This window comes from Scomber japonicus, chromosome 6 (assembly GCF_027409825.1).
Source record: "Scomber japonicus isolate fScoJap1 chromosome 6, fScoJap1.pri, whole genome shotgun sequence".
Lineage (NCBI taxonomy): Eukaryota > Metazoa > Chordata > Actinopteri > Scombriformes > Scombridae > Scomber > Scomber japonicus.
In genome coordinates this window covers 17,900,788-18,044,966 of record NC_070583.1, presented here as the reverse complement: position 1 = coordinate 18,044,966, position 144,179 = coordinate 17,900,788, and the positions used below count along the sequence as shown (strand labels likewise).

General features: G+C 39.3%; 2 protein-coding genes across 3 annotated transcripts; both read left to right on the top strand.

Annotated features, from left to right (window-relative positions):
• Nucleotides 1-26,096: 26,096 nt before the first annotated feature.
• gpr4 (G protein-coupled receptor 4) lies at nucleotides 26,097-34,186 on the top strand. Its single transcript, XM_053321062.1, has 4 exons — nucleotides 26,097-26,113; nucleotides 30,712-30,856; nucleotides 32,772-33,036; nucleotides 33,450-34,186. The coding sequence occupies exons 2-4, from the start codon at nucleotides 30,728-30,730 to the stop codon at nucleotides 34,169-34,171; spliced, it is 1,116 nt and encodes a 371-aa protein (XP_053177037.1). The 5' UTR covers nucleotides 26,097-26,113; nucleotides 30,712-30,727; the 3' UTR covers nucleotides 34,172-34,186.
• A 26,642-nt stretch (nucleotides 34,187-60,828) lies between these two features.
• nova2 (NOVA alternative splicing regulator 2) lies at nucleotides 60,829-143,963 on the top strand. Of its 2 annotated transcripts, XM_053321224.1 has the most exons (5): nucleotides 60,829-60,985; nucleotides 63,600-63,668; nucleotides 81,840-81,983; nucleotides 121,802-121,968; nucleotides 142,941-143,963. In XM_053321224.1, the coding sequence occupies exons 1-5, from the start codon at nucleotides 60,829-60,831 to the stop codon at nucleotides 143,961-143,963; spliced, it is 1,560 nt and encodes a 519-aa protein (XP_053177199.1). The 2 variants fall into 2 exon arrangements, with proteins under 2 accessions (XP_053177199.1, XP_053177200.1); XM_053321225.1 differs by lacking the exon at nucleotides 63,600-63,668.
• The last annotated feature ends 216 nt before the right edge of the window (nucleotides 143,964-144,179 follow it).

The following is a 144,179-nucleotide window of genomic DNA, read 5'->3' as shown; positions in this document are numbered from 1 at the left end:
GAGTTTCTGACACTTCTCCTTCCAATGTGCACAGAGAAGCAAAAACAGTCTGAAAAGGTCAACACTCCAGCAACACTTATAGTATAACCCACTTTATTGTGAAACCAACACATTTTGATTTCTGGCCTCCATCAGGGTCCTAACAATCCCTTGTTCCTCTTAGTACTAGTGTTGCTCTTGTTTTAACCCTTTCAATCCCCATTTCTTTCCCAGAATACACTGCTCAGATGTGTATTCATGCCATGCAAACACATCATGTCAACAAAAACAATAGTTTTGCCTACACCAAGGATGAGGGTTGTGGAAATAAGAAGGAGACTGCATTTTTGACAGACCAAATCTTAATTATGTAAGCAAAATACAAATAATTTACTTTTGCTTGCTGTGTAATTTGTATTTTCCATCTAAAATTTAAGTTTTAATTTGGCACCAGTAGTATTGGCCTTATGAAAACACAGACATATGTGTAATACCTGTCAGCGAAATGCACTGTGGGATGGCACATTCTGGTAATGTACACACATCCAACATCATATACTAGATAAGCAAGATATGATAATCACTTAATGAACACATAACCCCTCCACACAGGACGGGTATCAAGACCAAACAACAACTGTATGATACAATACAGCCAAGCATGATATGGTAGCTATACTACAGAGTGATGTTACCTACTGTAGTTTATCAGCACAAATAAGACACATAGAGGTCGAGCTGTTGAACTGTTACCCTCATCTCCAACTTCTTCTGCCGGCTTGCCCTGCGTTGTCATCCCGGGTCTTAGCAGGTCTGTTCTGACAGCAATCCGGCTGCAGGTGTAACATCAGCAGTTGAGCTTCAGAGTCAACTGATTTGGATTTTCTTTTTAACATCACTGTTTGCTGACTACCACTTAACAAAGAAATGAATGATGTCGATCCGCAGGCTGAGCGTATATATATTATATTGTCAGTATTTTAGAGACCCCTGAGTAATGGGTGTGAACTGCAGGGGGTGTAGGCAATGAGCAAGTATGTCCCGTTCATTAGATTGCACTTCTGAATCCATAATCATGATGGCATTATTCTGTTTGTAAAATTATTAGGTTATTTATTATAAAGAAGTAGGCTATTTAACAATTTAGGTTGATATATCATTTAAATTGACAATTGAAACTATGATAATGCAATCTTACAATATAAATATTAGCGGCTGAAAACGCAACTTGTCCACATCTACTTTTCCACAATATAAACTGACTTTTTATTAATAACTTTTATTCATTTAATTGAATCGAAGTAATAATTTAACTCCCTGGCAGTTATTTTTGTGTGATGGTGTCTGTGATGGTGCGTGCAACAGCTGAGACAGCGTTCACAGCACGGGTCATTATTCCTCATTCTTTGTCCTTCTCTGGACCTTTAATTTCACCACTAACACTAAATAATAATAATAATAATACACACAATAATAATATGTGTTTCTGTTCATCTATTTCTGAGAGCAGGACCTCAGTCTGAGAGATCATAAAGTTCTTATTCTTAGTCTTTAGTGCCATTTTCATGAATGGAGCTTCTCCACAACCTGCCAGACGTCTGACCTTATATGGTATTTTGGGGGCATCATTCATGTTAATTTACTATTCTCTGGAACGCGCGTTCATTTAGAACAGGTGGGATTCATCATGTTTACAAAGGTCATTTACTACTGTTGATACAAGTGTTTGGTGAATCTGAAATTCCACCTTACAAAAAAGTACGACAGATTTAAGAAGAAAACGAACATTACGAACATATTCTTGCATCTGGCCTATTGTCTTACAAATTCACATTTCTGTGGCGAGGATGTCGTGCATCATCGTATAAACAGAAGGCTCTGTTTCACTAACAGCTGAAATACAGGGGTGGGCTTTGAGATTTCGTGATAACTAACAAACAGGCAAGACAGAGTCTTGATGATAGATAACGTGGCTATGTGATGGTGCTGTGGTTGGAATGAAACTACAGACTTGTGGGTTTAATGCAGCAATGTGTCAGTCTATTACGATCACACAGTAGCTGCACTGAAACCCCAAGTCTGGAGGGAGTGACGAGGTAGTAATGGTGCAGAAAGTGGGTCAGGTTAAAATTATATCTCAAGACCATCATAAACCTTTGTGTTGAATTACTGTAAATTTTCCAGTTGGTGCTGCAGTGATAATAAGTCAGGTTACAAGCATTTGTGTGTGTGTGCGTGTGTTTGTATATGAAAAACAGTGAACCTCTCTGTCTATTAAGCCTGCACGGATAGTAAAATAGAGGCATTTGATACCTTCCTTGGGCAACAAATCATCCTGACACATGGAAACAGTTTTGCATTTGTGACCCACAACCTTTGCATCAGATTCAATCTAAACCAACCGTCACATATTAGTACTTTAAGCATTCAATGTCTGTATTTACATAGTTAAAGTGCATGAGTTACATTCTTTGGAATGTATTTTTTTAAGTGGGTTCAACAAACAAAACACTGTCATGAAAGAAGTTGAAAGAACTGTACTACTGTCTAATATATCATATTTGAAGCAGTAATGCTTAAATCCTCAGAAATAAAACTGTATGCCAGAAAAAAAGGAAAGACAGAAGAAGAAACATGCTCTAATGAAACAACAAAGGTGTTGTTCTTATGAGATTAATTAACAAAACAGTTATACAAAGGATCAAAGCTCATGTTATTGTGTGCAGTACACCTTCGATGAATATCCTCCAACTTCTCAACCTCTCTTTGTTTCATTTTATGGCTTTTTGTTGCTCATATGTAAACAGACTGCTGTTTCACGGGCTGTACTCTAGATGTAAATGGAACGTGTTGATTGAGTTTAGGCTTCCTGCAGCCTAATATAGAAACAGGAAGTGAAACACATAAAAGAGGGGGTAACCGCTGAGTGTGTATGGCAAAGCGATAAAAGTCTGTAGTTTGTTACCTGAAATTCCTGAAATGTTTCTCAGAGTGAAGAATTATGTGTGACAAAGCAGGACGGAAGGACATTTTTAGCCTGTGAACAAAGTTGGATATAAATCATGAAAAGTTCTGGAAATCTGAATCAGTGCTGAGAAGTTAGGGAAGGAAATGAATTTTTTGTGCAAGTTTTTTTTCTTTTTTTCAGCCATAACTATTCTGCTGCGTTCATGTACTACTGTAAAAAGTCTGAAAGTTCAGTCAGCTGCTTTGCATTCAACTGCTATAAAATAGCTCCAATGTGTGTCAACATAGTACTGAAGTACTGAAGCTCAGCCTCTGACTGGTCCCACAACTTACCAGGAACTCCAATTCTTCCTACAGTTTTAAGATTTTATTGATTACTTTTAAAGCTCTTCATGGTCTTGACCCCTGCTACATGCGACTTTTTAATACCCTATGTGCCAGTCCGTACCTTAAGATTCTCGGGCAGAGGTGTACTGTCTGTTCCAGAGGCCGGGCTGAACACTAAAAATGAGAGGGTGGTTGTCAGGGCCCTGAGGCTCTGAAGATCAGATTGGCTGAGTCAGTAATCTATTTTAAATCTCACTGCACAGTTTTATCCTGTAGTATCCAACTTTCTGCTGTCTTGTACAGTGCTCTAAAATTCAAGATCATTATTATTATTATTATTATTATTATTATTGTTATTACAGTTTGTCCCCTTTTTACTGATTTCTGATTTCTCTTGTATCATAGAATCAACATTTTTGACATCAATCATTTTTGTTTTGTTTTTTGCCTCTTTTTTATTTTAAAGTCTGTCTTCTCTTTGCATTCAGCCAGACTTTTTTTCTCTAAGACTGATGAAAGATGTAACATTATGTAACAACGTATATAAAATTTTTCACCAATATTCAAGCTTATTTAGCGAAATGTTCAGAGCAGGACCAACTACACCACTTTCAGCATTCTTATAAATACCACCTAACCCTATCCTTCTCATCTGCTCTCATATTCTGTGCCCCCCAACCCTCTATTTCTCTCTTCTTGCTGCAGTAGATTCCCTATGAGTTTTCCCACAATAGTCAGCAAGCAGAACTACACATCAATCAATCAATCAATCAATCAATCAATCAATCTTTATTCATATAGCGCAAAATTACAACAAAAGTCATCTCAAGGCACTTTACACATGAAGCAGAGCTAGACTGTACTCTTTAAGTTTAAATTAAAGAAAATTAACATTCCCACATGAGCAAGCACTTTGCAACCGTGGCAAGGAAAAACTCTGGGCTCTAGGTGGGCCCATCTGCCTTGACTGGTTGGGGTTGAGAGAGAGAGAGAGAGAGAGAGAGAGAGAGAGAGAGAGAGAGAGAGAGAGAGAGAGAGAGAAATATATGTTTTTTCTCAATAAATCTTTGAATGTATTTATTTTTAGTCCTTTATTTCATATCTCATTTTTCAAGAGAGAATTCAGCCCAAGGGTAGTTTATAATATATCAATAATAACAGATTTATATTAAAAAAGAACAATGTATGTTTTGGGAAACAAAAGTAAAACAAAAATACAATGACAGAACCATAAAACAAAATAAAAGAAATAAACAGTTATTCTCTACAGTTATGATGCAGAAAGAAAGAACAATAAAAAACGACTGAACAAACATGTAAAAAATCTGTCAAGAGCAGAGAAAAACTGTTACATAGCTTTATGTAAATTTTGTAAATAAAACTTGGACTCAGCATCTTGGGGGAAATGTACATCAAAGTCGATTCAGATGGAGTTTCAACATAGTTGGTGGCCCTGAGAAAGAAGCATCACTCATAAAACGGCCACACAAGAAGTTTGTTTGTACGTACTATCTGCTGAAGAGTGCTTACACGTCGTGAAACAAAGGAAGAGATGGAGAGTGATAGGTCTTCCCATGGGAATATCTCTGGCATTGTAGCTGTGTGTGCTAAAACACTGAGGCAACTCAGCAGAGAGGCATAGTTGATGTTTATTGTGCTAAAATGTTCTTCAGGTTAATATAAGAAATTGTATGAGAATTTTCTCTGTGATGAAACAGAACCTGTTTCCAGGGACGGAACATTTTTGATGGGGGCCAGGCTGGGGCATAGTCTCAGGAATATGAAAAACGTGTAAAAAGTTGTTTTTTTTTAAGGTGGGAAAAAAATACAGATCTAGACTCTAAATAATAATAAATGATATAGTATTGATGCCCAAACTGTTTATTTCCACATCACAGTAATTTAACAGTATGGCTTAAAGTGTTCGAAAGCTGTGGAAAAAAACTATAAGAACAATCTTAAATCCTGCCTGATATTAGTGCTTACAGTGTCTTTTGAGAGAAGATGATGCCTCATGCAAACAATTAAATAATTTGGCAAATATCAACTCACAGTAAAATCTTCGTTTGGGAAATGTTTTACATCTAACCTTTTAGCATATTTTTTCATGCTCAGTAAGATCCAAACGCACCATACTTTTTTCTCTTTTATTCCTTTTTTCTTTCCTCCTGTCTTTGTTCATCCTTCCTGTTTTCCTCAGATTAATTTTGACCTGGAAGGACAACAGGCATTAATTCAAAAATGAGGTATACTTTCATTTCAATGGGACCTATTGACCATCATTTCCAAAAACATGTGTAAAGCCTGTGTTAATAACATAGAATAAAATTGGCTAAAAAGACAGAATTGGGTGATAATTTATATTTTATGCTTCATAAGCAGTCAAATCAGACCTGGGAGGACAAAAGTTACACGGTTGACGGGAAGACAACAGGAGTGTTATATTTGTGTCTTTTTCTTGTTTCTTCCTTTTATCCATTTCAATTTCTGTATCTATAGCTATGCCTGTTCTTCTTTCTTTCCTGTTAGTCCATTTTTCATTCTCTTTTTTGCTGCATTAGATTCTCTCTCTCCTTCTCTCCCCCTTCTCTCTCTCTCTCTCTCTCTCTCTCTCTCTCTCTCTCTCTCTCTCTCTCTCTCTCTTCTCTCTCACACACACACACACAGGTGTGAGCTATGAGACATGATGACAGCGTGGGTCCTCTGGCTTCAGTCTCATGACTCAGCTCAGCAGCTGATGATGGGCTGAAAGCTGTTATCATGCAATCGTTCTCCCTCTTGTTGTTCTTGTGCTGCTCTCAGTCCTCAGCGTCGTCATCATCATCTTGTCTGACATGTACTGCAGTGACATACGCCATGTTCGGCCTGTAACGCATCCTGTCCTGATTATTATTTTCACAGATATTGTATTTGTGTGACACTCGCTTAACATGTAGTTGTTAGGTTTCTCAATTCTGATCTTCTAGCACATGCAAAAGCTGTATTTACTTGGATATAGTTGGAATTCAGATTGCACTGATTGGCAATACCTGATTATTAATTGTAATATAATTAAGTATTGAAAATTATGATTTTGTTATTGTGTATTATGATGTTTGGCCAGGCAGAACCTTAAAAAGCAAAATATCAGGGAGGTGAAACACAGACAGAAAAGCAATTGTAATTGAATTACAGAACTCTCATATTTCAGGTATCAGTTCCTAAATGCTGCAGTGTGAACTCATCACCCAAATAGTCTTATCAGTCTGAGACATTTTAATGTTTATTTTAATACCAAAGAGCAGACAAACAGGAACATTAAGGAGACAAAGATGACATATATCAGATTTACACACGTCAGTTCCTGTGACATATTCCAGTCACCTTGCTGGGAAAAGCTCAGGTCGATACGGTACACAGCAATTTGCTGCTGAGCTTTACAAATACGACCGTGTGTGAGACCGTGACAGACGTGTTCTGGTCTAAGCTGAGGACAAACACTCGGTGCTGCACCACGCTGACTCACCCTCTGCAGGGGCATTGAAGTCAGATGCCATAGTAGTGCATTTTACTCCAAAAGATATTGAAAAACTGATTACGTTGCTAGAGACTGAGCCTTTCTAATAATACAGTCTGACTGTTTGGTCCAGATATACCCAATCATCTCCACTATAATCTCATCTGAAGTCACTGTCTGTTGTGACTCACCTGTAAAAGGATTAGGCTTTTGATGGATCGTTGTAATAACTGTGACCCTGGACTGCAGCCACACTGCTGGTGACAACTGTCTGTCAGCACTTCCTGTACCCGAGAATTTAAACAAGGTGCTGCACAGATCAGAAACTGCAGCATATCATGTAATCAGTACACATAGATAATTAAGTCAGTTGTTACAAATGACGGCAGGGAATCCTCATAACTTTCTCACCTATTTTTAGTCCCAATTTTCTTATTACATGCCCGCAAACAGAAGCCTCTAGAGGCTCAAAGCTCCTTCGAGAATGAATTCAAGTGGAGTGTGCTAAACCCTTTACCACACACCTGTGGTTAACCAGCACCATGTAGAACCTTTCCACTGCTAGTACTATTAAAGGTCACATGAATTTCAATATGTAATACATGTTTTGGTGGACTGTTTTGAGCAGTTTCGGAAATTGTGGTTATTTTAAACTTGATTCCCTGCTTTTTAAGCATATAGTGTCCCTCTAACCTCAAGGCATTGTGGCAGTCTGACAGAGTATCACATCAATCTGATAGATTTTAATGTGAAGAAAAAAAGGGGGAGAATTGGAGACTTTGTACCCTTGATCCCCAGAGGATGAATACTAATGACTATTATGACCCCCTTACTTTTCTAGCACCACCAAGGGGAAAGAATTCACTTCAGTTCATGACAGGATACCTCTAAAACTAATTGAAGTCATACATACAGTACAGTATTTGGGCAATAGGTAAAGTGAATTTTAGTGTAATTTTGATTTGATTTTCGATCTTACTGCTGCAATATAAAACTGCAGATTTCCCCATTCTGGGACTAATAAAGGAATATGTTATTTCAATTTATCCTGTAGGGACTTAATATCATAATATTCAGTTCAGTATGATACAGCATTTACATATTTGCGTGTAACATGCAACGGTATCGCCCATGGACATGATGGATCACTGTGATACAGCTGCAGAACAGCTGTTCTAGTGAGGAGAAGTTCATACTCAACAGCATCTCTCACAAAGGAAAGGACAAGTAGTTTGTTTCTACATACAAGGAAGGCAAGGTTATGTTAATATAGATAGTATTACAGTGCTATACATATAACTGAAAGTAGTATTTAAACTTTGGATTGGACCGGTGTAAGTTGTGGTGGTAGTATCATGTGTTTTACTTTTCAGAGTACAGTTCACTGCATACAGTGGCCTTTCCTATAGCATAATGCATATATAATTTGATTAAAAGAATGTCATGTCAAAATCCGATTTGTGAATGTTTTACAGCTGGTTTGAGTGCAGCCGGTGGCGTCAGCAGCAACCCTCTGCAGCCCTGTGCCATCAGATCATTTGTGTAACATGAGCACTGGTGTTACAGCTGCTGGCCTGCTTCCATGTGACACAGCAGATATGTCGGAGCTCGCTGCAGATGTTGTGTTTACGATAGCAAAGCAAAGGGGCTAATGTTATGACTATCACAGGAATATCTGCTCATCAGGCTTCAGGCGAGCCACCTGTGAAGGGTAACAAACAGCTCTAGCACTAACTGAACTGGGAGGTTTCTGTTTGGGGAAGGTATGATTCATGAAATCTAGTTTGGACAGTGAGAGGCTGCTGAGTGCAGTTAGAAGCTGGTGATTTCATGGATTGCATCAGGTTTAAAAAAACATGCCCTTAACAGATTCAGCTTTGTCAGTTGACATAAATCTTGCATGAATGAAGGAAGCTTATAGAGAGGGAAAAATCATTCACAGGATTGGAATGAAAAGTTTTTTATTTTTAACAATGAAATAGTATGTTTGCAACATAACACCTATTTTAAACTGATGACTGTCCTGTAGTAAGCCCAAATCTCCTACAGACTGAGTCATATAATTGTCATATAACATGTTTGGCAGGTTTCTGCACAAAAATAGCATCTCTTAAATGGGCTGGAATACAGTCAGATGGAAGTTCTGAGTTTAATCTCACAACAGACTGCTGTTACAGTGCCAGGTTTGGATGGTATTATGACAAAGTGTTTGAGACGAGCATCTCCACAAAAGCTTAGCTGTGGGTGTTTATTGGTGTGTTTTTGCAGTAAACATGCTCTGGGGAATTACAGTTCCAGGTTTACAATTTAGTTCACAGTCCCATGAGTCCTACAGGAGGAATATAAAATACGAACAACAAACATCAGCCATCTGGAAGCTGCAGCGCATGAAGAAACAGTAGCTTTTTATTTCCGTCTACTGAGGCGTAACTCGACCAGCAAAATTATTTCTTATAAATAAACTTTAAATTGCAAGTCTGAATACTAAAAGAAAGGTTATATCATGAGCATCAAGCTGAAAATTGCCTGAAATGCAAGTTTCCCATAACAGGAAGTTCAGTATGTTGCAGCTATTGTTTTAGATGAAAACTGAGAGCTTGTTTCACTTATAGTATCTCATGCAGACATATATCTTAAATCTTTGCCCTGACTGGTCAGATTATATGAACCTTAAACTGACTCATATCAAAAGTATAGCACATTAAAAAAGCTGCTATGTTTGTAGTTTTGGTCATTTCTATTGACTATTTGAAAACTTTGCATGGTGATCTGGGAGTGGTGCCACTGTTTTGCTGTAATGAATCTAACAGAGTAAGAAACATGAGTCAGACGATCAGGCTTTAAACAAGCCAACAGTTTATCCAGGTTATTTAAACTGCTTCCTTTGGAGGTGAAACTGAAAGTGCTTGCATATGAGATGTCAGTAATGATGCCTCATTGCACAGGAGCACAGTAAAAACTGAACCAGGAAGTCTGTGATGGACATTTATGGACAGCTTGAGTAATCATTTTATTGTTCAGCTTTGTTTTTCTCTTTCAAATATTAATAGAGTTTGTTTACTTCCTTGTTGATCACCTGAGTGTTTCCTGCTCCATCTGACCTCTTTTTTATGTATTGATGAGCTGTAATACTGAGATTTGATGTAGTGTTTTTGAATGATCCACGTGATGTGATCCAGGTGAGGTGTTTTATGGGACAAACAGTGTTTCTCTGTTTGACTGTCACATCTTTATTGCGTATTGTATATTTTGTCAAATGTAATCAAACCTTAGATGACCTTGCTGTATGCAGCTTTAATACATGCTGACAGAAGAAGCTTCTCTCCCTCCATCCTCTCCCTCATTCACCCCAAACCCAATCCTTCAGCATTTTTTCTTCCAATTTTCATTATTCTCTCCATGTCTTTACACCTGCTCCATTTGTCCTCCATCATCTATTACCTCCTCCTCCTCCTCTGTCCGTCCCTCATCTCACATTTCTCTCCTCTGCTCTCATTAACCTCTTCCACTCCCTGAGGATGCCGGTGTCCTCAGCTGACATTACTGTCTTTCAGAGGCTGTAGCAGGCTAAGTTTGAAAGTACTGGTGTCATATGAAACTAGACGATCTATGGCATCCATTGGTATCAATCATGCTATGCTTGTTGGAGCTAAGTAACACTCCAAAGTTAATGCTATCTATCCCTAAAGATCCCCTGACCCCTGCAAACATGGACCCATGGTAAGTGGGGTGGGAGTGCAAAAGGTTAATGAATAAGAAAGAATGCTCTCTTTTTATGCTGACTTCCTGTTTGTCTCTCTCTTTCTCTTTAGGACAGCTATCCTTAACCAGTCTCTTCTGTCTGTTCCTCTTAGTAACGTTTTCTTGAACTCGCATTAACATTTTCAGTGGTGTTTTCTTTAGTTTTCAATCTGTTTGGCTCCAGCTCAGACTTACATATTGAATACAGTCCACCATAATGCTTTCATCCTGAAACTCTGCACTGCAGTCTTTGAATTTTTTAAGGTTACAGATTATAAAGAGTATCCTGTAAAAGCATCCCTGGTCATTTCCTGGTGTGACATGTTGCAGCTGAATGAAAGGTCTCAATTGATCCTCTCATTAGCTAACAGGGAATGTCGAAGGAAGAGGATGGTGATTAGAGGGCCTATTGTGGTCATCCCATGCCCTTAGTATGACCTTGTTTACAGCACACATACATGCACATACACACGCACATTTGTATTTCAAAATGTACAGCATAAGGACTCATTGACATTATGCATTTCCAGGCCCTTTAACTCTCATTATACACTACATGTCCAAATCCAGTTGTTGCTTATTCTATTTTTAACCCCAAAAATCAAATCCTGACCCTCACACAACCCTTTGAAGAACAGAGGACCGGACAAAATGTCCTCACTCTTAACATCTGAACCATGGTCTTCACAAAAATAGAAGTACAAGGGAAAACATGCACGCTCACAGATAGAGACTTTATTGATATACATTTAAATGAATCAATAAAACAATTTCTGCTACTTTTTACAGCATCACACCGCCTCTTTAATTTATCACATGCTGACACACCAACTGTTAGTCTTGTTTTTACACGAGTGCCTCATTTAATGTGTGTGAAATAATGATTATTGTTAAAAAATTGTTGATACTAATTATTATTGTACATCTTCTCTACATCGTCACCCCCTAATCTAGACACAATGAATGGTATTAATCTTTCCATCTAACTCAAGATAAACCCTTTGAAGGAGTAGACTCTCACTCTGTTTACACCTGGCATTAACATGTGTCTCGGCTGATCCGGTCACAAGTCGACAGCACTAAATACATGTGGTCAGTCAGACCACAGTTTGAATAGCCCACACATGTATGTTTTAGTCCTTAAAACATTTTTATTAGCCTATAGGGCTAATAAAAATGTTTTACACTAAAAATGTTTTACACTAAAAACAAATCTGGTGCTTGTCTGATTGTCTTAATGACTGTGAGTGGGTCCCTTTGACCTTCTTGTGGAAGGTATGTAGGCAGCAAGAAAATCTGGACAAAAGTGGTCAGCTTAAGATGCATAAAAGAGACAGGTGTGAACACCAATCTGTCTCGGCTGTCCATGTCAATCAGATGACCTCAGACACATGTTAACGCCAGGTGTAAACAGGGCCAAAATGTCTTCTCTCAGGTCTAAAACTCAAATTTGTCCTCACAATTATAGAAGAAGACACCACGCTCACCCAGGATAAATGTTTAGTTCAGACTGACCCAGTCACTATGTCTGCACTTTCTGTCACCAAGATTCCCTTCCAACCCCTCCCCTCCCGCTGTGTTTATTGTTTTGGGGTTCGGCAGGATGATGCCGGGGCTTTTCCCACCGCACTTATGGGAGCTGACACCGAGCCATCCTCCCTCCTGTTTACAACTCATTATGACAGTCAGGCTCCTCGGGGACGCCTGTCTCAAACTCAGACCCATGAGGACAGGAGATGAAGCCCAACTGTCTTCTCTGACGTGGTTGGAAATCATTAATATTTGACAACATATCTCTAATTTCCTCGAACTCGGCATGAGAACAAAATTGAAGTGCAAGTGAATGTCGTTGTAACAAACACATTTTTTTTGCATTTTTTGATGAAAAGATGAGAAAGTGCAGCCCTACAGCATGGCAATGTAGAAAGAGTCGCCTGTGATATAAACGAGGAGGAAAATATTAGAAACACTCCTAAATATCACACCATACAATTCAACAGCACTACATCCTCCAAAATGACCACAAAGTTGAATCACTGTGATTCATTGCAGCAATGTTGTAGTACGCTGCTTTAGTTTTAGCTATATTTGAAACTAATAAACTGGCAGCTAAATAGAGAATTTGCTTTTTTTTCCATTACTGTATCATAATAGTAACTGCGCAGCATTCCCACAGGAATCGTCAATGTTTTATCTAATCTAATCTTGTCTCTTATCTTTACTGCTCTGTCAGCTTCAGCCACATGGGAAAGTCTGTCATAAAGCTGTTAACTGGCAATGTTTTCTTTTCCATGAAGTTTGTCAGTAAAAGTGAAATCTGGTGTTATACACAGAGAAAGAGTCCAATGCTGGGTTTTAATTGCAATATTATCGGTGTGGCTGGTCAAAAATAATGTAGCTAATAGGGATGCAACGGTACTCTGTAAAATATTGAACCGCTCGGTCCGCTCTGCAATGAACAATACCCTTTATGGACCGCAGGTTTTCGGATTTGCAGTTCATTTTGCATTGATGCTTTACAGGTAACTGTGTGTGTGTGTGTGCCTGTCCAGGCAGGTGAAAAGCCCTCCCCGCGAGTTAATGTCCAATCACTGTTGTGCCTCCACCCACTCACCCCCTCTCACACTGTTGTAACTGGAGCCGGGTTCAAGGTGCAGCTCACACACATTAGTGGAAAAAAGAAAACAAAGAGGCATGGCCAGCACTAGTGGAGGAGTTGAGAGACAAAAGTTTGAAGAAGCACCGGCTTCATTCAAATCTCCGGTGTGGGTTAATTTTGATTTTGCCGTTGAATACAACGATGAGGGAGTGAAAACTGTTAACAGGAATTTTACTGTCTGCAAACGTAGACATCCCAACTCTCCCGGAAGTTCCAGGAGTCTCCCGCAAATTGATAGCGTCTCCCTGACGCCCGCAAATGAGATCCAATCTACCAGAATCTGGAGCGAGCAAGAGCGCGCTGTAGAGAGTGACTGCATGTGTGAGTGTGTGTTTGTATGACTATCAATGCAGTGCATGTGAGAGCACAACGTCCTTATAGCTCTGTGTTGCTTCTTTTTAGACACCCCCCTCCCCCACACCCGACTGACACCCAGTGTTTTAATTTTGTATACATATTTTATACTACTGTATAGTGTATACAAGTAGTCAAGGAATAAGAGGCAGTTTTCCATTTCAAAGTGTTGTGTTTGGTAACGGTTAACTTGAAAGAAAAGTGCTATATTAATCAGTACACCAGTGATACTGGAATTTGTTTACTGTGAAATGCAGTTTTTGCTGACAAGCAAAATAAAGAGATCATTTTGGGAGAAACACGTACCGAAAACTGAACCAAAACTGTGGTCCAAAAACCGAGGTACGGACCGTATCGTGGCTTACCTGTACCGTTGCACCCCTAGTAGCTAACCGTCTGGATATTTACCATGAGTGAAAGTTACTGTAGACAAGGAGGGATTAGTACCTACAGTGGCCCCTGGGCACTGAAAGCCCATACACTCCCAACCACACACACACACACACACACACACACACACACACACACACACACACACACACACACACACACACACACAATTAATTTATGTTCCAACCTTATTCTTCATGTTTTGCCCTTTTCAAAAGGCTCCCACACACTCATTGATACAACCAACCTAGATTGTATTGCAGCCTGCTAACCAATCATCATATGCCTAGCTATGATGATTGGTTAATACGACAGTCAGTCAATCATGAGACTAAACTTTCTTGGAAACAACTATTATAATATTCCGATTGGATAACGTTGCTGTTGCTCAGTGTCCTTGTAACTCCATATTTTGTTTTTGACATAATAGGTTTCTGACACACATGCTCGAGGGCCCCCTGCTGCTCAAGGGCACTTGTCCACATTGCCCATATGGTACTGTAGATCCGGCCATGACTGTAGCTTTCTGTTGGTTTTCTGCTTTGCAGTTGTTGCACAGATCTTATAACAAACAAGTCTGGCGCCACCAGGGAGATCCATTAAGGAGCTGACTTTGTGGAAATAATAGTTAAATATTGATCCGCTGGGTTAGAAGAAAACATCTACCTGATCGAGGTTGTTTTGGTGTGATTGGGTAGATCTTGGGCCCTGTTTTCATAATGATGCACAGTGGATGGCAGGACTTTATGCTGGCCTAGATGAAAAATGACAAAACGATCTTTGAATCACACCTACTTCCAGCCAATTTAGAGCTTTGGCAAGGCACATTTATTTGTATAGCAGAATTCAACAACAATTTAAAGTGCTTTACATGAAATATAAAATGCATCAAGATAGGATATAAAAGCAACACATGGCAATAGAAAAATAGATTTAAATACGATTAATAGTGTTAAATTGTGTTTGGCAGCCGAAGACAAGATGCTTACATTTTTTTGACAGTGTGGACTAAATTTTCTCAATTTGATTATTAACACTCTGGGTGCTATTTTGAATGACAACAGCAACAACACATAACAGTGTCAGTGCAATGGCCAAAACCTGCTTTGCAAAATGATCGTGTGTCTCTTGTTTGCATATATTTCTATTTCCATTTTAGTGCTTAAATTTGATGATACCGTATGTCATGTCATGAAAGTGATATTGCACGCTGTCACGCTTGATTTGGCCGAGATTTTCTCAGATTTCTCTCGCATAGCGTTACATGAAACGGACCTGTAACAGATGATATCACAGTGTTTTTACCCCACAATTACTGTCTGCTTGAGAGAGAGAGAGAGGGAGAGGAAGAGGGAGAGGGAGAGAGAGAGATTTAAAGTAAAATAGATGAAAGCTGAAACTTAACATCAATCATTCCTTATTTAATTAGGGTAATTACTGAAGTGGAAATAGCAGTTCATAAAAACTAACGGGCTCACATCACGGTTACTGGTGATAGAAAATAGAAAGTGTTGGCCAGACGCAATCTGCAAGGCATCCCATTGGAAATATATTAAATGTAACTCCTCAACTTCACTGCCTGCAACACAACAACAGCAACACTGGCAGCCCAACTGGATCTGTTATCCAGAGACTGCTGTGTGCATGTGGGCCAGTTCACTAGTATTGATTGAATTTGAGGCATCTGTGATTCATCTGCTGTAGACGGGGTGTTATGTTCAAGTGCTTTGTCTGAAAAAAAAAGTGCACAGAGCAAAAGAAAATCTATTCAATGCTATTTTTGTGACTTCACCACGCTGTGCCAGCATAAGCAGATCCAATTCAAAGAATGAGTTATATTGGTGAGATGATGTTGATATGTTGGCCCATTAAATGTGATTAAAACTTAGCAGGAAAAACACCTCATGCGATACTTTTCATCCTCTCTATGTATATGAGCCATGACAAACACTGATGGGAATTAACCCTCCAAACCATCTGTGCTTTGAGTCAGAAATGTGGAGGCGGCATTCACATTCACCTCTTTCATCCGTTAAGCCAGACCGTCCCTGTCGTTCACTGCCAATTTATCTCTGACTGTCTCTCTGGGCCATGAAGAACATGTCCTCTGTGGTATTCTAGTGTTTCTGCAGCACCTGTGCAAGACGATGAGTTTTATTTCATCAGAAAATTGTTAGTGCATGGAAAGCCTTTAGCGAAATAAACTAAAGCCTGTAATTTTGTGACATGTGGCTTTGATTCGTGAAAATTGAACCCATTTATATGTAAATGTAGAAAATGAACACTCAAAATTAGAGGTAGAGGAGAAGTAGAGTACTTTTTCCAAACATCTAAGATATCAGGCACAATACTCTACAGACTTTAAGCATTTGATCTATAGTGAAAAACAGCTTCTGATAATTTAAGGTATACTTTTGTGACAATCCAGTGAGTGGGAAGCCAGACAGGGATGAGGTCCTTGCTTATTTGTTGTGTTAAAGTAACGAAGCAACAAATGGTTGAGTTTATCATTTAAAAAAAAACAAAACGTGCATTTCTTTGGCCTTGTAATTGTGCTGTCTTGTGAAATGTGTTCTTTCCTATTGTTCAGATGTTAACTGCCATTTCCTTTGCCTTGGTCCATGTCAAGATAAGATAGACGTTTTGAGTTTTGGGATGTCTGGATGTATGACCGTTATAAGTGCCAGTAAATCTTTCACGACTTTCCTGTGTTTGGGTGATGTGTGACCCTTGTGTGACATGACTTTTGGGTAACAAATACAGATATATGCAAATGTATTTCTTTGTGGCAGTAGTCCTAAAGGTTGAAATGTTTGACCAGTCACAGATCATTTCTTTATTCTTTCAGAAACTGTAATAGATCAGATTTCTCCTTTGCTTTTTGAAATTAGTTAGAGTCACTCTGTGTGTATGCTGTCTCCTTATTGTACAATAAGAAGTGTTTAATCTTCAACCTAGCAGGGTTTTAATGTTTTCAGATAATTTCCACAACATTTGCAGTGGTGGCTTGTGGTGGTTAGTATTGCCTAATTTTTACATCACTATGTACAGGCACATTTTAGCCAGACACATACATTTACTTTTTAATGGCAGAGGCAATGAAAAAAGGTAACGCCTGCTCACTTACCTCAAGCTACAAAGTTTAATCTGGACAATATTTTGATACTACTTCATCGGGTCAGAATGTTTGGGAAAATGGAAAACACACCCATATTTATACATCATGCACAACAATGGGCTGGAATGCTCTACAGTGACAGGTGTGGTGCACTGTCCAACCCACCCTGCGTGAAAAAACATCTCACAAGGGATTAATAATTCAATAAGGTACATAGAAAAAAGCATGAACACAAAAAACAGTCTAAAAGCAATTCATCAAAAGTAACACAATTATGAAAAAACATGCATCTTACATCAGATTCATCATCACATATATCAGACTCACAATAACGAACAAGAACACATCCTGTAATTTGACTGTATGCCTGTATAGATATGCACCTCCAGATGTGAATTATGCACCCAAAATCATATAAAAAACCAATAATCAGGGACAATTAAACATGGAACTACATACCTAAAATTACAAATCTATGTTTACTGTAGCAGGAAAAGCTCACTTTATGTCCTTGGTGTGTTTGTGAAAACATAAAGACTCACAGTAACTGGAGATCTCTTTGGCTTCTTTGAAGTTGACTTTAGATTTTAGTCCTCACCTCAGGGTTTCTGAGAAGGCTGGAAATACACTGCCTGGCGAAAAAAAACAACAACTTATATTTCGTTTAACCGCCTTTAGCTTTGATTACGGCACGCATTCACCGTGGCATTGTTTCGATAAGCTTCTGCAATGTCACAAGATTTATTTCCGTCCAGTGTTGCATTAATTTTTCACCAAGATCTTGTATTGATGATGGGAGAGTCAGACCACTGTGCAAAGCCTTCTCCAGCACATCACAAAGATTCTCAATGGGGTGAAGGTCTGGACTCTGTGGTGGACAATCCATGTGTGAAAATGATGTCTCATGCTCCCTGAACCACTCTTTCACAATTTGAGCCCGATGAATCATGGCATTGTCATCTTGGAATATGCCCGTGTCATCAGGGAAGAGTCTGAGCACATAATGTTGCTGAACCTAGACCTGACCAACTGCAGCAACCCCATATCATAGCACTGCCCCCACAAGCTTGTACAGTAGGCACTAGGCATGTTGGATGCATCACTTCATCTACCTCTCTTCTTACCCTGATGCGCCCATCACTCTGGAACAGGGTCAATCTGGACTCAGACCACATGACCTTCTTCCATTGCTCCAGAGTCCAATCTTTATGCTCCCTAGCAAATTGAAGCCTTTTTTCAAATTAGCCTCACTGATCAGTGGTTTTCTTAAGGCTGCACAGCTGTTCAGTCCCAATCCCTTGAGTTCCCTTCGCATTGTGCATGTGGAAATGCTCTTACTTTCACTATTAAAACATAGCCCTGAGTTCTATTGTTGTTTTTTGATTTCACCAATCATTTAAGTTTGGTGACACGTTTGTTTAATATAGACATACACGGGCATATTCCAAGATGACAATGCCATGATTCATCGGGCTTAAATTGTGAAAGAGTGGTTATGGGAGCATGAGACATCATTTTTACACATGGATTGGCCACCACAGAGTCCAGACTTTCACCCCATTGAGAATCTTTGTGATGTGCTGGAGAAGGCTTTGCACAGTGATCCCACTCTCCCATCATCATACATCACCTTTAATATAAAGGTTTAGGCATATAGAAATATAAATGAAAAATAGTTAAAAAAAATAAAATAAAAATTGTAATTGGATTCGCATTTTGCCCTCTCAAAATCAGGTCCTGACTATAGTACATGTTAACCAGTAATGAGAAACAAAAGATGCAACTGGATATTGAAATAACAGATGGATCTTTTTATAAAAAAAATTTATAGGGAAGTGAAATTAAAAAACGGAAATAGTTTCAATGGAAAAGTCTAAAACGTCACTGGAAAATTTGAAAAATCAACATTGAAAACGGAAAATGATCAAATGAAAATACTGAATAAAAAAAGCTCAAAATGTTTAACATAAAAATGAAATTAGAAACATTTCAAAAGAAATGTCTGACTCTGTAACTACAACTTTAATTCAAAGAGGATATCTTGAATGGTGGGTGGTGGTGTGGGGAGGATTATGGCTGTTGCTGCTGTTGTCAAGCAAAAAACTGCATCCCAATGTTGGTGGGAAAGGAGCAACGTCTGGATCTCTTGTGGACGGTCTGTGTTTTACTAGTCAGGGTCAGTGGCCATTTAATTCATTTAATTCAGGAAGTGGATGTTGTGATCTGATAAACTGGAAAACTGCTGTACTATAAAGTCATGTTTAATTAGCCTCAGGAACAGTTTAAAGCAGTTTCAATTGGTGCTGACTGGATTAAAATGAGTCAATCTCATTCCTGGACTATAACTGAGCATTATCTGGCTATTTTTGGACAGTTACAGTATGTTACTGGTTAGCTGAATAGTGGAGGACAGTGAGGCTGAAGCGTTGCTTTTCCACTATGGCCAGTCAAGCCCAAAATAAATACTCTCATGATAACGCAGGCAGAGCTTTCAATTAAAAAAGGAGTGCATTTTTTGAGCAATTTGCTTAAACTCTTGAATGTTTAATTTGTTACAGTAGTTGTTCAGGGGTGAACAACATGACTGCTGTACTCCAAAAGCTGTGCAGAATAAATGTTCATATTGAGTGAATTCCCGCTTTTCTGGTGATGTAGCAAAGAAAGGTCTGACAGAACCAACCATGATTTGGTAAAAAATTTGACTTTGCAACATAGTGCTGCAGGGGAAGTATTGTGAAGCAGTTTTGACATTGCTAACAGAAGAGGATCATAAAGACAATTTGTGGTAATCAGGTTTGCTTGGCATCCCCCAGAGTTGACCCACAGTGCAGTGAAACAGACACATCATTCTTCAGCCCTGTGGAAAACCTCTTCTTTTTTACCAGGTATGAGTGGTTTGTAATGTCTGTAAACTGTGGCATGCTGCCTACACCACAACAATATGGCTAGAAAGCAGGTCACAGCGGAGTCAAAGTCAACAAATGAAGCAACGCGTTAGTTCATGCAGGACATGTTAGTCATACACCCCAGCTGTAATCAGCTGACAGCCATTGATTGAATCAGTCACACACCAATCACAGCCAATCTCACCACAAGGTGGTCCCTTTACATATGACTCCCACCTACACTGTTCTAGCTTAACCATTGCTCACACTGCTGCTGGCAAATCTTGATCAAAAGGTATGATAGAAAAACGTCTACTGTGTTATTTAATTGCTTACCACTCTGCGCTCGTCACGTCGCTTCTTGAGCTGGATAATTGATGGTGGTTAAGATCCTCACTCTTGCTTCAATGTTGCATGTCAAAGAAGAACTGCCCTCACACCGCTGTAAATGCCGTGTATACATTGTACCGTGGATACGGTTTTGCAAAACTGCGCAGAAATCTGTACCCACAGTTTATAATCCGTCCCCACGGATTGTAAAACCGATTTATTTGTAGTCTGGCTGATGCTTAGCATGGGCACTAACCACACTTGGCATTGGGTTCCATGTTTGTTTTGGGGGTCTTGCATTGCGCTCCCTGTTTTTAGCTCAGCATGCTGCTGGCTAATCCAGGGAGCATCTTAGAGTGGAACCTTCAACGCCAAGTAAAACTGTATTACCATTTGTTGCAATAAATGGTTTAATCTATGAAGAGAGTGTTCCTGACTGAAGTGTCTTTTTGTGGTACTTCGAGGTTGAGTCCTGAGTGCACTGGGACGGGTTAGGAGGGCTGAAAGCAAACAAGCTCTTCATCCATTTAGATTGATTGACTGCACCAGCTGATAAAAATAGTGTAAAAATTGGGATGTCCCACATGAGGTTAGGAACAACATGGATGGACCACCCATAGAGGGGTGACAAGGCTCCTTAATGAACCTGTCAGCTAGTGACTGTTTGACTCCTTGTCGTCATTATTTCTCACACAGCGCATGAGAGACTTTTAAAGCCCACTAAGAGGCTTAAAGGACTGAGTAGGATTTAGGGGGCAGAAATTTTGGCAGAAATTGAATATAATATTCATAAGTATGTTTTAATTAGTGTATAATCACCTGAAAAAAAAGATTTGTTACCTTTTTGAATGAGTCATTTATAGCTACATAAGACTGCCATGTTGCACCACCGTGTTTCTACAGTAGCCCAGAATGGATAAACCAAACACTGGATCTAGAGAGGGCCTTCTGCCTTTTTCGCAAGTTTCCCAGACATTGTAGGTTCTCCTTCACGCTTGGAGTGGGACGACTATTCAGTTGGCACGCTCACAGCTAGATGCCACTAAATCTTCCATACTGGTCCTTTATGGCCGCTGTTCACATCAGACCAACAAGCCAAGTGGTGTTACAGTAAAAAGAGTACAGACATATTCAAGATTTTCATTAAAGTTACAGTGACTAGCATTAGATTTGTCTTCTCTCATTTAACTGCTAACACTCAAACTTGGCGTTAGTCCATGCGACTTTTGTCTATATACAATCACACAGTGTAGATCTAAACAAGCCAAATCTAATATGACAGTTATGGAATCGTTTCCACTGTGGTTTGTGCCAAAGAAAATAGAGTGTAGGCGTGATGACACCCTGGGGGTCACTAACACTTTTAATGAGCCTTATTCACAAGGCTAAACAAAAAATCTCAATCATTTGGCCACTGCCTTTCAAGTATCAATGATCCCCTGAACTGAACTGCTCTTGGTTATTACGTAATGATGACTGCACTGGTAATGGGAAAACAGATGTGCTGCTGTTTAATGAGACATTCCTTTAAGCTCTCCTGTGACTTGTCAGTGTCTACTGTATGTGTCCTCACAGTCTGAACAGGCCTTTTAAGCAGTTAACTGCATGTAACACAGCCTTTAATACCGCCAGCTACTGTTTTCATGTTTCCATTAATCCGGAGATTGAATGAGTGCAGTCAGGTTATTGGATTAAAACTATATGTGTGTGTGTGTGTTTCAGAGTGTGTGTGCCCTGGAAATGACCGAGTTGTTTTGTGAAGTGTAAGATGTGTGTTGACATGCTTGATAGTGTAGCATTACTGCCTTCCTGCTTCCACTGTTAGACTGTCAACAGGAATGTTTGGCAAAAAGCCAAGCTCTCGCTACACTCACCACTAGGACACGAAAACACACACACACACACATGGATAGACACACATGAACGCACACACACAAACATTTGGTCCTGAGTGTAACTTGAACCTGATTTTAGATTTAACCTGACATCAAGATTTAAACAATAATCACAGTTTATTTCAAATATTTTTCATAATTTTGTCCATAATTTAGGATACAGAAAGCCACAGTCTTCCAAACAGGGTAAATGATTTCATCAATGACCCTGGTGTTTCCGTTTTTTGTCAAATACAGGTCACGCTCTTATTTTTCTTGTCTTCCATCCTGGCTCCACATTCTCAAGTGTTTTCTGTACCAAGACCCCAAAAAAACTAATAGGTATATTCTAACACAAAATGAACCCAGTGACTCAGTTATAAACCTCAATATATTCTGTAATTTATGATCCCCTCTCCACATATTGTACCTGTTCCACCTGTTATCACCAGAGCTATTCCACATATAAGTACATCATATAATATGATAATTATTACATAACATAATTATTCTTATGTTTGTTGTACATGATTGTGTGCACTATTTACATCCTCTCATTACAAGACTTGAACTCATCCTCATCAAACCGTAAATTGAAATGACTTTGACACAGAATTAATTGTCATAATTGAGTCGACTTTGACTCAAATACAGCTCTGATGGATAAAAAAAACATCTTTGAAGTGTTGTCTTGGCATGCGGGAGTGTATATTTGTTTTTGTATATTGTATATTTGTGTACTGCAGCACACTATGTGTAAAGGGTGTATATGTGTGTTATATACACAGCTGTGTTTGTGGTATGTAACAGAGAAAAAAGTGTCTGCATAGTTGCCTTGACCTCATCTGGCAGCAGATCAGACGCTGCTGTGTTACACCGGACGGCACAGAACAGGTTGATATAGGCCTCCATTGTACACACACACACACACACACACTCCTAATTCCTAATAAACCTCTTGAACCTCTCTCCAGCTGTAAAATGTGGCCTCAAAGCTTCAGTTACAGTGTGTCCCTGCTACACTGTACTTTATGTACAAACCACTGTCACTTTTTTCTCTATAGTATAGAAGAATAGCAAATCATGTGAAGAGATTTGTCAAATGAAATGGATAAATAGTCACCAACTTTAAATTACTACTATGTTAAATCTAGAGCAATAATTAATCAGAGCAGTAGTATGATGATGTGTTTTTTAAAAATTGCTGACATCTCCTTTTAAAGAACTTCCTCATTTGTACTCACTTTGATGTATCATAGTCTGTCCACAGTGATTAACTGAAATAAACTTAACACAATATGGTGGAGCTTCATGTCATCAGCTAATTATCTAGTTAAACAGTAAAATATGAGTCCAGGCCTTCAAAGCACAAAAGGAGCCACTGGTATGGAAGGACTGAGAAACAGCATAGGTAAAGGTTAACTGTAGCAGGAAGTGTGACAGAGTAGCTGCAGCTGGTGTGCAAAGGTGTGATAATTCTTCATGCATTCAGTGTGGTTGTAAGCAATGAGTTATTATTAAAATGATAATAAAGCAGAATTTGAAAGCGTGCAGCGACACATCCCAATGGGCAGCAATAGCACAGATGAAAACATATGACTGTTCTTTGCTATAGCTGTTCAAATAAAATTATGAAAATAAGTCAGGGTTCGACATAACCCATTGCCTGGGGCCAGTAAAAGTACATGCAGGGCAAGTTGATTGGTCATGGGTAAGTCGAAATGCATTGTGATTCGTTGAAATGCACGTGGGGAACTTTTTCAGCATCATAATATGAATTGCCGCGCCTGGAAAGTAAGATGAAAGAAAATGTCTGCGAAAGAAAAATATGTGGCAGAGAAAAGGAGTCTTTTTATACCCTCATGGAAGAAAGAATACTCATGGCTACAACATAGCGACGGAGGTGATATGTTCCGTTTGTCAGCTATTTCCAGTGAAGGCTGACTGGGTGGGGGTGTTTCTTAAAGGAACAAACAACTACCGGAAACATGCTATCGATGCTCACAACAAGAGCAAAAATCACTTGCTGTGTATGGTGGCTAAGCGGATGGCGGACAACCTGGCTGCCAGCCCGCTTAACGTCTGGGCAAGACGAGCAAACACCAAGTGTCACCAGCAGGTGAATAAGCTCATCAACATGGCCTACCACACCATTAAGTGCTAACAGCCTTTCATCTCGTATGAAAAGACAGTCGCTCTTCTAAAGAAGAACAATGTCGATGTGGGAACACTATATTCCTCTGATGTGGCATGGCGAAGGTGAGTTAAAGTTCATAATAACAGTTACAAATGTGTAGTCTGTAAATTTGGTCATACATCATACTGTTTAGATCCAAAATGTGACTGTTGAAAGTGCCATGTCATATAGCAATACTTTCTGTGTGTGTGTGTGTGTGTGTGTGTGTGTGTGTGTGTATGTATGTGTGAGTGATAAATTATAATTAGTCTGTTAGGCTGGATGTGCAGGCCACTCAACAATACCTTGTGAATATGTTGTCCTAACTACTACTTTTTTATTTATCAGGTTTGGAAATGTCATCTATGATGAGCTGTGTGGACAGGTGGCTTGCAGAAGCAGACAGAAGAAGCTTGGAGTGAACACACATGCTTTTTTCCTCTCAATGTGATTGTGTTCTACTCTGTGTTCTATGGCAGATCTCTCAGCATTCTTAGTTATTGACACAAAGAATTATCTGAAATGTGTATAATTGATGTAAATGAAATTAATTTAATAAATCAACAAAATTTAGGTAAAAAAAAGTTATTTTCATTTTTTGTCGGCCAGGCCAGTGAAAATACATAAAACTCTGATCTACTGACCCTGTAAGTTCACGGTTAGTGTACAGTAAGAAGCTACAAATGGTTTTGTTTGTATTATTAATTGTATGATTTTTCTGGTCTCCTTATTTTTTTCCTCTTTTTTTTTGATGTTACAATAGGAAGGATACATTTTTGAGTGGAGCGAGGACTTTAATATGTACAATTTATTCAAAAAATACATCTAGTGCATCTAGATTGTGCAAATTAGTTACCGTCTTATTACCTGTACTGTTTTCCTTTTACCTACCAGTACAGCTGGATTTATAGTTGACAAAAGGGGTTCACAGGAGTCCCATATAGGTTTTGATTTATCTTGATTGTTGATAGCACCATCTGCAATGTGGAATGCATGTATTTTACATAGTTAGGGCATATTGCTTTAATTATACTCTTTCATTTACTTGTGATACGTAGTGACAGCATGCTACGTACATCTAGACTAGACTAGACTACCGCCATGCTGTTGCCATGTTTATACTCATTCAGACCGGTAATCACAGTCTAGCTTGGCTATATGTGTGTTACTGAACTCAACGTCCTTAATGTTCACTCACACCACTCTTCAGAAATGTGTCGGCTCTCCAAGTAAAATCTGTGTCGCTGTTCAGAAGGTAACCCCTTAACGCAGAAGTATGAATCCACCTCAGCTCTTTCATTTGTTCCTTATGTGTACAAAACATTTACACTGTAATTTGGGGGCCATCAGCTAAAGTGTTACCCAGTAATCTGTAATAGACTCTTAATATTATATAGGCAAAGGCAGACATGTGCCTTTATTTATTCATTTATTCAATCCTTTATTTAAACAGGTAGTCTCAATGAGATGTGGATTTCTTTTTCAAGAGAGATCTATGTACAGGAAGTTTACACATACAGGTAGATTAACAGACACAAAAATAATTCACAGACATACATTAACACATTAAGAAAAACATGTGCAAGCATGACTGCCAACATGTACAACCTATTTTCATCTGAAGATCATACCATTTGTGTGCAGTTTACCAAATTCAGTGTGTACAATTAAAATAAAATATCCTGAGACCTGACATATAGGTATTGTATTTAAATGTAATTGATGAACAAAGATAACTGGGTATTTGAGAGGAAACTGTCGAGAGTTGGTTGTAAATGACGAGAGAGAGAAAGACGGGGCATGACATGAGCTTCACGGTTGACGTCTTAATCTCTTGGCAATTATAATACAGTTATTTATTTATGAAATCCACAGGGGCACTTTAGTTAAAGAGGGCAAAGATGTGCATGTACTGTACAGTACAGTGAGCACACTATGTAGGTGTGTGTAATTCTTCAGTGATTGTAATGGAGCCTCCTGACTGTTAAACAGCCTTCGTGTCAAAAACAGGCTAAATGTTTGCCTGTCTGTTTACTGAGCAGCCGATCAGCTGTTTGCTAACTGATCCAACAGCGTGACCATCCTCCCAGGAGGACAAACACCAGCAGAGAGTTTGCGTGTGAGGCTAATTGACAGAATAAACCACATTTCTGATGAACTGATAAAGCTAACACATGTGAAGCAAACCCACATCATGCTATGTTGGTCTTATTGCCTTGGTAAATAAGGACTGACATTGTGCCCTTGAGCAACACATGCCAACTTCTTCCGCTTTCATCTGCCAGATAGAGTGTGGTTAAACTTGCTGGCTTCCATACGTGTTAATCCACACAGTCAGATTCACAACCTGCCCTCATGCCCAGACCAGAATGTAAGTGATAAGGTTGATTGACAGCAGGTTTTGTTACTGGCATGTAGCTCTGCTGTTCTATCTAAAGAGGAAGTGAGGTCGCTCTGTTGCTCACAGATGTGATCCCAGCTCTTTGATAGTCGAGCACCGTGACTGTAGGGTGAAGAGGGGAGATACTGAATGTCATGCCAAACTCTGGGGATTAGAACTTTACTCTTGTTCACTCTCAGAAAGTTGCTCTTGTTAAAAACGTCACGTCGGAGGAAAGTAAGCTTAACACATTAACTCAAATACTGTCCTTAAGTAAACTTTAGAGGAGTGCTGTATTTCCTGCTTAGTAAAATATCAAAATTCACCGAGCTACGATGCTTACAAAGATCTTTACTTCACCAGCTGTAGACAATTAACATCTACTTGTTGAATAATGATGACACTGCAGACACAATATGTTCACAGATGTTTAAGTTCTAGTTATAAAAACTTGAAAACAGAACTTAATTTGATTGGATAAGGATTCAAATTTGATACGCAGATTTGGATTCACTGATTTGTTATCAAACCCCAGCCCTTCATAAGAGTTACTAATGTTTGTAACTGTTATGAAAGAGTTTGCGCAACTTGTACGAGGCAAGACATCTTTAACCTAATTTCTTTTTAAAGTTTCCTCTTTTCTTCCATCTTGACTTCTCTCTATATCTTTGCTTCTTTCATTTCCTCCATCCTTTATTCCGCCCTGCCTTGCAAAAGGATGAAAGTCCCCAAAATTGGTGCCATAAAGCTGTCACAACAGTGAAAGTTAAGTCATCACCATAACTACTTTTGATGCCTTAATCAGCAAAATCAGTGAATGCAGGACTTTTACTTGTATGTGTATACAATGAAGTGGACTTTGGACTGAGTGGACTCACATTTTAATTTTCAAATCATTTTCAAATCATCACTACTTTAATATTCAGTTTCATTATGAATGCAGCAGTAGAGAACAGGGGACCACACTAAAAGTTGTTTGTCACTGGAATTTTAATGTACTTTCAAACTGGAAATCAGATTTCTTAATTTAAGTTGTTGCTAAATAATATATTAGTTGAATTAATTAATTTGATCTAATATATTGGCAAATCTGAACTTACCAATGCAGCATTATAGCGGCTGAAGCTCCCAGAGGGAAGACAGAGTAGTTTATCTCCTAGCTCCGTCTATTAAAGGGTAAAAACAAAAGGCCTTTTTAGTCTTGATAACATTCCTCAGTGAAACCTAGTGTCGAGCCACTGTTGGCTTGTTTTGACATATAACTTCCAGCAATGCAAACATTTTAAGATATTTGAATGAAAAACAAGACACTTAACCTTCTACTTGACATCTATCCCAGTGAAACCAAGGACACGGGCATAACATGCTGATACTAACTAGGCAAACAAGTCTTTGTAGGGAAATTGGAAGTTGATACACTAACATCATTTCTGGAGAAGAACAAATAAACCTCGAACTGTCAAATGTCTGCATTGTGATGGGTGTGTGGTAACAGATTAGTAGAGTAGAGTTGTGACCCAGTTCTGGTAAAGCATATCAACATGGGTGTTTCCCCCAACAAAGAGTTATTTGCAAGGTCACTATAGAAATGACCGCACTTCACGTGTGTGTGACTGTGTGTGTGTGTTTACTTACAAGCTTGTGTAAATGACTACGTCAGTCACATTTCCTGATAATGGCTCTACCCCTCACGTCAGGTGCTGGGAATACATCTTAAGACAAACAACTTAGGATCTGTGATGCATTTATCATGCTGTGATAAAATGTGTCATTAAACATAAATGGACAACCAAAGAAAGACATTTTATCATAACATAACCATTCCTTGTTGTTGCTTTCAGTGGGAACCATGTAAGCAATGTGTAGTCTTACACAGTGACAATCTCAGAAGACAAAAGTATTATGTAATGTGATCTGAAGATTATTTTCTCTGTTTTAAGCTTTTTTCTATGATTTTCCCAGCCAGTCTTGACACTTAATGGGCACGATTTTCCTAAAATGTCCTGTGTATACTCATGGTCCACAGTTGATGGTTTTGGTTACTTTCCTGACCCTTCCTCTTGTACCACCATCAGGTTCATTTTACTTTTGTACAAATGTAAAATGATACCATTAAATTTACAGCGCACAGTCATGCTCCCAGAAGGATGAACTCTCTCCATGCGGACACTGCATGAAGTTTTCTTTAGCACAAATCCTCGCAACAAATGATCAGCTTTATATGCACAGTTTCAAATGGCTGGATTGGCATGAGATTTGTGTGGTATGTTCATGGTCCTCAGAGAGACTATTATCAAATATAAAGGACATATTACAATTAAAGGTCAGATTATTAATTTTGCACACAAAATAACTAAAATCCAGACTGACATGAAGAAAAATAATAATAGACTGACTTTTATTTGAGCTTTCATGCCCTTCAAAGGAGGGATCCTAATTTTATGATGCTGCATGTAATGTTTAATATGATAATATGAATAACACAGCCTGTTGGGGTAGCTTTGGAGGAATTAAAATGTTCAGTTTTGTAACATAATAAAATGACATAGCTGAATATAATTATGACCTCTTTCTCCTTGTTTTGTTTATGGTTTTTGCATTTATAATACTAAACAATGTCCTTCTTTGGACAAAAAAGTTAAATTAGATTTATTTGGTGATTTTCCTTTCTTCTTTTCAACAACGGTGGCCATCAGCCAACTCATACTAAGTCCCTACAGCACTGTTTGTTAATGTTGATATCATTTAATTTTCTTTCTTCAAGCATCTCCATCATAAAGTGTGTGAAAGCTGTTGCGTCCACTTGGCTCTACTGGCTTCAAAATATTCACACTTATTTCAGAAACTATTGATCTAAGAGGAATGAAAAGAAGCTGAAATATACATAAACTCTGGACGATGGCTGTTCGCAGGGCTTAAGAACATATTAAGTGATGTAATTGAAAGCACATGTGAACTCATAGCAGCCATAGGCAAAAATGTCAAAACAGAAGCCAAGCTTGGGGTGGAAAGTGAGAAGTTGAGGAATGAAATAGAAACTTAGCTCCCATCCTGCTTTCACTGTTGTGCATGAATATTCTGGTCACATTCACATACTGTTTATCATATGTCCTGGACTCTCTGCTTGTACTCTATGCAAGGTCTTTTTGTCCCAGGACTGTGTCAGCATATTTTGTGTCATCATAAAAGTTTTGAGAAAGTGCTACCAAGATAAACTCCTGCTTGCTTCCTCTCTTTGCCTCTTTATTCCACTTATGAGTCAGTTCATTTCTTTCACACTTTTCTCTGAATGTTCACACAACAAAATTCAATATAATAGAAGAAATGGATTGTATGTATTGTGGTGTGCTCGTTCCAGACAGTTTAACCCTGAAACCCAAAGCATTGTAATTGAAACATATCTCTCTTTCTCTCTCTTGCAGATTCAAGAGTCAGGAACTGCTTCAGAGTGCTGAAGCTCACTAAAGTCATTCCTGTGTTTTAGTGAAAGCATCCCTGAGGAGTTTAGTGTGTCATCAAGACCTTGAGGCACACCCACCCACCCACACACACACACACTGATGTTCAGCCTCTCCCTCTCACAGTAGACCTGACAGACCTCTAATCTCTAAAAGATTGATGAGGTCCTGTTCAGGCGCAGGAGGCCTGGAGCAGTGTCGATAAGGCAGCTTTCATTTCACCACATTTTATCCCTCACTCCTCCCTTTCTTCTCCTCTACTTCTCCTACTGAGGGGCATAGGAGTTGGCTTTGAAGTTTGAGAGAGGATTATGACACACTGAAGCCCCCGGGCCAGAAGGACAGTGTTATAAGAAAAGGGAACCATGAAATGCCCCGGAAATGACAGTTCTGTTTTCTTCTGTTGCTCTGCGTTGGACAGCTGTGTGGTAGCCGAGGAGGACGCTGGACTCAGCATGTCACTGTCAATCTGCTGGAGCTGGGATATAGTGAAACTACAGAGGGATATGCAGAGCTGAGAGTAGCTTAATACACATCACATACCTGCACACATACACATGCACGCACACCCACTCAGTGCTCCACACAAGACAATGTGCAACATCTCATTCTGTAATGTGGACAGTAAGGTGGACCAGTTCTTCCAGCCCACGCTCTACATCATAGTCATTGTTCTGGGGCTTCCCACTAACTGCATGGCCCTGTGGGCTGCCTACATGCAGGTGAGGATACACACATATACAGCATGTGCACACACTCCCCCTTCCATCAACACCTCATATTAATGTATGACTGTAAAATGATGGTTTCCAATTTAGGAGTCAGGAGCCAACTGAGGGGCCATTAGTCAGGTTGGAGTTCTGATAGCAGGTTTTAGTAAAACAATAAATAAATAAAACATATCTTGGTTTGTAAAGCTTACTATCTAATGAATCTCTTAAGAAAGGTCTCATTTTTTATTTGAGACAATGCAAAAAACTCAGGTAGGCATTTAAAGAAATAACATAAATAATGCATCTGGCAAAAGTTTTATATCAGTTCTTTCAATCTGCTCTCCAGTTACTTGTGTTTTTTTTTTTACAACATTAAAAAGCTAAACCTAAATTCATATTCAACATGGGAGATGACATTCCAGTAAGCTGATTCAATTCTGGTCCAAATTAAGAAAAGTGGTTTCTGAGAATAACCTCATTAGCAGTGCAGACCTACTTTTGTACTGAAAACAAAACAGTTCAAACAAGCAGCAGACTGAATGGCAACACGTATGAGTGATGTGTGATGCACGTAAAATAGAAAAACACACAACACTGTCCTCACTGCCCTGCATAATCTGTCAACTCTGCAATGAAATTGCAGATCAGTCACATTTGCTTCCCAAAGCAATGTGCTGTATGTTGTGGTTTAGAAACCAAGACTGAAGTCAAGACCGTTAATGGTCTGTTGATGATTTCATGGATGGTGATGGATTTTCTTACTTTCAAAAAACCAAAGAGCTATACAGTCAATGACTTTGCATACTGAACAAAACACAAGTAAAGTGATTCATAATTTGTAAATAATTTAGTATGTGAAGCCTCTTCACTCTCAGTACAGGACTTGTAAAGTGCTGCATGCAGTTAACAGCGTAATGGAAACTGCAAAGTCAATACCAAGAAAGATGATTCTACAGTAGTAAGGAACTGCACTTTTGCTGTGAAATAAGAGATGCCATTTACATGTCCAACACTGCCAGCTACATACTGTACAGTCTTCAGCACATAAGGGAAATTTTCCCATACAGCATTGAACATTTCATGTTTCCCACAGACTCAGTTTCAGTTTGCTTTGGCAACTGCAGAAGGGATTATTATTGATTTTTCATTCAAGCAAGTTCACTAACTCATATTTGTTAAGCACTAACATGATCAAAGTGAGTGACATTTCAATGTTAGTTTATTGTTTTGTTTCCATGTCAGCATCAGGGCCATTTTAAACTTTCTTCATTCAGTTCATGCATGCATAGATTCACCATGACCTGGCACTGGGTCATTTTATGATTATTGTAGTTCACAAACAACCTCTCAGTGATTGGCAGCATGAGTCTATTTCTGAGAACCATGAACTTAATTAATGATTGATGATAATTAATGATGATGATTAATTAATTAACACGTGAACTGAATCCAAATCATGAACACACTTGACATGCTGCTTATTTATCAGGCTGTTCTGTCTAATTACTAATATTGTAAATATATATATATATGTATATACTGTAAGGGATACAGAGCTGCCTCAAAGGAACTGACAAATAACAATTTAATGGGAGATATACCGTGGTCATGTTCAACTGCTGTAAAATATTTCCATTTACAAGCCACTGCTGTGGTTGTAAATCCTTAAATTGCTTCAAAAACAAAAGGCACACATTTGTTTTTAAGAAATTGTTCATCAGTATCAGACACTAATTAACAACAACATATTGACCAGACATAATCAGCTTTTCACAAACTTTGCATTTGTTCCATGTGTTGACATTGAAGAAGCCAATTTATGTGCATCTGATGGAAATATTCACCTCATTGACTCCCACTGACTGTTGACCATACTGTTGACTGACCATATAATAATGAAAGCCTGTCCTTTCATAATTCACAGGTGCGCCAACGTAACGAGCTCGGCATCTACCTGATCAACCTGTCGGTGGCTGACCTCCTGTACATCACCACTCTTCCTCTGTGGATAGACTACTTCCTGCATCATGATGACTGGATCCACGGTCAGGAGAGCTGCAAGCTGTTTGGCTTCATCTTCTACACTAATATCTACGTCAGCATTGCCTTCCTCTGCTGTATATCGCTGGACAGGTATCTGGCCGTGGCGTATCCTATGCGCTTCGCAAAGGTTCGACGAATTAAAACAGGTATGTAGAGTTCATGATGGCAGATAACGTTTTGTCTGATATAAAACAAGCTTGTTTAAGCTTATTTAATGAAGCGATTGTGCCATATTAGCTGTGATGAATTAATCTGAAATAAAAGAGAAAAGTGACTAACATAAAAATGCAAAAGTCTGTGCTTTTACATCTGACATACTGTGTCACATCCTGTTTTTACAGGTTCAAGATTCCATTTGATGAGCCATGAGATGTGTGTCGTTATGTCTGTCTTTCCGTAACATGACAGGAAATGTAACTTCATTTCAAAGGAAGCTGGACATAAACTCTTATTAATTATATATGAATAGATAGAGAGACACATGGTAGAAGGATGGAAGTTAATGTGTATTTTTTTTCTCTCTCCTCTTCATTTCTCTCCTCCCCTGAACTTCCTGCAGCTATCGTGGTCAGTGCCATAGTTTGGATCATCGAGATCATTGCCAATTCTGCTCCTCTCTTCCACGATGAGCTCTTCCAGGATCGCTTCAACCACACATTCTGCTTTGAGAAGTACCCCATGCAGGACTGGGTGGCAGGGATGAATCTGTACAGGACATTTCTGGGCTTCCTCGCTCCCTGGACAGCAATGCTGGTTGCCTACCGTGGGATCCTAGCAGCAGTGCGCTGCAATGTGTCAACGGAGCGCCAGGAAAAGGCCAAAATTCAGCGGTTGGCATTGAGTCTGATCCTGATTGTTTTGCTCTGCTTTGGACCATACCACGTTCTCCTCCTGGTGCGAAGTGTCATGTTTCTAAGGCAACCATGTGACTGTGGATCAGAGGAGAGCTTGTTTGCAGCATACCATGTCTCGTTGGCGCTGACAAGCCTCAACTGTGTTGCTGATCCCATTTTGTACTGTTTCGTCAATGAGGGGGCTAGGCACGATGTTGGCCAAGCCCTCTCAGCATTACTGTCTGTAGCCTGTCAAAGGGGCTCTTCTTCCTCACCATCCCATGGCGACATACTCAACGCTGGCTCAGTGACAATGGAAACACCGCTGTCGGCAAAGAAACAGCCATGTGTTTATGCTGATGGAAGCAAAACGGGCAGCTACAAGACAGAACTGGTGGCTCTGAAGGAGGAGTGTCTACAGATGACCATACTCAGTGTTAGGAAGTGACTCCTACCTGGTACATTCAGTAACAGGTCCAAACTGCTCAGTGGATGGAGGAACCTCCCAACAATATAAGGATCTGATTCTATCTGGCGTGACAGGCTGAAATCAGATGCATTCATGTGGCTGTAGGCATTGGGTTAAAAGCTTCCACTAAAGGCACAGTACCCAGTCAAAATGGGACTGAGATAGATGACATAAACAAGACATATAGTCTGTAGCCGCAGTAGAAGCCTTTGTGAGGTTGTCACACTTATATACCAAGGAAAAAAGGAGAAACTACTTTGCTATTGTTCGATCCTTTTCACTCATGGGGCTAAAACATAAAGTCGTGTTGCAAATTAAAAAGGTTTATCCTCTGCATGCTGGCCAATAGTCAGGCTCAGTTCTATGTTTCTGATTTGATTAAAGTTTCATCATTTCAAGCTGCAGTTTGTCAGCCTCTGCACAGCATGCTAACATTTGTGCAGCAAGGCTGAGAAGGATTCAGTCATCCAATAAAGTGTTGGACCCGAGGAAGTTCTGACTTGTGGGATGCTATATGAAAAGTCAGGGGATCACCACAGTCATTAGGACTAAGTGTTTGTGGACCGTGGATGTCTATAACAAATTTTATGCCAATCCATTTGGTAGATGTTGAAATTTTTCAGTCTGGACCAACAGATTGATGGACCAGCTGACAGGGATTCATGTTGCTAGTGCGACTAATAAGGATCTTATCAACACAACTTGACAACTTGGATATAAACATTTCCCTACTGTGCCAGGAGTCATTCGCAATGCATAGGAAGATATCCTTGAATATTTAATGAAATTATTTAAACCAACCACACTCTGTGTGGCTGATTGTTGTTGTAAGCATCTTTGCATTCAGACTGCATGGGGACCCAGCTGGTTAAGGGCTGCTGTAGAAGACAGGGGTTTGACACCCAACTGCACCACTGTGTAATATAAGAGAAGAGCAGAAGGGTAATAAAAATATTGTAGATTACTGGTCAAAACATTTGTAATGCTTGTTGGAAATGTCTTTCATTTGTTTTGTTTTTTTAAGGAAATGCAATGGGATGAAGCCTTAATAAGTACCTCAGCTCAAAAACTGTAATAGCAAGAAGGCTTAGAGCAGAAGTGTCTTTTTTTATGTAACATGAGCCATGTTTTTTCTTTTTCTTAATTTATACCACACACACCAAAATGATCAGAACTCCACTGAGATGACAGAGGGAATCTGAAACACAAATACATTAGGGCTTTGGTTATTTCAGCTGCATTATGTCGGCAGCATGGTGGAGTGGAAAAATAGTGTCATAATACAGCAAAACAGCAAAAGGTGAGTGCGTGTAGCAGTTGGCAGTAATCATTTAAGTATGGTGATGCACATTCTGGAGGTATAAAACTGACAGATTTTACTGAAACTGTGCTGGTGACCATCTCTCAACTTCCACAGACCCAAACTACATGCATAGTTGACCTGATACAGTTTACATTCCTCTATCAGACACATGCATTTTTGCTTAATCTGTCCTGAACTTCTTAAATGACATGGAGTGCATTGCCGTTGCTATTTTCCATTAATATTCCTCACCAGGCACTTGTCACACTGCACAAATATTTAATCTCTGTGTTCCCTAAAGTAGGTAGATTTTATACATTTGCCGTTGATTCAAGCACCAGTGCTATCTGCTAACATTGTTAAGTATATTAGGGTTAATGTCAAAATTGTAAACTAAAGTCCAGCAGCAGCCATGAATGGAAACATTGTGGCAGCATTCAGAATTTTTTTAATAGACATATTTAAAAAAACAGCCATTATAAAGTTACAGCAGGCAAGATCTGATGTTAATATAAACTGATCAATTGAATCCGCCATCACTGGATTGCTGCCATATTTTGTCACACGTTTACTACTTTCTGAAGTCATAAAGTCAAGTCAGAGTTGTACGTAAGTGACATTACAGTGACACAAGTCAGTCCATCTCGCATTTCCTAGTTGCTTGTTTTTAGAATAAATTCAAAAGAAGGTGACCAATAATAGCACTTCTAGCATTTATAACAGTTAGGATCCTAACAGATCATGGCAGCTACAACTAAAAATCAAATACTGTACATAAGGAAAGTTTAGATGGGCTTTTAAAAACTGCAAACTGAACACAGCTTACTAAATCACCTTTGTAACTGTAACAATTCCTCTGTTTACATTATAGATTATTCTTTTGTATGTTCAGAAATATACCAATGACATACTGACTTTACTTCCTTGTGTGCAGGATCATGGCCCGTCATTTCATGGACATACTGTATACAGCTATTGTCCATGTTGCAGCTCTGTTGTTCAACCATTTTGTTTTAAGGATGAAAAATGTTTTGGAAAGTGTAGGCAGACTGTCAGTGTTGTCCTAAAGGCTGCTCTGTGTGTGTGCCGTTGCTTTTGTTTTACATCCGTGAGTCAGTTTGATAAAGGAGGTACCAGGCTTCATAATGTGTATTCATTCATCAACTGTGTCAGTGACAAATAAATTATGTATGAAACTTTGCATCCATCTGTGTTTCTTTGTTTGACCTTAAAACTTTTATTATTATGAAGCAATTGGTCCGATGTGCAGATGTATGAAAGTAGGAGGGGTTTGAATATCTCTCTCAATCTCTCTTCTTACTTTTGACATGACTACTTTTGTCATTTTGGTGTACAGCCAAGTGCAACACCATAAATGACTCTCAGGGCAGAGTGTTGAAAAATGTGTGCCCCATTTGTACAATTTATCACATCTCACTCTTCACTATGACGGTAAGTGTTTTTAACCTGCCTTTGAGTGCAGCCTTTTAGAATACACTGGTTTACCTTTGGTATAAACTTTTCTAACTACTTTGTCTGAAGCATGCAAAGTCCTTAAGGGGATAGTTAGAATATTTGGAAGTGAAGCTGTATGAGGTAGTTATCCATATTCAGTGGCACTCCCTCAGTTTGGAGAAGCAGTACCAGCACGGAACATAAGCAATGTACTGCTGTGGACAGGGCAAACAGCAAACTGTATTTTAGCCACCTAAAAAAAGGCCCACCCAGTGTAAGTGCATGCTCTATTTAGAATATGTTAGCTTACCATCAGACAGCCCTTTCCTCTAGCACTACATGTTCTTAACCATAAGGACTACCTACAACACCACTTCAAAAAATTCCAAACTATCCCTTTAAATGTACCTTTATCGAAGGGGTGACTGATCAGAAAACAGGAATGTGTGGTTCACGTGCAGAGACACAGAGGTGAAACAGCCACAAATCACAAACACAAGAACTCCTGTTGTTTGTACCTGCAACACTGCAGCTATTCTCTCATAATCGTGTTCTCTATGCAGCAGCAGAAAGAGCAGGTCTGGGATGCTGCCAACACAAAGTCACCCTCTTCACTCATCACTTTGTCCTGTTCTGGACTCCCACGGGCTATATAGATAATGAATGACATGAAGAACACTGTATAATCTGTAGATGTGTGTCCACGTATGCATGCATGTGTCTACTTACAAGAAGGATACTGTATGTACTTGTGCATTTATCTTTGACAATATGTGTATGTGTGAGTTTGTAAGTGTTTCCTTTCCACCATTGTCAGAGGGAATCTTATTTTTACTCCCTGTTCTCTGTTGGCTTCACTGCATGTGTGTACGGAGTAAAAAGAGTGAGTGCACACACACACACACCTTTCGTTCCATTCTTGGGAGGAGAGACAGGACATAACTCGCTCTATCTTGCTCTATCTCTGCGGGAACATTGTCTCTTGCCCTCTACGCTTCACTGGTCACCTCTGCTATAGATCTAAATATAGCAGCTCACCAGAGGCCATACTGCCATTACCAGCTGCTCACCTGATCATAAGAGTGATTTATTATCAGGTAAGGAAACACCTCAGGGACATAAAAGATGGTTGCAGTGCAGTTTAGCACCAGAGGTAAAACTGGAGCATACAGTATAAAGCTAACCGTAACTGAAAAACAGTTACAGTTATAGAGGCTTTATGCATAAATAATTAAATTTAACTCTGTAGTTAAAATTTAAATTGTAAATCAGGAAGATACTCATTTCTTCAGTGAAGCTATTGCACTTTGAACAAGCTGGAGGTTTTTCTACAGAGACATGCCATCAGAAAAAGATGCTTCAAGCATCAAATGAAGCCACAGTTACCCACTGATGAATTGAACTCCCTAAATTTGATGATTTTGCACTTTTATTTGACACTGAGTAAACATTGAGTAAAAAAGAGAGAACGCAACATGCATCAATTACTTAACTTTCATTGTAAAAGATGTAAGTAACTACTATATAAAACAGCAGTCCATTTCATATAAAAGAAACATGAGTTTCTGTTTACTCTTTAAAGTCTAAAATTGCACAGACAACACCATAAAAATATACCATGTGAAATATTTAAAAGATTCAAAGATTATAGTTGTATTATTGTTGCATGTAAATAATCTAAAGTATGCAGTTTACTGGCCAGTAAAGCTATGTTGGTATCTTACATAATGTTATTATGAAGGGCATTTGTGTATAGCTCCCCTTCCAGTTCTCTGTTAAAAAAAACAACAGGGATTACAATTTAAGGTTTGTTTGTTTGCATAAAAAATGCATCGAACTTATCCCAACTTAAACGCTGTGGTCCAATATCCAAGCCAAGCATGGGGGAGGCTCATTGCTGTGGATCCCCTGCCTGGCACACCCTACACCCCTGAGCCCTAAACTTCTTTTACTACCACTACCAGTGTATTGCATCTGCTGGCCCTGTCGTGTCTCTCTCAACCAGCTGGTACTAAGACCACCAGACCACTGTGATTACTGTCACTGTCATTATCTTAGTTATATTCTGGGTTTCGCAATATCACGTGGTTGTACTCAGTCTCACTGTCAATATACTTCGTCCAGAAGTCTTATTATCATATGACTGGCTACATGTAACTGATGGAATTCTGTCTTGTGTTGTCTACCAGTATGTATCTGTATAATTGTAATTGTGTATATTGCTATGCAACCATGTAGCACTATGTGCCCATAACAAATTGCCCTTAGGGGACTAATAAAGTTTATCTTATCTTATCTTAAGGAGTGGCTTGCCTTCCAAAATCATGTTAATAAACTGATTCAACATCTGATATTGCCCTAATATCAAAATGAGCGTGTTCATTCAGGTATTCAAAACAAAACAAAACAAAAAAAACAGTTTGATGTTTAAAGATAAAAGTATAATGGTAGCCTACTTGAGTTTGCAGTAAAAGGCAAAAAGATAGATATGCCAAGAGTTACTCATTTAATTGCCTTATTGTACATAAATCCTTCATCCCGACAAATTGAATTCAGTTTCAGTTTTATTGAACACTTGGTGAGCTGTTTATTCCTCCTACAACTGTGACCAATGTGACCCAGAATCCCTTTTTAAGATGCATGTTTTAATCTAAGTGGTAAATTCACTAACGACCACACCAACTAAGATATGAGTTTAAGTATTTATTATGTGGAAGGAAACATGGTTGACGGATAGGGAAGATGTTGTCCGGGATACCTTGTCGTGAAGCTGAGAAGACGGCACTAATGCGGAATGAATGACTTGAGTATGATTCTGGGGATACGCTAGATTCTATTAGTATTTGCCGTAGGTGGAAGTGGAACCGAAACTTGTGGTTACTGTACCTGTTTCAGTAATGAATAGTGGATTCGTAAGAGCTCAGGAATGGATGCGAACGGAATAGGGAAACCGGTTGTGACTGGCCGGATTGATTATATTTGCTTTCTCTGAGGTGGAAGATGAGTGTTGTGATGGGTCATTGTAAGAAGAGGAAGTGGTGGACTCTGGACAGCGCGGAAAACCGAACAATGCCAGTAGGAACATGGATTCTCAAACCATATACGGGGATAGGTAGCCGGTGCGGAGGGTTCTGATACGGTGTGTGAGAAGGTCTAAGGTGAGAGGTCTACATTTTGCCGTGGGATGAGGTTCAGCTTTACGGAGTCCTTTATTTAACATACGGGAAAAGCTAGGACATGGAGCTCCAGAGGACAATTTAATGATAAAGTTGATTCTGCTGATGTATGTTTGAATTGAGGTTGTTCTTATCTTTAGGACATGATGTCTGAGCTATGTCAACGGCCTCTGTTAATGATATAAACGAATGAATGAATGAGCAAATGAACAAATGAACAAACAAATGAACAAACAAACGAATAAATGAACAAATGAATGCGCAAATGAATGAATGAATGAACAAACAAGAATGAATGAATGAATGAATGAGACAGCTGCGGACGGCACTGTAGCGTGCGATGACGTCATCGGCATCGACTCGCGTGGTGTTTTGCTGCAGTTCGTGTAAAGTTGGAAGAGTGTGGACTTTCAGTCTAGGTGGTGAAAAGTGCTGTTCAACTGGTTGAGTCCGTGCGGGTTGAGTCCATGGTGCAGATTTTGCGCCCGGTCGCAGTCATTTCGCTGGTGGCCTTGGCTGCCGGACCTCAAGCGGGATAGAGAGGGGGGCGGCGGGGAGGAGCAGCAGCTCCGGATCACCGGGAGCAGGATCTTCCCCTGGAGACATAGAGAGGTGATTGCCTGACGACGGTGGCACTCTTCGGAGGAAAAGAGGCCGAGGGCTCCGGGAAGCTGGGATGACTGAGCGTGATTGTGGTATATTCGAAATGAGACGAAGAGGGATAGAGCGGATAGGGTGTGAAGTACTGCTTGTGCGGGAATTGAGAAGGTACGAGGCGTGGTCTTCGTTCCTGAACTTTGTTGTAAAACGTCATACAGTCAGTCATATTTCCATCCTGGCAGAGGAAGCACGTCACCAGCGCCTGATGAACAGTACCAGTCAAAAGTTTGGACAATTTCCCTACCCACCTACCTTCACTTCAATGAGAGTGTCCAGACTTTTGACTGGTACTGTACAGCATTAACCCTTTTTTAAAGCTAAAAATGACCTTCGGTTCACAATTAGACTTCCTGTAGCCTATATTCATAAAGCTTCATAGGATAACAGATATAATCTGTTGAGTTAAATGTCTAAATAAAAGAAGTGATGGTAAGTTATGGTGAATCTATATCTGAAAAAACTTTAACTTTAATCTGTAACAATTAGAAAGTTTTTATCAATGTTATAAAGAGAAAAAAATGCTTAAGTAATTTTTCTTTAAACTATTGCAACATGACACATTTGTTTGGCAAGCTGTAATGAAGTGAAACACGGTTTGGGTTTTCATTTATCTTAATTCTAATACATCATGAAGTGCCTCTGGCTGCTAGCACAGCTTAGTATCGCTGTTATTATTGTTGCTGACATTCTAGCTTTCATCAAATCTTCTATTATATTCTGTATTGCTTGTAGTATTACCAGCATTTTTAATATATTTATCTTTATTGTGAATATTGTTTATGTTGCCTTGCTGTTAAAAAAAAAAGAAATAAAAAGTGCTTAACATCTCAACTGAACTGCTGTGAATCAGGAAAACTTATGTTTGTGTTTTCTTGCTTTGAAAACTGGCAAACATAAGCTGTGTACAGTAAGAGATGCTTTGTTTGATAAATTGTGTAATCAGAGGGTATTAACAGTTTAATTTGATTAACGCAGGTATGTGTACATGGGTCCATGGGGTTTTTCAATCACTAATTGTAGGTCAAATTTGTTACAAAACCTTGATTTGATGTTTTTTTTCCATCAACAGTATTTTTACAGGTTGTAGACCACAACTTGATTGTAGTTCTTATCTTATTCTGCTTTACACACACTATCATTGGCCCTGTGCTCCTATCTAATCCCCAACAAGCCACACTCCTTCAAACAACTCCATCTACCAAGTAAGTGGATGCAGCTACAAGACAGTGAGCTGTAATGTCACCAATTTTCGCAGCTGCATAACCATACATTTAGTGATTAATCAGTGATTCCTATATTCATTATTGTGATATGCTTTGTTGTGTCAAGAAGTCTCGTACTTTGGTGTTCAAAAGTTTTTTGGTGACTCTAAAATCACCAGGAGTCTTCAAAGCTGAGCGCAGTAGAGTATTTATTGCCGGCAGCAAAACCTGAGACACACAGAAAAGGTCTATGGAAAATGATCTAACATTGAGTATTAGCTGTCTTTTATCTTTTTTTATTCCCAAAAACTGGGAGTGGAAAATACTCAACTCCTCCCATGGCCTCATGGTCTCATCCTTACTCTTCCTATGGCTATACCCTCATTTTTGCTTACACGGGTATGTCCAAACTTTGGCCCCTCCTGATGTTTACCTTTTACATAACAAGGCTGCTGCTGACACCATTATACATTTTCCAAATCCTTTAACATTTTTTACAACAAAGTTTTTTCTTCCAAATACACCATTATGTTTGACTGTCATTGATTTTTTAAAAACTGTTTCTTCTTTAAAAAATACCATTATATTTGGTTTTTCCTCTTACTGCATTTTTTAAGTGATGAATATATTTAGATGCACATTTTACACACTGTGATATAAAATACAATACATTTCAATCAGTAAGTGCACATCTAATCATCAAATCAGCGGGTGTAGAATAAGCATGTTCATTTACTTGATTACATATGTTTCATTTGATTCAGTCTTTATTAGTATTGCTTTTCAACGTTAATTGCTGCATACATTAAAATATTATACCACAGTTTTAAAAACATATAACAATGAAGGTGATATAAATGTAGTCAAAACGTACAACAAAAACACATGAACATCAGGTGAGACGGTCCTGTCTGCACAGATGAGTTTCTTCAAAGTAATCTAGAAACTCAATAAACTGTACTGTATTTATTCAAATAATCCAAAGCCTCATTATACAAATCTTGAGACACTGCTCATTTGAAATACAAATTCATTGTGCTTGAATCACACAAAGCCTTTAGGGTTTGGGATTCACAGTAAATTGAAAGAGGTCAGAGAGGGAATTGCAAATGATAATCCATAATTCATGTACTCTGAAACCTGGTCAAGCTTGAGACATGTTAATGGATGTGGACAGTATGTGATTTGTTCATTTTTAACAAGGGGGGATGGCCTAACCCTATAGGACTGAAGGATTATCATATAGATGTAGCTAGCCTAACACTTTGTATTATATTTGCAATTACAATTTTGATTTAATAGATCTGCTATAAGGCTAAATACAGTCAGTGAAGGTTAATGTCCTCAGCTTACTTGCTCCACTGCCAGGTCACACTAAACATCTCTAGTAAAAACTAGAGTTGTTTCATGTCTCCACAAAAATATTCTGTTACAGGGGTGGCTTGGTCTACGGTGGTATTTTTAGCAGCACAGAGGTTATTGAATGATTATAGAAATATTATAGGAATATTAAAGAAATACTGCAGGCAGCAGTGTGTCTCTATAATCCTATCGCTCTTCCATGACTACATGTTGCTACTTGTCAATTTGATGAAGAAGGTGACACTACTCTATAGAGTATAGTCTACAATATAGTGTAGAATTTAGAATTTATTGTATATAGTTTAGAGAATATTATATACCCAAGACAAAATCTGGCAGTTGTAATTACAAATATATTTGCTACTTCAGCACCATGGACAGCCCTATAGATTTATCAATACACAGCACAGTCAGGCTACTGATATTCCAGAGCCATGGTAAGGACATTAGATTTAAACTTGCACAAACTTCAGTCAGATAAAAAAATCAGTTAATCAGGCATACTAACAAATAAAACATAGTCTCTGCACCTGCACTCTCTCTGCTAATAAGGGATATGAAAGGGGGGATTGCAGATTATCAAGGGGGATGACATTTGGTCATTTTGCTCACATGCATCCTTCCTAATCCACACTCAAATTACCTGCTGGATGTGGGAATCTAAAGTGCACTTAATGTGTCTTAATTTAGCTGTGTGTTTATTTAGTGTTCAGCTAGTTTATTTAATATTTACCAAACACATGACCCATAGCAACAGATATTTTTAGCAATTACCCTCTTAAACATTCACTTTTTTGTTGTAAATACTTTTTCTGCCTGTTCCACTCCTACATCACAAGCCACCAAGGACTAAAGGAAAGAGCAGCTATCTGAGACTACAGCACTCAGACAATACAAACAACAAAATAGTCATGTATCTGCAGAAAAGGCAGAGCTATATTTAAAGAGTGGATGGTTCAACAGAAAAGTCCAAAGCCACAATACATTCTTGCTGATTGCAGCTATAAAGAGAACTGTGTTCACATTAAGGTGAAATTGCTTCAGTGATTTGCAGTTGTCCCTCTCAGTATTGAGCGGTGAGTCACCGGGCGGCTGATATCTCAAAGATTCACAGAAAGTGGAGAAAATGTCCTCTGTGTATATGTGTGTGTGTATATCTTTGTATGTTCTATTTTTGTGAGGAGCAAGTGATTTAATTTATTTGTGAGGAAAATATGTTCTCACTTAGTAATTCAGTCCAGATCTGACTTCTTAAGAGGGTTACGACTTGGTGTTAGGGTTAAGCTTTGGACTATAGGTTTGGTCAGGGGCCTCATTGGCACAGTTTCACAATGCATATGTTAATGTTCACATCAAACAAGTGATAATCACTTATTATCTGATTCAGGTTCTATGTCTATGATCAATACATTCCCCTATCAGTAGCTATCTAGGACTAATAACAATTATTAACACTATATTGCATTTATAGGAAAGTGTTCACAAACATGTATCTACAGTTTTTACGATAGACTGTGTATATAATGGACGTAACAGCTGTGACGTCACCCATTGGTTTGTGGACTGCTGCTTTGAGGCCAATAGTATTGGATCTGAGTAGCGCCATCTTGAAAATTTGAGGTGCATTCCAGGAAAAAAGAACACAGATTCGACTTATATGGGCATCCGGAGGAGCAAGAGGATGGAGCGGGGGAGGTTGCGAGGGCTGGATCTCGAGGAAATTGCACGCCTACCTACCACAGTCTACACCAGCAACCTGGTGATGCTATAACTATAACCACAAAACTGCTGGTGTGAAACAAGTTCATAGCTATTTCCATACAGTCTATCTGTCCGCCCTCCTGAACTTGTGAATCAATCAACCTGTCAATCACGACGTAGCCACGCCCTGATGCATAACCTGCTTTATCATCAAATATAAAATCAGGGAGGTCAAAACTTCACAAATGAACATCATACTGCATTCAAGAAGGCTTAAAACTAGCGATTGAGACCATAAACACATTTTAAAAATGTTTACTGAGGCTAGAAATCAAGTGAGAAGTTGGTGAATTCTCCATTGACTTGTATAGAGTCCTTTTGAACACAAAACGGTTGCCCCCCGGGTGGCCTTTTGATAGAATGCAGTTCTACGTGACTTACTAGTTACTAGTTGGCCTCATTGCAGAGGACCGGAACTCCCCGCCTGGTTTTTACCTAGCTGCGTGTTAGGTTAGGTTAACAGATATACGGCCATCTAGTGGCCGTAGTAATTATGACCCGAGGAATTGAAGCAGTTCAGGTGATGTTAATATAAGGTGACTTCTTTCTTAGGGGGAGGCGAAAATTTACTTAGCAGCAGGAGACATGAATGACCTTTGTGACCCTTTAATATGAAGAAGTTGTTGGAACAAAAACATACCCAAAAGAAACTTTTGGTTATATATCATATTATTAAGGCTAATTAAAAACACTCATTGTATGGTCCTGTATAGGGCACCATACAATGTGTGTTTTTAACACTACCCATCAGTCGTATTAGTGTGTTTAGTTGTGATTGTGCATATATGCATGCATCTTGAATGTGTAGAAACATATGAATACATACATGCTTATGTGTTCTTGCTGGTTATTGTGTGTGACATTTTGTTATTTGATAAGATAAGAGGTGAAAGGAAATGAAACAATGGCTTTTTCTGTTTTAGCTTCACGGAGTCATAATTTTCTAAAGTCTGACTCACGTCTGGTGTTGATCCTCAGTCATCATGTCCTACACCGCCTCGCTGCTTCTGTAACAATGAACCTGGAAGAAAGAGAGAGGCAGAGAAATCAAGATATGCACTTGCACACCGCCTAGAATAGAAAAGCATAAACATTAATGTACAGTGCTGCTTTTTTAGCCCTAATGGATTGGAAAATATATTCTTCTCATTAAGCTAAAATAAGAACCAAAGAAAACTGATACAGAAAAACAGAGTAGGATCTTGTTTATCAAGCAGATGCATCTCTATGTTACTGGGTTTAGAGTAAATGATCACAGTTCAATACAGGGGGTAAAAATAATGGACAAGATGAAAGAAAATATTGGACAAGATGAAAAAGAAGAGCAACACAAAGTCCTTTATTTCCCATATCAGAATACCTCACTGTGCATTATTTTTATACAGTGTCCAACTCAGTAAGATCAGATTCAGTGAGAGTATAGTGGTAAATATTTTTGGAGTTTTTGTGTTCTTTGTGTCCTTTAATGCCTGCATTTATAAATTTCTTTTTTTCTGTATTTTCACTTTTCTGCACTGCTCTGGACTGATTTAAAACAGTGGTCAAATTGTTCAATGGAACATGTTTTAGATGACCTGATGACCTTTACAGACACCTGTCTGCCAAGTAAAAATGAGCCTTTCCTGTGGCCACATAAAACAATTACATAAGCCTCTGACTAAAAAAAAGTCTACTTATCTTGAACATGCTGTAATATATTTGTCAAATACTAAAAAACTTGTTCTACAAGTGTCATTGTGTTAATATAAGAGTAAGGTACAATTAAAATACAAATCCTACCTGAGAAATGAGTCAGTGTGTCTAGTCTAATCACACTTAACAAAGGTTTGTTCTGTTCTTCGTGTTGGAAAGAAAAAAAGAATGAATCACTTGTTTCTTAAAGTTTGTATTGCAGTTTCTCGTGACATTGTTATGACATTATCTCACAATCCTGTGAGCTAGTTATCACATGATTCTGCAGAATACCACCACTTTCTTTGTTAAATGTGAGAATGAGGATTACCGGTTCATGAAGAGGGATGTATGTCGAGGAATTTACCTTTTTAGTGTTGTAGTAGTGAAATTAAATTAAAGAACATATATTACGTGTCTCACATTTTAAATTTTAAATAATTTTGCATTTCACTGCACTAGATTGCTTTGGACTGACACTATTCATCAGCACAAGTTTGAAAGAAGCCCTTTTCACAGCTGATGCACAGAGTTACCATCTGTTAGCTGGAGGGAAACAATGTTACACTGGGTTCTTTATAATGTTTATTTCTCGGAAGTACTTCCTTCATTATGGCAACTTAAAAAGACATTAACATACGGATGTTAAATGAAGAGCTATAGCCTACTTCAACATGAAACTACCAAAACTGGAAAAGGTTATTATTATTTCAAAAAGATTCATGGTACAACATTAAAGGTAGAATATGTAGAATGAGCAGAACAACGCCATCTAATGTCTCGAGATCGTAGTCGCAACAATCAAAAAGTATTTCCAGCAGTCGGGTTGCCAGATCCGGTGCCGGATTTTATTTTAGCTCTAACTCTGTAAATATACCATTTTATCCACATGTAAAGTAGCCCTTTAGATCCACAATGTGACGCTAATTTGTCCAAATAACATCTGCTTAAAGTTTTGTTCCTGCGAATTCGGAGCCACTCAAGTTAGCCGTAGCGAGTAACGCACTTCCGGTCATTTTCACAAAATAAAACACCCATTGCCTTTTATTATTAAGAAAACCATAACGATAGAGTTGGTGCTTTTATTTTGAAAACAGGAAGCGAACATACCCTCGCTGTAACTGACTTGAAACCATCGAGGTACATTACATTGTAACGCCAGTGGGAGTAGCAGCAATGTCTCTGCCATAGAGGTCTCTGCATGTACTGCCTAATCCTAAACACCGATTGGCTTGTGTGTGATGTCGTCAGAAGCAGAAGAGGCTCACGGTCGTAAACATCTAGTCACGTGTAGTCTGAGATGGACGCGCAGGTCAGGAAATGACGTAAACGGACCGTATATGGTTTGTTATTTGTGTTATTACATTACGCGTTGGACTAAATACATGGACATATTGAGGAAAATATTCCGGTTTTATGGAAACGGATTTCATATTTCACAAGAATGGATACTTGGCGAGCTGTACAGAAAGTCCTGAGTCATAAGATGATCGTTGTGGATAAAGGGAAGACTTTGAAGGTATGTAGTCATTATAGCTTTTCTCACTTAGCTGAGTGGCTAGCCGAGCTAATCGGTAATACTATTACGGCTGTGAGCAACCATATAAGTCGTGAGTGGTCTTGAATGAATCAGGACAATCTAAGCTTTCCAACAATGTACGGCATGAGTATATATGTTTAAGGGTTGGTGTTTAAAACATTCAGAAGACCGTGTGGCTACCTCCTAACATCCGTCCCGTCCCGTGAACGGAACAGCGTGCGTTAAGAGGTTAATGATCAAATATCAAAATCCGAATAGCGTCAGAAAGTCAACCCACTCTCCACGTTTCCATTGCTACCGTTTTGATACTTCATGGTACACAAACAAATAGCATCTCATATGAAAGCTAAGACCCTGGCGAGTTCAACAGTACCACTATTATTGCGCTAAAAACTCAGTGAACCAGCAGCATACAAAGGTAAACAACCACTTATTTACAGCGACTAACAGATATTCTGTCTTACCTTCGAAGTTTTGTGATGAAAAGTTGTACTTGAGAGCAAAAAACGCTGGTTTTAGTGAGTCCAACACGGCCGTGTTTGTTTACAACTCCATTTCACCCAGTGCCAGCCTACAGTAGCTGCACCGGAACAACAGACAATCCTGGCAACCCGCAATTCCGGCCGTTAATTGGCTGGTACAATGTACACAGAACATGTCAGAACGTCATTGTCGAACCGTCAAAAAATTTTAAAAATATTAATTCAGACTAAACATTTTTTTTTATGGAAAAGCAATACTTTCATTCTGTACCCCTCAAAACGCCCCGTGGCTGTATTATTTTAAAAAAAATATAGCTTTTAATAAATATTCTACATATTCAACCTTTAAGGTTAAGTGTTGGTTTTAGTGATATATTAAAGTTTGGTTTATATTATGGTATTCACATTTCCAGAGCAGTATTTAGGCTATATCTATATTTCCAGCCACATGTTTCAGTGCAAGTATATACTCTGTATCACTGAGTCAGTCTTATGCTGTCTGCTGATTGGCTATCTGTTGATTGGTTACCTGTGAGGCAGACAGCCAATCAACTGTGGCTTATTTCAACGTTGTTGATGGATTAAGGCGCTAAATTGAAATTTGCAGTCACCAAGAAGAGGGGAAGCTTTCTTAGCTAACGCCAACTAACTTCAGAAAGCTCAAAGAAACTCAAGCTCAGGTTTGAAGCCCTTTATTTGGAATCAAAGCGCCTTGAAGCCAACCAGCTGTCATAACTAAAACTGCTGGTTCAAAGTTTTTTTCAAGAAAAAGTGGCTAGTGGAGATGAAACATCTTTCTGAATATTTAGATGTGTTTATGAGAAGATATATGCATGAGACACAGTAATCTCTCAGGTAGAGCAGAGGTTTTCACTGAGTGACCACCTTGCTGCTCAGCTGGTTTGCTTGCTCTTCCCACAGTTTGTCCTGTCATTTCCTACATCTGAGCTGGACTGTGCTGTGAAACTATGGATTATTGGAGTCTCAACTGACCACTGTATTGCCACACTGAGCATCATACTTGAGAGACTGTCACTCTGCTGAAAATGATAATACCAACTCCTATGATGACAGACCGATGTGGAACTTTTCCACCATCTTGTCCATCTACACCCTGATGATTCACGAGAAGAAGATATTTTTCTCTATTTTGGTTGTTAGCTGTTTGTGGATGTATCCATGAATCTGTCAACTATATGTTAGGTTTGACATTGCTTACTCACTGGATAATTCCAGTTTATGAAAACTTGGGTCATATTTTGCAGTTTAGCACATGTCTTTGCCTATTTTTATCGATTCACCCCATCTCATCAATGAACTTTGGGGTTAAAATCACATTAAAAATCAAACAACACTCTTGTAAACCTTCTCGCTGTAATCCCAGTTTTCAAATTTAGAGCCAGAATCTCTGTCCTTTTGAACAAGCCCTGTTATGTCCTGAATCATTTGTTTGTCACACTTCATTTAGTGAATACTTGCAGAATAAACATCAAACTATTTTCGCATCAATCACAGATGATTTGCGATGGCTTAGTCTGACTTCATTCCACACTAAACAGCTTATTTCACAGCTCATCAGTCACCTATCACAATGGCAACACATAAATAATGGGGACAGCATATTTAAGTTTTGTTAATATATATTATGTAAACTAACATAATTTATTAACCTATTAAGAATTCATAAAGTTAAAGGTTCAATCATTCAAAAAAAAATTGTATAAGCGTTCCTCTTCCGCTGGCAGGTCAAACTATTAGCAGGCCATTTCAAGCATGACCCAGCAGCTTCATTTATCTTGATTTACTTAAAATGTGTCCGACACCCTCTGTAACCTCTGCAGATGTTTCCCGACAGTCTGCTGGTGGTCTGTTCCTGCGTGTGAATCCTGCTCTGATTGGCTGGCCATAAGAGGAAATAAGAAAATAAGCCCTGAGGCGTGAAGCCAGCCTACTTCCTGTTAACAGATAGTCCCTGTGGTCGTCCAGATAGTACAGCTGTGTCAATGTAAGGTCTGTGATATTTCGTAAGAGGAGGGCTGACATCTGAGACTGGAGTGAGAGCAAGCAGTGTGGACTGAGTCTGGGGTCTAGGAGGAGATTGGTAGTGGGACTGGAGACTGGAGATACCAGAAGTATCTCCAGTAAAATGTTCCAGGGAAGGAAATATTGATGTTTGTATTAAATTGTGTACAGCATCTACATCTAATAAAAAAATGTATACAAACTAGAAACACTATCTTTAATAGACATATAATGGAGTCTTGGTAAAGGAAACTGTAATAGGGCCACAAAAACAGGAACAGCTGTGGACTGAACCTGTGACTTTCTAGATTCACAACACATTTTCAAGCCAACTCTGATGAAGTGGCCGAGTGTCGATTTGTAAAGTTTCAGGGGTAGACAGTCGCCAAAATGATCAATGGCTAATACAGTGCTGTCAGTTGTCTAATGAAGCCTGGCTGATTTTTTTGATATATTGTGAGGCTGTCTCAAAGCTATTGTATGCATTCCCCCAGAACCTGCGTGTGCTGTGTTGTCATTTTCACAATGATGGCACAGGAAATATGATGTACTGTATGTTTTGAACTAAGCTACAGTATGCATGATTTTACTGATGTTACTTGGAGCAAACAACATTCTGCTGTCAGGTTTAGTTACTTCCACTAAACACTGACTAACTGAGACAATCATGAATTAGAAATTGACCATCAGTTGTTACTTCAGGTAAAGAAGTACATTTTATAGAAACGCCTTTCCGAGATTAAGATGAGAAGGAATCAACCTCGTGTGTGCATTGCAGTGCATACAAAGCCAGATTCAGGATGTGGTTAGCCGAGCTTAGCATTAGGCTTCCGTTTATGCTTGTCCTTTCAAGTGTCTCATATCTGAATAAAATCCAGATGTCACCCTAATTTATGCTTAGCCACATATTGTTTATGTGTCTCCATTGGTCAGATTAGAAATCTGACTGCATCCAGAGGTACTTCAAAACAACAGGAATTTACATGAAGGCACATAATCACAATGTTTCTGTTTTGTTTAACCAGACAGTTTTTAAACCCAGCCCAAAGACCTCATGGTGCAAAAGTATCGATTTAAGTCATGTGCACATCCTCAAAACCCCACTGAGATCAGTGCTGGATACCAAAAACTAGACACAAGGAGTACCTGGTGTTGACCCAATCTGACACGTAAAAAACCTACATAGTCAGACCTAGCTCAGATTGAATCCAGGTCCCAGTATGAATAGAGTGGACTTGTTTAAGGACCCTACCTCCAGCAGCCTTTTCTACTGTTGGGATTTGGGACTTTTTTATAAATAACAAGTTTAGTTGGTCATAACTTGATATTTCCATGCAGGGGTGCATCATTCACCTCTGCAGAGCTGCAACCTTTGTTTATGAGCAGAGGGTTCAGCAGGAATGTATTCAGACTGGAACAGTGTAAACCAGTAGTCATGGAGGAGAACGTCCAAAGTAAACTGCATTGCCTCGAGAAAACAAACAGTCTCGATCATCTGCGAGAGAGACGGACAAAAATCTTATCCCCATTCGCTGTTTATTAACAGAATTTTCCTTTTTCATCTCCTATTTCTGTCGAGATGAGGGCTCGAGCTGTTGGCTGATCAGTGATTCTCCTTTTGGTTTGTTTTCTATTTAAAATGATCTAAACACTAAACCAATAACCAGGCTTATTTTCAGCTAGTGATATAATTAACTTGTTTGTCTTGTATTACTGTCTCATGTTTCTTAATGTGAAGACTCTTTTAGGTAATGAAATATGTTGGAGTTCGGCTCTTCACCTCCTGACATTATTCTTTATTTTCAACCAGCAGAATTTGTAAGGGGGGGTTAATGGATTACTGGAGTGTTTAAATCATTCAATTTGACATTTTAGCCTCGAATTTTAGCCATGAAATAAAACAAAATGATTCATTTATTTATTGACTGTGATTAGTAAGAGAAGAAATAGTACCACACTATCTTATTAAGGTCGAAGTACTGATACACATTTGACAACAGTAGAAGTTAAAATAATGCAGAAAAAGGCCAGGAGGTCAGGTTTTATTAATAAAAGAAATGCATTAAAAAGATAACATTTTAGAATATTACACAACATATATAACACAATGTAAAATACAATAAAAGATCCTCTTGATTGTACTTTTGGCCTCTGAGTGGAGACAGGGGACTGTCCGCTTCATACTGTATAGTACAAATATGTGTTTTGTATTTGTTTCTGTTTCGTTCAATAAGAAGGAACTTTCTCACGGTACCCAGACTGGACCGATGCTGAACAAACAAACTGGTGTGGTAAAAGAATATCATAGACGTGACTGTCGTGTTTACCTTCCCTCCACAACTTCAGCTAGCTGTATTACTGTATTGCATGGGCGTCACTTATGTAAGGCCGTTACGGGAGTCAAATTACAACAGATTGTAATCAGATTATTGTATCAGATTGCAGATGTGATGTGTCTCTTGCTCAGAAATGTAAACTTCTGAGAATTTTAACCAAATCATTAAATCATCACATTTGAGAAGCTGAAAGCAGCAAATATTTGATATTTTTGCTTTAAAAAATGACTAAAACTATTAATTGATTATTAAAGTAGTTGCAGATTAATGTTGTGTCAATCGGCTAATTGGTTAATCGACTAATAGTTGCAGCTCTAATTATATAATCATTGTGTTGCTAATGATGGGGGATAACGTAATATGTTGTATTGAAGGTCAGGTTCAATCTACACTCTTAGAGGATCATACACTACTGTAATAAACCACCAGGATGTTTATTTGTTGGGTTTCTTGTAAGACAAACCTTAATAACTTCCTGAACCCTATTACAGGCTTTCAATTTCAAACACACAGTTGTGCAGTTGGACGCATGATATACAGAAACTTGGACAAGAGCACCATCCAGTGTATGTAGATCATAACAACCACTTTATGTTCCATTCTATTTAAACTCAGTTTCATTCAGGCAATAAACAGTTAAAGCAGAAGCAGTGCTCGACTTTGTGCTCGTGGTTATGTTGGTACCATCAGCAGCTGCATTGCAGGAGTTCATATTTAAGATGCAATATTCCTGATGATATTTAAAAGGTGATGTACAGTATTTATAAAGTATTAGAGCTACTTCCGTATATTAGGTTCACTAGATGGTACCAAATGAAACCTAACCCTGATATAGTGCTCGGTTAATTTCATATATATTCTGTTTTTCTTCATCTTGTTGAATATCACTGCTGCAGCCATTTAAAGGATGGGTTCACAGTTTTTCAAGTTTGTCTTAAAACAACAGTCAGGAACAATTTTTTCTTCATTAGAAGAGCCTTTAAGTGATCAAAATCCACAGTCCTCCTGTGAAAAAATGTATTTAAAAGTTGATCGGAAACTTATATGAAGCTTCAGCTGTCCAAATGAGTCAAATCAAGTAGATATGTTTCAACCTTACAGTCTTTTTAGTGGCAAAGTCCCTCTTTTTGTTACTATACTTCCACCACTGCTCAACAGAGAAACACAAAGAGGGAATTTGATATTAAAAAGATTGTACATGTGGCAGATATCCACTTGATAAAACTAACTCTGCTGAAGCCTCATATAAGCTTCACATCAACTTTTAAATTACTGTGTGTGGATACACTGTGGATTTTGGCCCCCCATCACTGACAGTGAAAGGGGATCTTTAAGTAGCCAGTATGAACAGGGGGAGTCATTACAACAAGACAAACAGTGTGTTCATATGAGCACTTGACTGTTGTTTTAAGACACACTTGAAAAACTGTGAACCTGTCCTTAAATATAACCTGCTAATGAATTGTGGGAGTCCAGCTAAAAATGTTTCTTTTATAAGTTATGAGCCAGTCTGGGAAAAAAAGTGTCTGCTAAAAGCTTAAAGGCAAATGGAAATATACAAATCATACTTTAGAGAGGACATGCAACGGTTATAAAATATCATCATGGGATTTCAGCATTTATCACAACTTTGTAATCCAGTCAAGTACCTATAAATGTGCTCTTTTCAGCATATTTTTGCATTACATTTACGGTCCAGTTACACACACTCACATCAGGAGCTTCCCCATGCAGAACTGTTCTCATCTCCACATTGGGAACTTTTAAAATCTGGTTGTTTATATAAAGAAATTCATGATTTTTGTCCACAGCCAATACCCTAATGGATTTCCAAGATGTTGCACAACTGAGAGATTTTGTGACGTAACTGTTAAGCTTCTATAGAAATCTGATCCTGAACGCAGCTCTAATATCACAGACTAATATATCACACCTAATTTCAGTGTCACTGAACAAAGGGAATAATATCAGAAAGACAGAGAATCATTCATGACCCATGCCAGTCCACGCAAATCAGCCCACCGCACAAGAATAATGACTGCCGTGGCATCTGCATGATCTGCTCTTATGTGGAAAAGTCATATTTTCAATATGAAAATGTGTCTAATACTTTTACAATCTTATTTTTAAATAATGGCTGTTTTTCCTTCCTCCTCCGCCATATAATGAATCAAGTGAAATAGCCCAAATCCTCGGTTGTCACAATTCACGGTTCTGTCACAAGGAGGAAGAAATTCATCTCTGGGGGTTGAAATCCCAAATGAGCTGATGTGATTTATTCTTCATCCTCCCCTGTTTTAACCAGCCCGCTATCTGTTTTTCTCTTACACACCCACGTACACTTAAACACTTCAGTTATGCTTGAGACAATCATCTGCCAGAGTGGCTTAAAATGAGTGCAACAGCAAGAAAAACCTCAATTCAGTAACCATGAAAACATTGCAGTACGAGGTTAAGGCAAGGTCAAAGTGGAGATCTTTGAGATGCACACACACGCATACACACACACGCACACGCACACACACACACACACACACACACACAGGCTGTTAAAGATGGAGTGCAGAGAACTGTGAGGATTTATGTGAAAGCTCGTAAACTGCCTCCAGAGTGGTGAAATAATGGGTTTTCACCTAGACGACCCCCCCCCCCCCCCACCACCACCATCTGTGCAAAATTACCATAACGCACGCACTTAGAAAAAATAAAAGTACACACATGTACATGTTTAAAAAATACAAAATTTATTCAACAGCTATATATAATTTGTCTAGAGACAATGTCCCTGTCACTTGGAATCTTGGAATAAGTCCCACAGACCTCACTACAGATTTCATTGGGACTACTTTATGCAGAAGAGTTTAGTTCCTATTTTTACAATGACTGAGATCCACTTTTTTTAGATATTGTATTATGATGAGTAATGTTTTTTTCTTCTTCAATGGATCTGTCACTTTTGAATCATAATTACCCCCTTCTTTTTTGAAAAATGTCTGGTGCAAAGAAAAAGGAAAGCATTCCTCTCAAGAGCGCTGGCACACTTTTGCTCTGGTAGGAGTGAAAAAGTCTTTATTAATGACATAATCCAGTTTGTTTGATTTCAGTTATAAATCTTTAGTGTTATGGCATGAGTGAGGTCAGTGACAACAAAAATACAGAGGACACATCACATCCGTCTCCTTTCAATTTCACAGAGTGGTCCGGTCTCCTTGTCTGCATCGACTTTTCTATTGATTTTTTGGGATAAAACTGAGTGCACGGTGGGCGGACAATTATGCAAATGTAGAAACAGGAGGGGACAGACTGAGCTTTGGGGGAAAACTCCTTCACTTATACTGTCAGCGGTGGCCGGTTGGCAATATACTGGGCATGTGCAAGATCTTTATTTTAATGAGACTCTACATAGAGCTTTAAGTAACAGCTTTTGTGAAATGGGTAACATTTTAGAATTGAATGCTTCAGTTAGATAAAATATATAGTGCCTTTAGGGAAAAACCCCTTAAATTTGTTTATTTGGCAGAACAACACTAAACTTTATGATCAGAGTGAACAAAAACATACTGGACCTACAGCAAAATGCAGTATATTGCATTATAACTCTGAAACATACATAAAAAATTTAACCTAGAAAACATTAAATGGGGGGTATCATGGTTTTAGTGATTTTCTGTTCTTTTCATGAATGTATGATGTTGGATGTCTATGTTAAGAATTATTAAAAGACCCAAAACTTGAGGTGAAGGTACGAAATAAGTGCTCAATGAAAGTCATGAGCCAGGGCTTCAATCTGCTCTGAGGGCTTCATTTGCAGTGTTACCTCTATTTCCTTCTTGTGATAACATCAGCTTGTTCGTGCACAACTACAAACATCCAGCTGTTCTGTAGCCTTTGTTGCTAAGGTCGTTCCACAAGTTGTTCACATTGTCCACTCATATATTTTAGATTCGATTTGGGCTTGAAAATGATTGGATGTATTTGAGAAGGTGATATTTTGAGTAAAAGCAACAAAAAGGAGTGAAATCCTACTACTAATGTTTGTTTACGTAGCTTCAGGAACCACCAAAAGTTGGCCTCGAAGCATCTTCTGAGTATGTGCTGCTTTTCCACAAGACTGCCAGCAGGTGGAGCCAGAGGCCCAACATCTGTTAGCAACACAGCTGATTTTTACATCCTGTATATCCATTTAGCTGCAGTCAGCCTTGAGTGAGAGAAACACGCTGAATACTGTATGTTCAGACTCTGTGGGTTAACAGGTGTACACAAGTCACACCTGATGAGTATGACATTGTTCTCAATCACAAGATTTTATGCAGTCTTTATTTGGATTATTGGCATGTAAATTAACTGCAGTAAATGCTGTTTTAATTACAAGGCTAATGATAGCTTGGTGGAATGGAAAGGTCCACTTTACGGTATATCTCACTGATCATTTTGTGCTGCAAGTCAAATCAAAGAGCCGTTTTACTGTCTTACAGGTTTGAGATTTGACAGTATAGTTGGCTCGTGTTATCGATCTTCTTCCCTTTTGCTTTTGAGTCATTACCAAACATTTTAGTCACATCCTTGGGAACACTTGGAACTTTGGTTCCAAAATGAAAGATCCACCCCTGGAAAATCTGCTCTTCCTAACTGATTCCATGAGAGTAAAAGTTAATGTGGAGCTCTGAATAACATTTGCTGTTGCCTAAACTGAGGCTTTCAAAATATGACATAGTGGGAAAAACTGAGTTACTGTAACATTGCTGCTTCCAAATTGGATGTGGTGTTGTGCAGGATAGGTTGTGGCAACTCTGAAAGTTGCTTTTAGTGTTTGGGGTCACTGTCCAAAGCCTAACAGGAGTTTGCAGAACCAAATCTCTGAAAACAATCTCACTAACATCTGCTCATAGCCCCAGCCTAATAAAAACTCAAGAATGCTGCTAGTCTGTGTGCTTTACTGCTTATGGGGCTACTTCACTTTTTCCATATGCTGCAGCAGCAGCAGCAGCAGCAGCGTGGACAATCTGGCAGTTTGGGACCCTCACAGTTCAGCTTCCAAGACATTTTGTCTTGGCTCCAAATGTATAAATGCATGTGTCCAGCTCAAACTGTGCTACAGTCTACACACTATGCAGAGCAGCTCTTACAAATACATGGTCGTATCCAGGCCTTTTGTCGCTCTGAGCAGCGCCTGATGTTTGTGGTGCAGAATATGTTTCAGACTGCAGCTTGGGATCCATCTGCCTCGGATTTGCCACGTATTTCCAGAGCATGAGACTGGCTCACCGGTGCGTTTCTCATGGCGATGTGAAATAGTGTGAGAGCTGCTCTTTGCCACTCTGTGCATGAGTGCGCGCATGTGTTTGTGTGTGTGTACGCATGTGTGTGTGCGCACAAAGGCAGCACAATGTCACCTTGACTATAATCTACAAGAGGCAATGAGGGTGCACCGCATCTGTATACAGCAGTGGACAGAGGAGGAGAGAGGGAATAGAAGGTATTTGCGTGTGTCTCGGAGTGTGTGTGAGAATATGCCAAATGTGTGAGTGTTTGTGTGTGTGTGTGAGAGAGAGGGAGAGAACGACTGAGGCGGGTATAGCTCTCTCAGACAGCTCACAGTGCTGGAGGATCCCTCTTCAGATCCAGACAGAGCGACGCAGAGATGTCAGGCACAGCACACACAGGTGGGTCACACAGCAGCTGAGGGGACAGGTGAGACAGGCCGGGTGCTCAGGTTGCATTCTTGCTCTATTATAGGGGATGTTGTCAGTGTTAAAACTGTTGTTCTGTCACACAGAACTACCAAGTGTGTCACATTTTGTGGGGTTTGGGTGCAGGTGGAAGCAGAGAGGCCTGCAGTCTAGCCTGAGGGTCATACGAGTTAATCAGGTGCGCTGGAAACAAAAAATTTAGATTTTGGGGGATCATTGTGATGCAAACAATCACAAATATAAACAATTTTTAAGACATTTTACCAATTGGCGCCTTTCCCACTTTTATGAAAAACATCCTACTTAAATTTCCACCAACTAAATTCCACTTGCTGATTTCTCCTAATTGAATTTCAAGCCAGAAAACGTTGCTGAACTCTCCTCCTGCAGCTCTCCAGGTGTGTTAGAGGCTCCCTCGGCCTGTTGACAGGCAGGACTACAGACCTTCCAACGGCCGCAGCGGGACCTTCAGACTCCCGTTCAGCCATAATTGCATTTGCCACGGCTGTAACGGAGTAAAGAAAAAAAACCGCCGCCGCATCCTTTCCTCTCCGTCATGTGACTCCGCCGAGCGAATATAACTGTCCTTTTCGTTTGGCTTGAGAAATGCAGCCCCGGCCAACCGCGTCTCGACGGAGGCGTCGCTCTCTCCCTCTCGTTTTCTAGTTATCTCTAGTGATGCCTTCACGTGTCATCCAAAATAAGGAGCCCACTGCTTGGTGCACATGTGTCAGCGACTACAATATAGTAAAGCTGGGGATTTTCAGTTGGATTTGAGCTAAGGGGAAGCAATATTTAACCGGTGAAGAGTTTGTTTGCCTTTTTATTTTAAGGCTATTTCTGCCTATATTTTGAAAACCTGCAGTCTTGGGTAATATTATGGTTAAAGACCACTGATCTATTGTAATGTAGGTTAATCTAATCCAATGACATGCCTTTTCTCTTGTTTTTCCTGCACCAAAACATAGTTAAAAAAATTTTTTAAAAAAAAGGAAACCAAACGTCACAGAGTAACCCTTTCTGGCTTTGTCTCTCGTTAACAAAACACGTAAACACTACCCGACAAGTCGCACTTTTTAATATTTCATTTTGGGAAGTCTGGGTTCACGGGAGGTCCGAGAAGGCATCGCCAGGCCCTGTGACGTCAGCCGCTCCCCTGCGCTCCCTCCAGCAGCCAGTCAGAGAAGGGATGCTCTGAACGCAAGACTGCAGCATCTTCACCGAGAGAACGAGCAGGAAAAACGTCTCTTTCTCTGTGTGTTCCTCCAGCTCCGCGTCTCCGGACTCTCCTCACCCAACCCCGTCACCCCTGGGTGTCTTCATGATCGGAGCCAGGACAGGATAAAGAAGAAATAGGCCTAATATATAACACTAGCCTACGAATTACGCATCGGATTTTTTTTTCTTTTTTTGTATTATTGTTGCTTCAACGACCTTTTCCTTTCTTTCTTCTTTTTTCCTCGGCTGATTTCGACTCGTTGTCTTTCGGTTGGGTTTTGGTGTTTTGTTTTATTTATTGTTCCGTTTCGCTGGCTTTTGCAGAGGAGCGCCACCATCCTGCACTGCCTGACATGAGTACGCTCTTTTATCCGGTTGCAGCGGAATGACACACAGATCCTAGCCCGCATATTCAGAAGGTTGATGGAAGATTGACGCTCCATTTGCACGTTTTTAGTAGTCTAGATCACACTCCATCTGCAGAAGTTTTCGGATTTTTTTCTCTTTGAGCTGATCATCCGCCGCTCCACCGTTTCTTTCTTTCTGTCCCTGCGCAGCATCTCTCTGCACGCACGGCGCACCACGGAGAAACACGCAGCATAACCTCCCCCGTCCGCAAGAAACAGGCGTATTTTACAATTCCTAAATCGCTTTCGCCTTCTCCAAGGACTCATCTGCAAGGCTACGCTGCGTAAAAAAAACGGAACGGGGGGATTTAAACGCAAACGCAGCCCAAGCATCCAAGAGCAAGCTCGAAAATGATGGCCGGCGGAGCTGTACAGCAAAACGGGATTTTTTCAAATCCTCATCATCACAATCAACAACCACACATGGAGTCCGATCCCCCGGACTCGCGTAAAAGACCCCTGGAGACCCCAACGGAGGCCAGCAGCACCAAACGCACAAACACGGGAGGTAAGAGGAGCGATGGGGATGCAGGGAGCTGTTCGGGTTTTGGTGAATGTTGGTCGTCCTGAAGCAGGCAGAGAGAAAGGATAGCAGGTTGATCTGGTTCTTGACGTACATAGCAGCATGCTACAGTCCCAGATTAATAGATTCGTGCTTCATTACGCAGTGATAAAAATTATAGAGTGCACGATTTTTTTATCCCCTTTATCATGAGCGACAGTCATTTTCCACCAGCAATAAAAATAATCACGGGCCGCCGCTTTTGCCATGATGGAAGGGAAACAATGAGAGGGACTGAGGGGGGATTTGGAGGGAAGCCGCCGGTTCCCTCGCGCACATCCTGGCTGTTTTAGCCTCTTTAGATCAGCCGAATTGGGTGTTTTTATTGCGTCTTAAGATTTACGCTCAGCCATAGCGGCCATGCTGGAGCCAAAATAAGGATGTAAACAAGTGAAAGCCAGATCAAGCTGGTGCGTGAAAGCAGGCTCTCATCCCGTCGACGGATGACCTTGTGATAATCTCACACATCAGCCACCATCGCCGCTTTGTGTACAATTACACAAGCGGATAAACAAGCGGACTCCTATTAAGAGCAGGCCTGTAGCGAGCCAGAAAGAACGAGGGGGGGGGGGGGGGGCAGCTCAGAATGCGACAGTGTCGACTCTGTCTTATTGCAGTATGTCAGTGCCTGTATATTTATATCATGCTTTGCTGTCCTGATTTTAATAACCTGCAGCTGGGGAGGAGATATCTTTTTTCTCCTCTAAATTGTTCAATCATGTTTCTTCATTATTCTCTGGTTTGATGAAATATGGATATGTCACCATGGCGATCACCATATTTGGTTTTTGTTTACATGCTGTCATGCGCCAAGCATTCCCATCACCCAGCATTACAACCATCAGTAGCCTATCCTGGCCATGCACCCCATCATGGACATTTGGACATACAATACACTTTTTAAATGTGTTATTTAGGGAACACCAGAGTGCGTACGCTCAGTGGAGACATTTAGGAGATTATTATGCAGAGTCTGAAAGACTAAAGTCCCCTCTCATAGTCTAGAAGAAAGTAATGAATTGATTTAGTTTCTGTAGAGTTAAGAGACACAAGAGAGAAGAGAGTCAAATCCAGAGGTGGACATTTAAAGTCAAACTGGGGTAATGGATGGTATCACAATTGTGCAAAGAAACCCCTTAGATTTTAAGTGACTTGCACTTTTTAATGCACTGAAAAATGAGTCTCATATTCTTGAAATAAAGTTGCAAGTGTCAAAAAATTCCACGTTTTTCCTCAAATACTATCCCTGTCAGACAAGACAGGACAGAAGAGTCTCTGTTTACACTCCAGTGGGACACAAAAAGTCACCAAAACTCCCCAAAACACACATTAATGAAATGTTTTTAATATTCAATCAATGAATATACTCTGTGAACGAAATCTGATTTCACTGCAGGTTTTTCTGCAGCTGTGATTAGGAACCTCATGACTAGATGAGATCTGATACTCAGATACTCATGTCACACTGAAAATTATGATGGCCACAAGATTTTCCCTGACAAAGCTTTACATTTTTGATGATTTATTAATTTAGTTTGATGTTTACTGTAATGTGTAAGGATATACAATCTTAATAGACTCATTTAGTCTCTCTGGCCTGTCCATGTACTGTTCAAAAAATAGTCTTTAGTGCAACCCACAGAGAGACCTGTTCATAGATTTTTGGGTGACCGGAGATTTTACAGAAATGACATAAAAAGAAGAAGATGGTCATTTCTACCACTTTCAACTCCCACCACCAGCTGTCCTCAGGAGTCACAATTAGACAGAGTCCAGTCGTGGAGGGTTGAGCCACAGGTTAGCCGGCGTTGCTTTAACGGCGGATCAATGCAGCTCTTTGCTGTATGTAAAAACCCAAGGAACCCCCTCCCCCAGGGGACCATCCTCCTGCCTGTGTAACAGTCAGGCAGCTCATCCATTTAGACAAATGAAAAGGTTGAGATGATGATGATGATGGGCACAGCCAGCCATGCTTTCACTCAGGCAGAGAGGACAGCCGCCGCCAGGTCAACACTCCCTCAGCCGGCAGCATCAGGCCGATGCCCAGATGACATTTGGTTAAAAATGAGCAAGCCGCCCCCTCACACACACACTTTACTACAATCCCGTCAGATAAACACCAAAGAGGAATCAGAGCTTGGTTGCTGTTTTTTTTTTTTTTTTTTTTTTTTTAAAGAAAAAGATTTTATTCAATTCTGTTCTTATAGAAATGTGTTTTTGTTCCATTTCTATAAGAATTTGGTCTTGGTGATATTTAATATGACATACAGTATAGAGTTAATCAAATGACACATATGAGACTACTGATAAAAAGAAGCAGAAACTTTAAAGCTGGTGTATCGGACTGTTTACTTCTGGCCTTCGATGCAGTAGAATACATTTAATATGAGAATATGTTTCTGTATTTGCATTTTTTGGAAGAACTAACCTGCATTCAGGCTACAGTTTGAAAGATATAGAAGTCAAATTGCTGCTATAAGAGATCATAATACTGGTTGTTTCTCTGAATGATTAGTTTACGCCACACACTTCCCCACCCCTGTGCTTCCTCTCTCTGTAGTGGCTTTCCTGCAGCCCCTATTTGAAACTGAAGGCCTTGTATTCCCTCACCAAGAAACTGAGACTCATGGTAAGAGAGACTTTGATTTTGATCTTCTGCCTGTTTTTTTCTTTTTTTCCTTTTTAATAATCTTTACTGTAACCTTCTTCAATGCAGGGCTGATGCAGCAGTGACAACACGCACATGTTGTGTTCTTGAAGGCCAAATTCTGCGTTAAAAAATCTTAAATTTGAGGGCTTTTTAATGAGGTGGTCTGACTGCTGCAGGGCCTGACATTTAAATAGGATTTAAAGTAACGTGTAAGCTTGAATAACACTCTCATATTCTACTCATGATTCAGGTTAATGCATGCTGATATTGTTTATATTGTATGTGATCAATCCCATAACACCCATTTCCATGCTTTTTTATACAAATTCAGTGTTTCTTTTTTCATGATGCCAAACATTACTGCACAGATGAGTCCATTGACCTTTGACCCTCATGCTAGCCATATCATCAAAGCATTTGGGTTCATGAGTGCTGATGTATTGCTGAAATGTTCATTCACTGTTCTTTGTGCTTAAAGTGTGATTATACGATGGCTGTACTATGCACTATACACTATGCTGCTGTTGGGTTAAAAGTCACATGACTGTACTTTTGAATGTTTTTCCTTTTCACAGTTAAATTGATTTTTGTCTAAAACACAAGAAATCAGAAATTCTCTCAATGAAAGTGTAAAATTGTGACTATTTTTTATTTTTCAGTCACGTTGTTTTTACCCAACAACTGCAGCCTCGTTAGTGATAGAACGAAGAATATCCAGATGTAAAAAGTAACGCCTGGCCAAAGTATTTTACATTGATGTTATTCAGATTTGCTGTGTGAATGACAAGTGAGAGCAGATAATTAATCAAAATAAGACAAGTAAAGTTGGACATTCTGGATTTTTCCACTGAGCTTCCAGTTGGTTTGTGTTCAGGCTCGTTCAGTGTGTGTCTGTGTGTCTGTGTGTCTGTGTGTGTGTGTGTGTGTGTGCATGAGGAAAACGGGAAGCGACATTACAGAGGGAGAGCTGGTCAGGTGTCAGACAGCAGACACGGGACGACATGGGACCGCTATAACCCTGCAGGTCATAAATCACAGCAACGTCTCATAAAGAGCTGAAGGTCTTAAAGACGAGAAAGATCACTGAGTAGCTGCAGTGGCTGCTGTTCACGGCCCCCCGCCCCCAACACCCCCTTAATCCACCAACCCCAAACCCATTCTTATCTCTGCAGCCTCTCACCCAGACTCAGCAGGGTTCTCTTTGACATTAAAGGAATTCAGATTTCGCTCTAATCATGTACATATATGATCAGAGACGTTTGATGAGCTTATTGTAAATATTTGATTTTCTTTCAGAGGTTATTAAACTAAGATCATTTTTAAGTGATCCTGATTGGCTAAATAAGTGATAATCTTAAAAGTAATTTAAAGAGAAGAGTAACTGCGATCACGGTTCAGTGGATTTCACTCTGCGGACTTTTAAAAAGAAAAAAAAAACAAGACTTCATTTGCTCGGAAAAAAAACGCCCCCATTTTTTTTTTTGCTGCAAAGTAGCACAACACAATAAGTGAGCGCTGGATATTATGGCGTCAGAGGAGTTGGCAACAACAGCACTGGTGTTGAGTTAAATGCTTTTACAGCATTAGGTGGTCAGAGTGATTTAGGATGTGAGACTATTGAAGATCAGTTCAAAATAAGACACTAAATCATCTTAAATAAGTTACTGCATCTTCCAAGAAAGGTAGTTCTACAAAAGAACGACACTAGTTGCGTCAGTGAAGAGATGAGCATGAGCAGTTTACATAAAGTTACAATACTTAGGAGGAAAAGAAAGACACTCAATACCTTTTTCTGCTTTTTTAATTATAGGGCACGCAGGTGCATCAACACTGACACAAAAGGCAAAGTCTGCACAATGTGAACCATTTTGTATTTAAAGTATGTTTAAATGTTAGTATTTCACAACGAATAAACAAAATAGTCTCTTAGCAGGTATTCTAATAGCCAAGAGCAGCATCTCACTCTAATAGAAATGACTCAGATTCTGTCCATTCAGAACAAAGCTTTCAGGGAAAAAACTGCTTGTATAAGCCACTAAGAAGTCTTATGTAAGCACAAACAAAATAAATTGGATTGGATTTTTTTTCCCTCTTTTTTTTCGATTTTCATGTAGGTGGTCAGAAAATGAACATGCGAGTGAGACGCCTGCAGGTTTAACAGTCAGAGAAAAGTTCACTGACCTGCATGGACAGACCTTTTAGTCCTTTGACTAGTATGTGTTATACTTCTCTTCTCTTCTCTTCTCTTCTCTTCTCTTCTCTTCTCTTCTCTTCTCTTCTCTTCTCTTCTCTTCTCTTTATAATACATTAATTTAGTAAATGGATGGACTGGCATGCTTGTGTTGGGAAACAGGGAGTGGGGGGCTTTCAGACGCCCTTGCCAAGTGACTTTATGGGACTAGCAATACGTCAGATTTCTGTGTGTGTGTGCGTGTGTGCGTGTGTGTGTGTGTGTGCGTGTGTGTGTGTGTGTGTGTGTGTGTGTGACATTAGTTGGAAATAAAAGCAGAGATAAAGTTTAACAACAGAGAGAAAGGTTGTTTAAATGATCTATTTCACTGCAGACGAATGCACATACACACACACACACACACACACACACAAACATGCATGCCATGTATGGAGCCTCGGCCATATGAGATGAGCCCTTTGATGCTATTTGATGCTTTTGATTTCTGCTATTGATTTCTGTTGCTCCTGGAGCTGAGTGGAGCATCTTTTTTCGGGACGTCCGTACAAAGGAGAGCTGCTTTCCTCTCATTGATTGGCCATCCAGGCTGAGGAGGAAGAAGCCCCACGATAGGCCTTAAAAAAAACTCGAAAAATAGACGCCAGGCAGAATTGGTTCAGCCCTAAATCAGGCTGAGAAAAATCCAACAGTTTTGGCCAAAATAGATGGAAATAAGCAGATTTTTAAAATGAAATAATGACTTCATACAATTGCTGAGACTAAATATACAGAGTTGTGTTTTTCAGACACACATTGTTGAATGTCGAACAGCATTTTTATAAAAAAACAAAGTGAGTTTTTGCATCTCACTCTCGTCCTCTAGCCTCCTTCACAACACGCCTGTTTTGTTCACTCGCGAGCCCGAGCGTTTCCCGGCTGCACCCTCTCCTCTCTCCCTCTTTCGTTCTCTCCATCTTCCTCCCCTCCTCATCCATACTAATCATGCTCTACTTCAGACCATCATGACTGCACCCTCCTCCTCCTGTCCTCCTTCACCCTCATCCTCCCATCATTTCGTCCTTCACCCACCCCCCTTCATCAATCGCCGGCTGCCATTAACGACGTTCGCTCGGCAACCGTTTCCGAGGCTGTCGATCGATTCGCAGCCACCGTCGTCAGGACACTGCTTGGCTGTAGCTTCGACCTTCTTTCTCCTCCTCCACCCTCTCCTCGTCCTCTTTTTTTTTTTTTTAAGCCACTGCGTCAAAGTAAAAAAAAAAAAATCCATTGTACAGGGTGGGGTGAAGGAGCCGAGAGGTGGGAATATTCCCACAAAGGGAGGCGTGCGATTGGTGGAGCGAGACGCTGGTCACAGCTAGTCGGTCTCTGATAGGTGAGGAGAGCAGGGCGGCGATGAATATGGATGAGACAGCGATAAAAGGGCAGATGCAGCGAGGACTAGTGGAAGGGCCCCCTCCTCTGAAATAGCCTTGGTCCACGAACAATACACACCAGTTTTCACACAAACACACACACACAGAAGGGAGAGAAAGGAGTCGGCTGTTTCAGTTATCTTTGTTAGCGTAGCCACCGTGTCCGCTTCAATTTCTACGCAGACGGCCCAAAAAAAGACGGTGATTGTTTCAGTATCGCAGCTTTTCATTGGTTCTCACTAAACCTCAATTCAAACTGAGTTTCTTAAGCAGACGACTTTCTATTCATGATAAAGAGACGGAGGTATTCCCTCGTCTGTTACTGCTGACCCGGACGTCTTATCTCTTATCTCTATTATTTGTCTTTATTTATTTATTTATTTTTATTTATCATGTTTCGGAGCTCAATGATTTACTCTTTACTCGGTGCGGCATCATTTTCAAAACAAATTGTCCTCCATTTTAAAAACAGATGGCTTCCCAAAGAAAATGATTCCTGGCAGGAAAAAAAACAACAAAAAACCTCATTTGTAGATGCTGCTGGTGTTGTGAGTCATCTCAATACCTTTAAGAGAAAAAGAGCTCATTTTTAAGGACGCACTCGTCTGTGATTTGGTGATACTGATACTTTCAGAGTATACACTGGAGCCACCTTCAGAATGTAGATATGAATCCTCAGCAGCACAATTATCTGTATCAAACATCTATATCAATTAATTCGACTCTATGAAAGTCCTTTTTTCATGTCTTCTTCAAATATTTGATGATGATGATGATTGATTATTATTATTAATGATAATAATAATAATAATAATACTAATAATAATAAACTTTATTTCTATAGCACCTTTCAAAACCAAAGTCACAAAGTGCTTCACACAAGCAATATTAACAGCATAACATACACAAAACACAATCAAATAATCAAATAGATGAAACAAACAATAAATAAAACAACAAGGAGCAGCAATTATATAATATAAAATTGTACAAGTGTGTTTTTAAAAGCTTTTTAAAATGAGGCACTGACTCAGCTGACTTGATACTGAGTGGGAGATTGTTCCACAACGTTGGGGCAACAATAGTGAATGCGTGGTCTCCTTTGGTCTTAAGTCTGGACCTTGGAACCTGTAGTAACATCTGATTTTCAGATCTGAGGGATCTTAGTGTGTAGTAGGGTGTGAGAAGGTCAGAAATGTAAGGTGGAGCTAGACCGCGTATGGATTTGAAAGTTATTAGTAAAATTTGTAATTGGATTCTGTAGCGGATGGGGAGCCAGTGTGTTCTGTGCCACGAGTGTTAGTGAGGAGCCTTGCTGCTGCATTTTGTATTAACTGTAGACGGTACACTGATGCATCATTAAGACATGTGAATAGCGAGTTGCAGTAGTCCAGAAGGGAGAAAATGAAGGTGTGAATGAGCTGTTCAATTATGTTTTTTTGGGAGCATTGGTTTAATTTTGACAGTATTTCAGATTTATAATTAAACATGATTGAGTAAGTCTTAATATGTTGGTTAAATAGTTACTGTCCTTCTGCTTGTTGGCTAAAATCTAAATCTAAATTGAACAGATGACGTGGAAAAAGTGAAAGATTAGGATGAGGCAGAAAAGTGAAGGATAAAGATAGAGAGATTTCCACCCGTTTACCTTCCTCTGATAGCTTATAGTGTTTATGAGTGACGGCGGCCATCTTTCAGACCGAAGACAGCTGGTCAGAGCCTCACTGCTGGAGAGCTTTACATGTTTGTGTCTGTGTGGGTGTGTGTGGGTGTGTGTCTGTGTGTGTGCTCCCTCCCAACAAAAGAGCAGAGGACTGGAGGGGGGGTGTGTTAGACAAAGCTTGCCCCCCTTAACTCTCCCTGCTTAGGGGAGATGAATATTTTCCAAGTCCCCAGAGCTCAGAGCCTCCATACCAGTGCCCCCCTTCCTCAGCTGAGGCTGTGCTCACGCTGCTACACTTCAGAGTTTTCCCTCATATGGGACTCACGCTGCACACATTTCTGGTCTGAACCACATGGGTACATTTGACCCATATTAGTTGTGAGGGCACATTTGGAATAAAACTGTATATTTTTGGAGCTGATTTCTGACATTTAAATATTTAAATCACAAGTTTTTTTTTTCAAAGCATGCTATTTATGTGTGACTTGTACAAAACATTTACATGGAGATTTATCAACATTTTCACAAAACCGTTTGATATAAAATCATTTTAAAAAACTTAAAGCAAAATATCTTTTGAAGCTTTTTCCATTATAATAGACTGGTATTCATTTCAGAGGTATTTTAGTTTAGTAAGGTGCCTCTCTGTTTCTATAAAGCCCCCCCCCCCCCCCACCCAAGGGTCAACTGATCCATGTGTTGATCTGCACTTTAGGTTTACAAACTGTACTCTTAGATTCATAATCTGTGCCCTTGAATTACAAATCCAGGCCCCTCTGATTTGCAATTCATGTGCTGAAATGCAAATTGATTGCAAAATGGGAAGTTGCTTCTGTGTTTGTTAATCATTTTGAAATAAATGACATTCATTTTGAAATAAATGACATACATTTTGAAAGATATGACATTCATTTTGAAATAAATGACGTTTTTGTCACGTGTAACACAAACAGGAGTACTGGGTTCGTCTCCATAGCGGCAGTGGCTAGAGGATCATGGGTATTGTAGCCCTTGTGCTATATCCACAACTGAAAAAAATCCTTAATTCGAGGGCACGGATTATAAACTGTGCGCACAGATTTATAAACCGAGAGAACAGATTAACACATGGATCTTTTCTTTTTTTCTCTCAGATTAGTTTTCTGTTCTTCTCACATTTGCTGTCAATACAAAACTCAACACTCTCAGTTTAACCTTATAAAAATATCCGCTATTCAATTAAGGGCCGAAACCTCTCACAGCAAATTAATTTAATTTTAAAGCTAAATATGTAACTACAGTTCTATGAATCTTCAATACTAAGACGTTGGCTATCTAAAGTCAACCCTTATGGTTCTTGACTATAGATAGCCAAAGTCTTAGATTGAAGTGGACATGATGTTGACTTGGACTTCGGGGGTGTGGAGTTCACGGCGACATCATTGACTTTTAATAGAGGGAGTCTCAGTTTTATCTAGGAAAAGAGAAGGACCTGTACCGACACTATAAAATGCACGAAATTTAAAAATTTTTAATTCTTACTTGACGCTTGAAAAAAACGTTTGTGGGAGGGAAGTGTGTGTGAGAAAAACAGAACATGAGAGAGGAATCGTGATCTTCAAGCCCACCCCCCCAACCCACCCCACCCCTGCAGGCCCGTGGACACCAGATCCCAGGATTTGAGCCTCCAATCCCCCAGCATGGAGATCCTATTCTGGGCCTGGCGGGTCCGCAGGGGCCTTAGCAACAGATTGGACTGTTTACTCATCCAGATATGTCGCGGTGGAGGATGATTTATTATTTATTGTCAACGACCTCTACATCTCCCTCATCTCCTCTCCCCTTCTTGACCCAGACAAACTTAAACATGAACGTACAGTTTTTACCACACTTTGATAAAGTTACTGTGTGGAGACACAATGGGCTGCCTGTCCATCTCTCTCTCTCTCTCTCTGTGCTGCTAGTTCCCTTCATGAATAACTTCTGGGAGTGGTGTGTTGGCGCGGTGTGTGTGTGTGTGTGTGTTCATTACATCACACAAACACACCCTTTACAAAACAGAGATACACAGAAACAGAGACATTTTTTTGTATTTTTTGACATGCAGAAAGGAAATGTCTACTTCCTGTCTTTGGTGTGTATGTGTGTATTTGTGTGTGTGTGTGTGTGTGTGTGTGCGCACACGTTGTAACTGCTGGGATTTGTGTGCGTGTGTGTGTGTGTGTGTGTGTGTGTGTGTGTGTGTATGTGTGTATGTGTGTGTTGCTCAGCAGAGTGAAAACAAAGACCCTCATCACAGCAACCAGTAGGGAACCCTGTAGTTACTCAGCTGCAAACACACAGGTCCTACACACACACACACACACACACACACCACTGCCTGCTTTGTACAGTTGAACTTGTAATTCCTCAAATTTCTCGCTGATATTTTCAGTTTATGATTTATACTTCGACTGTGCCTCAGCGTGTCTGCGGTTTCTGTTGTGGGAGGTTTGATGAGAGGACTGGAAGGTTGCCAGTTTGCATCAGCTGGGAAAACTAAAGGAGGGAAAGTTTTCCCTCCATTACTTTATTTTGGATGAGTGTTTTACAAAATAAAAACCGACAACAAAAAAGCAATAGTGATACAATATATATTAAATTAAAGAGACATTGGGCCTCATGCAGCAACATTTTCTTACATTTCTCTTATATTTTCTCTTCCATTTCTGCTGAGAGATACATAAAAAATAATATAAGTTAACTCCAGATGCAACAAATATTCTTAATCACCCAAATCTGCTCTTACTCAGGTGCTGAATGATGAATCCCACTTGATGTTATATTGGAGGCGTGTGGTCGGTGTGTTTGTTATTAGCAAAAGTTACGCCCCCTAAACACTATATGAGGGAAGGTGTTGTGCTATGTGCAGGAATCAGTGAGACTCTGCCAAAAAAAAGACAGAAAGAAGAAGATGAACATTAGCAGTAATTAAATTGATGAACTTAAACTTATTATAGTCCTAATTGGGATCAATAGACCACTAGCATTTATTTAGCCCACAAATTTAGTAATCCGATTATTATAATTACTCTGAAACATAACCTTACTTTGATTATATGATGTTTTTTATGTTCCTCAAATTAAAACGTATGTTTTCTTGCATTTGACAATTTTTTGAACTGTGAAAATAAGATATTTTTTCTTATCTTGTGCTCTTGAGTGCTCTCGACCCCTTGTAAAATCTTCTCTGACCTAAGAGAAGAGCAAAAATAAGAAAACATGGTTGAATCCCAGAAATCAATGGGTACTTTGTTCGTATATGGCTTCTTGCATGAGACTCGTTATTTGTATCTTGCATGAGGACTGGACCTTAGATGTAGAGTATATAGGCCAGTATTTTGTCCCTGTTGAGCCGGTGTGGACCTACATACATGAATGTGACTCGGTGCTGTGTTTAAACAGAGCACATGCAGGCCTACATGTTGTTATAAACTAGGTTAAGGTCTTTGATGACATAACGCCGTCTTTGGCTGCCATACTGGAGGTCATCAGCTGTGGGGACACAGTATGGAGGATGTGAGCATCTTATTGTGGGTCTGAAAGTAGAGCTTGTTAGCTTCAATGTGGCTTGAAACTGAGTTCTTCAAATTTTGAAACAAGTTTAGCTTATTGAACATATATTTATGTGTGTGTAGCTGCAAGTTGTCGGACGATAAGTAACAAAAGACTGTGGTTCAGAAGTTATGTTTAAATTTATTCATAAAAAGTGACTTGATTACAATTTTTCAACAGTAAAGTGTCCCGTCCTTTGCATATCATGATCAGTTCTTTGACAAACCAAATTAAAAGGATCCACTTAAACATGTTTTGTTTGCATTTATGTTAAAAAACACAAATAATAGCTCATGTATTGCTCAAATATCAACAGTTGCATTAATAACATTGATGAGAAGTTCAACATGAAGTAGTTGGCATTTACTTTCTCAGTGGCTACTTATGCTATAGTTTAATGAAGTCATTCATAATTAAAATGCTGTTGCAGAGATCGATGGACTGTAAGCTCCCTGTGTAAATATCAAAGAAAACATTCCTCCAGCTTTATCATTAGTCTCATCCATCTTTCTAATTGATCTGCCAATTGGAAAGGTTAATAAGGAAAGTTTTGCATCTATTTGGTTGAGGTGTTTATTTTATATATAAGTCCTACTTTATAACTGACTAACCTGTAGTCTAAAGGCTTTGTGACGCTTCAAAAGCCCCAATCTGTATGAATGTGACAGGTCTGACAAGGCAAAAGTGTTTATCTCAGATTTGGAAGGTTGCAGAGCAAAGCAAAAACTGTCATGGCCTCTGCTTGTCTGCATCACGACCTCACCAGTCTGGCTCCAAGACTTATTGTCTTATGTGAGTCTTTGCAATTTTTAAACACCATGTTATACTTATGCTAATAAAGACAAATGCACTTTCAGACATCATTATTTATGGTGTTGCACTCAGTTGTCCACACAGAAAGTGACAAAAGTAGTCTCAGCTCTCCTTAATTGCACAGCTTTGCACACCTGCCACAGCATGAAGTGATTGTTTCAGGTGGATGCAGCCCACCTCGATTCTACTGTTATCTAATCTGACAAGCTTTGTAGAAATAGTCTGTTGCTGCTCGTTACATTAGCATCAAGGTCATTGTTGAATCCTATATCCAAGCTCTTGCATCTGTTTAGGAACCCCCGCTCCTCTCACTAAAACATTGAGAACTAATTGGTAACAATCACCACAACTGTGATTATGGTGTTTTTCTTGTTCGTATTTGGACTGAAAGTTTACATGCTCATTATGTTGTCAGCGTGAAAGAGTCGCTGCGCACGGAGAGCTGAGACACTGGATCTCAGATGATACTTCATATCAACAAGTGCATGAAATAATGCCGCAGAGAAGCAGTGTGGTATTTGTGTAATCTTAAATAGCCGCGAACGTTAAAAGATTGCTGTGTGTGTGTGTGTGTGTGTGTGTGTGTGTGTGTGTGTGTGTGTGTGTGTGTGTGTGTGTGTGTTGGCGTCTGTGGTTGTTGGGTTATTGAGCTCTTTCATAACTCCGCTGTCAGGACTCATTTTTTAAAATAAACTGTGAATTTCCAAAGCACAAAGATGTTAGTGAGCCTTGGAGGATTTATAGGGGCTGCTGCGAAAACTGGAGTTTTTTTTTTTTCCTAAAGCATTACTAAAACTTTTTTCTGTTCATATTCTTATCCAAAGAATAAATTAGTCATCCCGAGACATTTTTCTCAAACACCCACAAGTGGATAACTTTCCTACCTGCCGCTTTTTAATTTGCTGAGCTGTGAGAGTGGATAACGCGTGGGTTAGTTTTCCGTGACCTCTATCAGATTTTGAGCTTAGTGATGACACTGATGGGTCAGACGTGGCTAGAAGAGCCTCTGGCTGCTGATTATGCTCAGTTAGATCTGCAAGTGCAAGTATCACCTGCACCCCTGGGACATGGGATGACACGATAGAGGGAGCGTAGGGAATAATTACACATAATTAGAATTTTCAGCTGTGACAGGTTAATAAATGGGGGTTTTGCTTTTCTGAAAGTGTCGTAAAAAGAAAAAATCTAAAGTGTGCACTTTGCGGTTGAGGTTCACTCTGGACTAGGATGACATGAGTGACATGAATGACAGGATAATTTCACAAAATTAGGATTTACCTTTTATGTTTTCAACAGTGATAGTTTGTTGAGATTCAAATTGAACAAAAAGTGTGACATCTCAAATAAGTGAGCAGCTCTAAATCAGGATAATATATTCATGCTAAAAATATATTTATTTTGATTGACATGGTTATAATCACTCATAAACAAAGGCATACTTTTTGAACATCTTGCTGTCGGTGGCAAAAAAACAACAACTCAAACCAATGACACCCACTCTACATAAATGGAAAGACAGGTTTATGATGGTTTACTTAGTGGAAAAAATACTAGCAAAATTCCATGTAAAGATATGTTTTTAAATCAATGGGCCCCTGTGATTGCTTATTTCACATTATCACCAGGAAGATACAAAGTTGTACTGACTTAAATGTGAAATCAGCTAACATATATGTTTCCTCCTTTATTGAATCATCTATTTATTTATTATTTATTTTGTGTGGACGTATGGGATGCCAAAATGAATTACTTCTATGTATGTTTGCCGTATATATTTCTTTTTGTTTTAATTTTTTGACAAAGTAGCTATGTGCAATACAAATATAGATAAATAAACATTTTTGTTAAAAAAAAACAAAAAAACTCACAAAACTCACAAAAACAATAACAAAAAAAGATTTGGTTTTGTGTTCTAGTTATTTTTAGTCAAATTTTATTGTGAAAATCTACATTTATTGAAAGACATAAACATCAATTGTGGGCATTTTTGCCAACATGTTGCACCAGAAAAGTTCATAAAGAATAAAACCATCACACCTGTAAGTATAGAGCAGAGTTGAGTTTCTTGAGGTCTGATAAAGTGTCTTGAGGGTCTTTAACATTATACACTAAACGAGAAAAAGCTTTAAAAAGGGCTCCATAGAAATATGAATTGTTTCTCAGGCATATGAGGCATATGTGAACCGTTATATGTCAGAGGCTTTTTTTTAAAAGTCCAGATAGACGTAATAAAAGTTGAGGAATGTTGATAAAACTTTGCTCTAAACACTTTCATTCAGCGTGGTGCAGTGTGTGGGAGGAAGAGGCAGATAGTGCAGCACAGTCTTCAAGCATTTCTTTTGTGTAAAATATCTGGAAGTTTGTTCATGTTTATGAAAAATTGAATCATGGTAGTTATCAAACTTGCCAAAAGCTTATATTCAAAGTGTAATTCAATCTGTGTTACATAACTTTGAAGTGCTTAGTTTAGTGATACTGATGAGTTTAATGATAAGTTGTTGTGCATGAATGTCTGCATTGACTTTGTATTTGGAAGGTTTTGAAGTGTTCCCAAAATATTTCCTGTATGATAAATTATTGTTTGGTCATGATCTAACACGGTAAAGATTTTCTTTAGGATATTTAGTTCCCCAAAATATAAATAACATGATTGTTTTAAATAAAATTTTGATTTCTCAGGTGTAACTGAAAAGGTGGATAACTTGATCTTTAACATGACATGATAGTGCACACATATAAATACATTTGTAATGTTCGCCATTCTAACACATACAAGTGTTACCATGCAACAGATGCAAGTGATGAACATGAGTCACTCATTACATCCTCTCATATACATGATGAATCATGTTGCCAAGGTGTGTGGGCTTGTTTATGAGACGTCAGAAATGGTCTGTTTGTGGAGGAGGTGTTTGTGTGTGTGTGTGTGTGTGTGTGTGTGTGTGTGCGTGTGTGCGTGTGTGTGTGTGTGTATTATAGGGTTAGGGTCATATTTACCAATTCCCCAGCCTTATTAATACAGGCTGGTTATAATTAGCTTGCCTCTATCTAAAGCAGGTCAGTCCAAGGCTTCATACTCAAAGTGGGTCACTGCAGCACAGATAGGAGAGGAGAGGAACAAAAACAAGTGGAGGATAGGGAAAAAAAGGAAAGGAGACGAGGAAGCAAGGAGGGAACAGTAAAGGAAACAGCAGGAGGTGTGTAGAAGAGAAAGGTAAAGAGGAGGAGACAGACAGATTTAGGCCATTAGAGCCATATAACAATTGTTTCAAGATTAGAAACAAATTGCTGTTGCAGCTAATTAGAAATAGCCAATATTCTGAAAAAACTAAAGATGGTTAAGTTTCTCGCCAGGCTCAAACTTAAAAAAATGGGCTGGAGGCACCAGTTGTGAAACAGAGGATAAAGCTGGAACATACATTTTTGTTATCAGGGAACCATAAGAGGCAGCTGAGGAGCTGCAGTGCAGCTAAAGTTAAGCATGAAGCATCTAGGGCCAAGCATGTTCAAAATATTCCACATCAAAGACAGGTGAGGCAAATAAAACTGCTGGAAATAACTGGGGAAAAAAGATGCAACACATTCAACAAACACTGTTAAAATCACAACCAATACAATGTTCAGCCTTGTTTTGGTTTCTCGACCCAACTTTTTAATTAGGATTAGGGTGTAATTAGCTTGTGTATTTGCTATGAGGGACTGTCGCTTTGTGGCTCTGCACCTATACACAGGGTTAATTAGCCATTCTGACCATTAATACGTCTCAAGCTGCTCTTGCTGTTTGAGAAATGTTGCACAACTTAGTTTGAATGGGAGGAACACCAGGAAATGAAGGAGAGATGATAGAGCAGAGGAGCTAGGGTTGATCATTTAGAAAAAATCCCCTATGCATCCTTTAAAATCAGTGATGTTTTTTTGTAGAACAAAAGTTGGATGAAGTGAGAGCTGCAGCTGGTAAGAAGTCCAAAGGGAAGAGCCTTTTAATTTAACACAAAATCAGAATGAAAGTCATTAAAAACACCTGCTTACTAGTGCACATGAGGGAGTTCAGATTAACACAAGCTTTTAACAAAAGAGGCTGTTGGACAAAGTAAAAAAATTAGGTAAACTGCACGTTCCCTTGCTGTTTCTCTCCTCTTCATCCGTGTTTGAGCTCCCTGCAGTTTGTATTTCATCACTAGCAGAGCTGAGGAAAGGCAGGGGAGTGTCAGGTTTCCTGTCTGTGTGCTCATGCTTTGACTTGGCTGAACACTGAGAGATGAGAACAGAGCCCACCCAGAGTGTAACACACTAAAACAGTGCACTGCTACTAATACAGTCACTTCACAAACACAGATAGTCTGGAGCCGCACAACAAAACAGCTTCAAAGAAATTCCCTCTTAAATGAAATTTGAAAGAAGCCACATGTATCACATACTTTATTCATACCTCAACCTTAAAAAAGTTGTTGCAGTGTGTCCAAGATTGTTACAATACAATTGTTTTGCAGTTAGTGTGCAAGACATTAACATATTACTGTTTTTGTGCTAACAATAAAAGCTTTTGGAAGTTTTATTTTCTTTTCAGAAATTACACATATTTGCCTTTTTCTCAAGATTGATAGTTCATTATTTTGTGACCTCTTTGTTGTGAACACACTACAAACTCTAAACCTGCTTGAAACTACATACATACATATGAAATTGGTACACAGATGTGGTGATTCCCACTTACGTCCTATTCATGTAATATCAGAGTTAGGATAGTGACCAATTTCTGATTTGTTAATGATGATCAACAATCAAGTCATTATTTTTACTGAAAGCCCCAATATGTCCGACTTAATGTACATTGGTAATTCACAGTATTGTTAACTCTCACATGGCCAACTCTGCAATCATGCTTATTGTCCTGAGTTGAACCCTTTCTATCCTATATAATGTAAATGAATGAAGTCACACACACCTATAACTTTGAGAATAAGTCTAATCATCCAAAATAAGTGAACACCTGTGTGGGTGGAACATGGAGATTTTACAACATCCCTGGTGAGATGGAAGGAAATTGGGGGATTATGAGGCACCAATTATTGGACAGAGAGTGAAATTCAATCTTTAACATGCCCATGCACCACCCAAACAGGTGTATTAACTTACTTCATCAGATTAGACCTGTGCTTAGGACTCTGTAGGTGTGTACAGACGCCTGTCTGTCTGGCTTTATGAACATTGTCCTCAATTTCTTGCTAGTTTTGTTCAGGTGGGACATCTTAATGATTTTAAATTGTATTGTGTAGACTTTTAAACTTCAGAAAACTCTCAGCATCTCTGTCTGTTTGTCTCAGCGTGTTAAAGCTTTTTATTGGGAATTATCGCTATTAAAACGCATTTAGGAAGCCTCAGTGTAACTATATGGGATCATAAATATTTTATCTGACTGTACTTGTTGCATGTCATAATAAAAGAGGGATATTTGGTAGCGTTGCAAGGTGCCTCGCCCTTGTGATAAAGTGTGCCCCTGTAATAATAATCCTATTTTAATCAGTCTCCTGAGGTTATGTGTCCTGGATTATCAAATATGATGATTGCTGCACGGGAGGGAAGTGCTGAGACATATTAAGTCAGTGGCAGTTTTAAAAAGACACAACACTGCAGAGCTGTGCTAGAAACTATGTGCAGAATAGAAAGTAGATACAGTGAAGGCTTTATACATGGAAATAAATGAAAAAAAAATGTATTTAATTATTTTTGAAATAGTTGCTGACATGACGACAGAAAGGATGATAGATTTCTATTAAGGGTATAAATCCTCATAAAATCCTTTGTCAGTTTATATTTCCATCATTTCTTTTTTTAAATTTATTGATACTGTGATTTTAAAAACTGAGTGAGGAATTTCTGGTTATTTTGCCCAAAATTGCTACTTAGTGATAAAATAATGAAACAAATGATAGTTTTATTTCAGATTGACCACACAAAACTAACATCTCTCTCTCAGCAGCAGTGTTTGAGCATGCAGATACTCATGGTTAGATTAGTTGGGGTTTCAAAATATTTTCGCCTCTGAGACGTCTGATCTTGAACCCACTACAGTAAAAGTGAACTACACAAAACTCTGAAGTCAATGCATGCCACATATCCTCAACGTCCAGTAATGGACCTTTGTTGCATGCCATTCCCGTTTCCCTCCCCCTGTGTTTCCTGTCGGCCTCTTTGGCAGTAACTGTCCACTATCAAGGGAAAAAATGACAAAGAAAAACATCATTTAAAAAAAACATTATTATTATTTCCAAGGAATATCTTTCCACTGAGGAAATTGTATTGTAATTTGGGTTTAATGGTTCTTTAATAATATTATCTCTAATCTTACAAACACGTTAAAAAACAGACAATGCATCAAACAGCAGAGAAATCGAATATTAAGTAGTACAATAGAAAAAATAGTGATTTCATAATCAATATAAGATATGCTATATATAGTTCTGTCTGTACATATTGAGGATTGACAGACAGATTGGAAGTAAAGAAGACAAATGAGCATGTTCCCAAATATAGATTTTGCTAAATGAGCTGCAGCATGATTTTATTTAGCTATAGATTTATTTATATTAGTTTGAGGACTCTTACTTATGTTGACTGACCCTTTCATAAATGGAAAGCAGAGTTCTTAGATCAGCGTCTCCTGTTAAACTGAAGAATTTTGGGTGAGAGCCCAAATACAGGAAGAAATGAGGTAAACAAATGAGAGGTGGTGCTCTGATTTAGTTGACCTACAGCATGTTAATACCATCACCATGGAAACAAAAGCATGTCTGTTTTCTGAATGGGACTTGTTCTTATCTACCTTGCCCCCCTCTCCTGAACCCGCACATACTTCCACATACTCCCTGCTGACACGCCTCCATATCTTTGTTACTGTGATTCCTGTCAATTTCCTCCTGAAAGAGACAGTAGTAGATAGTGTTTTTTTTCTTTCTCTTTCTTCCTCTCTCTCTCTTTCTGTTTTTGTAAAAAGAGAAGGAGGCTCCAGCCAAAAAGATCACAGGTTCAGTCTCAGCCTCGTCTGAGGTCACCACGTCCCCGAGCGAAGCCTCTGAATCTGTCCTTGCTCAGCTGTGACCTTTTTTGGTTTCTCCTCTTGGCTTCGGACGTCATTTTTCACACAAACTGAACTTTTTGTGAAACTTTTTTCGTCTCTGCTTTGAGAACAGTCTGGCAAATTTCTTTAGTAAAAAAAAAAAAGATTAATAACTTAAGATGCACTGAAGGACACTGGAAGCTTTTAGTAAAGCATTTCTGTAGTTTGATGGCTCCAACTGTCATCAAGATTCTTCTACATTGTATAACTTCAGTAAAACAGTGTATGTCCATATGAAAAAGATATGAAAAAAAATGAATATGTCTACAGGGAATATTTGGACTTATATTTAAAAGCACGTCTGTTTTTCTCCGTTGGAAGGTCACCTGTTTCTCCTCAGGCATGCTGATAAGACAAATGTACTTTTCCACTTAAAATCTCACTGCAGCAACTTTTGAGCTTGTGATGATGAGACTCAAAGACATCTTTATCCCATCAGGCCAGTTAACTGAGCTCAGCGGCGCAGAAAACTGTCAAGACACAACCACATGAAATAGACGACATCTTCCTCTCTTATCGTCCAAAGCCGTGCTAGCAGGATTTTAAATAAAAATAAAAAGATAAAAATGAATCTGTGCTCATCTGCTTTGTGTTTGTTTATGTGAGATTTTATCTGCACATTTTTAATGAGTCCATGTGAACACGAGTGTGTGTGTGTGTGTGTTTGTGTGTCGGCGGGCATGTGGTGTTATGCATTCGCAAGCCGTTGCATCCACGAGCGACGGTTGAATCTGATTAGCTCGAATAACTAAACCAGCAAGTGGCATATTCCTCAGCTTCCCCTCCCCGTGTGCCAATGCGGTGACAAGGACCAGATTCCTCAGGCCTGATGCTAAAATTAGATCAGACCAATCTGGAGAGTGTGTTTAGAGGCTCGCGCAAGTGGACGTGAAGAGAAATAAGGGGAGCGATAACGCTGGCAGGGAATCATCATCAGATTATGGAAATAATTAGTTGTCATGGATATCAGTCATCGTTTGATTCGATTGGGTGGATTTATGCAGTTTTTGGGAAGCCATTTGGATTGTTTTGAAGGCAAAAGTCGGACAAAGAGACAAATTGTTCTTCTCTGGTGTAGCGATGCGGCACTGGCTCGCATCTGTTCTGTCAGAATGTGATTGCCGACAAACACTTTGCTTCCACTTCACAGTTTACACTTCCACGATCCTTTGCATGTGAATTTTTTATTTTTTTTTTGAAAATGATCAGAAATGAGAAAAAAAATACAATAAAAAGGTCAACACGAGGGCCAAGGTACAAACAGACTACTAATGAAAACTGTTGCTTCTTTTTAATGTTTCTCTTTTTCAGTTTTAAAAAAAAAAGTCTAAACTGCAGCAGTAGCTCCCTCTCACTTCCTGTTTCCTTTTTCCTGCTGCAGAGGAAGGCGAGTACTTCCTGAAGGTTTTGATTCCCAGCTATGCGGCCGGCTCGATCATCGGGAAAGGAGGTCAGACCATCGTCCAGCTGCAGAAAGAGACTGGAGCCACCATCAAACTGTCCAAATCCAAAGACTTCTACCCCGGTAAGACACCAGCACTGCTGATGGATGGATGGATGGATAGTGAGGTTGGGAAAGTAAAAGAAAAACCTTATCCATAGATTCTTTTACACTGTATTTGTAGTTTTTAATTACTATTTACTGATTTTGGGATCAGATTTTTATTTTTTCTTGAGGCTTTAGGCATACTTAAAAAGACTGCAACCTCCCCATTTTATTTTTATATACCAATATTTGTTCAATCCAAAAGAAGGTAGTCTAAAATACTCAATGCACAATATATGATGTACAAAAAAATAACATAAACATAAACAAACACATTTGAATTGATTGTATTTTGCCCAGTTACACAAAGAATGCACTAAAAATGGAAAGTGCATCATATATTTTCTAACAGTGTAAAAGTATTAAAAGGTGGGATTTTTTCTTCATCAGCTGAACAGTAAACAGCAAACATACATTTCAATGATGGATGGAAGGATGGGTTGATGAATGAGAAACAGTGAAAAATGATGAAATGAGGAAAGTGTCATAAGGTGAATTTGATTTGGAGTTGCGTTGAAAGGAAGTAAAGAGTGAATGCAAAGTGCCAGAAAGAATGGACGAGTCTTCATTGTCATGATGTTAAAACACACACATGAACACAGACACACAAACAAGCATAATGCTAAATGTCTGCTGAGAGAGTTTCCTTCAGATCAAATCAGCTGACCATTACAGCCTTGTTTCAACACTGTGGGGCAGATTTATGGATTTATAAAAGCGTGTGTGTGTGTGTGTCTGTGTCTGTGTGTGTGTGTGTGTGTGTGTGTGTGTGTCTGTGTGTGTGTATGGCCCTTGGTTTATATTGTCTGAGGTCATGAGTCCTCAGGGACAGAGGGGGCCTTGCCTTGGCTCACGTTGCACCCCCCACTGACACACACGCACACACACACACTAGTCCACCAGACATCAGGATTACAGGATCAGAGGTGAAATTATATATTTTTCTAAAGTCTTAATTCTGCCCTGACGTGACTTGTGACTGGCGCAGTGATGAGAGGGAGGCTGTGATCTGATCTGTGTGTCTGTCCTGCTGTGAGTCGAAGGTTTTAGTTTATTTGTTATTGAGTGTGTAGTTTCTAAATAAAACACTGCTGTCTGCTATAAAATGCATTTATGTACGAATGCATTAATTTGCTTTGCTAAATATGTTTTCAATGAGGCATGATTTATGTTTTTTTTCCAATCAAGGGAATTGTTATGACATTCGTGTGCTGCACATAAGTTGGTTGCAAACAATAGAGAAACCCAGTGAAGGGCTTTAGCTCTGCAGACTGGCGATGATATCTTAAGTCCATGTGTTGTTAGGTTTAAGCTACAGCCAGATAAACAACAAAAGTATAAAATATAACATCCATTATCCTGTGTATTTCTGTGGTTTGACGCCTGCCCTGCCTCCACTTTGTGCTGCCTTAAATCATGTGGAAAAGTAGGGCTGTGTCAAGATCTAATTGTCTTCATATGCATCCATTTCAGCTGTGTGTAACTCAGTGGCAGGTGGCAGACTGATTTATTGTGGTGACACACATTTATCTGACCCGAATCCATTACTGTGATGCATACGTTTCTTTCTGAGATAAGGATTACTCTAGTAAAATAACCTCAAGTGGTGAAATTTATGTCACATGATCATACTGAAACAATGTGCTAGGAGTTGTTTTGTTGTTTTGTTTTTTTTCCCGTCTGTATCGTACTGAACAATCCCACCTTACAGTTAAACTCCCTGAGACTTCTCAGTGTTGTCATAGCGCCTGCGGAGTCTCTGATGTAATCGTTGCCCCTGAGCCAATCACAGCATGAGGCTTCTCCAGCTCTGCTAGAGACTTGTCGGACACACAGTGCGTCGCTCGTAAATATGTTTGAGAGTTTCAGAGCCTGGAGTTCATGTTGGAAATAAAAAAAAAGGTTTCTGTATTCAAAGGGATGCATAGAGTGAATCCACAAGTTAAAAACCACAAAACAATAGTTGGTTCCTGTCACATGATTGTGCTGCAGCTTTGACCAGGACTCTCTTGAATCTCAATAAAACAACATGGTTAAATAAAGGTAAAATGGAAGTAGATATTTTAGTAATAAGGAAAAGGAAAAGAAAAGCAGACAATATCCAGACAGAAATCCAAAATGTCACTTAAGGCTTGTGTTGATTAAACTGAAAAGCAGTTGTTGATTTTAATATGTTTTTTCCGTAACTTTCAAAACATAACAACAACAACTAAAGGAAGATTTGGTTTGACGAACAGTGGTGGTCCTAACCCTAACTATGGTTCATTTAATTTCTAGAGGGAAAAATAGTTTTTTGGATGGTTCTGACTAATTATAAGAAGTTCCAACAGCGCATTGTCACGGAATAAGAAAATTAATGAGCTGTGGTAGCACATGGGGAGAGGAGACGACCAAATTTTTTATTTGTCTGAAGACGTAGAAAGTCAACTGGAAAAAAATCGTGAATATGCAACACTTTTCATGTTTTTTCGTAGAGGATGAGAGAGAGAGGATATGAGAGGACAGGAGAACACCTGAAGATAAAGAAACCAAAGTATATCCATTAATTCAAATGGTGATGTAAGGCTACCAGGCTACCTGCGGAATTGAGAACATGACTGTGTTAGACACATGACTTTCTACAAGCCAATCAATGACAACAGTAAACACCACGACAATCATAGTTACTACTTAATCTAAACCGCGACACTTCTCCAAGTCATTATTATACGGCCACTAGATGGCGTCTGTCACTGAAATACAACTATGGCTGTTTTTGGCGGCCGAATTATCGACTTATACTGTTGTTTTTCTTTTTAAGACGGGTCGTTCATTTCATATCCTCTCGTCCTTTGTTCAGCTCAGCTGTATTTACACTTTTTTCCCCCCTCTACTTCAAACTCCACTACAGTCTCAAAGTATTTATTTGGTTTGAATTACAGTTCTCATTCTTTTTGTCTTAGTGTGTGTATGCATGAGTATTTCTGTGTGTGTGTGTGTGTGTGTGTGTGTGTGTGTGTGTGTGTGTGTGTGTGTGTGTGTGTGTGTGTGTATCAGTTCAGTGTTGGGGTCTGCAAACAAGCTACTGTTGTTTGACACCAGCACACGAGACTCCTGAAAACTCTGCCAGCTAGAGCAGAATCAAGGTGCAAGAGCGTCCAAGATGAACGCGCACACACACACACACACACACACACACACACAACCACATATAAATGGTCTAGAACACAATAAATACACTGACCAAAAAGAAAAACCATATACAGTAAAAAATTATATGAGCACATAAATTCATAGAAGGTTTGTGCAGGGGAAGTGCTTATATGTCTACAAAAATATCCACATACATACACACACACACACACACATACACACACACACATCCTCTCCTGGGGTTTGTTTGCCAAAATCACTGCAGTGCCGAGAAGAACTGAAAAGAGAGAGAGAGGGAAGGAAGGGAGACAAGTGAAAGAAAGGAGAAAAAAAAGAAAGAAAGAGAGGGTTGTATGGGCCCCCAGTCTGGAGGGGACGACTGAAGGAGCTATGTGTGTGTGTGTGTGTGTGTGTGTGTGTGTGTGTGTGTGTGTGTGTATGTGCCCTTCCTCTGCTCTGAAGGGGGCATCTGTATGCAAATGAAACACAGTTCTTCCTGGGTGACAAATCAAAAGGCCCACCTGCTGCAAGGGCCTGTCTATATGCGTGTGTGTGTGTGTGCGTGTGTGTGTGTGTGTGTGTGTGTGTGTGTGTGTGGAGGGGAGGGGGGGATAACAGGGCCAGTCTAATGAACAGAGAATAGAGACTTACTGCTGTGACTTGGCCAAAGCATCTCATTCCTCTCCTCTCACTCCTTGAAAGACATGAGTCGCTTTCCTCCCTCTTCGATTCCCCCACATACACACCCTCCCATCCCAGCTGTCATAGACAACCTGGCATAGGTCACTGAAATTTGAGGGAATTTTATATTACTGTCCTGAGAAATGTTAAAGGGGACCTTATGCTCATTTCCAGCTTTATATTTTCACTCTGGGACTCCATAAGAGGAGCTTTGCATGAACTATTTTTCTTATACTAGTCCCTCAGTTCACCCTCTGTCTCTTAACAGGTAGTTAAGGCTCTCCTCCCAATGAGCTCACTCTATTCTGGTTGGTCAGTTTTCCAAAAGCCTAATGAGGAGCAAAGTCATGTTAAGTTACCTCCAGTGCAAACCCAATTAATAGTTAAGTGGAGCTTTATTAGTGGCACCAAAATGCGGTAAAGCAATAACTCATGGAGATATTTGGTGCTCTTTGTTTAAGGAGGATGAATGCAGGGAGGAGTAGTACAAGCAGAAATAGCCAAAGTGATGGTGTTTGGTAAGGGAAACAACTTATTTTACTTTGCTGTGCTGATTACCCCTCAAAAACAGTAGAAAAATGCCATAATGTTAGCAGAGCGGAGTAGTGAACTTGTGTAGATAATTGTATAAAGAAATCCATCATGATCTGACGTCGAGCTGAAAGTAGAAACAAATGTTAGAAATCGAGCGTTCAAGAGTAGTCTGAAGCTGGTGCTTTTTTGCTCACATCTACCTCATCATTTAACACTTTGGCTGTTTTTAATATAAACATCTGACACTGTTAGATACAACAACATTAGATATGTGGCTTAAACAAAGAAAAAGCACAATAAGTGTCCTTTAAAACTTTAAAGGAATATTACATCAATAACTAAGTTAAACTGGAGTCGAACATTTTGTCCCACAGAGTGAAAGTCGCATCGAGCCAAAACAAGATGCAATCCAGCAATAAGAAATCATCTATTTTAGTGCTAAGAAATGTGAGTTACTTTCCAAAATGAGATCATTATTTTAAAAAGAAATTAAGAACCTCTGGCTCTTGCGTGCAGATACTTTATCACAAAACTTGGCAAGCTGTTGAAAACAAGCGAGCTGTTGAATGATGAAGTTGAGATAAAAAACAAAATTCCATAAATTGGATTTTTACGGTAAATATATGAATACATATTTTTTTGAAGTGAACTCCATAATTGTCCCTCAGGGGGAAATTAAGTCGTTACAGTGCCAAAGTTAATGTAACAGGAGAGGACGCAGCGTGGAGAACGAAAAGAAAAACACAACACACGGTTAAAAATAGAGAAAATCCAAGAAGCAGCAGAGACAATAAAATCAACATAACAGGATGTAAACAACTGTGAGCTTAAAATAAGCATTTCCAACACATGCAGGGGGATTACATGAACAGTGATTACAGTGGAGAATACATCTTACATGCATTGATTTTAGATGTATTTATTAATATGTATATAAGGCTAAAAACCAGTCAATCCCAGCAGGAAAACTTCAACTCAAACATTCAAACACACGACCTTGTCCTTTCTTCAGCCTATATTCATTCACTCATACATCACACTGTTCTCCCTCCATCCCTCTTTTTCCCTCCGTCCCCTTCCATCTCTCCCTCTCTCAGTTCTTTCTTTTTTATTCATGCATCCATTCGGTGCAGCTCCATCTTATCCATCAATCATTCCCCGCCCCCCCCCCCTCCTTCTCCTCCCCTCTCCTCCTTCCATCCCATCTATCTGGAGAATAGTGCAGCAGCAGCAGCACTTAAGCCGACAACCAATTAGCAAGGAGCAGCAGTACAGGGGGACGAGACAGGCCACCATTCATCCTAACACACACACACACACACACACACACACACACACACACGCACACACACACACGCACACACAGACGCACACACACACAAAGCTGTGCGACCTACCATTCACTATTATGGCACAACAGATTTATTACATACCCATACAGTACAAGGCAGTGCCGCTTCCAAATATAGCTTCTCTCTGTCTCGTTCTCTCTTTCTATTTGTTTTTGTCTCTCTCTCTCGCTCTCGCTCTCTCTCTCTCTTTCTCTCTCTCTCTGGGCTAACAGGGTACAGAAGGACATAACAGTATTTTATGACAATGCTGCGTCTGCAGAGCTGTAATCAGCAAAAGGACAGTAAGGAAAAAACATCAAACAACAACAACAACAAAAAACATTTCCATTTATATTATTGAGGGAATTAAAACCAATGAACTGTGTGTGTTTGTGCGAGAGAGAGAGTAATGCTGCCGAGATGCACAAAACCATGTTACTGTAACAGGCACGGACAAATGAAAAGCTTTTGTTGTCATTTCTGAGAACACAGAACAGGCTTCAAAAAGAAAAGTGCAACATTTGTCCAAAAACACACTGAGAGAAGATTGATATCAAGCTTGTGTGTGGAGTCAAGATGTGTTCCCAAAAACGATTTAATAGGTTTCAGTAGCTCAGAGGAAACTGACTAATAAACTAGTTCACCACAACGGCGTGAAAATCTGCTAAATGTACAGTTCTGTAATTTTCACTGATGCAAAGTCTACTTTTATGTAATTATTTTGAACACAGTTTTTGTTGAGAGTGTTTGCAGGTTCTTACAAAGTGTTTCGTGTTGAAATAGCTGAAGCTGTGGTTTGCAACACACACATCTTAGGTCTTAAAAATATAGTTTTTTCTTCCCTCTGTGCCTTTGGTGATAAATCTAACTTAAGTAAAAACATATTCTACTAACTGTGTATTGGTCCAGATTTTGTTTTGTGGCAAAATAAATCCTAAATCTTTTCAATCTTGCATGAAATGGCTCTTGAAATGTAGCTTTCGCTTCCACTAATCACTTCTTAAAAGGTAAGTTACTGAGACAAAAATCTTTAATTCTCACTCAAAAAAAGAGTTAATTCAGATTCAGAGAAGAACAGCATTCACTCAGCAAGCAACCAGTAAAGATGAAACTTGTGCACTGGCTACATCCACTGGTTCACAGCCGCTGCCATTCCACATAAAATATTCATTCATGACACCTGTTTTATAATTAGAATCGACCCTGCTTCCCTCCTCTTCTTCTCCTCTCCGCTGAGATATTGACCTCCGGTCGGACATAGAAGCAAAGCCATAAACACAAACTAAAGGCAGGAAATGAATTAGTATTGATGCCGTCAAAGTTTCCTTTGCATGTCCTGTTGCAGTTTTATGGCAACAGCTCTGTTTTAGAGCCTCGGGGGCCGAGGAGATGATGTGAGTGTCGACCGGAGTTTGAAGAAACAGTGACTGATGTTGGAGAGCAGAGATGGAGGATTATTCTGCAGGATCTCTGTCCAGATAGACTAGAAACGTTAAAACCACAAAGGACAGGAGGAAGATCTGATGTTATACTATAAATAATATAGAAATCCAAGTAAAAATTGTGTTGAAAATATAATTTACACTACAAATATCTGTGATACTGACCAATCCATTTTTCAAGCCTTAAACCTTAAAACTGCAGAAAAGTAATGCCTAACTAAAATGAACTGGAACTGCATTTAGTTTTATGACTTAAAATATCAGACCTCATAGAAATGTGAATTCATGTGTCTCTACAGCCTGATCTCTCCAGTCTGAGTACAAATAAAACCACTCGACACTTTCAAATTGCATCTAGTGCATACACCAACTTAAAGTTCAGTTTTGCATGCAGGTAGTCTGACGTCAATATAATGCAGCTTTAATGCATATAATGCGACTTTCAATCAATCAATCAATTGATTTTTATTAATATAGTCCCAAATCACAACAAAAGTTATGAATTAATTAATTAAACTTTATTTTCGTACACATCCGCAGGTGCACATCAACAAAAACAAAATCAAATAAAACACAAGACAATACAAGGACAAGACAGTATAAATACAGAATTGAAACAAATACAGACGTGTTCCAATGTTTCCAAAAACAAGAGGATTATTTATCTCAAGACACTTTTCAAGACAGTTTTCACACAGAGCAGGTCTAGACCATACTTTTTAATTTGATTTAAAGAGACCCAACATTCCCCCATGAGCAAACACTTGGCGACAGCAACAAGGAAAAACTCCCCTTTAACTGAAAGAAACCTCAAGCAGAACTTTATTTTATTTTATTAAGATTATTCTTTTGCTTTTTTGCTTTTGCTTATTAGGAAGTGATGGTTTGGGTGGATTGCTACATATATAGTTGGTGAAAAAAGTAGCAAAAGCAGCAGGAGAGCACTGTTCGAGACAACCAATCAACATCACATCGGGAATTTTAATTTCATTTTACTGTTTTAACCTAAACCCTGATCTTTCCCTAACCATTACCAAGTGCTTTTTGTGCCTAAAACTGACCAACAGCATTAAATGAGACATTAAAAGATTTCAAGTGGTGGTGTTAAATTGGCGTATCAACTGCATACAGATCACAAACTTTACTTTTTGTTCTGCAACATGAACTTTTATTACAAAAAAATTAAATGCTGAAATAATTTAAATAAGAAAATATCAAAAGACAGAAGTGCAACAAAAAGAAAACTAGGATTTTGAACTAAACTTATAACCAAGTTGACTTCATCTTGAGAGCAGCCAGAACACTTCAGATGTGTTTTTTCTTTCATTTCTGTGTGTGTGTGTGTGTGTGTGTGTATTTGTTGCCTATATGTGTACACAGACAATAAGATCAGTATCTGTTTGTGCTGATTTAGCCTTCCCAGACTAGAAATGCATTCCTGCACCAGTGACTTAACCATCACTTCTATCCCACTTCAATGAGTCCAATTTAAACTGAATGTGATTGTTAATGAGACGCCCTGAAGGACGAGGACCACATGTTCTAATCTGACTCATGCTCATGTGTCAGATGAGAGGATTATTTTCTCATTAGTAGCTGAGAAAACACTGCAGCCCCCACTGAGTTACATGTGCAAATAATAGAAGTCAGACTAACAAATGTCAGTTGAGGCTAAGTTTAGTTGGATGGTCATCGTATTCTAGATGGTCAAAAGTATGTGGACAAGCAGATATTACTTTTATAGCATAGTCTGATCACTTCTAACTTCATGGCTTCATGGCTTCTTGTATCTTTATCAATCTTTTATTTAAACCTCTTTTAATCTTTTTTGCTTGATTTATTTTTCTCCTTTTTTTCTTTACAGTTTGCCTCTCTCACTCTCCGTCTCCTCTGTCTGTCCTCTGTCACACAGCGTGCCACCATTTTAGAGCTTTGTCTTTAATCCCACGCCATGATTGCAGTTTTGAGTATTTAATATCCCATCTGCACACACACACACACACATACACACACATGCACGCACACACACAACCAGCACACATCTGTCGCACACCGCCACATCATCTCACATACTAACACACACCTGATTCACCCACACTCGTACACACACACACACACACACACACACACACACACACACACACACACATAAACACTGCTCCCAGCCTTTATCAACATTACTGATTTCAGCACTATAAGCCTCTTATGCAGCACTAAGCTCTCAGACTGAGAGATGGAAAACTGCAATATTACATATAACACACACACACACAAGCTCATACACACACACACACACACACACACACACACACACACATGAAACTGTAATGAATTTCCTGTTTGTCAGCCATTTCCCCTCTTCATTAAGCGACTTATTCATTACAAATGTCTGCTGTGTATCAGTTATAAGGAGATGATTTCCACTAAATTAGATTCCTGCTTTGATTCTGTCTGAATTTGTCAAATTATTGCAGCAAATTGACATCAGTTAAAGTGTTTGCAGTCTGTTGGAGCTCCAGCATCACCGCTGATCAGAGCTCAGCCAAAGTTGAAACCTCTCACAGTGTGTGTGCGTGTGTCATCAGATCATTAACAATATTTGAGTTAGAATAAGATTATGAGTGGTGGTGTTTACATGGAGCACACCTTGGTCTCCAGGATGCTTTTGAATATAATTTAGAGTTATTATATTAAATCTAATGTGATAATTTATTCTACAGACACGCTCTAATGTTTTGTTTTGAACAATTAATGGTTCATAACCCAAATTCTTTCCATTGAAACAGACAAAGGTAGCAAAATCTCAGCAAATCCAGAGGTAGCAGTTATCTTACTCTTACTGACAACTTCTTGACAGCTCTTTATTTTGGGGAGTTTTTTTTGTTTCTATTGTTTGTGTGACGTCAGCCAACACGCAGACAGGCTAAGCAATGCCTCGGCACCAGTCGGTGCCACGCAGACTGATGGACAGACCATCATATCGCCACACTCCCAGAGAGTCTGACTGCGGCTTCAACACTTCCATCATCCTCACAGGCTTCTATTATAGCCAGAAATGATATTCAGATTAACACAGCAGCTTTTTTAAGGAAGAAGTTGGACTGCTGATCCAGAAATGTTTGGAAGCTTTTTTTCATGGGATATTTTATATAATATAGCAGTAAAACCTGTCTGCTCATTTTATGCACATTTGCTACACTTTATTAAATGTTTTTGTTTTGTTGTTTTTTGTGGTGAGAAAAGACATAAACCAAACCAAACACATCTTTGTGTGCTGTCCTCTGAAGATCAACAAGATCTTGAATTATACCTTTTTTATATCCTGTATCATTTTTATTAGCTGTGTATCCGAAATACTGAATGACAAGATTGACAGATCCTGAATGTTTTCTTCTTCTTATAGACACAGTTTTGGAGTGGAGGAGCTGTAGTTGAAAAGGTCGAATTAAAAGTGGCTGAAGCTTGTTGCTTCTCTGTAAAGTGCCTTTCTGAGTGAGTTTCTGTGTTCGGAGGCTCCAGTGGGAGCTAAACCCTGAACCCTGACAGGGTTACTGATGTTCTCCAGCATGAACTCATGCAGAATGAGAGCCCTAAGTCCAAGCAGCGCTAATACCACGCTGACATTCAGTCAGTGTTTTTGCTGGACTTCACTCCTCAGGCTACACAGGGACTCAAACTACCAACCTTTGATTTACTTACAACATACTTATAATATAAAGTATGTTGTATATTGAATATATGTATATTATACATGTATAACTCATTAATTAATTTAAATGTTAAATCAGCAATTGCATTAAATTGCACAAATGTTTCTTTTATTATGGCCAGTATAAGCAGTTACTTTGCTGAGTATAATCTTTTTTTAACTGCATGGATTGATAGCCAGAGGTACAAAAAATGTATTTTATTCATTATTAACCATAGTTTTAACCATAGTAAACAATTCATTTATGTTTATATGTGTCTCTAATTTAAATGTATGTTAGTTTTTAACAACAAACTTTTACACTGTCCAGTAGGGTTAGGTAATATATATCGATATTATCGTGATACAAGACTAAAGATGGTCTCAGATTTTGGATATCATAATATTGTGATGTGGCGTTGATGTTATCTTTTACTGGTTTTAAAGGTGGCATTACAGTAAAGTGTTGTAATTTTCTGAACTTTGCCCACAAGGCATACCTACAATAATGTTGCAATATTGATATTGAGGTATTTGGTCAAAAATAGCTCTACTGTCCAGTACCAGAGAAAGTTTCACTCTCACCATCTGTGTTTGAATTTGACTCTGGGGGTTAAATCTGATTTCATGGGTGGAATATCACAACCAATACATGTGACTCATAACTACTAATACTGATGTCAGACAGGTGTAGTGTAGTGTGCTTCTCGGTTACTTCGGTCCTTTCTGATCCCCTTCCTGTAAGACTGAATCACCAACAGAAGAAACCTGGACTTGACTGATCCTCATGAACTTCTGTTGCTGTTGGTTATGATATACAATCTGCATAAACAGGACTGAGTCATTGACAGAACCCAAACTCGACTGATTCTCCTGAACTTCTGTGTGCCCACCTGATGACCCCAGTGAAGCATTTACCCCTTATCCCCTACTCAAGAAATAATTGCCGATTACATTACTGGATTGCAAAACCAAGTCCTATGAGCTCAACTGACTCCTTCCTCCCCACCACTGCAGCTCCTGGGTCACATCAGTCAGTCTCCTGCTGCCTGCAGACAGGCATGGCTAATCAATCTTTGCACCACATCTGCTACATGGAGGGCTGAGACCGTGCGTAAGGATACATCTACCCGATTTAATGGCGCCTGAATTTCCCATTTCTGTTTTTATAACTCTCCATTCTCAGGTTTCCTTCCCTGTCTCCTATCTGTTTTCTTTTCCCGTCCTTTGCTGTCTGTAACTGTCCCTATCTTACAGTAGCCTGAAAGATTCAAAACAGCGCGAATGATAATTAAAAATGAAGAAGTTGGTGATCAATATTGGTGGTTCTTTCACCCCAGTGCTCCCTTTCTCCATTTGCTGCCGCCGTGTTTAGACTTTTAATAAGGGATTGTTGAGGGTCCCAGCGAGGCGGACTGTAAATAGAACAGCAGGAATATGGCCTGCCCGCAGATCAATGCTGCAGCGTGTGTGTGTGTGTGTGCATGTCCATGCAGGATTCTCAAGCCTTGCTTATTTGCCAGTCTATGAACGAGAGTGTGTGTGTGTGTGTGTGTGTGTGTGTGTGTGTGTGTGTGTGTGTGTGTGTGTGTGTGTGTGTGTGTGTGTGTGTGTGTGTGTGTGTGTGTGTGTGTGTGCGCGTGCATGTATGTGTGTGTGTCCTTGGGAAGTGTTGGGATAATGTAGTCTGCCAGTGAAATACGACTGTCATAAACCCCCTCAAACACTTTCACTTCTCCTCATCACTCCCACAGCGCACACACCCTCTCTCACACAAACACACACGCACGCACACCCTTGGGATAATCACCATTGATCGGCACTGCAGATCTGAGTGTGTGTGTGTGTGTGTGTGTGTGTGTGTGTGTGTGTGTGTGTGTGTGTGTGTGTGTGTGTGTGTGTGTGTGTGTGTGTGTGTGTGTATTTACTTGCTGCAATGATCTTGTACGTAAGAAAACCTTAAAAAACATCTTGTCGACATCAGATCTTTTAGAAGAAGTTCTTATATAATGATCGTTATACTATTATGATTATAAAAGGACTAGTCTGCTATATTATTTACATAAATAAACATCTTTGAATACAGTATTGATCCACTTGCTTCATAAAATCTTTTATGTTAAGAACTCAGCATTTGATGCTGTGGGTCTCATGGGGGAAAAAAATCCTCTGGCATGCAGCAAAAGATGCGTTTTATTTGCAATAAACATAAGAAGAACTGGGTAGTTATTGATGATAATCGAACAAAGATGACATGACTAGCAAAGAGCCACCCAAAAAAACTTGAATTTAACTAACAGAAAAACAAAATAAAGATGTTTGTAATGTATTTTTTATACTAAACAAGGCTAAAATGTTTTATTATTTTATTCAAATGATTATATTATTGATCATTATATCAAACCCTGCAAATCTATAACAGATATATTTATTTTCTTCTTCACTTTCCATATATCATTGTGCTGGGCCTCCCAGGCTTAGAGCTTCTGTTATTAATGGGATTCATTTGGATTCACATCTATGAGCCTTATCGTTTTATATTAGATACACAGGCCGACCACGAGCTCACAGCTAAACAAGAGATACTCATTTATTTCCTTCATGACAGAACAAAGCTGTGACCAAAATGTGGCTTTTTGAATCCCTTTTACTCTGTACTCGTGAAACAAACAAAGCACACATCTCTCCCTGCACTGAAGGAATTGCTTTTCTTTTACGTCTTTACATCTAAAGTGTTTAGCAGCTGCTCGTATCCACAGCAACTATAAACTGAATAATTCCCAGTTCGCCAGTATTGTGAGCAAAGCAAACGCAAGCTTTTTTTCCACAGTATTGCAACGAAAGCAAATGTCGGCACGCAGCCATCTCATCTGACTCAGGTCTGAACTAGAAATATCTGTGAGATTTAGACTCAAACAAAACAAAACCATAATGGCAGACTGATCTAGAATAAGAGACATGGACAGCTTTTTCTGTTTTGTTTGTAGAGGACAAGAAGGAAAGAGTGTAGCTTCCCCTGTGCAGTATTGAAGTGAGAAAATTATATGTGTGTGTAAGAGCGACTTAAAGAGATTTCACCTGCCACTCACTGCATCATTGCATCCTCCAGTCAGTCAAACTGCAGCGTCATTGTAAAGACTCTTCCTGTCTCCATCGTGCCAAGCCGAGGTGCGTCTCTCTTGGGGTGAAGGGGTCACTCCTGCTCCCAGGCTGCACTGAGCCCCTGCAGGGAGGCCTGACAAGTCGCTGACAACGCGCTGGACGCAAGCTGGACTTACAGAGGCTGTGAAATACATTCTGCCATGATGTGCTTGATCTACTTCCAGGAGTGTTTTTAAGACAAGGGAAAGTCATTTTCCACAAAAACCTGGTCGGTGCTCACAGCCAATCTGCAGAGTGCACATGCTTTCAGGATTCCAGTTTTAAGCTGACTTACTTTTTAGTATTGAAATTGACCTGATTTCAACTCAGTCTTTTGATTCGTTGGTGCACATACATGCATCAGATTTTCTCTTATTTATGTGCAAGTCAAAGATCACTCGACATTGTGCTTGCTAGTGGAAAAAATGGAACAAAATGGAATGGAAGTTTAAATCATGAAAAGACCCTAAAACATTCTCAGTGTCATTATTTTATTTACTTTCTTCTTAGTATCTCCTGCTTCTTGTAATTCCTGTGCTCATCACATTTTCTTACTTTCAGTTGAATTAAGTTTATGTCCCGTCTTATGCTGTAACACCCCAGTTTTCCCACAAGCATCATTAATGATTCATGTGATCTAATCTAATCATCTGATTGAATGCCTGCAATGTCAATAAGAGCCATAAATTCAGTTCAACCAACAAATATGAAAACAAATCTTTAGAAGTAACCAAGAGGTTGAGTAAATAAAGTGAAGCACCACTGATGAAGTAGTTGTAGATTAAGTAGCTTTTCATTTGTTCCTGTTTGCGTGAGTGTGTGTGTGTGTATGTATGTATGCACACGTCCAGCTGTGTCTGTGTGTGTGACAGATTGAAGAGCCCAGTCAGCACACAGAGAAGAGGGGGAGGAGGAGAAAGGGGGAGGAAAGGGAAAGGAGCGAGTGAAAGAGAGAGTGAAATAAAGAGTAGAAAGGAGAGGGCAGCAGCAAGAGGAGGATGAGGAGGAGGAGGAGCAGTTGAATGTGCAGAGGTTTGTATGAGCTCTGATAGTTTCCAACTGTCACAGACAATAGATGGAGGCAAGGCGCTTTGTATGACAATAGGCTCTTTGACCCCGGTCAAGCTAGCAGGGGGGGCAGGGGGAGAGAGAGGGTGTCCCCATCTGCCTCAGCAGAGAGAGTGTGTACATCTGTACTCTATTCACAATCTGTGGGTAAAACTGTGTCATTGTTAATCACATGTATGTTTTAACAATGACACAATGTATGTGAATACAGGAGCTGCTGATTCATCTCTTAAAGGTGAAGGAAATATTTAGTATTTGCATTGATTAAGAGTGGTTTCACCACACTCAGAGACCATGCATATGTTAGCTAGCAACCTGCAGTAAGCATGTGATGTGGAGTGTGTTTGTGTGGCATCTCAGCCTCTGACTGATCTCTAAGCTTACCAGAACAGCAGCTCTTTACTTTAGTTTCTTCTAGTTTATCATCATCTCTGTGTGTTCATTAATTAAAAGAAGTTAAACAGCCTCAGGATGAGCACTCTTTTCTCTTTTTTTGTAATGTTAATTACCTACTTTTATGCTATCCATTTGTGTGAATGCATCTTTGCCATAATTTGCACCACATAGTGAATCCATGTCTGTGCATTGACTTTGCCATTGCACCTTATGCACAATTTTGCATTCAGTCTGAACACAACTCAAGACAAGTATTTTGTTTTCAGATGACCCATTTTCTAAGTAGACATATGGTTATATAAGTGCAAAATTTAGAATATATCCACACTGTGAAATGCATATGCATGCTACTCTAAGCTTATTTTAAATGTAATGCATTCTAAAGCACCTTAAAATATGCTAACACTGCTACTGATGTGCAGCAGTGACACATTTACAGATGCTGTGACACCTTTTTTCTTTTTTTCATGTAAGCCAAAGCTTGCAGAGTAATAAAAGCGATATCTTTGAATAAAGGCAGCACTCATATTACAGCTGGTTAACAACAGTTGTTTAATATTGTTTTTATTGTGACCCCATGACGACCCTTCCACAACCCTCTGGTGGGTTTGCAACCCAGACTTTGAAAAACAACGCCTCAAGCTGAATCTAAGTCAGCAGACTTGACTTAACTGATGGATACCTCGTCTCTCTCTTTCTTTCTCTCTCTCCCTCTCTCTGCTGTCACCCAGCCACTCGTATCTGTCAGTTCTTATGACAAAGCTCCTCTCTGTGAGGAGCTTGGCTAAGCAACGTGGCTCTGCTCTCTTCATAAAACATCTTTATCATGTACAGTGACGGCACACACACACACGCACACACACACACACACGTACACAGTGCAATTTCAGCTAGTTTGGCTGCAGAAAATTGCCTGCTCCCTCTCTCTCTCTCTCTCTCACTTCCCATAAATAGCAGACATAGCTAGATTTGTCTCTGTGTCACCATGGCAATTTGCTGCTTTCATGACCTGCTATGACGATAGTGTCAGGCCATGGTGCATGAGTGTGTGCGTGTGTGTGTGTGTTTGAGCTGCAGGTTCGTAGAGGTACAACACAGCAGCTACCATACACACACACACACACACACACACACACACACACACACACACACACACACCCATCGGACAAAGCAGAGGATTGTGGGTCTGCACACCCGTTGCCTTGGTGATGAGAATCAAAGTGACAGCTCTTCTAAAGGAGGAGTCCTCCCCCCGCCCTCCTCCTCCTCCTCCTGTCCTATCCGACTACCCCCACCCTCCCCCTCTCCTCCCTAGCAGGTGTAAGAGGGTGAGAGACGGAGAAAGAGAGATGTCTTTCTTCCTGTCTTGGTCGGCTTCCAGATCCTCTCGCCTTCTGTCCTTGAGAGTCGCTGAAATAAGCAGTGCTCACTTGCTTGTAGGAAGTCGAGGCTGTAATTTTTGTGTCAGCTTTTAATAACATCATAAATTTTGTATGCAGTAGAATATTGAGTAAAGCTTTTCTGGAGGAGCTGCTCACAGGGAACCATAAGACATTCTTTAAGCAAATTACAATTAAAACTCAGACGGTGCACAATCATGCAGTAAAAAATAAATAAATTAACACAACATGCAAATGTGTGGGAGTTTCAGTTCTGTACAGTTAATGATGTGATGTTGAACGAGATTAAAACTGCTTTCCTTTATTTAGATGTTAATCTGTTAATAAAACACTTTTAAGTCAAATCAAATGCAATGCTGCTCAAACACACACACTCTCACACACACACAGCAACATATGTGCTCCGTCCTGATTGGCCCTCCACAACAATGACACTTAGCGTTGGTGGTAGTCATGGCAGCATCTGTCTAGTTACACAAAGGGGTCAGATCTAAAGGGTCTAAATCTGCTAATGTCTCTGAGTACCTTTCTCTTTCTCATACACACACACCCACACTCACAGATGTGATCACAGTGTGTGTGTGTGTGTGTGCATGTGCGTGCTCTTAAAGAAGCAGGTTCCTTCACTATAGGGTCCTGCTTTGTGTAGGAGTGGCATTCCCTTTAAGGAGGAGGAAGGTGAGTGCAGCAAACAAAGAACCTCATTGAGGACAGAGAGAGAAAGAGAAAGAAAGAGAGAGAGAGAAAATCAGTTGTGAAATTGCATTTTTTTGTTTTTTTCTCATGTGTACAGACCCCCAATCTCTGGCACGGGGACAAAGGTAGCCCTCTAGGACCCCTTAACCCCTCTGCCTCAGTCTTTCTTGCACACACACACACACCTCTCTCACACACCACAAAAGAACTGGTTCCACAGCTGCCCCCCCCATTATTTAATCCCCCAGTGAAAGCTCCCCTGATTTCTCCCCCTTCTGCAACACCCACACCCCGCATATAGGCCCCGCCTCCTCAACCCTCCGACACATATACACCCCCCCAAATACCACTGTCACCCCCTTCACCCCCTTTGATTAATCCCCCAACCCCCCCTTTACCTAAGTCTGAGGTCCCACAAAGGCGTCAGCTGTCGTATCGTCTCTCTAACACACCGGCTGGACTCTCACTTTAATTACAAAGCTCTGAGCCTGATTACTGTGTGTGTGTGTGTGTGTGTGTGTGTGTGTGTGTGTGTGTGGCGCCTCTCCAGCGACTCCAGCCACTATATGATTTGGTTGCATGTAATGTACAGATGTGACTCTGTGTGTGTGTGTGTGTGTGTGTGTGTTAGACAGTCTCTGTGTTGGTCACATGACTGAGGATTCCCACAGAATGAGGTGCTGATTGGCTGATGGAGTTCATGACCTTTGACCCAGCAGTGATGACAGGATGATATTTGCTCTGCCTACCATCTGACGGTGTCTCTTTCTTATTTTCTTTCTTTCTTTCTTACATTTTTACGTCTTTTTCATTTATTCTTTTCTTTCCTTTCTTTTTTTGCTCTTTTTCTGTTTTTTTTAGCTTTCTTCTTCAGTCTGTCTCAGTTTATAATTCAATTCAAAGAGCCTTTATCTTTATTAATTTGAAAAAAGAACAGAACTACAATAAACAGGGAAATTATTAGGCTACAAACTTCTGACAGAACAATAGAAAGTGATATATTGCATTCTAAAGCATTTCTCAATGTAAATAACTTTTCCACATTTTTTCTCCTCTCTTCAAAGTCTTTCATGTGTGTCACCTCATCACTAAACTTTAAACCACGTTCTTTAAAAAAAACAAAAACTGCTGCTTTCATGAGCCTACAGCCGTGTTTTCAACATCGTGCTGTAAATCATACAATCATGTTCCATATGGTTGTCATTAATAAAGATGAGGTCACACTTCCAGTCAGGCACCGCCCTCCACACTGACATGTGCACACTAACACACACACACATATACAGTGTATATCTCAGTACATATGCAACCATGCACAATGCACACAAGCATAGACACACACTCAGAGCCGCACTGATATTTTGTAGAGAGCGAGGCTTATAGACAGAGGGAGAGAGAGAGCTAATTAGTGTTTTAGCTGATTGCTAATTGCCACTTTCTTCCTCCTACTTACACACGACACTGAGAGATAGTAAGAGAGAGAGAAAGAGAGAGAGTAAGAGAGAGAGAGAGAGCAGAGGAAAACATACTCCACTCCTGTTTATATAAAAAACTCTTGTCATTTAACCTCTAATTACAGACACGTCCATCATGTCTTTATCTAGTCTGTACACATACACACACACACACACAGCCACTCACACACACGTAAGGAGTCTGACCTCCTGTCTTTCTCCTTTTTTAGAGCCACCTTCTCCTCTTTTAAGATGAAACATTTTCCAACCGGCAGCAGAAAGAGTCACCAGGGAGAGAGAGAGAGAGAGAGAGAGAAGAGAGAGAGAGAGAGAGAGAGAGAGAGAGAGAGAGAGAGAGAGAGAGAGAGAGAGAGAGAGAGAGAGAGAGAGAGAGAGAGGAGAGAGAGAGAGAGAGAGATGAGAGAGAGAGAGAGAGAGAGAGAGAGAGAGAGAGAGAGAGAGGGCTATGACTCTCACAGACGTTTCTGTTGCGCTGTAATCGTGTGTCCAAACTTTTCATGTGCTTCCCAGCTGTGAAATTGCGCGCACGGTGACCTGGCAGAGTTTTCCCCAAGGTTTGGTCTGTTCGGCAAAGAGTTGAAGGATTGTAGAGGAAGCAACTTATCACAATTAATATGTTCTCAAACTGGAAAATATCCTAAACATGAAATCAACCAAATAAGCATGTTAATTAATTCAAGCTGAATCATTTTATATTACTATGTACAGCTTTAAATCAGTTGTAGGCTGCAGAATAAAAATGGGAATTTGAGTCAAAAGATGAACTCTGACTGAAGAGTCAAAGAGATGTGACTGTTTATCAACATCCAGCAATTATATTATGATGATATGATCATAATGTTATTGTTTTACATAATTATGTTGTCCAAATAAATGAGGAAGACAACAGACTGCAATAAAACAACTCAAGTTACTGAAGTTTTTGTTGTATTTGAATGTTTTTTCTGATATAATGTTATTGTGTTTTTGTTTACTGTGTATTTGCCATATTTCAGACTTATTGATGTTGGGCCATGATGGTTGTAGTTGAAATAAGTATTCACAACCTTTAAAAGAGTAATATCATACTATGGAGTAAGTATGCAGAATCACATATAAAGTATTAAACTGATGATTTGTATTTAAGGCCAAACTCATCTTGAGTAAAAAACTAAAAACACAGTTTTAACTTTTTGATTAAATAGTTCTCTGAAAACTTCCTATGGACAATATACATGTGTAAAAGTGACCCGATAAGATAATATTGCACTAGGATTTGGATGAAATTATGATAAACAATAACCTTAAAATATCACAGAGTTCTAAGTAACAGAGGAAAACACTTTGTGGCTCATTGAATTTCATATCATTAGATGGTTTTGATGGAGTAGACATATCTGTAGCTCAATAATGGGCGGCTGTGGCTCGTCCACTAATCGGATGATTGGCGAAGACTAGATAGCTAATATATAAGTGCAGTCCATTTACCATTTACCATAAGTAATCTGCATCAATACACTAAGAAGTCTGCTGTAACTGATCTGGATCAGAGCAGATGATTTACTTGCTACTCTGTGTTTGTTATACTATTAGAAACTGAACCTAACCGAAATTAACACAAGCTTTCACTGACCGCAATCAATCTCCATTTTTGCTCTCGCCAGGTAAAACTATTGTTCAAGACAAGAAATGACATTGGAAAGAAGTCAAGCAACAACACTTTTCTTGGCCAGTGGTGTCGCCGAGGGTTCACACTTAGGATCACATTCCTCTGTTCATGCAGGCTCAAAGGAAACAATCTGATTTCTGCTCCCTCGCCGATCGTGTTGCTAGCCAGTGTAAAAGTCGGGTTAGAGTTACAGTACAGAGTTGTTCGCCTCAGCCAGCCAGGAGTTTTTTATTTGTTTTTCCAGTGTGGATTATGTCATGGTGGAAGTGAAGTGTGTATTTTGAATTTGAATTCTCAGGCAGTTTTTTACTTGCAAGTGCGTGACGGAACTGAGCCGGCGGATTTCAAATATAGTCGAGGATGTTTTAATCTCCTCTCCCTGCACAGTTTTCACTTTCTCAGGCTACGTGTCCTCAGTGTGGTGCCAAATCCCATCACACACACACACACACACATGCACACACATGGACACACACATGCATGCATATAAAAACACACATGGGCATACATGATCTCAGAAGACAGAAACATGCACACACATCACATTCAGATTCCCTTTCTCTCTCTCTCTCAGACACACACACACAAACACACACATACACATACACACACTCGGCAGTCCCAGCTGTAACAAATGGGGACCAGATTGTGTATGATGATGATGATGATGTCAAAGACCAGGCATGCTGGTCTCCATGGTTGACGAGCTTTGTTGAGTAAATGTTGAGTGTATGCGTGTGTGTGTGTGTGTCTGTGTGTGTGTATCCAGAGAGGTCAAAGCCTGATCCACGTGCCATGAGCTATTAAACAGCTCTCTTTGGTTCCCTGTAGAATTAATCATATGGTGCTGAGGCCAATCACAAACAGGCATGTTGGGGTGAGAGAGTATGTTTCCTTCATTGTACTTTCTTCTCTCTCTCTCTCTCTCTCTCTCTCTCTCTCTCTCTCTCTCTCTCTCTCTCTCTCTCTCTCTCTCTCTCTCTCTCTCTCTCTCTCTCTCTCTCTCTGTCTGTCTTTGTTCTCATGTTTGCTTATATTACAAGAAGATAAATGTGTTACACAACATTTGACCTGCAGGTTTTTGCATTTTTTGGTTTTAAAAGTTCAACTCTGCATTTGTAGATTGATTCTATTGGTTTGGTGAAGCTGTTTGATTGCTTTGTTGTGTGATTTATAGATTGTATTCTTCATAACAACATGTATAAGACAGTATAAGAGAATAGAAGGACACCTCCTAACTTTCCAAACTGGACAATTTCTAAACCCTGAATGCTCTAGATGCTCTGCTGCTGTTCAAGGTTTGTTTGCATCTGTGATAATTAAAATACAACCCTATATTATCAATTATGATTAATTTATAAACCCACAAACATCAGATTACTTTTCAGTATCAATACTCACACTATACAATACTAAAATTCACACTAGAGTCATCATCAGGGTTTATGGATGCTGCATTAGGGAAACTGTATCTGTCGCTTCCTTTCTAAGGGAAGCCAGCATGTGAATTTTATTTCTTATTATTATGTGGTCCAGTAAAACTTAATGAGCAGAGAAGACCACAGTCAGGTGCCCTGTAAGCCCACTTCATGGCACGCATGATGTCATGATATGGGTATTGGGTGTTAAGGGGAGAGGGGATTGTGCGCAGGGTCGGATTCAAACAGGCAGCGCTTAGTAAAGTCGTGAAGACACCGATTAACGAGTACTGTATCCGTGTGTGTGTGTTAGTGCCTCCAAAATAGCACGAGTCAGAAGACAAAGGGTGTGTTCAGTTGAGAGAGAGAGAGACACACACATAAAAAATGAGAGTGGAAGGAAGTGAGACGAAGTAAGAAGAATGTGGATTGATAGAGAGAGAGTGAAAAGAGAGAACATTTTCTTCTTTTGGAATCATGTAAGCAAATGCAGGATGGAATAATGCTGCTTCACTATGTTTGACCTTTGACCTTCACTAATCATGAATGAATATGAATATTAATTAGTTTATTCATGTTTTCTTATCTTCTGTATTTTATCTTATTTTTTATTTAAGTTTATTATTTGTCTGCACTTTTATAAACTATGCCTCAGTCCTAACAGTATATACTATATATACTGATGTTGTTTTCTGCATTTCTGTAGTACTTAAGCACAAAAGTACCCCTAAAAAACACACATAAATTGAGAAATATTCATACTCCAATAATTATAGATGTTAATAAATGAGTCATAGTCCTCAGCCTGTGAAAACAGCTGTATAATGTTTTCTCTTGGCTCTGGATGCGCTTTGTCAAGTGTGAGAAAATCACTCATGTGACATCACCCAGTTATCTAACATGAAGCTCAGAGACTTCAAACCACCTACATCACAAACTCGAGGGACCAGACGTGGTGGGAGATGCCACGCAGTTGAATTTAAGGATTCAGAAAAAAAGACACAATATCTTCATTTAGGCTGTTCTCTGTTTTTAATCTGTCTCTTGAAAGTTCCCCTAATCTATGATGTGCAACAGTAAAACACTAGTCGTTTTATGTAAAGTTCATTTTTTAAAAGGCGCTGGAAGAAGTAAACGCTGCAGCGTGCAGTTAGGACACGAGTCCAGGACTGTTTGGCTAATGAGAGAATCTTTTCCTCTGAGAAATGCTTGCAGGACTCAGAAACTTTCAGTCTGTAAATGATCCTCCGACTGAGAGAACGGAAATTGTCTCACAGGGACAGAGAGACATGATGAAGGTGTGTTTGTGTGTGTGTGTGTGTGTGTGTGTGTGTGTGTGCATGTGTGTGAGCGAAAGAGAGAGGCTGACAGCAGTGTTGGGGCAGCTGACGGGGTAAAGGGGCAGTTGTAAGTCACATGGGGAGCGTAGATGGATTTGGGGGATTTGAGGCTGTAGGAGGGTGGGGACGAGGCGGCTTAGGCCAGCTGACACTGTCCACATACACACACATGCACACACACAAACACACAAGGCAAAGATAGACAAACACATATGCACACTCTAAAAACAGACGAAAATACCAAAAATGAACACAGAGCTTGGCCTCAAGAGCTAAAAAACACACACACACACACATACACACACACACACACACAACAACATACATGGATACACTCCCACACAGACAGAAATTAATGCATTAAGTGACACACACACACACACACACACACACACACACACACACACACACACACATACAGGAGAAGAGGTTGGACGGGAATGTTTAGATAACTTTGAAGCCTTGGGATGCAGGGTAGTGGAATAGAAGGAGGGGTTTGTGTGTGTGTGTGTGTGTGTGTGTGTGTGTGTGTTGGGCAGGAAGACAGGTGTTGCTCCATCAAGGCAGTTGTGCGACACCAGATACCAACAGGGGTGATAATAATCAACGAGTTGAAGACAGGGAGTATTAGAGATGAAATGTGTGTCTGTATGAGTGTGTATGCGTGTCTAACTATGTTGGTAATGTACACACACACACACATGCACACACACACACAAACACACACTCGGAGCTGTGCAGAAGGTCAGTGTGTTATCCAGTGAGCAGCAGCCTCAGTGTGCCAATCCAAACACTGCTCTCCTCCTGTTACACTGACATAAAGCCACTGCCAGGTCCATGAGCCTTGGAGCAAGGCAGCTCTGAGCTATAAACATGAGTGATGATTTAGAACAGTGAGGCTCATCACTATTACTCATTTGTCAACCAATTTGTGTCTTTTCTTTGCTGTGAAACAGCTAATTAAAAAAAAGGATGTCCTGGAGTGATACATGCTTCTACTTAAAATAGAACTGCTGACTGAAGTGGTATACTGGGCAACTTTTAATAAATCCAAAGTCCTAATTACTGATTATCACTGTTTCAAATCAGAAACGTCAACTTTACCTTCAATTTACAGCAGGAATCTGGCTCCAGCCTTGTGTGGTCGTACTCTCTGATAACCCTGCAACCATTAAAGTAGAGTTTAACTGGATGTCACTGATTGGTCAATCATGTAATACTGTACATTAAGTATATTGTTCTCTCCTTTAAATATGGTTTTCTCTATTCTTGCTTTTTTCCTACATTGAACCGCTTTTATTCATCATCATTTGTTCTCTTTTATAACTATGTTTTGTGATTTGTGATTTTGCTGCCTTTTGAAGCACTTTGTCATTTGGATTTTGAAAATTGCTCTAAAAGTAAAGTGTATTATTATTACTATCAAGATGTAGCTCTAGGACTGTATAATCTCAATATCAGGACTAGAGAGGAGAACTTTGATGTTCAGATGGCAGTTATGAAGCTAACTTTCTGACTAGTCTTAAAAAGAGATTAGATATACAGAATGTAAGTTAGATATTTCCATGTAGATGCATATCACAGCAGAAAACACACTCTTGTCACATGCAAAATTATGTCTCAAATGTGATACGTTATCAGCTTAATTTGCTTAATCGTATTGATTGTTCAGGTGCCGAAGAAATAGAAAAATGAATGCACTGAGGGGCATTTTAGCTGTTGATTTGGTTCCAGTGTTGGCAGATGTTGAAGATGAGATGAGAAGAGAAGAGAGGAGAGGAGGGAGAGAGTCAGTAATGGAGAGAAAGGCCAGGACTCAGAGAGAGAAAATTTGGAGGAGAAGAAGAAGTAAAGATGCCAATGGTTTCTCTCTCTGTCACTTCATTATTCAGTGACCGTCACCTCATGCATGTGAGTGTGTGTTTTCGGGTGAAATCTACATTTGTTCTTATGTTTCTGCATAAAAAGTGTGTGTGTATGTGTGTGTGTATGTATGTGTGTGAGGGTGTGAGTAAAATCAGAACAGTGTTGAACTCGTTTGGGTCGACCAAGAATTCACACGAGGTCCGGTTACCACGCAGGCCCTCCGAGGACACAAACGAGATGTGTTTGTGTGTGTAAGTGTGTGTGTGTGTGCACAAAAGACAGATGAGTATGTGGGTGATTAGGTGTGTATATATAGTTGTCATAGTGAGATGTGTGTCTCTCTAGGAAGCCTGATAGCTGAGCTGAGTGTGTGTCTGCGTTCTTTCCATAAGTGTGTGTGAGTGTGTGTTCTAGCCATGTCGCCATTCAATTAAATGGAAGTATATCTGTGTGTGTGCTCTTTGACGTTGTGTGTGCAATACGTGTGTCTGTGTGTGTGTGTGTGTGTGTGTGTGTGTGTGTGTGTGTGTGTGTGTGTGTGTGTGTGTGTGTGTGTGTGTGTGTGTGTGTGTGTTTGGTCTATGGGGAAGACCCATTATTACAGCTGTCTGTTCCCATCACTGCAGTCACTTCCTGTGTAAACCTAGCCCTGTTTGTAGCGTTTTGTCACACCTGTTCACCTGCAGACATGAAGGTAACATATGTATTTGTTTTAATCACATTGTGGACAAATTATAGGGATTTACGTCACCTTAAGGGGACAGAAAGCTACAAGATAAACCTTTTGAACTTCAGAATAAAGACTTGGCTTGTAGTTACGGTTGAAAAGTGACAGGCTTTATCTTGCCTCTCGTGATGCTGACTCATGTTTAAAAGTGAGATTAAGCTCTATATTTCTATATATCTTATAGTTTATGTACTTAACCTCAACTGGGTAGGTATCCTCTCAAATTGCAATATTGTTCCCGAGCAATGTGTTTCCATGCATTGCTTTCTATTTACATACATGAATCAATACAGGCCTAATATAGTATAACAGAGATATAGTCCTTCCTTACTTGTTAAGGGTATTGGGAATACTTTGAGAAGAGGAAACTCTTTGTTTGACTGTTGTCATATATCAGTTCTGCCAAAACATCTTGCAATAATAATATCAGCTTGCATGAGCAATCATTCTGTTGGATTATAAACAGTCTTGGGGTTCAATATGAATATAATCAGGCTCTAACTAAAAGTAAGCTTGTTGTATTGAAACAATTAGTCCAAAATTGATGACAGCTCTGACTTTTTTAACATATCGAGCAAGTTAACCAATTTGAGGCTATCGGTCTGCTCTCTGGTAACTTACTATGAGGGTGATACTTCCCAGGTGTTGTTTAAAAGCACCTGACAGTGTATCCTGGTGGTTTTTGTTTTTACTTTTCTGCAACAGGTTCTTCTCTGAAACTGTTTCAAATGTTGAAAACTGTTCCTGAGCTCAACTTAATTTTTCTTTTTTCTGTTTTCTACTTCTTCTTGTCGTTGTTGTTGTTGTTGCTGAGGGCACGCTGACAGCTTTCAGATGAATGTGACAACAGGTACAACAGAGTGATGGAGAGAGAGAGAGAGAGAGAGAGAGAGAGAGAGAGAGAGAGGGAGGAGGAGAAAGAGAAATGGCTAGAGGTGGAGATGAGGAGAGGAAAAGAGGAGTGGAGTCATGGCATCTTTTCAGCTGTTTGCTCAGCGTGGGCCAGGTCACTTGGGCAACACCAATCCTGCTGCCAAAGAAAGGAAGACAAGAGACTACAAGGGGAGGGAGAGAGAGGGAGGGAGGGACAGGGGTGATGGGAAACAGGGGAGGAGAGCAGGCCCAGGGTCAGTTAGTGGAGAGATTTTGAGGAAAAAAACTCCTATTTACGCCTTCTTATTTACTCTTATTTAGTGAAGTGTAAAAAACTACCCATTATTAGTGATTCTTAGTATACAAGCATGTTGTATGTCCAGACTAGCTCGAGAGCTGAAGTGTACATCATCACAGAGGACCACGCCTTCAAAGTTACAGCTAGTGCAGTGAAGGCTCTGTCATGACTCATGTTGTTGGCTCTTAGTTGTTTTGTGAAGTAACTTTCCCAAGCTCTCATTGAGTATAAACAGAAAGCAGTTAAAGAAAACATGATACAAGAAAGGATCTGACATGTTTCAACACATCCACCGTCATAAATTCTGCTCAACAAAGCTTAAAAAATGAATGAAACGTATTGTATCGCATTAATTAAGGACTTTTGCTACTTTCTTCACTCAAACTGGATGTATATAAGTGGATGGATATGATGTAAGATGTATGTGAATAGGAAGTTAGGAGTTTCTTTTAAAATATACAGGGTCACAAGCTCAGATGTTTGCAGTCGCCAAAAAGTTACGGTTGTTAATAGACTCTTAAACATTCAATTATAGCTTCATTTGTGTGTATTTGCTTTTGTTTGATAGGTTTTTAGCTTTGCTGTGTCAAAAAAAATGAGTTCAGCATCTTCAAAAATGTAAAAAAAAAACATTTCTAGACATCTTAAAACATTTTAAAAAGTGTATTTTTTAATAAAGTGTGCAGATAGCCAGGGACTTAGTGGATTGGAGGAGTGGAGGACTCGGAGGTGGAGACTGGACGGAGAGCAGCAGGACTCTCCAAGTGAAAAGCGTTACATCAGAGCAGAGGAATTCCTGCCTTTTCTTCCAGCTTCTTTTGTTATTCTTTAGAGAGTTGCCTTATTCTTCTCACCAAGTGCTCCGCCACTGCTGAACCTCAGGACAGATAAAGGGAGGGAGGGACGTGGGGTTGAGGGGTCACAGAGACGGAGGGGGGGGGGGAGTAAGTGAGCAGAAACAGTGAGGGAGAGCAAGGCGGGGAGGCTGACAGGAAACCATGTTTTTACTGTTCAAGGTACTGCTTTAAAAATGGTATTTAAAAGAAAAGAAATGCAGAAGAAGAAAGCAGAGGGAAAATGGAGAGTTGAAAAAGAGGAGTGGACAGGAAATGACAGATAACACACCCTTAATGTTAAACACAACTTACAGAACAGCCTAGTTCTGGTTGTTATGGTTACAAATATCTGTTTTATTACAATACAGAAACAGATAAATCAGAATAAAAAGATGGAAATTTGGTATTTATTTCTACAGTCATCTTAAGTTTAAAGTGCACATAAGACAGATTTATGATTTTATGACACTTCGAGGTAGTTGTGGTACTTTTTTCTGGGTGTTTTATAAGTGCTTTTGTTCATTCACTACTTTTTTGTCTCTTTGTGGTATCATTTGTGGTAGTTTGCGGTCAGACTCTGATTCTTTGTGAAACCTTCAACAATACTTTTGGGATTGTTGAAGTACTCTTTTTTTTTTAGGGTACTTTTCGGTACTCTAAATACTGCTGATTAATATGTTGCTGTTTATAGTGCTGTTTATAGCACTGTGAAGGTCTCATGTGGAGCAATGTGAGCGTGGTTTACAACCCATTTCTTCAGAAGGTATTTTCTTATCATAAAATAACATTTGGTTGCAGTACAAGCTTTAAACTGGAGCTACTGTATATGACCACTTTTAATGTTAAGACTGGAGCATACCTGAGGAAAGACCTATTATTTTCTCTGTTTTGTTGTTGTTGTTGTTGTTTTGTTTTTTTTACAGTCAGCAAAGACCAGTAAAAGCTGCACCCCAGGCCAGCTGACCACAGCAACTCCAGGATTTAATAAGTTTTTCCTAATTGACCATGATTTTGTCTGGTGTAAATGATGTGGAAGCCAGTGGGAGTGTGTGTATTACAGCCCTGTAGGCACTCAGGGGAGACAAAGTCAACCCTTTGCCAGCACCTTTACAAAGCAACCATCACATTTTCATCCACATAAGCTGCAGCGTTGGACCTAACTCTTGATTTTCTTTCTTTCTGTCTTTTTTTTCTTTTTTCTTGTTCGCTCAGTTGTTTTCTTTCCTTCCCCTTTTTCAGGTTTCCTTTCTTGGATTGCTCTTTTGATCTTTTCCTCTCTTTGTTTGACAGTTTTTTAAGCTTTTCTCTTTGCTTCTTCCTGCCGTCCTCCAAATTATTTCTTTCCCCCGAAACTTTCTCTCTTTTCCCACCTTTTCATCCTTCCTTCCGCCGATCTGTTCTCTTTCCTTTTCTTTTCTTTCCCTCCTATCTGTTCTCTCTCTCTCTAATGAGCACTTGGTCTGCTTGCAGCAGAGAACAGGTCCAAGTTTCCTTAGTGCTCCTGATTACATCAGCACATGCAGTCATGCTCTCTCTCTCTCTCTCTCTCTCTCTCTCTCTCTCTCTCTCTCTCTCTCTCACACACACTCTCTCTCTCTCACACACACACACACACAGACTGTCTCTCATTTTGGAACAACTCATGACATCACCAACAGCTGCCCAGCTGCATAAAAGAGTGTGTGTTTGGTGTATTTGCACAATTGTGTGTGTTTGAGTGTGTGTGTTTGTGTGTGTGTGTGTGCGCACACGGTTGGGGTGTGTGTAAGTGGGGGGGGGGGTTTGACTGTCAGTTGCCAAGGTAACAGCAGGATCTGTCAAGGATTGAAGATTGACCACCTCCTCCGCTGGTTTACAGTTGCAAGCCAAAACTTTGCAGCAGCAGTTATGTAACATCTATCTATCTATCTATCTATCTATCTATCTATCTATCTATCTATCTATCTATCTATCTATCTATCTATCTATCTATCTATCTATCTATCTATCTATCTATCTATCTATCTATCTAGTAATTAATAATCTCTCCATCCTTTTCGGGCAATCGGTTCTTTTGTCTCCACAGCTGCTCGTTAGACAGTAAAACCTTTTTAATTGGAATCCTGAGGTCTGTGCGGTTGTTTCCATTGGCATACTGGGATGTCAATCAATGAATCCATCCAACTCTCAGTGACAGAGGCCCTTTTTGGTCGTTGTCAGCACTTTTTTTTTCTTCCCTGCATTATGGCTGTGGGAGGAAAGGGGGACTATTGTGCCGAGAAACTGCAATTTCAATTTAGAGTAAGAGCAGGTTGAAAAGGGCACTTTATAGTGTGACAGAAGGTGGTGTTCGGTCATGATTTATGGATTTAGAGGTACCACATGTAGCATGGAGACATCAATAAAGCATTACCACATGAGTGCAATTTAGAGACATTAGTATATTACAGTCCAGAAAAGCCCATAGTAGAGTAGAGTAGAGTAGAGTAGAGTAGACTGTTATCCTCTGCAGTCTTTAACTTTTATTTGTTTTCCATACAATAACTTTGTGTGGGGATTTCTGCTTTGTTGCTTTGTAGCACAAGACAGGAAATAATTTCACAGTGAAATGAACTGATGTGGTTTTAATTTTGAGATTCAATCACTTCGCTTGAAAGATCCGTCATCAAACTTTTGCCTCTTTGTTGTTGAGGAGAAAAAAAATTAATCCTGGTTCAGAACCAATAATAATTTGTTTTGTCTTGGTTACATTTTTTTGAGATGATTGAATTTGAATGTGCCTTGGTTAGTTAAATATTCACTCTTGTCAGCTGATTTATTATAAAACACAGAATCCAGGGGGCCAAATAAAACGTTAGATAAATTGTCCTCTTGTCTGAAAAGTTAGAGGTTTTCATCGTTCATATTCCTCTCATAATGGAAACCTTATGAGCGTGATGATACAGCTGACCTTCCTAGTCCTCGTCTATCCATAGGTTGTCGTTGTCTTTAACCCTCGGGGAACAACAAGGTGTTGAGCAGCACCTCTAACAGCCGACTAATCCAACAGATCTGATCAAAGGTAGCCAGTTAAACTGAGCTTATCCGGAGCCTAAGGAGATCTGTTTAATGAGCTTACATTAAACCGGCCGCCACATCTCACTTTGCTTCCAATCAGCTCTGATGGAGCCTCGGAGGTTATTTTATATCAAGAGATGGATTTTTCTATCTTTCTTTCTCTTTCTGTCTGTCTGTTCTGTTTGTATCCCCTCTGCCTGGATTTCCTTTTCATCATCATAATGTTTTCTGTGTTTCCATCTGTCCCTCTGTCTCTGTCTCTCTCTCTCTCTCTCTCTCTCTCTCTCTCTCTCTCTCTCTCTCTCTCTCTCTCCATGATTGTATTTCATCTGTCTCTCCACCCGTCTCACTCCCTCGGTTTTAGCTCGCGGTTCTGGCATGACATGAATATCTGCCGATGTAAAGCCACTGAATAAATCATTAAAGGAAGAATGAAAAAATCACAAGAACGAAGAATCAAAGCATAACTTAGAAATCAGAAATAAGATAAAATAAACAACGACCATTTATGTTATCCACTAAGTATTTTGTCGTACGGTAAATACATTAACACTTCTCCTTTAATGCAATATAATTATACACTTAGATGTCACATTAAAGCCTTGTAACAACATTGAACTTTAATGTCTCATATCTTTCTATCTTTTTTCTGTCTACATACATCTTTTAATATCTCTGTCTTTTTTTCTCATTCTCTTCCTCTCCGGTTGTCTGACGTGACTTTGTTGTGACATGTTTCGTAGAGGTTTCTCTCTCCGCACCCCTGTCTTTCCTCCTCTCCGTTCATCTCTGTTTGTCTCCCCCTTTCTCTGGTGTCACTCCATTTTGACGTTTCCCGTCGTGACTCCGCGCCGATCTGCCTCTCCGTCTCTCTGTTTCTGAGGTTCTGTCCATTTTCTGTCTTTCTCCTGTGTCTCTCTCTCTATATGCCCCTTTTCTCTTGATGTTTTACAGATGTGACAGAAGTCGTGTGAATCTCTGTATCTCTTTCTATCAGTCGTCGCTCTCTTTCTCTCTCGCTCTCTCTTTTTCCATCAGCGCGGTGCGGGAAGTGTAAAAGCTGTACATCTCATGCAGCATAGCAGGGGATGAACATCATGTACCTGTGAACACGAGACCTGTGGCGATGCTGTCACATCTCATCTCTGCTTTCTCGTCTTTCTCTTTCTCTCATTCTTTGCTGATATTTCTCAAATATTTTAAAAGTTTGAGAAAGTAAACTTGAGGGGTCTTTAAAGGACTTCTGAGAAAATCACAGATTTTTATTTATTTTTTTAATTTTTAAAATGTTTAAATGGGTCATTTTGCAGGAATCCAGCAGAATGTATCTGTTGTTTCACTGCTGGCGGTTTCAACCCAAAACCAGCAGCATGTTTATGCCTTGTAGTTTCTCTTCTTGTTGTTTGAGCTGAAAAACAACATTAATAAACCATGAAGGAATAATATTTTTTTCCCATCATGGAAATTTTCTGACTTTAAAGATGTGAAAGGAAGTCACAGATTTTTATATATATATCAAGGCCTGTACATTTATAATTATAAACATATAGTCAACCAAACATTGATTCTCTTTCACCATACCTCTGCCTTCGTTTCCCCTCTGATTTGCTTAATTCAGTTCATTTGTTTGTGTGTTTTATCATTCATTTCATCATTAAATGCACACGACAGAAACAGCCATGGCTTCTGTATATTGTTGTACAAAAGTTTGATTCCGTTTGGTTTTGCACCTTCAACGATACATTGCATATACGACATGCATCAACATATGTACATACAGAGTAAAATAGTATATAAGTCTTACAATGTTAGCCCCATATATCTACATAATCTGTTAAATTATTACATTGTGAGAGCATGTTAGCTTACTCTGAAATGCTGAAAGTTTTTATTTAAAGGGAAATCTAAGCATTTAGTATCACACCTCAACAAAGTTTGGAGGCTTGCAGCGGTCAAATTTAAATTCAGTTCCTAATTTGGCTCCAAAACGACTGGATACTACATTTCCCATAATGCAATTGTATAGCATATTTTATTAGACATCCCCTGCCAGATAAATAATAGCGCCTGTCAAACCCCATGCTCACAGTTCGTAACATAAGCGTCCTGTAAAAAGAATTTTAGCCTCCCAAGTCTAAACTGAGATAACCTTGATGACATCATGAAGGGTTATTTTCCTATAATAAAAATAAAAAAAACTCCGCCAGAACCACACTCAATATTTTACAACTATTTTCACTGGCTAAGAAGTACTGAACTTAATGTGTAACATAAGTGGAGTCATTCTGGTGTTCAGTTTTGGTCTGCGTTTGAAATCGACATCCTGGCTCTCGCTGCCTTTAAAACACCTTCACACTAGCCGCTGCTGTCAACTATGGTAGCCCAGAGTGGCCAACTCTCTCTCTCTCTCCCTCTCTCTCTCCCTCTCTCTTTTTCTCTCTCTCTCTCTCCACCCACTGTTGGAGGAGGCTGGAAGAAGTGAATCATGGCTTCTGGCTGCAGGTTGACTGCTCTGCTGCAATTAACAAGCTCAGAGACACCGAGTCATTGTTTAAAGTGTGGAGTCACTGTAACTACATCGCTGTAGCGGTCAGTGTGAGGTCACACTGATACACCGCTGTGCATGCTGTCACTCCACAGGAAGTTTGACTCCTGTTAGTCTGCAGTCATTGAATTGTTTGCATGTAAAGTATTTACCTTTTTCATGCTTGTAGCAGCAGATGGCGTTTTATGTTACCTTGATTTCAGACATTTTAGCATGTGTGTGACTCTCTGTGTTTGAATTTCTAGGGATGTTTTAGTAGAATCATTTCCGTCTGGTCACACTGTACATGCATATGTTGCTGTGCATTACTGTGAGTCAGAAATCAGCTCTCTGTGCTTTCTGTCTGCTGCCTCCAGTGCCTCTCTGGTCATCAGGGAGAGAGGAGGAGGAGGAGGAGGAGGAGGAGGAAGAGAGCAGAGGAGGAAGGAGTGAGTCATGCTAGTTAGACTTTAATAAAAACAACAGGGTCCAAAGCCTGGATCATGATGATGATGATCATGATGAGTGTTCTGGTATCAAACTTACTGGTGTTGGGTCACTTGGTCACCGTGGAAATAGCAAGCTGTAGTTTCACGTCTGGTATGAATTTCACAGACTCTTGTTTTTCATTTTCAGTCCTCATCATCCTCTGATAGGAAGGAGAAGCTTCAGTAATCAAACCTTTTAACCCGATACCTGCATGCACTATACCAGCATCATGAATTTGGAAGAACTGAATGGATCTGAGCCATTGTGAATGGTATTAAATGCACCTGTGCCTTTCCTGCTCTGACAGTTATTTACATTGTTGCTATGGTTACAGGTGTTTTATTTTAAGAGTGTTAACAAAACCCTGACCTGTAACTTTCTGAATATTGAAAACTTAAGAAGTTGCAAGACTTCAGTTCTCTATTATTTTTGCGTTTGTACTGTATTTTATGGACTGTTTCTTTTGTTTGTTTGCTCCACTTCCATATTCTTGTTTAATTTTTTTAATCTTTTCCCTCCATCATCTTACCATGTGGTGCATCACTAATTTTTCCCAAACATCTCCGCTGGTTTGTTTCTTCGCTTCCATCTTCTCCCCGTCTTTGTCAACCTTGAACATTGTCCAAATTTGAGGGGGATTTTAAAAATAACAGTTGTGGTTGCACATGTGGTTTTAAATGGTGGTTGTTGTTCAGTTTTTGATGTGGTCCTTCTTAACAATATAATGAAACATCTGCCTGACCAATAAAGATCGACAGCACGGTTGGCTTCACCCAAATGTACCTGGAATTTAGAACTCGTTTCACCACTTAACGAGGGCTTAAGTTGGAAATAAAATGGAAATTAAAGCAGAATTTGTTACCTAACACTCCTGCAGTGGGAAAGAGGCCCAAGTTGACTGTGTTCGTGCACATTAAGAATATCAGTCCTAAATATACAGAATTATGTTCTCCCTGCTATGTTGCACGAATGCAGTCTTAACATTTAACAGATATTGCCTCAGCAGCTGCATCATGTCAAGTTTAGAGCACCGTGCCATAAAAATGTCAAGTGATCAGGTTCATTTTACAAGGGGAAATGCAAAAGTCACACACAAAGAGAGTGTGGGAACACACACACACACGCACAGTTATGTCTTATACCAGTGGGACCAGTAGAGAAGTAACTGCCAGCAGAGCCCACTCTGGATCACTGAGGGATGTGTAAATTCTTTAGTGCTGGCGCTGCTTAGGCATTCGTGTGTCTGTGATTGTGAGTTTATGTGTGTTTGCTGCATGAAAAACATGAAGACCTCAGTGCGCTAACGTGAAGTAAAAGCCATGTTTATATGGGAGAAATATAAAAAACTGCCCCAACAAACAAGATCATACTGAGCTGTACATTAAGGATTTCGCCCCAAAGACTGTTGGATATATAGGGAAATACAATTGTGAAGCAACCATTAAAGATTTTTAGGTTCTGACAGTAGCATTAAATAACTGTATGTAATGATAAAGGTACTGTTGTAGTTATCAACAAACCAGCTGTGATAGTATATTACCTCTCCAGCACCAAACTACAGACAGACAAATTTAGCTGGTGAAGAACATTGACCTTTTAGCAGCTTAAAGAGGCAGATATTTTCCTTAATAGTCAGTGGAGACACAATCACAACTCTAAATTACTGCTAATGTTGCTCCATGTCTGCTGGATGTATAAACAGGCAGCATGGTAGCCGTGACATCTTTATAAGGTGATACTACATCAGAGCTGTGTCTGGCAGCTTGTTATGTGTTGTTCTGCCCTCTAGTGGCCAAAAAAAAACGTATTACTGCTTTAAACGTGTTTACTCACTTATTTAAAAAAAAAAGTATTTTTTTATAAAAATTGAACAAAAATGATAACTTTTAATCTATTCACCATCAGTGTTACCACAGCAACATCAGCATACCACCACTGCAATGCGTGTAAAGCCCCTTAGATAGAGCTGTTGATCATATCTGTATTATAACATCGGATTATGTATTGATCCCTAGGTAAATATGACATTAAGGAGGTTTTCGCTGCAATAGCACAGCTGTACAGCAGCTTCAATTTGATCTCCACTGACAGTGTGGCCTTTTCTGCTACAATTACACTCTGCCCAAACACACACACACACATACACACACACACACACACACGTACATATGCACTAACAAAGGCATGCATACACAACCGCAAGCTACACATACAGACAAACACACACTCACACACTCATGCCAAGACAATGGCCTGCTAATCCTTGCCTCTGATTGGACGAGTCCAGATTACCCAGAGGGCACCAGCTGTCGGGGGGGGGGGGGGGGGTATCAGCGTGCACGCACACACACACACACACACGCTCAGACACACATTCTCCACTGGCCATGTCACTCTGCTCGCTAATGCTGTATTAAATGAGATGTTTGTCAACTCATCATGTGGCTACACCTGAAATATCGTGCTCACACCTAGTTTTAGTGATGTGTCAGCTCATCGTCACGCTGACTTGGCCAAACTGAAGCATTCAGTTGCTGTCACTGCTGTCAACACATTGTAAAAATAGGAATGGGAATTAATACAACTATAATGCTAACAGGCATTGCAAAGATCCAACATGGCCAGGTAGTCGAATGCTGAAAATGCCTGAATGTGCTGTGTGTGTTTTTATTTTTAGCCTCTGATGTTTAAAACTCCTCCATCCTCTTTAACTCTTTATCTACAGACCTTGCATTACTCCTTACTGTGAAAAGCTCCACATTTAAGACTTTTAAAAATGTAGAAGAAATACATTCAGACAAGTAAAGGTTTCTCTTATTAGATTCATGTAGAACAAGAATGAAAAACATGTAGTTGACATTCTCTGACAATTCATTTCCTGCTGTCTGCACTTTTATTGTATCATAAATAAAACATGTCTGTGTTTAATTGGGACTCATCAGGCTGCTTTGACCTCCATTTCTTAATTTCATTTATTTAAATTGGTCTAAAATTGAATTCCAAATCCATCAGTTCACAGCAACTTTCATCCCGCCTTCCCTCAATCTCAACGCAGCCACAGACGCCCCAGTCGCGCCACACTGAGCCAGTCCAACAATGGGGACAAAAAGTGATAACTGAAATGCTGCTGGGTCAAGATAAGAGCAGATGCTAAATACTAGAGTCAAGGGAGTGAGACAGAGACAGAGAGAGAGAGACGGTAGAGGGAGAGGAAGTGGGAGGAAATGATAGGGAAATACCGAAAGTTAGCGAGGAAGGAAGGAAGAGAGAGGGAAGAGGAGGAAGAGGAGACAATAAACGCTAAAAGGGTGAACGAGAGATTTACTCTGTGTTGTTGATGCCCTTCTGGACTGAGAGGCTTTGCATTGGCCTAGATTCTCCTCTGTTACACCCTCTGTCTGTCCGTCTGTCCATCAGCACCAGTCCTCCTCTCTGCATCCGACACTGATGTATTCCTACTGACACTATACTGATGTATAAACCTGCAATATTTTCCTGCAGTGAAGCCATTTACAATAAAACACTAACTATGAGGTCAAAGAGTTTTATCCTTTTAACAAGTCACATAACAGATAATCATTGTTGTGTTTCAGGTATCTGTTGGTTTCTACTCATATGCTTAACTTTGTTATTTTCTTGCCTTTGTTGAGCACAGCAGTAATAATAACTGTATTCATATGGCACCTTTCATACATAAAAATGCAGCTCAAAGTGCTCTTTACATTTGAAGCAATAAAACAACAGCAAACAAGTACAGCAAGTTCAAATGAAGTTTAAAAAAAAACAAAACAAATAAGAGATTTAAAAAATGAAACTAAATAAAAACAAGTCTAAAACACAAGATTAAAAATCAGATTAACTATAAAAGCTTTGTGTTGAAGCTATTTTTTAAGCTTTTAGAGACAGATGCAAGACAGTAAATTGGGGGGCACACTGTACAACAAAGATCATGGTTGGCATCTTCAGTTATAAGACAATTAAATACATGCATTTTTGGCTACTGCTTACAGACTGACAGCTCCAGTTATAAATTATATGTTCTATTTGATTTGCCAATTCCAATAAATCAACAGCAACCATTAAGTCTTTTTACATTTGATGTTGTTAAACAAGCAGAAAAAGCAGAAAAACAAAGATAAACTCATGATAGACACACACATATGAATACGTCAACTAGCACATGTTAATACAGAGTTTGGCCTTTCTGTTTTAAATATTCAGCTGTATTTTGACTTTCTTAGTGAATATAAATCCCAGGTCCTCTTGCTGACGTAAGTGGAGTGTAAATCCTCTGAACCTCCCAGGCTTTTAAAAAAAAAATTGTATAATATAGTTTAGCCAGTTGATGTGGCGCTGATATAAATCTTAAAGGTACAGGTTTTAATGCTTTCTCTCTCTCTCTCTCACACCTCACACACACACACACACACACACACACACACACACACACACACACACACACACACACACACACACACACACACACACACATGTTAAGCCCCAAAAACTGAAGCAGCAGTTTGGAAATCATTGCAGCACGATCATCACAACATGTTTTATTTTTCTTGTGACGGGGGAATTTATTTCCTGATTGGACCACATCCTGGAAACAGACGTAAACTGAATGTTTCTGATACGTTCAGGAGAGGAAGATGCAGTGGAAATGTTTTCCGAAATGTTGCTCTTATATGTGAGGTCAAGCGAAAATGAACTTACCAGCCTTTCATTTACATTTTAGACATTTACTGTAGAGTACTTTATTTCACTGATCTTTCACTGAGTTATGCCTCAATCTTATTATAGTAGTATTGTATGTGTGTGTGTGTGAAATACCTTCAAGCAATCTCATTTAATATGCAGTTACAAGTTTCTGCTATAAATATCATCCACAACACTTCACTTAGTATGTTTTCATTTTTTTTATTCTCTATTCTATATATAATTCATATTTTCTTTGCTGTTACTATTTGCTGGCACAGCAACCTTATTTCCCTGCAGGGATCATTAAAATTTCCTGCTATCTTTTCTTATCGCACAGTTGTTTTGTTTTGGGGTGGTTTTTTTACTTTTTTTAAAGCAGTTAGAGGGAGAGCGGGTTTCATTTTCATTCAACAGCACATAAAAATGATGATAACAATTCAGAATTGGAACATCATATCCTGCACGACATCAAACCTTTACCTGATCCCCGCCTGTGTGGAAACATTCTCAAATGTTTATAAGGAGGAACAGCTGCAGTCGGAAAAAAAACGTCCTAAATGTACTCAACCTGTTTTCATAGAAATGTTGGTACATTGATAAAGATGTGATGAAGTGATGTGCTGAAGTGTTATGGAAATAAATGCTCTAGAAAATAGAAAATAGAATAGAAAAGGTTTCACTGCTGCTGCTTCTTATTTGTCTTCTTCTTCTCCTCCTCTACCTCCTCCTTCTTGTTCTTCGTCTTCTTCATGTGTTATTTCTGGCAGTGCAGCTCAGCTTTGGTGTGTTGTTTTTTACCGTCTGTTAATACTCGCACAAAGTATTAATTAATGGAAGTAACTGAGAGCTGCAATGAAATTCAAAGATGAGTTATAAAAGACTTTGCAAGCACACGTTTGATGATGTCATCATATCGCATCCTCGTCAGAATATTTGCACATCTGCAGCTGATGATAAATATACCAATTTCCTTCCTCCTTTGCTTAAAATTTGTTCAGTGCTTATGGACTCATACACTAACCTGTCTCTCTCTGTGTGTGTGTTTGTGTTTGTACAGGAACAACAGAGCGGGTGTGTCTGATTCAGGGGACAGTGGAGGCGCTGAACGGTGTCCATGACTTTATCGCAGAGAAGGTGAGGGAGATGCCTCAGAGCACCCAGAAGACAGAGCCGGTCAGCATCCTGCAGCCACAGACCACCGTCAACCCCGACCGCATCAAACAGGTCAGTCTGTCTATTCTATTCTATTCTATTCTATTCTATTATGTTCTATTCTATTATGTTCTATTCTGTTCTGTTTTATTCTTTATCATTCTTTTATATTCTATTACATTGCAAGACATTACGTTACATCTATTCTATTCTATTGTATTCTATTACATTCTATCCCATTTTATTCTAATCTATTCCATTCCATTCTGTTCTATTTTATTCCATTCTATTCTATTACATTACATGACATTACATCAGGGAAAACCCAGAGCAACTGAGGCTATTCCTAGCTTACTCATGAGTTTGTTTAAAACATAAATACAATATTGTGTCTATATTTGTATTAGTTTGTGCGTGTGTTTGCATTTGTGTGTGTGTTTGAATTTGTGTACGTGTGTGCATGCTGTCAACTCCGCCTCGCCTGACTGTGGGTGTGTGAGAAAGAGAGAGGGGGAGGAAAGTGTTTACCTTTGGAACAACAAACTGTGTGTGTTTCTGTGGTCAAGTTGTGATTTACTGTTTGAGCAAAGCTGGAAAACAGAGGTTAAAACAAAAAGACAGGCAAGCAGACACATGTGTAAACAGATGGAGGAGGGGGGGGGGGGGTACAAGAGGGCTGAAAAATGAAAAATAAGGGGGACAAGGAGATATGAAGATGTTGAAGGAGAAAAAAGGTGACAGGGAAAAATGGAAAGATGGTGAGGCGAGAGAAAGTGTCAGAATGAAAGAGAGAGATATCCACTGAGGCAGGATGTAGTGTGTGCGAGGTGTGAAAATATAAACTCCACATGTGACATGAACCCTGGGCTACACACACACACACACACACACACACACACACACACACACACACAATCTCAGCAACCTATATGTCCACGCCAATAGGAAACGGTTTCCTGCTGAGGGAGGAAGTGTCCTGATCACTCTCTCTCTCTCTCACACACACACAACTAAACACACACACACACACACACACACACACATCCCTTTCAACTTCCTGTAGTATTCTTTTCTTCTCTCCCTCTCTCTCATTTGCTCTACTTGGAGCAGTTATTATGAAGTAAAATGATGTAATTTTCTGACCTTACCAGACTACTCCAGTTGTTATATTATTTGACTTTACCCACTAAGTCATTATATCCACATTACTGATGATTATTTATCAAAAATGTCTTTGTGTAAATATTTTGTGACAGCACAGATAATCATCCTTTCAATACTATCGTAATATTTATATATATTTGTGATATTTTCCTGCGTCCAAAATCAGATACTAGGCACTATATACTCAATATGTGTCTATTTGGACGCTATCACTTCCCAAAAGCATCCTTGCCAGTTGGAGACAAGTAACCATGGTAACCCCTGCCAACCATAAAGTCTTAACTAATTTATTTAAAGATATATATATCTTAATTGATCACTGTCCGTCGTTGTCTGTTATGTTGTTGTCAAAGTCGTCAGTACTGCATTGCATTGTGGGATATTTATGCCAGATTAGTGTCTAGTGCTTTCATACTGTAATATTTTCCCTAGAAGTGTTTCACTTACTATTAGTTTCAAATTACAGTTTTGGAGATACTAAAAAATCTCACTGATTGTTTTAGCGCACTAAATAGCATGTTAGTGTGTAGTTTCAGCACTATTATGAAGTGTTATAAGTTTTAATTGTCATAGTATGCATGATGTTCATGTAATAATGTTATGTTATCATGTTTGTTTGGTAACATGCGTAGCTAAGATCAAGATAAATTGCAGCGCATGATCAAGATGGTAAGGCTGAACACATCCTCAGAGACCCTACTATCAGGTCAAAGGAAGGTCTCTGCAAAGGAAAATAAGAACAGCTAGGTTTAGCAAGTCTTTTGTTCCTTCAGTAATTAGACCGTATGTGTGTAGACAGTAGACTTTATAAAACAGAGGATTTGATGGTATTTTGGCCAAGGCTATGTGCAGTGTTAATCTCTGTGCAACACTTGTATGATACGATACATTTTCGTTCACCTTATTAGCTGCTTCTACAGCTGATGCAGAGTTTGTTTCACAGGGATCATGTAGGCCACTTATGTGAAGTATTTATCTGTTTATCAGTAAATGCTAGAGCAAGACTGCATACTGTAGAGTTGAATTTATTTACATCTATTTTATACAGTTTACCTTGACCTTGACCTTATTGTAAAAATAATTATAGACAGAAGCTTCTGCCATTAAATATTGAAGCAAGAATAAAATCAATCTCTAAACTAAATGTTTACATTTATTTTCTTCTAATGTCACTCTTTGCACAGACATATTTTAACCACTAGGTGGCATTAATTAAAGCTACCCTATTTTAGGATATTTCCAGTTGTTTCAATAGAATAACGTAAAGTTTTTAGAGAGACTGTTTGTGAAACATCTGTGTTTCTGCAGACTCATCTTAGTATTCTCAGGTCAGATCTGTGTGCAGGCGTGTATTTACATGCATAGCTGCCTTTTTTCATAGCACCACTGGGGGGCACCTCATCGTAAATGTTTTCTCATCCTAATATGGCTTTAATTTGCTATAAAAATACAAGACGTTGCATGTAAAGTGATGTGTTTTGATGCAAGAGAGTGGTCTGTTATTCAGAAATCAGATTTCGCCAGCCAATCAAAAAACAGTTAAGAGGGTTTGATAATACAGTGATTCACATTTAAAAGAGTTAAAAAAAAGAGTTTCTTATAGCTTTCATTTCTCGTAGAGGGTTTCGGGGGAACTACGTGTTTCTGGTGTTTACTGTTCATATTCTAAAATACTATATGTGATTGACTATCTCTGCACTGTGCACCACCTTGTAATTTAAACCAAAATAAAGAAAGGATTGTTCTTTTAATATATTTCAATATTAGCAGCCTTCATTTACAATGCATACATTTATAGTAACTTTACTTCATCAATTGTTCACTGCTTTATATCTCCATCTCTCTAAATTGTATGTAGTTTGTTTCTAACCTAATATAATTACAGGTTATATTTTCATTTTTAATTTTCTGGATTTTCTAAACCTTGATGATTTCTTCATTTAATTCAACAACTACAGCTCTCATAATATATTTTGATATCAGCGGTTTATGTTTCAGCTTTAAGACCAATGAAAGAAATAATAATAATCTTTATTTGTATAGGACCTTTTATACAAGAATCACAGCTCAAAGTGCTTTACAACATAAGAAATGACATGAAAAGGACATAAAGGCATGTAAAAATAAATAAATAATGTAATATAAGATGGAAAATTAAAGCCGAGTTGATAACGTTAATAGAAATGAGTCGCTCCACAAACTTTTAATAAATGGTTTCACTAAATTGATGTTTGCTCAGAAACTTTTTTGTTTAATTTCAACAGTTTACATAGAGCTCATTTCACTGCTGATTGTGCAACTAAATCTGTGTGCCAATACCAGCTGTGTAATGGAGGACAATTAGTGCGCCCATTGATTATGATCCCAATCTGTTTAAGTGATTATCGTCATTGTCTCTTCATGATGGTTCTCTATTGATTAGTCGGATCTGGCATTGTTTCCATCTATTGACTGTTTAGGTCTGCTAGATGGTGCATTCGACGAGGCCCGTGGGCACATACACACACACGCAGAGAGACTTAAACTACTCTTGAAAAACACATTAAACAAAGCTTAAATAACACCAAGACGTAATTATCATGAAAAAGATGATGATGATATTGGCTGCCTGCTGGAAAAACTTAAATTAAATAGTAAAAAACATCCCCAGAAGTTTATTTTCCTCCTCATCTCTCATCTCTGGTGTTGCATTAGTGTTGCATGTGTTTTTCCCCCCACTGCGATTTCTCATCATTTATCATCTATCATAAGCACAATTTGGGAGTTATAAGGGGGGTGGGGTTGGGGAGGGGAGGGGAGGGGAGGGGAGTCTACGCCTTTATAGTTTTGAATAATTACAGACTTGTGTACCCACACAAACACACACACACACACTTATATACACAGTCCTCAGATATAGAGCGTTTTTTTTTTTTTGCAGAGTATACACAATTCAGAGGTGCAGTTATGAAAAGAGTGTTATGCATAATTAATCCATGCTACACACACATATTTCTCAAGCCCACACACACACATACTCTGGAGAATTTAACTAACGCTTTTATTTTTGCACTTATGGTGTCTTTTTTTTTAGTTTTTTTTTTATTATTATTCAAAGTTGATGTCTTGTTTTAATGTTAAAGCAAAAGATGAAATAAAAAAATCTAGTGAGATGTGGCCAAAAGTATGTGAACATTACACCTGTAGATGTTGAGCCTGTCTTCCCTGGGCATCCTATTCAACCACAAGAGGTCAGTCACTGATGATAAGTTATAATGTCCGACTCGCACTTGATAAAGCCTTTAAATAAAAACAACTCAAGGATGTATTTGTAAATCTAACCACAAGCAAAACTCTACACTAAAAGCTCTAGCCTCTATATGTTGTTGCCACCTGCTCCTCCTCTATAGACGGATTAAATAGTGAAATCCATACAGCAGCTTTCACCTTCCTGCTATTCACAGAGTTATTGCGTGTTACGTCTTTTACTCAATTGGTATCTTCTGCACCATGAGTGTTTTGAGCCTGAGGCTGACTGACAGTTGAGTAATGCTGTTTAGGACGTGGCGAGCAGCCTCGCAGAGACAAGCAGGCTAATAGCTGCTGATATTCAGACACTTATAATAGAGGGCGAATCCCCCTGTTGCTCTTTGGACTATTTATAGCATCCCGGAGAGGCGGCTAAATGGATTTGGGCAGTATTTGATGACACACATACAGACACCCAGATACGCACTGAGGAAAGAAACCCCCTCACCAGTGATGAGGAGTGTTATCTTCACCTTTCAGATACAGTTCATACAGCTGAGCATTGTTCAAAGAACCTTATTAAAAAAAAACAAGAAAAACACTATAGAAGACAAATGTGTTTTTTTTTCTACTGCTCTAAAAAGTTAATATAAATATGACACTAATAGAAGTAGACAAAAAAGTAGACACACTCTTGTTTTCTTGCTACATGCAGCAGCACATCAATTTATCTTGTGTTGTCAAATGTGTTGCAATGATTTTAAATCCAAGGAGCTCCTTCAGTTTTAAACTATTTCTACTTAAAGGGGCATTACATCAATTTAGCATAGCACTTTCATGACTTTGGGGATTTGTGAGAGTCAGATTTTAAAACAATTCAATATTAATGTAGCAGAGGCTGAGATATCCTGATTTTTAGCTCCTGTGGGTCATGGTTCAACACACTCACACACACTTAAGGTCAGTGGACTATTAGTAAGCTGAGAAGTCTTGGTCGAGCCTCCAGTGTCCTCACAGGCTTTTAAAAGCATTGCTGTCAGATGTGGAAACACTGTCAAACTCACTGTGATGAATGGATCTCATCTGAATACACACACATTTACATACACACTTCTAACTGATGAATTAGTGTCCGGCGCAGCGCAGTCGCTGATGTCTATTTCAGGTTGTGGATACAATTTCTTCATCTAATTCTTCTTGTCAAGAGTGCGGCTGTTGTAGCATGTGCTGCTGGCATGACTGGTGAACCCGAGAGAGACAAAAAGAGGGTAGGAGAGAGAGAGAGAGAGAGAGAGAGAGAGAGAGAGATGTTTGAAGGGTGTTTGTGATGTTGTGAAAAAAGGAAGAGAGTTGGAACGAGAGACTGAGAGGAAGAGGGAGAAACAGAGATGACATAAAAGATAGATAGAGGACAAACAGATGCCAAAAACAAGACTCTGTCCAGCTGAGTGGGTGACTGAAAGCTGGAAGCAGTTCTGAACTCTTGTTAACCGACAGCTGCGGAGTGACGGAGAGCTTCGCTGTTAAGAAGCAGCTGCTGATATAAAGTGAAAAAAAACAACAGAGCAGCAGCAATGACATAGACAGACAACACGTCACACTTCAGGGCCACATGACGGGACAACAGGCGAACTAAAGAGATGATTTATGAGCTCAATACATTCTTTTACCGACCTTAATGAGCTTGGACATGACATATAGTTGAAAGAGAATTTATAGAGGCGTTTTATTACTTTTATTATTCAGCGTTTGCTTTTTGTTCACCCACCAAGCGTATGCTCTTGTAAAACACCATCACACCTCTTGTGTTTACACTGCTGCACGTTGTAATGTCACCTTTTAAATTTAGATAATCACAGTTTAGAAAAGGGCAGCATGTGCTTTTAAAAATCTACTGAAGCCAGCAAGGGCCAACATGTAAACTAGTTATTAGAGTTTATAATTTGTTGCTCAATGTAGTTTAATGCTATTATAATTAGTGGCAGATACAATACAAATGTAATAAATGTAGATAAAATATTCACTAAATGGGCTATAGTTTGTGTATGTTAGGCCACTTTGCAGTATTTGTCCCTAAACATTGAAGCCAATGTGGAAATTCTTTCAGACAGCCTCGAAAAATATAAAGTCAATACATTTTTCTCAATAAATTACTAATTATATAGTTATATTCCTTATAATATGTCTAATTTTCAAGACTACTTTTCCATGAAAAAGATATTAGCCTTTTGCAAAGATTGATGTATCGCAATCATGTTGCAGAAAATTAAGATTTTCAGCTTAAAATGACTGACAAGCGAGCAAACAAACTCAATTATAACCTGTGATGCTCAGATCTGTCACCTATTAATTATGCTCATATACGTATAAATTGTAATAGAAAATGAGTTGTTCTGGAAACGTAGTGCTGGCTGAATTATGCTTTCTGTTAACATAACGAGAACATGTTGTTAAAAATATATATTTGGCAAATTGCAGTCATGTTGATAATACTGTATGTGTAAGTGAAATGTTACTTTTTGTTTCACCAAAATATCTAAAAAATATCAAGTTTTTACGGTTACATTTAGATACTAGCAGATTGTGTTCTCAATAACACAAATAATATTTTAAAAAATGCAGTGACTTGAAGCACAGCATGTTTATCAATATTTAGGTCTCAATCTTTCACAAGCTTTAAACAAAGTGCTTTTGTTGCCAAAACCTAAACACACACAGAGGACTCAGGATGTTAACCCAGGTCTCTGCAGTCTTGCATTTATTTCCATATAAAAATGAAGCACTTCATTGATCTGAGAAAAACTTCATCCAGGCAGGGATGTTTGCTCACACAATATAATTAGGAAAACAATTTAGTTATAAGTATGTGAACACAGCTTGTTAAATACACCATGTCTCAGTTTTGGTTTACCATTGTGTGTTTTTTTATTCTAATATTCACTCTTTCCAGGCAGCACATAAAAATGAGCGATCTTGAGATAAAACACCCCGGAGACCTCCCGTACTGTGTTTATGTGTAATGTGGTGAAGCATCACCTACTTACTGCATCAATATTGTATTCATATTGGCAGTAAAAACATGCTCTCGCCACGGTTATTGTTGCATTACGGTGTTTCAAAGTGAGCTGTGGAGCAGGAGCTGCGTCCCTTGTGAGATCAGCTGTAAATGGCCTGCGGTTTCGCTGTGGTATTATTCTGAGGCTATTTTTGGCAACGGCCGGCCTGCTCCGGCCTTTATTCAGACTGAACACTGCAGCAGCACTTTGACATTGTTTAGCTGTAATGACAACAATGCTTAATGGCAAACACACACACACACACACACACAAATACACACTACCATTTACACACACTGACTGAAGTCTGGTCATTTTCCTGGCCGCTCCCTTCAGCCACTTCCTGCGGCCATTTCCTGTGACCTTTCACCCCTTGCACGAACACCTGTTTCCTACTTCCTGTTATTGCCTCTCTCCACAGGAAGTTCACCATAAATGTCAGGAAAACATGGAGTCTGGCCCGCTTAATGTCAGATGAAGAAGAGATGGGTGTGTAAGACTAAATGTTGATGGAAAGATAATAATAATAATTCAGTTTCAGCCAAAATATGAATAGTTTAACAATCTATCAGACAGCCATGTTTAAATTTGGGCATTTTGCAACTTAATTATGGTATTAATTAGTTTAATTAGCATATATTCAGCTCATTGACTTTATATAAATATGGACACTTCCTGCCACTATACAAAAATGAAGCCAAAATACCTCCTTTCTGGGAGTGGCCAACTTGCTTGTGTGACGTCATTTGGAGCCAGAGTCTCAGCGACTGTCACAACTGTCAATCATGACGCCACCCTTTTTATTTAATCAAATAACTAATTAAAAATGAACTTATCAGTAAATCAAGCACTTGGACAAACATCAGTGTGATAAGAACAACCTAAAATGACAGAAATCATCTTTGTGAAAAGCTTATTTGATGTGAACTTTGATTTTCGATTTTTTTAGTTTGGGTCATGTCCCATCTGCTAACATACAGGGGGCGGGATTTATGACCCTTTACAGCCAGTCACCAGGGGGCGTTTGAGATGTTTTGGCTTCACTTTTGGGAGAGCTGTCATGACGTCCTTATTTATATCGTCAATGATTCAGCTGCTGGATACATCTGTTATTTCAATTGATGAAAGTTTGCTAAAAAAAATTAAACAACTAAAAAAAAGGATTCAATCTATTAAAAAGTCAACAAAAGAGATGGAACCAATCCTTATGAGTGAATTAATGAACGCATGCATGAATGAATGAGACTTTTTATTGGGGCTGAGAGACTTTATTTAATTTAATGAGTTTAAATTCACACAACAGTTACATAAATCTGAAAGCAGCAGCCAAACTAATGAGCTCTGACAATACGTCTATTGTATTCTGTTGATTTGTAATCAGGGTTTTTACACTCCTCAGTAGTCTCTTTTACAGTATGTTGCTTTCTTGGCTTCTTACATAACGTTTTATCTTTTTTTTCCCGTCAGTAATCTACAGTCTCTGTTTTTGTGCTGACATAGCAGAATAATACACACACACACACTCCCCTCTGTCTCCTATCTGATCCAAAACACTGATGATTGAGTGCGTGCATTACAATATCTTGGCGGTAAGTCAGAGTTCACTGCTCTGTTTAACGCAAATGAAGTGGAATTCAGATGTGATGTCTTGTAGTGTCCATCTTGCTGTCTGTCCTCCTTCCCTTCTGTTTAGTCTATTATTTTTCCTTCTTCCCTTCTTTCTTTTTTCCCCCCGTTGTTTTGTTTTATTTATTTAAGACATCTGTGTGAAGAGAAATGAAGAGAAAAAGTTAGCAGGTGTGATAAACACGCAGGGAGAGATTTATGTTTGAAATGTTTGTTTCAGCAGGAGAGAGGGAAAGGACAGAAGGTAATAAAAGGTGAGCAAAAGGGAAGAAGAAGGAAGAATATTGTATTATGTAACAGATTATTTGACAATTTTCAACTCTCGAAAATTTCACAAAATCTCTCCCAGATAGCCAATCACATCTGTATACTCTGCATCTGCTTGTTCCAAGACTTCGCTTCAGGCTCCAGCGCATGACGTATATTCACTAAAAACTAAATTCATATCCAGATTTTTTATTGCTGCACTTATACCGTGCACTAAATGGAAATATCCAGGATGCATCGAACGTCAACGCACAGTCAGACATGTTTGGTATCTTTGGAAACTTCGGGGCCCTCCATGAAAGTTTTGTGGGTTTGAACCAATCTTGGCTGCACGTCATGCATGTAATGATGGAGCCATGCAGCGGAGTGTCGAGCCGTGCAAAGGAAATATATACAATGTTTTAATGGTAACTGATCTAGAGCCTGATGTGACAAATTAAGTTTCACTTACACATCAGGAACATTATAATTCTCCAATCAGTTGTATTTTTGAGCAGTGTAGATGGTTTACAACGCCTATTTAATCATATCTGTAACTGATGTATAAGCAGCTCACATTTTATAATCATATAACATCTAACTACATATTTTATAAGTATATAAAATATGTTGATAGATAAGGCAAGGCAAAAGTATTTACATAGCACATTTCATTAACAAGGCAATTCAAAGTGCTTTACATAAAACATAAAATGCATCAAGACAGGATATAAAAGCAACACAGGGCAAAATGAAAAATACATTTAGATATGATTAAAAGTGTTAAATTGGAAATAGAATTAAGCTAAAATTGAGTTGGACAGATAAAAACAGGAGAATAAAAAGTTACAGTGCAATATAAGATATTAACACTAAAATTATCATATAATAAAAAGCTGTCTCAAACAGAAAGATAAAATGATGTTTCTTTTCTTTGTTTTTCTTTTAATTATATCTATTAATTAGTTAGTCATTTATTTGTAAATTCATCTGCACTCTCATGAGCAAACTCCATTGATGAAGCCCATGAGATGCAGCTAAAAGCTCAGGGAGAAATCTTCTTGAGTTATGTTCGAGGTTAAAAAAAAGTTGTTATTTTTTCACCACATACACAATTTCAAACCCACCTGTGAATGTTTAGCAAGTGTGTATAAGTAGTTTTTAAATACTTTATAATACAATATGAGCTTTGTTTAATGCTCATAATCATTACATATTAAATATGATTACAGCTGCGTTACACTGTTATCAATCATTCATTATATGCTCATATAACAGCTATTGATGCTTTGTAGTTTTAATTGATGACATATGCATGACTAAAAAAACTTACTGAATTATACAGTTTTATTAACCCTTTATTAAGTGTTTATGTTACTGCTTATAAATGCCAAATAGGGGGTGTTGTTATCCCTATATTTGCACTTAAATTATATTCATGGAAGAAAATGATATGCGGTAAAATGATCGAATTCATGTTCTGTGTGTGCGAGTGTGTGTGTGTGTGTGTGTGTGTGTGTGTGTGTGTGTGCGTGTGTGTGTATCTACACTATTATGATGACAAGTTTAATGCTCTCAGGAGAAAATCTGTTCGGCAGACTACTGCAGCATCGCAGGATGAGAAGCAACAAAAAGGACATAAAAAACTAGCCTTAACTCTTCCCATGTGTGTGTTGCTGTGTGTAAACAGTTTAATATTATGTATGTAAGTGTGTGTTCATGTGTGGGTCATTTGCATAGTGGAAGCAAAATATCCTAAAATCCTTGTTAAGCCGAGAAATCTTTGCATGTGTGCAAGTTAGAGCACTGTGTATGCGTGTGTGTGTGTGTGTGTGTGTGTGTGTGTGTGTGTGTGTTCATCGTTTATATTATGTCACCTGACTGTCAGTCACGGTACCCCAGCTTTTCTGTTCTCCAGTTATTTATAACTCCAGGGGGGTTTCTGCGCTCCTGCACGGGCCAGAGAATGAAAGGAGAAAGACGATGGGGAGGGATGGAAAAAAAAGGAGGGATGACACAGACGGATGGAGATAGACAGGGTGATGAGGGACAAATGGAGAGAGAGAGAGAGAGAGAGAGAGAGGGAGGTGACTAAGCCTATGGATCAGGAGGAGGCAGATTAAACTAAAGTCCCCCTGCTTAAGACTTCAAAGTTCAAACTCCAGCAGCCTCAACAGTTGTCCTCTGTCCTCAACTCACTGTGTGTCTGTTTGTGTCCGTGTAGGTGTGCACGTACACCCCGGGGTGCATGCGTCTGTTGTTTGGTGTATTTATTTGTTTATGTGCATACTTATGTAGGATTGGAGACACATTATTCAAATGACAATGGCTGATATTGTGAATCCAGGTTTATATTTGGGTGTGTGCATGCATGTATATGCATGTCTGTGTGTGTGTGTGTGTGTGTGTGTGTGTGTGTGTGTGTGTGTGTGTGCGTGTACGTGTGTGCGTGTGCGTGTGTGTGTGTGTTTGCATCGGCCTCCAATGATAGCAGACACTGACAGACGGCCTTGTGACCTGGAAGGAACGCCACACAGTTTGGATGAGAGGACGGACGATGATTACTGCTGTGACAGCCATGATATAGTGAGAGACAGAGGATGAAGGGAAGAACAGAATGTAAAGATGGAGGGATGAAGGAGCAATAAAAGACGGAAAGAGAAGGGAGGACACAACAAGCAGTTAATGTCGCACAGGTCTAGTTAGTTTAATAGTTCAAAATACAGTATTTTACATGAATGGGATTAAACCATTGTGCTCCTTTTTGATGGAATAAAAGGGATGAATACATATAAATGATTGTAAATGGAAGAGCAGATTTTTATAAAATAAAATTTGATTGACACAAATGTGCACAGATAATTTAAAAGTTGAGTACAGGCTACTTAAAAATAATCTCAATAATCATGCAAGTTAAATGTGTTCATGGAATTTTTAAATATATATATCTAAATGTGAGGATGCACAAGCAAAAGTCTCAAAAGAAAACAACAATTCAACCCTGGTTTAATCCCATAGTTACTGTATGTTAGTACTTTTTTCTATATTTTAGCTCATGGCAGCCATATTTTTAACTAATCTGACAGCAAACAGGCAGCCTTAACATTTCAGTTTCAGAGTTTGTTTTAGAGGACAGATGTTTCAGAGAAAACTCTGCAGAGTGTTTAATTAAACTGAATCATCTCTTTGAGTCTTGCTATTAATTATTCAACAACTGCATTTCGTTTTTCTGTTTATCGCATAATGTCTTCACAGATTAAAACAGTTTAAGCTTTGAGTGAAAGGAAGGAAAGATTTTTTTTTATGCTCAGATTTTTTGACTCAGAAAAAAGAGAATACAGACAAGTCAGAAGAAAGAGAGGAGGGAAAAACCAGAGAGGCAGTGAGCTGAAGCTGAGAGTTAATACATCTGCGTATCAAGGTTTCAAGGTTAAACCCTCTTAAACTACTACGCCATGCTGTGTGTGTTTGTGTGTGTGTGCATGTGTCATATGCTACTTTCAGAGACCCTTCTCAGACTAAACACGAGAGTACGGTTTGTCCAACTGGGGACAAAAGCTTCATTCTCAATTGGTAAAAGCTGACTCTTGTGGTCAGTGGTTAACATTAGGGTTAAGCAAGTAGTGGTTATGGTGTGTGTGTGTGTGTGTGTGTGTGTGTGTGTGTGTGTGTGTGTGTGTGTGTGTGTGTGTGTGTGTGTGTGTGTGTGTGTGTGTGTGTCTGTGTGTGTGTCTGTGCCTGCTGTCATGGTTGTGAACAGCCTTGTTTGTTAAATGAGACATTGTTGTCATGTCTCCATACTTAGGTGACCTCAACACCCTGTTAGCTCACTCGTCTATGCAACATATGCACACACACACACACACACACAGACCAATATGCAGATACATGTATACACACACACTCTCACAGATTTACACAATGATTTATATACTTTGTTTGATGAAGCATTTGCACCCATCATCCTCTCTGTAAGTCTGTTGAGAACAACAGGTTGGCAACTCTCGCTGTCGTGGATTGATTGAGAAACACAGACTTCACTCGCAGCATTTACATCTTTTTGTTCTTTTATCTCCTCTTTTCCGTTGTGACTGTTGCCGCTCAGCATAACTAACAATGAAAAATGAGCACATGAGGTTTGAGGCAACGTAGGTGAGCAGGGGGAGGGATCCTTACTCAATCGGTGTCAATCAGCACTGAAATCACACTGTTGTCAGGGTCGTTTGTCTCATAGAGTTATAATAAGCACTGGGACTTAAAGGATATCGGATATTTTCATTGCTTTGATGTGGCTGACTATCTGATTTGAAACACATGTTGGGTTCAAACAAATCATTTGGCCTTTTATTGAACGTCAGATATAGTTTTGTTTCATGACCACAGATCCCAAAAAACTTAAATTCTTCCTTATGTGGTAGCGAAAGATATGCCAGTATCAAATTGTCATGGTTATCTGTGGCCATGGTTATTGTGATAATTCTCCATTTTTTCTGAAATACTATTATATGGCAAACTTACTTCATACCTTAAGCGTCTTGGATTTAATCAAACTGAACAGTAAAATGTACATTTGAGTCCTGCACCCTGCAAATTAACTACCTCAAACACTTAAAACACCACCAATAAAAATAGGTTGCTTTATTTAAAGTTGAAGCACAGCTGACTCTCTCTGACTCTCTCTGTTAGATTCTCTGCATGCACAATGTTGTGAAATAAACCAAAAAAATCCATCACACCGTTGATCACTTGTACCACACCAACCACAGCTGCATTTCAGGAGGCTAATGTTAGCGTAGCAGGACGTGGCCACAGCAGCTCGAGCTTTACAGACAGTTCCTGCGGTCCTGCTGTGTCTCTGTTTGCCTCGTTAAAAAAAACACTTTCTAGAGATTTATCCAAATAAAACTGCTAATAAATACACGAGAGCCGCAGCGTGTTCCTCTGAAAATGGCAATAATCATGGTTAATGACGGTAATGGAAATGGTTGGTGGTAATATAACCATCAGACTGTTTCTTTTTATTGTAATAACAGTATACCAGCACATCCCTAGCAGCAGCAGCTTTATGCTTGATTGTTTAATCCTGTTTTTTTTCTGTAAATGAATCCTCTATTTATTCTTTCCTTCTACTGAGTTAGAGAAGACGGGTTGCACATAATATATAATAGCATGTATAATAATAAACATGCATTGAATAAAAATAATTGATTAGTAGTGTGATTCTCCTGGGTCAATTTTGACTGGTTTGACTGTTAATAAAGCATAAAATATTATCACTCAGTTCTGTGTTAGACCTTTGTAGCCAATTTCATTATGGTGAATAAGCCTAATTTAAATGACATTATACCTCATTTTTGTTTAAAAAAAATCAGAAATTATGAATTATTTTAACTAAATTTGTTGATGGATGATGAATTGCTCTATCTCAAATTCTAGTCAAGATACCGTTTTTTTTCCCCCCTCAAATATTTGAATGGCAGCACATAATCACACCAAACCAGACTGGGTCAAAATAAATTAAATTCAATGAAAGTAGTGATGATTGTACCTGCAAAGAATGTAGTATGGGACCATCCATGTGATTTTCAGGCAATTAGATTAAATAAATTCGCATTTCTGACGTAAAAAACATTTGTTTAAACAATCAAATCTGAACAACAGGAAGTTTAAAATAGACATTCTTGAAGATTTATTAAGACAAGAGTGAGAGCCGCCTTTGCATACTGGAGGGAGGTTGTTGTAGTTGTAGGAATTCAACTTTTACTCATAGGTGATGATGATGATGGTGGTGGCTGGGATCAGAGCTGTATTTTCAATTTGAATTGGCTTATTTTAAAGGTTGATCCTGACTCCTCCAAAGTAATTCTTGACATTTATACACACTGAAAACATTTCTAACCCAATAAATTGCCAGTTAAACCTCCAAATTTGTGGGCTGCAATCATCTAAATGCTGTTTGAGGCTTTTCCAACAGAAATGTCATTGGCCTCTATTTGTTATAAACACAGCAAAAAGCTTAAAGATAGTTTACTCAAAGTATTAACTGTTAGTACTTTTGACTTTATTTGGCTTCCATAAATCTCCAAACACTCAAATCCTGAACTTGCTCCAAGTTGTCCAAGTCGCCCCCACTCTGCTGTTGCTGACATTGATTCAGACTTATCTGCTAAGCCGGCATCTTCCCATCCCTGCTCCTTCACACTGTTTTGCCTGAGTGTATTCATGAACAGGAGATTGGCTTTCACCTTTGACCCTTCGCCCAGCAGCTGCAGCAACAGGACGTTCTAGTCAGCACCTGGATGGATGCCAAAGCCCTCCTCTCTCTCTCTTTCTCTCTCTCTTTCTCCTGTCCTCTCTGGAAAAGTTTCTTCCCAATAGATATGAAGCTGTTTCAGGAGGAAAAAAATGAAAAAAATGGAGGAAACTGAAAACTTAAACCAGAGCAGTTGAGAGGGGGGGAGTAAAGAAAAATGAAAGAGCCGTCACTGTAGGAGCGCCTGCCTGCATGCTGCCAACTGTCACATAATCTTCTTCTTCTTTGTGGCAGCTCTGCAGAAAGGTGCTGGGAGCCGAGAGGATTGCGGGTAGGTAGGAGGCGAGCCGAACCAACAATCGTCAGCTAAAAAAAATTATAAAAAGGGATGAAGATGATGATTTTAACATTAAAACGGCCTTCAGATTGAGAATGGATTGTGTGTGTGTGTGTGTGTGTGTGTGTGTGTGTGTGTGTGTGTTTGAAGGCGTATGTGTATGTGTGTGCGTGTATGACCTTGTAAGAAGAGGTTCGGTTTATTGAACAGAGAGAATAGCAAGCAAGAAAAAAAAAAGATAAGGAAAAAGAAGAAATGAAAGATTTAAATGGACAGGAAGGCTGCAGCAGTCTGCATTATGAAACACCAGATGAGCAGAGAGACACAAAGAAAAAAAAAGGTCTAAATCCTGTAAATATGCAAACATGAGATGGAAGGAGAGAAGAAAAAACTAGTATGGAAAGAAAAGAAAAGAGAGGAACGTGAAGAAAGATGGAACAGGCGGAGGAGTGGTGGAGGCAAATAGAGAACCTCATTAGCACAGAATCACTTGGATATAAAGATGGTAGATATGATCATTAGCGCCAGGAGGGGATCAGACATCGGCATACGCCACTGTTTATCCTCCTACTTCTACACCAGCACTGTATGTGTGTGTGTTTGTGCCCGAGAGTGTTTTGAGCGCAGAGGATGAAAGGGTTCATGGGTAAAAAATATTTTTCAGCTCCCCCTCCTTCAGCTGCCTGTCACTTTTTTCTTTTATCCCTCAGCTGCATTTTTCTACCCCCCCGCTGCCGCTGCCGCCGCTCATCTTCTCACCGCAGAAAACAACCATACTGAAAATGTTGCCACTCAAACAGAAAAAAAACTGTGCTAGATTTTTTTTTTTAATGCAAAATTAGACTTTTGAATGATAAACAAGATGGTGGATGTTATCATCAATACGTCAAGCAATCAGGTTACGTCTGCAGTTTGCAGCTCCCGCAGTGAGCCGTATATGGACGTTACCACATCCATCATGATCTGTTTGCTTATTGATATCCTCTGCCTGTTCCATCACTCGTTAGACCTGTCAATTTAAAAAAAACAAAAAAAACAAAATATCGGCAAGGTTGTCGATGTTCAAGCAGGCGTCATTATGCAGGTACGGTTATTATAGCTTCCATTATCATTAATTCATTACAGGCCATGTTCCTGTAAACTATCCCGTATGCTGATATCATCATTATTAAATGTGAGGAAGGCAATCAAGAGCTCATATTTAAACAGAATGCAAAGTGCTTCACTGTAAAGGATAAAATGAAATAAAATATAAAATATTATTTTACATACTGCTCATCCTCTAGAGCAGGGGTATCAAAACCATCCTACTAAGTGGTAACCAATTTGACCCACGTCTTGATAACTTGTATGAAAATTGCTGAAAAGTAATTCAAGGTTTTCAATAAAAATGAAAAAATAAGCTATTGTTGCTTATTTTCACTCGCCATTCACAGTTGAAGCTTCTGATCTTCCAACTTGAGATAATTCAGATTTGAAGGACACATTTTTCCTCAGTGGGCTTGGACACATGTTATCAATATATCAGGGTAACCATGGTATTTATTATATTAAAGTTATGAATAGATATTATATATATTATGCATTGGTTTTACTGGTCTGGCCCACTTGAGATCAAGTATGTGGCCTCTGAGCTAAAATTAGTTTGACAACCCTGCCCTAGACATTTGGCGAGAGACGAATATACATTTAAAAAAGTAGAAATTAAAAAAGTAAATTTAAAGATTAAAAACAATAAATCTGAAATAATATTAGGTGTATAATTGCACATTTCATTGGCATTTTTAGAGATCTCATTGCAGACTGAAAAAACAATAAAATCACACATGCTGTTAGGGTCAAGTGATGATATCATACTGTATTTGTTTTAACTTCTCTCCATATTAATGAATTACATCAGTTATTAAAGGTGTCGCTTTACAAATATGGTTAACCGTTCGGTCTACACATAACAGTTGAACATAGTCCGGATGTTTGTCATGTGATCAGACACATCAGTATCAGAAGCATTCTTATTCATATTGTGAAAATTAGAGGGTTTTAGTATAAAAGATAAATTGAACAAAGAGCCAATCACAAGCGCTGAACAGAAAATAGTCATTGAGCCACAGCAGTGTTCACACTTTGTTAGCACTCTGCTCTTCTCATTAATCTGTACAGGACAGCAGATTGTGGCAGCGCCTCTGATGGCAGCGGGATGTAAACAGACGTGTTGAAGGAGCCTCACTGTGTACATGCTTCACAGTAACAACCCACCAAATTATAAGAAAAGAAAAAAAAAGATGAATGAACAAAAAGAAAGAAAAAAAACAACCTCCCCCCACCCACCTACTTCGCGCCCTGCCTCTTGCTAATTTCTCTATTTCTATGTAAATTCATCTGATGCCTCACCGGAAAGCTGCAGCTAGCGGAGAGAGGGAGAGAGCAGTGGAATGCAGCGTGGCAACAAGCTACTGCATCAAGGCCGCAGCCATCGCTGTGCAGATGTTGTTCGGCTTAAATCTGCAGCAAACAGAAAGAGGGAGGGAGGGAGGGAGGAAGGGATGAAGGAGAGGGTGAGACGGTAATTGCAGTGGCCTTCGTGTTTTTCCATTTTATTATTAATTGATGCCTCTCTCTCTTTCTATGTTTGGATTTTTCTTTTTCTCTTCCTTTCATCTCATCATGTCTCTGCAGAGGAGAGAAAGAAAAAAAAACAAGTAAAAAGTGCATCTCTACCTCGTCTCTCAGTTTGCTGAATCGATCACCCCCTCCCCTTCGTTCTCTGTCTCTTTCATTATATCGTCCCTCTTTTCTTTATCAAGGCCAGGTCTTTCTTTTTTTTTAATCCTCTTCAGCTCTCCCTCCTCCTGTTTTCTCCAGCCCACACTATCTTCTATTCCTGCTCTCAATATGAATATTTGTCATTCAGGCAGACAGATAGCGGCGGTTACTTTTGTCTAGAGTTTGCTCTGCAGTGAGCGAGATCAGTGCGAAGAGGAAAAGGTGTGACACTCGTACACACACACTTTTATTTGCTTGGTGGCTAATCTGCAGCAGAAGTCAGTAATATCTCCTTGTTTGTGAAAGACAAAAAAAACAACATTTTGTTTGCACTGAAGAGCAAAGAAGCAGATTTTGCTCTGACAGGTTGCTGCAGATTCAGTGTTGATAGATTCTCTCACCTTTCAGTGAAGTGATGCTTTCATTTTGCATTGAGGTCAGTGCTGCTAAAGAGAGAGTAGCCATGCATCACTCAATGCCTGTGTTAGTGAACCCTTCATACACCAGAGTCATTCAGACCTGATCAGGTCTGTGTGATCCTGATATTGACAGAATTATAAAATTTTTAGAATTAGATATTTATGGTGGTGACCGTTCTGAAGAGAGTAAGTGGTGTCTGATGAGATTTTGAAAAAAAAAAAAACTAAGAGGTATCACGATTTGTGGATGTTTTAGACTTAATTCAGGTATTTAAAAATCCCTCATTAGAGAGCTGGATTAAATTAACATTTATAAATAAGTATTAGTCAATCAGTGTTTCATTAATTCATCAAAAATGAATTCTTCTCAAATATGACTATTAACTTATTTTCATTGTAAACTGAACATCTTCAAATTTCAGACAGTTCATCAGATAAAACCAAATAACTTGAAGACATCAACCACCATCAATGAATGATAATGTCAGATTTATCAATATAACAAGATATTTTTCATTTTCATTAAGAAGAAGAATTAGTTACTGTTCTAATTGCATGGTGATGTGAATTAAATATTGTATCAGAATCACTTTGGATTAATGGCCTCTAAGAAGTGAACTGTGGATCAAATCTCTATAAAATAAAGCAACAAAAAAAGCTAAAGTGCCTCATGTTGATTTATTGACCAATAAGTCAATATTATGTAAAAGAAAATGTCATATTATGTTATATAGTATATATAATAACTGTAACACAATGTTTGAACATGGAAATAACATGAAATACAGTGTGCTGTGTTTGTTTGGACATGCTGAGTGCTGAGTGTGTGCGTGTGTGTGTGTGTGTGTGTGTGTGTGTGTGTGTCATCACCTCATTCTCTTTCACTACCCTTTGAATGCTGGAGCTGTGTTTCCATGGCAACGCTGACCCCTGGGAGTCAATGTTATTTTTTTTCACACAACTAGCCTCTTTAGAATTCCTCCCTCTTCCTCTCTCTCTCTCTCTCTCTCTCTCTCTCTCTCTCTCTCTCTCTCTCTCCTCTCTCTCTCTCCTCTCTCTCATATCCATCCTTTCCTCCCACTCCATTTACCTCTCCCTACCTCTTCGTCTCCTATACTTATGACCAATTCGCACTTTGTCTCTTCTCTTACATTATATACCAAGCAATTGAAAAAAAGAAAAGAAAAACCAGTCTCTTTATTTGTTGTGTTCAGGTGGTAGAGATGCTGTCGTGCAGTGCTTCATGTTATATGTCTGATCTCAGCTCTCTTCCTCCTTTAGGACACTGCTGACACACACACGCATATACACTACATCAGAAACTCTCTCCATCTTACTCTCTCTGTATACAAACATCTCCTCTTTAGCTTTTTTTTTCTTGTCTCCTATTCTTCCCTGGGACACCTCTGAACAGCACTTCCCTTTCAGCACTGACCTTGCCTTTAATGTCTACTTTCGAGCTGAATGATGTGTACGTTACGTGCGCACAATTCTCCTTCATGTCCTTGTTGCACTGCAGATTTTTGAATTCAAAACGCGTTTGTTGTCATGCACATTTAACTGTAACATCACAGATGTGACATTACCCTCTTTTGTCTCTCCCTCTGTTTAATATACACACTGTAGAAAACATCTTTAACACTGACTTGTACATCCTTGCAGAAAGGTTCAAAAAACCCTTTTAGTCTTTTGCCGCTCCTTTTGTTGTTTTTCTTTGTACATCTATCTGTAAGATAAAATCATTAGTTCATTAGTATTTTACAGTATAAAGTACTTTACTGTTAGAATTTTGCTGATTTTTTCCAGCAATTTCTCTGTTCATTTCTCTGTTGTATTTGTCTGTTTGAAATGATGCACAGGTGCTGCTAAAGTTGATTTTCTGTGATTATAATATGAGAATATACAGATCAAAAAAATATGAACTTTGTTTCTCTTCTGTTCCTCCGATGCAGGCCAAGCTGATTGTCCCCAACAGCACAGCAGGGCTGATCATCGGTAAAGGTGGTGCTACAGTCAAGGCGGTGATGGAGCAGTCCGGGGCGTGGGTCCAGCTATCCCAGAAGCCAGAGGGCATCAACCTGCAGGAGCGTGTGGTCACCATCAGCGGTGAGCCAGAGCAGAACCGCAAAGCTGTAGAGATCATCGTCCAGAAGATCCAGGAGGACCCTCAGAGCTCCTCTTGCCTCAACATCTCCTATTCCAACATCACAGGGCCCGTCGCTAACTCCAACCCCACCGGCTCCCCATACGCCAACTCCACAGAGGTCATGCCGGCAGCCGCAGCAGCTGCAGCGGCCACAGCATCCTCTCTGCTCGGCCAGGCCGGCCTAGCTGGAGTTGGAGCCTTCCCGACCACCATGTCCAGCCTGTCTGGCAACGACCTGCTCGCCATCACCTCCGCCCTCAACACTCTGGCCAGCTATGGCTACAACACCAACTCCCTGGGCCTGGGGCTGAACCCCGCCGCAGCCTCAGGAGTGCTAGCTGCTGTAGCAGCTAATGCTAACCCCGCAGCAGCCGCCGCAGCTAACTTATTAGCATCCTACGCCAGCGATGCATCCACCAGCGCAGCTCACCCAGCAGCCGGTCTTGGAGGCTTCTCCCTCGGATCCCTGGCTGCTGCTACGGGGGCCACCAACGGCTACTTAAGTGCTGCATCACCACTGGTGGCGTCATCACTACTGGCCACAGAGAAGCTAGCAGAAGGAGCGAAGGAAGTGGTTGAGATCGCCGTGCCAGAAAACCTAGTGGGAGCCATCTTGGGGAAAGGCGGGAAGACGCTAGTGGAGTACCAGGAGCTGACTGGCGCCAGGATCCAGATCTCCAAGAAAGGCGAGTTCATCCCGGGTACTCGGAACAGGAAGGTGACCATCACGGGTTCCCAGGCCGCCACGCAGGCTGCACAGTACCTGATCAGTCAGCGAATCACCTACGAGCAGGGGGTACGCGCTACCAACCCACAGAAGGTGGGCTAAACCTGACAGCCAATGAGAAACGAGGAGGAAAAGAGGGAAAAATAAGAGTGGGGGCTTGGGGGAGGAGTATGAAAAAAAAAGTGAGAATGGAAAAAAAAAAAGGAGGGGAGAGCAAGAATGTCGGAAGGAATCGTCCGCGCCGTTTTCTTCTGCGTGTTTTCAGTATTCTCTATTTTAAAAAAAAAAATGTTTTGACGCGAAGCAAAAATGTGCTGA

Bases quoted from the DNA above. Each gene is read 5' to 3' on its own strand.
- gpr4 (XM_053321062.1), top strand. From the start codon at position 30,728: ATGTGCAACATCTCATTCTGTAATGTGGACAGTAAGGTGGACCAGTTC. The intron at 30,857-32,771 runs GTGAGGATACAC...CATAATTCACAG, and splicing joins TGTGGGCTGCCTACATGCAG to GTGCGCCAACGTAACGAGCT. The intron at 33,037-33,449 runs GTATGTAGAGTT...AACTTCCTGCAG, and splicing joins GGTTCGACGAATTAAAACAG to CTATCGTGGTCAGTGCCATA.
- nova2 (XM_053321224.1), top strand. From the start codon at position 60,829: ATGATGGCCGGCGGAGCTGTACAGCAAAACGGGATTTTTTCAAATCCT. The intron at 60,986-63,599 runs GTAAGAGGAGCG...CTCTCTCTGTAG, and splicing joins CAAACGCACAAACACGGGAG to TGGCTTTCCTGCAGCCCCTA. The intron at 121,969-142,940 runs GTCAGTCTGTCT...CCTCCGATGCAG, and splicing joins ACCCCGACCGCATCAAACAG to GCCAAGCTGATTGTCCCCAA.